Here is a 127,030-nt window from a genome sequence, read left to right on the forward strand (position 1 = left end):
TTTTCTTATTATATATTCTCCTAATACACTGCATATATATATATTATTCTTACTACTACTATAATGTCACTGCTACTACATTGCACATATCTGTACATGTTGTTCATACATTGTTCATATTACATAGCCATATTTATTCTGCTCTCATAACACTGCAATACATTTCTTGTCCTGCCTATGCACCACCTGTCTATACTTGGATATCACATTCCACTTTTCTGCTTTTTTGCACTTCTGGTTGGACGCAAACTGCATTTCGTTGTCTCTGTACTTGTACTCTGCACAATGACAATAAAGTTGAATCTAAATTTAATCTAATCTCTCTGATGTTTGAAACTGCAGCTACAACCTGATACACAGAAAAACTCACTGAGAGAGACTCACTCACCTGGGTCTGGAACCTGCAGCCGAGTTCTGATTGGCTCAGAGTCCAGGAAGGCTCTCTTTGTACGTCTTGAACCAGCTGGTGAAATTTAACATTCCTCGTGTGTTTGTGTGTGTGTGTCTGTGAAGCTGCTGTGGAGTTATTATTGTTTATATATATATACATTAGTGCTGTCAAACGATTAAAATATTTAATCGTCATAGTTAACTCATGATTAATCGCAATTAATCACACATTTTTATCTATTCTAAATGTCCCTTGATTTCTTTTTGTCCCATTATGTTTTTTCGTTTTAATGCTCTTATCAACATGGAAAAGTGGATCGGCTTGCTTTGTGCAAATGTTTTTTTATTGAAAAATAAATTTATTTTTTATTGATATATATATATATCTGTGTTGTTGTCATGCATCTTAATAATGTTAATAATAATGTTTTGCTGTCTCTGTTGTGTTTTCTGCTGCAGAGTGGTTCTGAATGAATGAACTGTTGGTTTGGACACTCTGGTGTGTGAAGTCATGTGTCTGTTGCCATGGTGATGATCTTTATTTTGTAGCCTAAATGTTCCTCTAATACAGTGACGGTTGAATTAAAACTCCAGAAGTTAAAGAGCTGTGAGCTGTTCCCTGCTGAACTGAACATGTGTAAAGAAAGAGAAGGTGCTGTGCTGCCACCTGCTGGCTGTCTGACTCAACTGATATGATGCTCTCATCCAGAGAGAGGTTTATAATCAGCAGCTTATTGAAAAAGATAAGAAGATGGATATAAAGGGTCTGATATGATGTCTATCCAGAGAGCTTTACAATCAGCAGCTTATTGAAAAGATAAGAAGATGGATATAAAGGGTCTGATATGATGCTCTCATCCAGAGAGAGCTTTACAATCAGCAGCTTATTGAAAAAGATAAGAAGATGTATAGAAAGGGTCTGATATGAATGTGTACATTAGAGCAGGAATGTGCAGTTATTGTCCAGGGGTATACAACTATGTAAACAGTTTAAATCCAAACATATGTGTAGTAGTGAAGATAGTAAGGATGGGGGTAGAACTAACAGACTTGTTGCTGCCCTTCAGCTCTCACAGTTGGCTTTGACTTCATGTATTAACTTCTAGCTGTGTTCTCATCAACGTCACCATCTGCTAGAAGAATTGGGATGGATCCATGGAAGTGGGGGGCCGTCCTGATGCCTTGTATGTTATGAAGAGTTCCGTCGAAAGACACATCTAAAGAATGTAAATGTGACCCTCAATGTGAGTAGTTTGTCTCTTTGTAGCTGCATGAGGCTCATTCTGCTTTAACCTCTGTTGCCTGATTTTGGTCTATTTCCCTTCCCTAAAGGGAAAAGCTTCTAACAGAAGAACTGGGAGGCCAGAATGCATGTATGAGACTTCATTAGAAACATAAATTCTTCTAGTTTCTGAAAATGGGCTGGATTAGCATGTGATTAAAACACAACATACACTACAGCAGTTCAAACATGGTTATAATTGTTAACGAAAACGAACGAAATGGGGTGTACTCACTTTTTTGAGATACTGTATTTGTGCTCATCATCATATGTACATTTTATGTACTGGTGTTATTGTTGAATACATTGTGAATACATATTTCTAAAATTATGATGTTTTTGTTGAGTTATTATTACACAATACTTTTTTCTGGCGTTTTTGAATCTTGCCCCCAACAAATAACCCATATTACAAAAAAGACTAAAACTAATAAAAACTAAACTAAAACTAAGCATTTTCAAAAAATCAAAAATAAACTAAACTAGAAAACCCACTTTAAAAACTAATTAAAACTTAACTGAATTTGAAAACAGAAAGTCAAAACGAAATAAAAATAAAAACTAATGAAAAATGCAAAACTATGATAACCTTGGTTCAAACATGGTTCAAAATAGTTATTTTGGTAAAATAACTCAAACATACTTTGTGCCACACTATGCACAACACAACACAACACAACACAACACAACACAACACATACCTTCTAGACCTTGTCAACAAGACCTCTATGAAGTTTCAGATCTCTAGTCCTAACCTAATGGGAGCCATCATCTCCATAATGGGAGCTAGGGAGCTTTCAGTAGTTGGTATTACTGGTGGCACTGGTGGGCCAAAACCTCTCCACAACCTCTCCTAAACCTCTCCTAAACCTCTCCACAACCTCTCCTAAACCTCTCCAAGTGACCACATTTTGCTAAATACTTTTACTCACTTCTATACTATTAGAAAAAAACATACTAAAGACTTAAAATGACTTCCAAAACCTTTTAACATTCATTCAAACACTGTTGATCATATTTGTTCTCATAAATCACATGGATGTGGTTGCTGGCTCTGGGAGGCGGGACTTAGCTCTATTACGCATTCATTAGGACTGGCTCCCATTGGATGTTCCTATCACGCTATGTACCGTTGGAAAAGGAACGTGATTGGCTACAGCTGCCATGATTGACGTGTTGATAGCCAATGAGAGCTGTTTCTAAGATGGCTGCTCAGAGAGATGACGCAGCGTATTGGCGCTCCACAGTGGGAGCGCTTGCTGTACGTCGGGGGCTGTCCCGGGGTGAAAACTAAACAGAAAAAGGCGGGGATAGTTTCTTTGTGTAGGCAGCAACGTGAAGAAAACAAACGTACCCGGGAACACGGTGCAGGGCGAGGAGACGGAACGAGGTCGGCACATGAAGTTAGCAGACAGTTAGCATGGACTCTACAGGACAATATTCCTAACCTGGAGGAATTCTTTCCATCTGTGGACACTTCCGGACTACAGGAATATTAATAAGACAGGAAAGGACGGGGACTGGAGGTTTAGGACAGACTCCAGGTAGGGAAGCGCCATCATCTTCTCCTTTTTATTTTGTTCCTTTGTTGTTGATCCACGCGCCATGTGTTAAAAATACTAATTCTCTGTGTGGTGATCAGCTGATAGTATATGAGTATAGTGATGTTCTAGTGTGGAGTGTCTCCTGTCTCATGGTGTGTCTCTGGTTGTTGTCTTCACAGCTCATCTGTGGGACGAGACCCTTCTGACTTCAGGACGTCCGTCTGAATTAGTTCCCCCTGAAGAACAAGAATGAGTTCTCCACAAAAGGTGAGATCACTTTGACTCCAAGTGTTTGGATTAGTTTAGTCATTGGATGCTCCATGGATCTCCTCTTTACTTTAGATAGAATAGACAAAAAGACATTAAAGAACAGCTGGTTTATTGCTAAGGCCAATGACTGGTAACACTTTATTATAAGGGTCCATTAAAAACATGAATTAATTAATGTAGTACTTGATAAACTATCAGTAATGTACAAGCATTAATAGTATCTCATGCATGAGTTAATGCAGGAACAATACGTTAATTAATGCATCAATTAAGGTATTTGAATCGTCATGATTTCTCATTTATTAATGATGATCATGTCTTCTTCAAAATACTGATCAGTCACAGCAGTGTTCGTATATTGTGATGAATTATAGTTGTGTAATCATGATAACCTAAACATTACTTCTTCATGTTTGTGCCTCTTAAAATAAAGTGCTGACCTGGTCCACCTTTAACATTGATAAATAAGATATGACTACAGGTGGCATTAAATTAAATGTAATCAGAATTAAAGGAGTGAGTTGGCAAAATGATACTAAGGGTCACTGAATTTACACAAAGTTACAGTATACTGCAGATGCATTTTATAGCTTCTATTCACAACAATAAAGCAGTTAAACATTAATACCTGGGGACAAGATCAGTCAATTAGGCTTCTTAATGTTAATCTGTTTTATCATAAAAAATGAGTTACATCGATAGTTGGAGAATAATTTAAGAGTTGATTGTTGTTGAGTTTTGACAGCAGATATATATAGATATATCTATATCTCTATATATATATCTATATATATATATATATATATATATATATATATATATATATCTCTCTATATATATCTATATATACACATCTATCTATCTGTATCAGTTTAGATTCCAATAGGTCCAAAATGATTCCCATTCTGAACTGTAAATAGTCAACATAATCACACCTTTATGTATATTTGCAACAGCCTTTAACAAATGTTGTTAATGAAAGTATCTTGTTTCTATATATAAAAATATATATATCTATATATATATCTATATATATATCTATACTATATATCTATATATCTATATACAGTGCCTTGCAAAGTATTCGCCCCTTGAACTTTTCGACCTTTTGCCACATTTCAGGCCTCAAACATAAAGATATAAAACTGTAATTTTTGTGAAGAATCAACAACAAGTGGGACACAATCATGAAGTGGAACGAAATTTATTGGATATTTCAAACCTTTTAAACAAATAAAAAACTGAAATATTGGGTGCAAAATTATTCAGCCCCCTTAAGTTAATACTTTGTAGCGCACCTTTGCTGCGATTACAGCTGTAAGTGCTTGGGTATGTCTCCATCAGTTTTGCACATCGAGACTGACATTTTTGCCCATTCCTCCTTGCAAAACAGCTCGAGCTCAGTGAGGTTGGATGGAGAGCGTTTATGAACAGCGTTTTCAGTTCTTTCCACAGATTCTCGATTGGATTCAGGTCTGGACTTTGACTTGGCCATTCTAACACCTGGATATGTTTATTTGTGAACCATTCCATTGTAGATTTTGCTTTATGTTTTGGATCATTGTCTTGTTGGAAGACAAATCTCCTCCCAGTCTCAGGTCTTTTGCAGACTCCATCAGGTTTTCTTCCAGAATGGTCCTGTATTTGGCTCCATCCATCTTCCCATCAATTTTAACCATCTTCCCTGTCCCTGCTGAAGAAAAGCAGGCCCAAACCATGATGCTGCCACCACCATGTTTTACAGTGGGGATGGTGTGTTCAGGGTGATGAGCTGTGTTGCTTTTACGCCAAACATAACGCTTTTGCATTGTTGCCAAAAGTTCGATTTTGGTTTCATCTGACCACAGCACCTTCTTCCACATGTTTGGTGCGTCTCCCAGGTGGCTTTTGGCAAACTTTAAACGGACTACTTTTATGGATATCTTTAAGAAATGGCTTTCTTCTTGCCACTCTTCCATAAAGGCCAGATTTGTGCAGTATACGACTGATTGTTGTCCTATGGACAGAGTCTCCCACCTCAGCTGTAGATCTCTGCAGTTCATCCAGAGTGATCATGGGCCTCTTGGCTGCATCTCTGATCAGTCTTCTCATTGTATGAGCTGAAAGTTTAGAGGGACGGCCGGTCTTCGTAGAGATTTGTAGTGGTCTGATACTCCTTCCATTTCAATATTATCGCTTGCACAGTGCTCCTTGGGATGTTTAAAGCTTGGGAAATCTTTTTGTATCCAAATCCGGCTTTAAACTTCTCCACAACAGTATCTCGGACCTGCCTGGTGTGTTCCTTGTTCTTCATGATGCTCTCTGCGCTTTACACGGACCTCTGAGACTATCACAGAGCAGGTGCATTTATACGGAGACTTGATTACACACAGCTGGATTCTATTTATCATCATTAGTCATTTAGGTCAACATTGGATCATTCAGAGATCCTCACTGAACTTCTGAGAGAGTTTGCTGCACTGAAAGTAAAGGGGCTGAATAATTTTGCACGCCCACTTTTCAGTTTTTATATGTTAAAAAGTTTGAAATAGCCAATGAATTTCGTTCCACTTCATAATTGGGACCCACTTGTTGTTGATTCTTCACAAAAAATTACAGTTTTATATCTTTATGTTTGAGGCCTGAAATGTGGCAAAAGGTCGAAACGTTCAAGGGGGCCGAATACTTTCGCAAGGCACTGTATATATATATATATATATATATATATATATATATATATATATATATATATATATATATATATATAATTCTTTTGATGATTGTTTGATTTGTTTGTCCATCAGGGGGTCGTTCCTGACGAAGAAACAAGACCAGGCAGTGAGGAAGATCATGAGGTTCCTGAGATGCTGCAGACACAGGTAACACACACACACACACACACACGCACACACGCAGGTAACACACACATGCAGACACACTTTCCAAAATGATATGCCTAAATAGACAGCATGGCTGACTTTATTTGCGGGGTCCCAAAGATGATTGTTGCCTATGCCGAAGGCTAAAAACACATCTCTTCTGACTACACCTCGGATAAAGAAAAGTTTGACTTATTTAAAGCTAATGTACTTTCACTTACTCCTTGTTGTCTGGAGTTTGCACCTTCAGGGTTGAACACACTTAATTGTAAGTCGGATAAAAGCGTCAGCTAAATTCAATTTCAATTCAATTTTATTTATAGTATCAAATCATAACAAGAGTTATCTCGAGACACTTTACAGATAGAGTAGGTCTAGACCACACTCTATAATTTACAAAGCCCCAACAATTCCAACAATTACAGTAATTCCCTCAAGAGCAAGCAGTGCGACAGTGGCGAGGAAAAACTCACTCTTAGGAAGAATCCTCGGACAGACCCAGGCTCTTGGTAGGCGGTGTCTGACGATGCCGGTTGGGGATGTAATGATCAGTGGTGATAATAGTCACATTAATAATGGAACAGTGACTTCAAATGGTAGTCGTAGTAGTTCATGTCATATCAGGGCGCTGCAGGGCGTTACAGGATGTAGCGTGGCCCAGCAGAGCATGGATGGACGTAGCAGGAAGCAGCAGGGTTCAGCAGGATGCAGCATGACACTGCAGGGTTCAGCAGAGCTTAGCAGGGAGTGCAGCAGGACCACGGCAACAGCTGCAACCAGGATCTTGGTGCCAACGTTCTCCAAGGAAATATGCTGGGTGAGAAACAAATCAAAACACAAGGACTCCGGGGAGAAAACTCCTCAGAGCCCGATTAGTAGCAGGTATCCCGTGGGACAGGATGCACAGAAATGAAAAGTTAGAGGAGAGAGCAGTCAAAGGAAATAGGAGAGGAGAGAGTCCAAGGAAGGAAGGAAGGAAGGAAGTCCCCCAGACAGTCTAAAACTATAACAGCATAATTAAGAGCTTAACTAAGAGAGACAGGCAGTTTAAAGAGAGGTAGCCTGTTCGGGCTTATAACTCTCCCCTGCCGGATCGGGTTGTACTAACCTGCCTCCCTCTACTTTTGTTATATTATTAATCTGACGACTATGAAGAGAAGCAGGTGGGCCGGGTTAGGCGGACGCTGCAACTCCTCCTCCCTAACTCTAAGCTTTATCAAAGAGGATAGTTTTTAGTTTATACTTAAATGCAGTGAAAGTTTCTGCCCCCCGAACCCAGACTGGGAGCTGGTTCCACAGGAGAGGAGCCTGGTAGCTGAAGGCTCTGGCTCCCATTCTACTTTTAGAGACTCTAGGTACCTCAAGTAGCTCTGCATTCTGGGATCGCAGTGCTCTAGTGGGACAGTAAGGTACTAGGAGCTCTTCTAGATATGATGGTGCTTGACCATTTAGAGCTTTGTAGGTCAGGAGTAGGATTTTAAAGTTAATTCTGGATTTTACAGGAAGCCAATGTAGAGCAGCTAATACAGGAGAAATATGATCTCTTTTCTTAGTTCTCAGAACACGCGCTGCAGCATTCTGGATCAGCTGGAAAGTTTTAAGGGACTTATTTGAACAACCTGACAGTAGGGAATTACAATAGTCCAGCCTGGACGTAACAAATGCATGGACTAGTTTTTCAGCGTCGTTTTGAGACCGGATATTCCTAATTTTGGCAATGTTACGAAGATGAAAAAAGGCTGTTCTTGAGGTTTGTTTTAGATTGGCATTAAAGGATTTATCCTGATCAAAAATAACCCCTAGATTTCTGACAGTAGTGCTGGAGGCCAGGACAACACCATCCAGAGTAGCTATATCTTTAGATAATGAAGTTCGGAGGTGTTTAGGTCCCAGTACAATAATTTTTTTTTTTGTTTGGGGTTTAATGGTTCTCAGTTTTTTATATCTTTAATCCAGGTTTAGATGATGACTGGTTTCATCTGGTTTGATTGACAAGTATAATTGGGTGTCATCCGCATAACAGTGAAAGTTAATCGTTAATCGGTAATCGTCTGTGCTACCTAAGGCGCATTGTGAACAGATACCTGTGTTTGCTAGGCCCATTTTGAAAATTTTCCTTTGGGTGATGTGAGTCCTATGAATGACTTTATATTATATAAGCTGCAGGTTGGTGTTAGCAGTCATGGAGAAGGTATTCTTACAGATTTGTTCCCAGTATTCAGGGGTGGGAGAGAAGGCCAGATCAGCTTCCCACTTGGTTGTTGGGAGTGTTATTGTTGTGTTTAGGTTGGAAATCATTGTATATAGCTGGGAGGTTAGTTTTTTGAAGTTATTAATTTTCATAGGTTCTTCTGTGAGCTGAGAGGGTTGTAATGTGTTATTGGTGATTCTGATTTTATCTTTGATTTTAAGTCTAAGTTGTTGATATTGAAGGAACTGTTCTCTCCCAACCCCATATTTCTCTGTGAGTGTGTTAAATGACTAGGGGTGGTACGGTTCACAAAACCCACGGTTCGGTTTGTATCACGGTTTTAGGGTCACGGTTTTCGGTTCTGTACGGTTCTTGTTATTTTTTCTTTTAATCTTTAACACTCCAGAATATACTTCAGCATATGATATATAGCTAAAATAAGCATATTGAATGCATGTTGCACAAAACATGCACACAGTGGCAGTTCTATATATTGTTTTATTTCATCATAGGTACCATGAAATCCAAAATGTTCCCACACACCAGACTATAAACGACGCTGGCGCATCCTCCAGCTCTGGGCAGCCTCTCTCCCACTTGACATTTCTGCACGTGACGTGACGTGCAGCAGCACCCCACTCCACTTGAGGAGCGGTCGGCTCGGTGTCTCTCAAAATCTGACGAAAATCTTTTAAACTGACCTTTGTCGATCTGAAATGAAGACAGATTCAGCAACTGCATGGCCTATTTCTTGCTTAAAATGTTTTCAGAAACACGTTTTGGTGAACTATTTTAGTACAATATGAGATCGTATTCTGAACGAGCCGCCATGACAGTCTATTTTGAAATTAGGGACCAGCCAGACCCATGTGACGCGATCGTCCAATCAGCTGCCATGGGTTGCGTTTGTCACGCCCATCCCGCTCGTCATTTCCAGTTAGTGTTTTAACATAGGTGTATAAAGTGGGCACTACGGCAGTAAGAGGTTAGTGCAGCTTAACAGTGTACTGACGAACCGTGCGGTACACACATGCTCCGAACCGAGACTAGCGAACCGAGCGGTTCGGGTGTTTTTTCATGAACCGTACCACCCCTATAAATGACATGAAATGGTTGTTCTCAAATAGGTGGTGAAGGTGTGTGATTCCTTTTTGTGCCCATGTGGAGAAGTAAAAAGGTTTGTTCTGTAACATGAACACTGGATTGAGTGGGGTGAACTTGTTTGATTCTAGTGATGATTTTGTGATTTGGTTTGTTTTCCACCAGGCTGTCAGAGTTGAATAGATTGTAATGCGTTGGCAGAAGTTGGATTTCTTGATTGATTGTGAGAGGAAGGGGAGATCTGCAATTAGGATGTTTGTACATTGGTTTTGTTCCAGTTCCAGCCACGGGTAATTGTGCTTATGTATATTAATCCATTCAACCATGTACTGTAATTTCTTTGCCAGGAAGTAGTGATAGAAGTTTGGTGCCTCAAGCCCACCATGTGATTTTTTATTTTGTAGTGTTGAGAGTGATATTCTCGTTTTTTTTCCAATAAAATTGTGTTGTGAATGAATTGAGAGTTTTTAACCATTTGTCTGTAGGAGTGATGGGGATCATAGAAACAAAATTGTTAATCTGGGGTAAGGTTTTCATTTGAGTGGGTGTTTAAACCAGCGTTTATATTCGTCTTCAATTTTCCTGAAGGGGAGTATAGTTGAGGGTGAAAAGTTCTAATAGCTTGGGGGAAATCTGATTCCCTAGGTACTTGATGTTGCCTGTGTGAAGGTGGAGGGAAGTGTCCTGAGCTCCAACATCCCATTCGTCATCTGAGAGCTGTAGTAAGATTGATTTGTTCCAGTTGATAGTGTGTAATGTGTGTGTAATGCGAGGGATGGGAGAATCTGTTGGTGATATTGAAAGTTTCTTTAAGTGATACCTTTGGGTTTTGTAAATAAAGTAAAAGATCATCTGCATATAAACTCATTTTGTGTTGTACGTTGGCTACCTGAATTCCTTTGATTATGCTGTTTTGTCGTATTGCTGCTGCGAGAGGTTCAATGAAAATGGCAAAGAGGGAAGGTGAGAGAGGGCATCCTTGTCTGGTGCCCTGATGCAGTGTGAAGCTCTGGGTGATCTGTACAGTGTTTTAATCCAGTGGATGAATGACTCTCCAAACCCAAACCTGTGAAGTGTATTGAATAAAAACGACCAGTTTACTGTGTCGAAAGCTTTTTCTGCATCAAGTGAGATGATAATGTATTTCTTTTGTGTTTCTTGAGATATATTGAATAGGTTGAAAAGTCTGCGTACATTATCTGTGGCGTGTCTATGTTTTATGAAGCCTGTCTGATCTGGATGAATGAGTGTGGAAGTGACTGTTTCTATTCTGGTTGCTAGTGCTTTGGTGATAATTTTCATGTCTGTATTCAATAGCGAGAGAGGTCGGTAGCTAGAGGGGTGAGATGGGTCTTTGTTGGGTTTTAACAGTAATGTCATGGCTGCTGTATTCATGTGTGTGGGTATGATGGAGGAAGTTTTTATTTCAATGATTACTCTGTTGAATAATGGTGATAATATGTCCCAAAAGTGTTTGTAGAATTCGGCTGGCAGTCCATCTGGTCCGGGAGATTTGTTACTAGGAATTTTATTGAGGGCTTTGGTAAGTTCATTAAGGCTAAGAGGTTCGTCTGGAATGTTGGTTTGTTCTGCAGTTAATTTTGGTAATCTCACACTGTTTCAGAAGGTATTGATTTCTGATTGTGTAGGTTGATGAGTAGGGGAATAGAGGTTGCTGTAGAAATTCCGAAATATGTTGTTTATATCCTGTGTGTTTTGATAAATGTTTCCTGTGGAGTCCAAGATGGCTGGGATGATTGATTTCTCTTTCTTGTGCTGGATTACACAGCAAAAAGTCCAGTGTTGAATTAACTCCCACAGAGTTGATTTCAACACTTTTTGAGGGTTTATATAGGTCCACACTCTCCAGAGTTAAATTAACACTTTCAAAATAGTTAAACATTTAACACTCTGCCAGAGGTCCTTTTTTAACTCGCAAAACAGAGTTAAAGTAACACTAAGGGATTAGACAACTAACACTGCTCCGAGTTAATTTTATATAACTATTTGGGTAGTGTTCATTTCACTCCCTAAAGTGTCAATTATCTACACTGAAAAAATGTTAAAATTGTTAATTTATTCAATATTATTTATTAATTTAATATATACTTATATTAATAAAAATTAATCACAATAAACAATCATTTTCAAAAACATTTATTTGTGCCTTTTCTCCCTTGCAGTCAGTTGAATTAAAACATTGTGAATGAAGGTATAATGTACATAATTTCATCTGAAACATTGTATGAGCTTTGAATATCAAACGGTTTATGAAATTTAAGCTCTCTGAATGCATGATGGTGGTCATCAAAATTCTTTGTAAATAGCTTGTTTGTCAAAAAGAAAATTTGATCTTCAACCAAAAGTACATCAATTATTTGACAAAAGACTGGCATGTCTTCTTCCATTGCACTGCAAATAACTAGTCCAGCTTTATACTCTACACCATCAACTTTAACCCAACTAGTTGAGAAAATATCTTTTGACAAGATTGATTCAAGCATTTCATTGTTGACGACATTCTCATCTCTGAAGAGAAAAGATTTAATTGGCCCATACTCATTTTGTTTGAGGGTGAAGGTTTCCCAGTGATAAGCAATGGCCATCTGATGCTTTTTAGCAAGCGATTTGGTTATGTTTTTGAAATTTTTAAAACAATCTTTAAACAGCTTGTGTTTGGCCTCAAACCTCATACACCATGTATATAATAAGGGGCCAATTGTCCTTATAGAAGCTGGGTAATGGATCATAAAATGATGCTTAGGTATCAAGTTTCTATGTGGATACAAGTGCTTAAATAGTTTGTGGTGGTCAACAATCAAATGCTTTAAATATATTGTCATACCTAGAGTGAGAGAAGGTGAAAAAACTATGTTCATTATTTGAAGTAACAACAGTAACAAATTCCAGTTTTTGTTTCCTGCAGGAATAATGTCACCAAACAACAGTGGGATGTTTTTCACAAGACACAATGTCTGAATAGAATTCAAACCAATGCCATTGCCAGCACTCTCCAAAATAATCTTTGTAGGACGATTTTTTCGTTCTAAAAATCCATAATCAAAACCATAAATCCTGGAAAGCAAGTCCTGTTCTGACATAAAGTGTTGTGTGACATATCCAAAAAGCAATTTGATCTCATACTGAACCACACCCTCAAGAAGATCATGTATGATATCAAATGAATAGTTATTACAAACATGGAAATACTTCAATGTATTAAGTGTAGATCTTTTTTTCAAACCATAAAGTGACTTCAATTGTGAGTTTTCTTGGAGAGACTGGCAATGCATTTCAAACACATCTTTTCCACGAAGGATCACCTTAGGATCATCCTCACTGTAAACTGTTTGACAATCATTCTTCTCAATCAAACAAAGGCGACAGAAATGACGGCTACTGAATGACTCATTAAAACCAAGAATTGTGTGCATCCCTAGATTATCTCCAGTGATCTGACAGATTGTACCATATACCTGCTCATCTGAAAATGGAAGACTTAGCCCTTGGCTTTCTAGTTTTTTCAAATCATTTATCAACGGTTCTAGTATAACATCAAAACCATACTTGTGCAGATCTTGTGTGTGAAAAAGTGTTACCAAATGAATGTTCATCAAAACCGAATTAAATTTTGGGGGCAAGTTTCTTACAACAAAATAAAGACAGCCAATTTTGTGAATTCCACGTTTGGAGCCAAGGGGATTGGCGGTTTCAAAATCATCATAGTATAGTTGGATTTGTAATGCATGTCTATTAGCTGTAAACAAAGGGTGGGTTTTAAAATAACTTCCATCAAAAAAGTCAGTATAAGTGTCAGGCTCTGATCTACACTCTTTCTTTAGCAAAACACAAATTTCTGGATTTCTGCACATGAATTTCAATGTTTCTAAAATCGGCACATATATAAAAGTATCCTTCACAGGTACTTGATCATAAGTACCGGATTTCTGATTTCGCCTGTTGTCATATCTCACTCCCAGTGTTATTTCTACTGGCTCGACAACTCCCAATTTTTGGTGGAAGTATTTATTTCGTTTCCATTCTGTATTTAGATTTGTGAACGGGTTTTCATAATCTTCAAAAGATTCATTTATCACAGATATGTTGGGGTCAGTTATAGGTAAAGCAGAAATAGCTGTATGCTTTGCTTGTGAGCGAATCTCACTTGTTAGTTCTTCCAAATCTCCTACAATTGAGGATACCAAACTGTTGGAAATCCCACTCCCCTGTAATTTGGCCACGATGGATGCACACATTTCTTTAGTTGGATCTTTACTAAGTCCTGAATCATTGCTCTCAGAAGAAACACTGGAAGAGCTACATTGATTTTGTGGATTAAATTTGTCCTCCAACGCATGTGCCTGAGATGAAGTTGCAACTGGCTCACTAGATGAACATGCAACAGTTGAAGTTTGAGCAATTTGCTGAACATTACTATGAATACTATTAAGGTGCTTCCGAAAACCTGTATATGTTAGGAACTGATGCCTACAGCCTTGCTGAGAACAAAACAATTTGAACTTGGGTCCAGGATAGTAACCATGTTCAACTCTTAAATGTGAAATCAACTTCTGACTGCTGGGATAATATTTCTGACACATGAAACAGGTCAACATTGTTATAGCTTCTTACTCACAGGATGAGAGTGCTACTGGCTGGTTAAGCAGTCTTGCTCTCAAGTCTTTAACTCTGGGTGACTCACAAGTGCCACATCGCAAGACAAATTAAACACAAAATGTGCTTTGAAAAGTTCGTCACATGCCCCGAGGGAGCGGTTTGCCTTGCATGGGATGAGACGCTTATCCATGGTGATGTAGAAGCTGTCAATCTTGCTCTTCTGACGCCCAACAGCGAGGAGGTACGGCTGCCGACCCTGCTGGTTGCGGAGATGCTCCTCCAAACTGCAGCATGACTAGGGTTGAGATGAGAAAACTGAAAATTAGACACAAGAATAATGTGTAGCCACAGAGAAAACTACATCGTAGAGGTGATTATTCAAACATCTTTTCATTGGCTAGTGCAAGATGGGAATGAAGACTTAATTACAATTACATCAACTTTTTAACAACCCTCATTTACATGTGGCTAAGAAGGTGACGTGAAAAATTATTATAATCACCTTAATAATATAATTACCTTATGAAAGACAACAAGTCTCTCAACTGCATCACATGCACTAATTTTTGGAGACTTCAGTCCCCCTGGAGGTGGTGGAAGGAGATGTAACCGCAACAACAGGGAAGCCATTTCTTGGTCGTAGGCTGAGGACAAAGAGTCACAACAATTAACTGAAAACTCTTCAAATGTAAGTTTGAATGAGAACAGGGGGGCATTATGAGAACGTTTTAAACTGTCATCCATCTATTAGTCACATTTATCCCAAAAATCAGATCAACGTTCATAAATACACAGAATAAACAAATGAAATATTATTGCAGTTATAGTTTAACTGCAATTATAGCAAATTTATTAAAATAAAAAAAATAAAAACAACTCACTTGTTGCCTCATCAAGATCACTTCCTGGGGGACTTTCTGCTGACTCCACCAAGCGACGCAACTCTGGTGCTGGGGTGAGCCGCTTAGCCTCTTTTATGACATTTGTCTTGAAGAACAAATCCCATTTCTGAAGAAGCCTGGAGGATGTGTCGTCATCAAATAGGAGAGTGAAGTCTTGGTCCACCTTTAAGAAAGAAGATATTAAACTACTACTACTACTACTACTACTAGTACTACTTTCTCAGGAAATACTTTCAATTTTCAAGCCATTCTAAACATCTCATCCCAAACTTACCAATCCTTTTGTATCCAGGAATCTTGGGAAGCTGGAGAGGATATCAACACTTCTGCCTGGGTCATTAACAATCTAATCTTCTGGAAAATCAGGGAATTGTCTGTGGTATGGTTGAGCAAAGACATGGCCTCTTGGCAAGCGTCACCATCAAGCTGCCTTTCAACATTAACAGTCCTTTGGAAATTTGGGCCCCCTGGAGAAAAGTCAAGTGGGCTATTTGGTGGCAGTGCAGATCCTCGACGAATCTTCCTCTGGACTGTTTTCAGACGCCAAGAAATGTATCCTGTGCTGCTTGCAGCATCATAGAAGTGTTCCTGAAATGAAAAAAAGAAAAGAAATGCGTTGTCATACCAGGCTCATGAGAAATCTCACAGAATTCAAATATTAACGTCGTCCACACAGTTTTGTGTCACAACATGACATGAAAATGTTAACAATAATAATGCCTATTACATAGCCCTTCTTGGAGTATGGATCCTTGAGGGAAGGGAACAACATCACTATCCCACGTGCATAATCTTCTCTGATTGCTTTAGTGGGGCGGTGCCTGAGAGGAGATATTAAATTAGTACATTTATGCAATGGCCATGCAGTTATTTGGCACAAATAAAAACAATGCGAAACAAACCTACCCATGATTGTCAATCATGTGAGCCACCAGGATGTTAACCATTTTTCTTCTTGCAGCATCTGTTAGGGTTTCTGTTGTTTGGTACTCCTGTAGTACTTCTTCACCCCCAGACTTGCCTCTTAGCACAGCTTCAATCAACTAATAAAAAACAAAAACATTAGAATACAAAACAAGCTTTTCTAGAGACTCAGAGTGAAAAATGTGAAAGTATTAAGAAACCTGTTTAGCAGACACAGCATCACGTGTATCCTCAATTCTTTGTCTCTTGCTAGGGACATCATCTAGGATTATAGTTGATGCACTTGAGCTCAAGCTTGAGTCAGACGTCTCAGAAGCAGAAGACAAGGAGAAATCAGAGAATTCTAAAGGAATAGAAAAAATGCAAATAATTATATTATGTAAGGTGTAGAGTGCTTTATTATACCTGCCTTGATATCTCACCCTGATCTGAGAAAACTGTCAGCACCACATTACCTTGTCCAATGAGGTCGCTGAATATTTCTGCATCAACTTCTGTCCCTGTTGCATCCTTGTATATGACTTTTGCATCAGGTGGCAGGCAAAATCTCTCAATGACTGGAAAAAAAATAGTAAGGTCAAACTGAATGTGCCTTTGAAGTCAGCACCGTTTCTTGCCTCACAGCCAATAACGGTTCATGTTAAATACATACATCCACCACTGTATAATCCTTAAATAGACCTAGAGCGTTTTCCCTCTCAAAATTGATGATTGGCTATTTTTATTGACTGTTTTTGTGTATATAATACTTTACACTATGAAGCACACATTACAGAACTGAAAATGTTTAGCAATTTAACCCCATTTACCGTATAAAAGAGTTTGATAAAGGCATGTAAAGAAATCAGAATCGACAACATTAAGGAGCTTGCACAATGAGCTTTTAAAAGAACATGGGTGTGGTTTAAAACCTATTTCCTAAGCCATGCTAACCTTTTTCATGGAATTGCATAAAGTCAAACCGTCCTTCATCCTCATCCAGCTTCACATATTTCTGCTGTTGGCTGTACTTCACCTGGACCAGCATTTTGACTGAGACATGCAAGGAAGTTTGACAAAGTAAATAAACATTTAAAGGAAAAACTAAGTCGACAGTATTACACCATTTTTGGTGACCCATCAGATTCTGTGACCTGTAGTGTTGGAAAAAGTACTAATTTTCAGAAAATCGGGCTGTGACTGAGATATTAAAATGCTGCGTATGCGTTGACTCATCAGTATTTAATGATGCACTTAAATGTTTAATAAATGTTAAATATATCAGTCACAGCCCGATTTTTTTCTGCTAATTTTGTACTTTAGCTTTAACTTAGTAATTTCAGTACAATTAACTGGTAATACTTATAAACTTTTACTTAAGTAAATGATCGGAGTACTTCTTCCAACAATGCAGGTCATAGAATCTGATGGGTCACCAAATACAGTGGTATGCTGGTCACACAGACACCTAAACACGTGAAACACCGTCTGCATGTTGGGACATGTTTTTTGCGGCCCCTTTGATGTTCAAAGTGAAGGGGAAAAAAAGACGTTAGCTTCAGCCTCAACCAAGATTTAATACAGTAAAAAAACATAACGCTTTGTTTTTCCTTTGTTAAATCATCATTGATAAAGTTGGAGATGGTTTAAGTAACAAACTGTTAGCTAGCTTACCATACACTGCTAGCTAGCTAATCGCCAGGACAAATTTGCTGTTCAGTCCTGGCAACAAACACGGTTTTGTAAGGCATATATTCTCTGTAGATGTTTCATTGTTCATACTGAAATTCTCAGTATCAATTTATAATTGTTTCAGGAAGTTTGAGTTAATTGCACTTACCGTGTAGTACTGCATGGGAGGTAGTACCGCATGGGAGGTTGAAAATGGCGCTGACTTGTCTCCTCTGTCTCCAACCGAAGAAGTGAAATGCATGGGCGGGGCTTATAATTACGTCTCTGCGGAGTTGGGTTAACACTGACCGGATCAACACTGTCAATAACACTGAACACCATTTAAATCAGAATGTGTTAAAATTACACTCTGGGAGTGAAAATCAACTCGGAAATGTTTAACCCTGAAATTTCAACACTCCAATTTTTGCTGTGTAGATTTGCTAAATATTTACTGTTTACTTTCTTACTGTACTGAAAACCATTATATTTCAGTTGCTGGATTTGAAATTGTGTTTTTTTTCTGTTTAATATCATCAAGTTGTATTCTAAGTTCTTTTAATTTCTTTTTTATATATGTATATTCCATGTTATCAAGTTAAGTAGTTGCATGTGTGTATGTCAGGTATATCAGAGGTGTGGGCTAGTACGTGGGTTATGAGACGTGTGAAGTGATAAAGAGAGTGTGAGGAAGGGGAGAGAGGGATAGAGAGGTTCAGTTGAGGGAATATTGCAGGTGTGTTTTTGATCGTCACTTTTGAGTGGATGTTTGTCATATCTCGCATAACATGTTTTCCAGTGTTTTTGCTTGGGGTTGAGCTGAGATATAGTGGTGATGTAGAACATAAATACAAAACTAACTAGGGCTGCAGCTATCTATTATTTTAGTAATCGAATATTCTACCGATTATTCCATCGATTAATCGAGTAATCGGATAAGAAATACTTAGTAAGAAATACTTAGTAAGCAGCAATAGTAAATATTTATTATTGCTGTTTACAAAAAAAAAGGAAACCTGTAGCTTGTATATATATACAAAAGACAAGTTTCCTTTTTTAGAAAAAGCAAAAAAATGTATTGCCAAATTCCAAGACCCTTAAAAAAACAACATTACAATAGTACATTTCTGGTGGCCCAAATGTTAATATTTCTCACCCCATCCCCTTCTTGCCTCTGGCTCTTTGCACTGGATATGAAAAAGAGCTGTTCACTGACCAGAGGGTTTACAGCAGGGCTATTCAACTACACTGTTCTGGGGGACACCTTTTCAGAAGCCTAATACACAGTGAGGAGCATTATAGATATATCTATGGTGAGGAGAAAGAATAAAGAATGCATGATGACGTCATTCACGTGCATATTAAGTAGCCATGCTGGGGGGAGGAGCCGGTTTGTCTCCGGCAGCAGCTACATTTCCAAAGATTAGAAGCAAACTAATAAAAAGTTACACTACAAACCGACAGCTTTCGTTTTAGCTTGTTGGTAAAATATCGCTATTATCAGAGTAGCATGCTGTAGGCTAGTTGTGTAAAACATGTCTATTAGCAGAGTAGCATGCTGTAGGATAGTTGTGTAAAACATGTCTATTAGCAGAGTAGCATGCTGTAGGCTAGTTGTGTAAAACATGTCTATTAGCAGAGTAGCGTGCTGTAGACTAGTTGTGTAAAACATGGCTATTAGCAGAGTAGCATGCTGTAGACTAGTTGTGTAAAACATGTCTATTAGCAGAGTAGCATGCTGTAGACTAGTTGTGTAAAACATGGCTATTAGCAGAGTAGCATGCTGTAGACTAGTTGTGTAAAACATGTCTATTAGCAGAGTAGCATGCTGTAGGCTAGTTGTGTAAAACATCGCAATTAGCAGAGTAGCATGTTGTAGGCTAGTTGTGTAAAACAATGCTATTAGCAGAGTAGCATGTTGTAGGCTAGTTGTGTAAAACAATGCTATTAGCAGAGTAGCATGCTGCAGGCTAGTTGTGTAAACAGCGCGGTGGACGAGAGCAGCAGACGTTAGCTACCTTGTGTCTGGTTGGCTCCGTGGAATGGATGAGTACACTTTTCTACGGAGGTGATGTAGCAGCATGTTTGCAGCTTAAAATGATCCCAAACTTTCTGTCGTTTTCTCTCGCCTGTCTCTTTTTCGCTATTTTCGTCTTCCTTCATTTGTAATCTGGGCCGTCAGTCTTGTGTCCGCAGAAGCGCAAACCTCTTGTGCGCTAGTAATAATCCTCCGTGCGGAAACACAGTGAGCCGTACAACCTTAATAACATTGATTTAACGAAGCTTCGAGGCAAAGAATTTTGCTTCAAGCTTTTTTTGTAATCGTATTATTCGAGGAATCGTTTCAGCCTTAAAACTAACAGACTGACACTAGACAAGGGGACTTTTACACATATAGACAAGCATAGACAAATATATAAGACCTATACAAACAAACGAACAATATGCAAAGAAAGGCACATGCCTTATCAGAGATTGATAGGAGGGAGAGACAGAGGGAGAGAGAGAACAATAAAGTGGAGAGCAAATAAAGAGAGAGAGAGAGTGTGGGCTCAGCAAAATGTAGACGATGGGCTTACAGAGGTGTAAGAAAATATAGCATCGTTGTGCATTTATTCAGAAAAGCCAAGGTGTTATTTCAGAGCTTCGGAATAATTGTCCATTTAAATAGAGTTTATCGACTGCCAATGCTGCACGTGTGTTGTTTCCTCGTTTTTTCTTTAGTATGGGGTAGAGAACTTTTCTTCGTTCGTTTATCTACCGTGGGAATTGATCATTCATTCCAAAATTGGTGTCCTTGAGTAGTTTTCCTTTGCTTTTGACCGGTTCTTTTTGTTGATAATGTTCAAATTTTGCCATGATGGGCCTGGTTTTGTCCTGCTGTTGTTTGCCAAGGCGGTGAACTTGGTGGAAGGTAATTGGTTGTTTCCAATTAAGATCACCTCTGAGGGCGTAACCCCCTTCTCTTTCTCTAAACATGGTTTGAATGTTGGGAGGAAGTAGATTATTTCGGGCTTTATACAGAACTAATGTAGTATTTATGTTCACCAGGTCCATGAATTTCAGTGTGTTTGACTTAAGAAATAAAGAATTAGTATGATCATTGAAGCCAACATTATCCCAAACTTTACATGCTGGATAAGAGTCCAGGGGTCTCATTTATAAATCTGTGTGTAGGATCTTTACTAAAAGTGTACGTACGCCCAGAAGCCAAAAATGGCGTATGCCAAAAAACATTGGCGGTCCCCCATTTGTTACCGCCTGGCTCAAGGCCGGCAACAAAAAGGCCACACAGATATACCAATCAAAAGTTTATTAACACACACAAAGAGCATAAGGGTGGTAATGAACCAGTCAAACTTGAACACAGACACAGACCTGCTCTGAATGTTGTTTCTGGTTTACATAGTTCGCTCCACCATGGCGCCTGACTAACTCACTCTGTGTCTGTTGAGGTCAATGTACAGTGTACCTACGTTATGTATGGAAGTCAAGTTTATTTCATCCATTAAAAATGGAAATTACAGTGCTCATACCTGCCTTAATGCCCATGAAAAGATAGAGCACAAAAAGTGCTTGTTGTGCTGTCTGAGGTATACAAGTATATAGGTATTTTTTGGGGAGGTGTATTAGTCCATCCCTATTTCGACCAATCAGGAGGGCTGAACTGAGACAAAAAAATTGGCCCTGGCATTTTTGGCCCAGGGGCCCACACACCCTTAAGATATGCATGTGTTCTATGATATGAATTGCCTAGTGTTCAGCGTTCATGTGATCGTTTTGGATCCTTCAAGATGGATCTCAAGACTTATCTGTTGATCTTACAGTTATGATTTGTATATTTATGGTATTTGTTTCTTAATTAGGGCCCGAGCTCTGACAGCGGCGAAGGCCCTATTGAAACTGAAGGAATTATTATTACGTCAAATGAATTGCCTTTTTGAGGGGCTTAACATATTCAAAAACTCACCAAATTTGGCGGTCTCATCAAGTCTGGTGAAAATTTACGGATTTTAAGGGTTTCGTGAATAGGTGTGCAAAAATGGCTCGCTAGTGTCCCTAGAAAGTAAAAAAAATTGAGCCACTGCAGTGCGTTTAACGTAGACTCATAGACTAGAACCATACCCTAAACCCAACAGGAAGTCCGCCATTTTGATTTCAAAGTTCGAAATTAGTGCGATTTTGGCCATTTCCACATGTCGTACTTTAACGAACTCCTCCTAGAGATTTCATCCGATCAACTTCAAACTCGGTCTGTACCATCTTAAGATGTTAAAGATGAAAAGTTGTTAAAAGAAAAACTTTTCGTCATAGGCGTGGCGTGGCGGGCGGCCATTTTGTGCGTTTGCCCGCACCGGAAGCAGAGTGGGTGTAACTCGAAAGTATGCGTTGTCCGATTACCTCGAAACCTTTCAGGATTCATAAGAGTCCAACCCTGAGGACAAATAAAGGCCGATATTTACTTAAAGTCATAGCGCCCCCTAGTGGCAACAGGAAGTAGGCCTAAAAGTCAAGGTGCTATACTTTAACGAACTCCTCCTAGAGATTTCATCCGATGGACTTCAAACTTGGTCTGTACCATCCCAACACCTTAACGATGAAAAGTTATTAAAAGAAAAACTTTTCGTCAGACGGTGTGGGCGTGGCGTGGCGGCCATTTTGAGTGTTTAGCGATGAACAAAGAAGTTGTTGTAACTTGAGTGTACGTTGCCGTATCTGCCCAAAATTTGTCACGATTGACAAGGGTCCAGGCCTGAGGACACCTACAGGCCAAAATTGACTTTTGGTCTTAGCGCCCCCCGCTGGCAACAGGAAATGCTCCTTATATGACAAACATCATCAGATTTACATAAAACTTTTGTGTGGTCTACATGTGATACTGAGCCGCCCCCTATACTTTAACCACGGCCACTTACTCAGGCCACGCCCCCTTTCATGACATTTGAACCTTTTAAAGTAGAGTCTTGTGTGAGGTGTAATTGAACTCAGCACAGAGTTCCTTTTTAATTGGTGATGGTTTGACCCACTCCCTAAGCTTTAGCCATGCCCCCTTTTATAACTAATGACCAGTTTGATGCAGACCCTTGTGTGAGGTATCATTGAACTCAGCAGAGATTTCCTTCTTCATTGTTGATAGTTTGGCCCGACCCCATATGTTTAAGCCACGCCCCCTTTCATAAATATTGACCATCTAAGTTATAGTCTTGTGTGATGTATCATTGAACTCAGCAGAGAGTTTCTTTTTAATTGATGGTGGTTTGAACCACCCCCTATGCTTTATCCACGCCCCCTTTCACAGCTAATGAAATGTTTGACGTAGAGTCTTGTGTGAGGTATCGTCTGACTCCCCCACCGCTAGCCTAGCTTAGCACAGATCCTGGAGGTAACCGGCTCCAACTAGCCTACTGCTCACAATTAGTGACAAAATAACTGCAACATTTTCCTATTTACGTGTTGTGATTTGTGTAGTCACGGCGTGTACAAACAACCTTTAACCAAGTCCAGTTGCCCTTGATTTGAACCTTTCTTGGATACTGTATCCTGAATGAGAACCTTTACATACATTAAAGCTATTTTTTTAAGCATCCATGATCATGACATATGCGCCTGTGTTTGTCAGTGGCATCAGTGATCCTCAGCAGTTTTATTTAAACAAGCTCTGCTGTGCTTGAGCTTCAGGAATGCTTGAGGACATGTAGCATGTAGACAATACATCATTACGTGCTCAAATAGGTAAGCTTCTGAAATTTTTTATTGAGAAAACAGTGACGCTACTGAGAAGTAGTTAAACTAGTATTGTTACTGCCCAACACTGCTGGCGATACAAGTTGGATTTAGCAAAAACAACAACCTAAAACAGAAGGTCAATGGTCAACTTGTGCCCCTCATTGCTAATGCCTATCAGGGACAATGGTTCCAAATTACTTTACAGCCCTCAACTCTGACTAGCAGTTCAGGAAATGCACATAAACACTCTTACTGGAGTAGAGCTAGTCCAGCAACATAACTAACAATCCTGGATGAGCCCCCATTTGTTACCACCTGGCTAAAGGCTGGCAACACATATATTAATCAAATGTAGTTTATTTATCACAAACTAACCAACACTGGATCTTATGTTTCCCATAATGCAACTCCATAATGGGGATGTTGGCAGATAATTAAGAAAGGTAATGCATCAGTCAAACTATGTTCCACAGACCTGCTCTAATGTTGTTTCATGTTTAAGATAGATCGCTACAGTATGGCACCTCACTAACTCACTCTCTCTGTTTTTCTGTCTGTTGATAGAAACCGAGAGGAAGAGGAGAAAAACGTCACCGCTGTCAGCACTGTGACAAGTCCTTCACAAATTCAACCTCTTTAAAGATTCATCAGAGACTTCACACTGGAGAGAAACCTTACAGCTGTGATCTTTGTGGGTCAGCTTTCAAACAACAGAGTAACCTAAAAACACATCAACGCATTCACACTGGAGAAAAACCTTACCGCTGTGATCTATGTGGGACAGCTTTCAGACAACAGGGACAGCTAAAAAGCCATCAACGCATTCACACTGGAGAGAAGCCGTACAGCTGTGAACAATGTGGGGAAAAGTTTTCTCGAAGTAGTTACCTTAAATCTCACCAACGCATTCACACTGGAGAGAAGCCGTACAGCTGTGATCACTGTGGGGAAAAGTTTTCTCGAAGTAGTGCCCTTAAATCTCACCAGCGCATTCACACCGGAGAGAAGCCGTACAGCTGTGAACAGTGTGGGGAAACTTTTTCTCAACGAAGTAACCTAAAATATCACCAGCGCATTCACACTGGAGAGAAGCCGTACTGGTGTGAACAATGTGGTGAAACGTTTTCTCAGAGTACTAGACTTAAATCTCACCAGCGCATTCACACTGGAGAGAAGCCGTACATCTGTGATCAATGTGGTGAAACGTTTTCTCAGAGTACTAGACTTAAATCTCACCAGCGCATTCACACTGGAGAGATGCCGTACTGGTGTGATCAATGTGGGGAAATGTTTTCTCAGAGTAGTCACCTTAAAAGACACAAGCTCATTCACACTGGAGAGAGGCCGTACTGGTGTGATCAATGTGGGGAAATGTTTTCTCAGAGTAGGTACCTTAAAAGACACAAGCTCATTCACACTGGAGAGAAGCCGTACTGGTGTGATCAATGTGGGAAAATGTTTTCTCATAGTAGTAACCTTAAATCTCACCAGCGCATTCACACTGGAGAGAAGCCGTACGGCTGTGATCAATGTGGGGAAGTGTTTTCTCAGAGTAGTAACCTTAAATCTCACCAGCGCATTCACACTGGAGAGAAGCCGTACAGCTGTGATCAATGTGGTGAAACTTTTTCTCGTGGTGATACCCTTAAAAAACACCAGCGTGTTCACACTGGAGAGAAGCCGTACTGGTGTGAACAATGTGGGAAAATGTTTTCTCAGAGTGGTAGCCTTAGAACTCACCAGCGCACTCACACTGCCTTGTAGTGAACATGTTTCAGAGCTAGGCCTATAGTCAATAGGCGATAGTCAATAAATCAAATAATCGCACGATAAAAAAATGAACTCGATAATTTTTCTTGCCGCGATAATTTCCATTTGCATACTTGTTTGTTTTCCTCTCTCTCTCTCTCTCTCTCTCTCTACCTCTCTACCAAAGAGACTGGATGACCACTCTCTGTTCCTTAGTGTAACAAGGAGTGAACCCTCTTTGTCAGTCACATGGTCTTTGTGTGGGGAGGCGGGACTACTCCTGACAGAGAGTTGGATCAGGGTTTCCAACAGCACTTTGCAGTTAAGGTGCAATCAAAAACCACATTGAAATAGATGGATATCATTTATTAATTATATATTTTTTACATTTAATATTTAGTGTTTCATAAATAATTGTTAAATGTAGTACAGTCTTTAGTCTATCTCACAAACACTCGAGGAATGCTGCAAACATTTGACAGCCAGTACGAATTGCCTGGAGAACATACTGTATGTCACAAACAGCAATTCCACAACTGTCCAACAGCGTGAAAGTTTAGAAATAAAAGTTTATTGATCTTTGAAAAGGGGTACCTGCATTATTATGCCATTATCATTATCTTAGATGAAAATGGTCTCAGAACAACAATATTATAACAACTCTGAGTTGAAGTTTAAAACTTTCACAGCCATTTTAATAAAATGAAGGATTATATTCGGGCTTGAGTCCATACATGCAGTTAATGGATGCAGGCACGCAGATCTGAAGGCTTGGTTAGCTCCCATATAAAGATATGGAGTGGAGGAGCTGCCACTGAGAGGGGTAACAATCAGACTGATAAATGACGTTCGGGGAGCTTTCACAGCAAGCGACGTTATTAGTACAGTTAATCCCAAATATCGAATAGCAATATTTGGGAAAGAAATCGCAATTAGATTATTTTCAAAAATCGTTCAGCCCTAGTGACAGGCCTATTCCGAGCCAAGCTGTTTCTTCCTGCCTCCTCCTCATGCCCTGATAGCTGTGTTGTTATATTCTCATCTTCTCTCCCCATTGAAGGCTGACCAGCAGTAACTTGATCTTCTGAACACTATGGACCAGTATGTTATCCTGGCTATGACTACATATTACACTCCCTCCCTTTGAAGGGATAGTCCTGTCAGTCATGTAAATAGTTTTAACCCTCTGCTTTGAACCGTATCCCACAGGCTTCTTTAGTGGATCAGATTTCAGTCTGACACTTGAGTCACATTAAAACAGCTGGTTAGATTCAGGGGGAAGTTTAAGAGCTGAAGAAGGCTGTGGAATTTGGTCAAAAGCTCCAAATGAGAGAATGTGAGCCTTGTGTTGAGAATGATCTGTTAAAGATTTGTTCCCATTATTTTTTTCTGCCTTATACATATTCTTTTTTATTATTTGTAGTTTAAAATGATCTTTTCTTACTTTGTGGACCTTTCATTTAATAATAATTTACATTGTATATTAACTCTTTGTATTTTCTGTCTCTCAATGTGGTTTAAGATCTGTTGAGTTTTGTTCACTGTAAAAACGAGAACATTAAATTGTTCATCTTACTTTGATTTTAAATTAAACTGAACAAAAACTACCTAGTGGCGTTGTAAACTTTGTTAAAGTAGTTACTTCAGGGGACTTCCGGTGAGGTGGCGTGGTGAAGCGGCTGCGTTCGCACCTCGCTCCATCCTTTTCATCTCTAACCTTCTTTACAGTCCAGCCATTTATATTCAACTATATTTGGCAGCACCCCGCCACGACAAGACGATGTCCAGCAAGTCGAAAAAAGACGTTCCAAAGAAGGGTGACTCGTCACTGACTGCTGCCATGCTAACGGCTATGCTAGCAGAACACAGGGCTTCACTTTTGACTGAGTTCAAGTCTTTTTTTTCCAAGCCAAATTCAGTGCGCGTTTTTTCCAAACTTGAGGCAAGATTAGATAGTGTCCAGACTACTATATTGGATCACCAACAGCGTCTTTCGTCACTTGCCAACACCACGAGCCAGGACATGGAAAATGTGGAAGCTAAGCTAGCTGTGGTGTCTGAGGTGAATGATAAGCTACATGCTAAACTCTTCCATCTTGAAAACAGACACAGACGATATAAAGTAAGAATAATCGGCCTCCCTGACAACATCTATGGTGCAAAACCAACTTTTTTTCCTCAGCTCCTAACGCATACCGAGATGTTCTGAAACAGCTCTATAACCTGGGCCTCTGACCTACGCTGCGCTTCCCTGCCAAGTTGTTTATTAGGCAAGGCAATTTTATTTATATAGCACATTTCAGCAGCAGTTAGAAGAAGCAGCAAAAGTGCTTTACATAAAACATTCAAACACAGTTAGAAATTAATACAGAATTAAAAACAATGAATACAAAATTAAAACCAATTAATACATAATTAAAAAAAGAATACAGGAATAACATTTACAGTGCAGTACAATGAATACAGAAAAGGCAATGTCAAAAAGCAAGGTCCTCAGCCTTTAATTAAAAGAACTGAGAGTAGGTGCAGACCTACAGTTTTCTGGAAGTTTGTTCCAGATATGTGGAGCATAGAAACTAAACGCTGCTCCCCCCTTTTTGGTTCTGATTCTGGGGATGCCCTGTCCAAGATGATATGAGAGGTCTGGGTGGTTCATAGTTCACAAGCATATCCGAAAGGTATTATGGCCCTATACCATTTAGTGATTTATAAACCAGCAGAAGCATTTTGAAATCTATTCTTTGAGGCACAGGAAGCCAGTGTAAAGACTTCAGAACTGGAGTGATGTGATCCACTTTCTTGGTGTTAGTGAGGACTCGAAGAAGCAGCATTCTGAATCAGCTGCAGCTGTCTGATTTTTTAGGGAGACCTGTAAAGTCACTGTTAGAATAGTCAAGTCTACTTTAGATAAAAGCATGAACAAGTTCATCCAAATCCTGTTGACACATAAGTCCTTTAACCCTTGAGATATTTTTAAGGTGATAAAAAGCAGATTTTGTTATCGTCTTAACATGGCTGTTAAAATTCAGGTCAGGAGCCATAATTACACCAAGATTTCTGGCTTTGCTGTTTTTAACATTATCGTTTGAAGCTGGTTCTTAATCATTCCTCTTTTGCTCCAAAAATAATCACCTCAGTTTTATCTTCATTTAATTTAAGAAAGTTTATTTAATGGACCTAGCCAGTTTTTGTATTGGACTGTAGTCCCCAGGTGACAAGGTTATGTCGATTTGTGTATTGTCCGCATAACTATGATAACTTATGTTATTATTTTTCATAATCTGAGCCAGTGGAAGCATGTAGATATTAAACAGGAGAGGCCCTAGGACAGAGCCTTGGGGAACTCCACAAATATCTGTGTAGTCAGATGCATAATTACCTATGGACACATAGTAGTTCCTACTCTTTAAATAGGATTCAAACCACTTTAGTATTGAGCCTGAAAGGCCAACCCAATTTTCCAATCAGTCCAGTAGTATGTCATGGTCGACCATATCAATTGCAGCACTGAGATCCGGTAATACTAAGACTGAAGTTTTACCATTATCTGTGTTCAAGTGGATGTCATTAAAAACTTAGATGAGAGCCGTCTCAGTGCTGTGGTATGGACGAAATCCTGACTGAAATGCATCAGAAATATTGTTTATGGACAAAATAAATCTTGTTTCGCTTTTGCAAAGATTTTACTTAAAAATGGGAGGTTAGATATTGGTTTATAGTTGTCCATTAGTGACCTATCTAGATTGTTCTTCTTTTAAGAGTGGCTTGATGACTGCAGTTTTAAGGGCCTGTGGGAAGATGGGATCTTCTCTCGGCGTTGACTAAGCTCGGGACCCACGGAGGATTGATTTCGCCTGGCAATATAACAGATGCATCAATACTGCCCGAATAGCTGTTTTTTTGCTAACCTCACAAGGGCCTAATGTAGCTCGATAGCTTTCGGCAATGACCCACTGGTAGCTCCCAATGTGCTAGCGCATGCTAACCCCCTGCTTCGCGATGTACCGTTCCGGTAAGACTGTTTCAAGACTCATAGCTACAAGCTGCTATTGTTGCCTTAAGCCTGACTTTGGTAATGTTACCGTGACTTTTTCTTTTGGCTGTTGGTGTATTTACGTTCTGTACTTTAAAGACTCCACTAGCTTTGGCTTGCGTGACTAGTGTTGCCGCCCCTGGTTGCGCCTTGCCAGGACTGGGATCTAGATTGCATGTCACGGGTCTGTAAAAATTTAAAAAGCAATAAAAAAGTTGATTAAAAACAAGTAGTTACTTCAACTCACTGTATTACATTTCTTTTTGATAAGTTGGTGTCAATGCAAAATGTCTGGTGGCGCAACTTTGAAATTGTAGTTGGACTCAAGTTGAGGCCAGGTCAAGTACTCTGTGCATGCTTCATGCTAAGAACAGGGTTTCCTGAGCAGTTCTGGAGGGGTTTTCATAGAGTACTTCTGGTTCTGCTCGGAACTCTGAACACAAACAAACAATTTCAAACATATTTGACAGATTTATTTAATCAGATCTTCTTGTTCTCTTTAGTGTTTGTGTTCAAACTCGAAATGTTTGACAAGTTGTTCTGCGAGGGCAATACAAGCATCATCAGGTATATATTGGAACAAAAAGACATTGTAGTGAACACATAAGTCACAAAGATTAATCAGAAGAGCAGCTGTACCTCTCGATCTGTTTGGTCCGATCACTATCTTAGTCTTTAGTTCTTCTCACTGCAGCTCCATCACTCTCTGCAAAAGACAATTATGTTACTACGTGATGATAAGTGATGTAGCAGTCCTGTTAGTGTAATGCTACTGCAGTACGTAATACAAAAATAGTATTTAATAACAAAAGATGATTATCAGGATACAGGAAGTCTGATTCAAACGAAAGATTGGAAGATTGGCATGGTGTATTGGTCCCGAAAGTAATTATTTTAACCCAGACCACAAACTAATCCTGGTTAGACGTTTAGTGCCTAAATTTAACCATCACAACAGCCACATAACGGTGACCGGTTGTCATTTAACAGCATTAAAAAGAACGCCATATTTTCTCCGATATCATACAAATGCACGCGCGTTGTGCATCAGTTATGCAATTTCCGTAAGATACATTAATCACATGAAATGTGGCAGGTAGATGATTTATTATTACTTATTGCTTCCTGCAGTAGCAACCTAATATAGCATGTTTTATATTATTATTAGAGATGTCAGTAACAGGTTTTATATTATTATTAGATGTCGGTAACAGGTTTTATATTATTATTAGATGTCAGTAACAGGTTTTATATTATTAGAGATGTCGGTAACAGGTTTTATATTATTATTAGAGATGTCGGTAACAGGTTTTATATTATTATTAGAGATGTCGGTAACAGGTTTTACATTATTATTAGAGATGTCGGTAACAGGTTTTATATTATTATTAGAGATGTCGGTAACAGGTTTTATATTATTATTAGAGATGTCGGTAACAGGTTTTACATTATTATTAGAGATGTCGGTAACAGGTTTTATATTATTATTAGATGTCGGTAACAGGTTTTATATTATTATTAGAGATGTCGGTAACAGGTTTTATATTATTATTAGAGATGTCGGTAACAGGTTTTATATTATTATTAGAGATGTCGGTAACAGGTTTTATATTATTATTAGAGATGTCGGTAACAGGTTTTATATTATTATTAGAGATGTCGGTAACAGGTTTTATATTATTATTAGAGATGTCGGTAACAGGTTTTAGAGATGTCGGTAACAGGTTTTATATTATTATTAGAGATGTCGGTAACAGGTTTTATATTATTAGAGATGTCGGTAACAGGTTTTATATTATTATTAGAGATGTCGGTAACAGGTTTTATATTATTAGAGATGTCGGTAACAGGTTTTATATTATTATTAGAGATGTCGGTAACAGGTTTTACATTATTATTAGAGATGTCGGTAACAGGTTTTATATTATTAGAGATGTCGGTAACAGGTTTTATATTATTATTAGAGATGTCGGTAACAGGTTTTACATTATTATTAGAGATGTCGGTAACAGGTTTTATATTATTATTAGATGTCGGTAACAGGTTCTACAGTGCCTTCCACAATTACTGGACTTCTAAAAATTCTCCTTTTTTTTAAACAACATAGAACTCAAATGCAAAAAAAGAGAAAAATCCAACCTTTTATTTAAGTACATTACTTTGGTGGTAAAAAAAAAAATCACACATTTAGAAAAAAAAAACTTGAAATCATGTGTCCCACAATTATTGGAACACCTAACAATTCCGCTGAAAAATTTAATTGAGTTTTTTTTTTAATATATTTTTCTGTAGTTGCTAAAGTTGGTCAGGGTATCTAGGAACTTTTAAATAGTAATTCATGACTTCCTGTTTCCCTGGGGTATAAATATGACGTGACACAGAGTCCTAATTCTCTTACCCATTTGTCAACATGGCAAAGACAAGAGAACACACAATTCAAGTAAGGCAGATGTGTGTCGACCTTCATAAGTCAGGCAATGGCTACAAGAAAATAGCCACTGGCCTTAACTTGCCCGTATCTCCAGTCAGAGGAATCATTAAGAAGTTTAAAACAACTGGAACAGTGACAAACTAGGCTGGAAGAGGTCCCAAGTTTATCTTGCCACAACGCACAGTGAGGAGGATGGTAAGAGAAGTAAAAAAAAGTCCTAAGCTCACTGTCACAGAATTGCATCAAAGAGTGGCATCTTGGGGTCACGAAGTCTAAAAAAAAAACATCAGACGCTCTCTACATGCCAACAAGCTGTTTGGGAGGCATGCAAGGAAAAAGCCTTTTCTCACTAACACTCACAAACGTAAACGTCTGGAGGTTGCTAAGCGGCACTGAACTTCAACTGGGATTGTGTGCTTTGGTCAGATGAGACTAAGATTGAGCTTTTTGGCAACAAACACTCTAAGTGGGTCTGGCGTAAAACAAAAGATGAGTATGCCGAAAAGCACCTTCACCACCGTGAAGTATGGTGGAGGATCTGTGATGCTTTGGGGCTGTTTCTCTTCCAAAGGCCCTGGAAACCTTTTTAGGGTGCATGGCATCATGAATGCTTTGAACTACCAGGACATTTTAAATAAAAACCTGATGGCCTCTGCCAGAAAGCTGAAGATGGGTCGTCACTGGGTCTTTCAGCAGGATAATGATCCTAAACATGTGGCAAAATCTACACAAAAATGGTTCAGCAGTCACAAACTCAAGGTCCTCCCATGGCCATCTCAGTCCCCAGACCTCAACCCAATCGAAAACCTGTGGGGTGAGCTAAAGAGGAGAGTGCATGAGAGAGGACCCAGGACTCTGGATGATCTAGAAAGATTGTGCAAAGAAGAATGGTCAAAGATCCCTCTCTCTGTGTGCTCCAATCTTGTGAAATGTTATAGAAGGAGATTAAGTGCTGTCTTGTTGGCAAAAGGGGGTTGTACAAAGTATTAACATCAGGAGTGCCAATAATTGTGGGACACATGATTTCAAGTTTTCTTTTTCTAAATGCGATTTTTTTATTTTTTTTTACCACCAAAGTAATGTACTTAAATAAAAGGTTGGATTTTTCTCTTTCTTTGCATTTGAGTTCTATGTTGTTTAAAAAAAAGGAGAATTTTTAGAAGTCCATGACCCCATCTTAAACAGGGGTGCCAGTAATTGTGGAGGGCACTGTATATTATTAGAGATGTCGGTAACAGGTTTTATATTATTATTAGATTTCGGTAACAGGTTTTATATTATTAGAGATGTCGGTAACAGGTTTTATATTATTATTAGAGGTGTCTAACAGGTTTTATATTATTATTAGAGATGTCTTTTTTATTTTTCCTTATAAGGATCCCCATTAGCTGATGCCTAGACAACCAGCTAGTCTTCCTGGGGTCCAAGACTACATTTAATCAGACAATATTAAAACATTTCATACCATATACTGAAAAGAAAAGAAATTAAACAAAGAAAATATATGTAACAATATCTGCTTACAAAACTAAATAACAAGAAGAAAAATTACAGTTAAAATGAAATGAAAACAAAAATAAACAAAATAGAGAAATATCTTGAAAACAAAATTATATATTACAATATATTACATGGTTAACATTAAGATAGATCACATTAAAATAGATGAAAATCAGATATTTTTTCACCACCCAATCAGAAACGTCATGATAAATAATTTAGATTTGACTTTCTTTTTAAAATATGCCTTTCCTATAAATACATAAACGAATGTTACTTGGAATTGTTTTCCACATAGAACTTGCTCTATAAATGAAAGTTTTTTTCAAGTTATTATATTTTGGAAAAGGTAAAGTCATCTGCCCCCTACTAGCTCCTCTTGTTCATTATTAAATAGGTATGAATATCTGAACTGTAAATTATGCTATGAAAAAATAAATTACGGTGTCTGAGTTTGAATAACTGAGTGCAACAAAGTAAGCGCATTGGCCAATAGTCTTTTTTCATCACTCAACCATTTAAGACGTTCATGCATTTTAACTACACTGGACCTAGAATTGCACGTCAGAACAAGTCTGACTGCTTTGTTTTGTGCTACTTGAAGTTTTCTAAGTAGGGTTTTTGAAGCAGATGACCAGATTACTGACCAATTATCCAAGTGGCAGAGAACTAAAGAGCAAATAAGAGGGTAGAAATGGTGAACATTTCCTTGTGGTGGGAACTGCTCTGCCCTTTATAGTAACTATATAGTCAATGTGATCTGGCCATGGCAATGCACTATCAAGCCGTAGTCCTAAAAGCTTAACTTGATTTACTTGTTTTATAGATTGGCCTGCAACTACATGATTCAATTCAGGCCCATGTGCTAATTTATGTTTAGAGCCAAATATCATACAGACTGTTTTTAATGCATTAAGCACAAGTTTGTTTGATCCAATTAAGTACAATGTTGATCTCACTAGATAGAACCGGATTAAGCTCATAGCATGTGGATGCGGCATAATATAGGGTAGAATCATCTGCATACATTGTTACACTTGCTTTCCCAATAGCAAGTGGCAGGTCATTGGTGAAAACTGCAAAAACAAGAGGCCCAAGGCAACTCCCCTGTGGAACACCACAGTCTAATGCATTGCTATTTGAAAAAGTGCCATTGTAATATACTCTCTGTGATCTACTGGACAGGTAACTTTTAAACCACAAAATAGTGGAGTGTTTAAAACCATAACAAATAAGTTTACCGATTAAGAGATCATGATCAATCACATCAAAAGCAGCACTTAAGTCTAACATAACTGTGTCAGTAACAGGTTTTATATTATTATTAGAGATGTCAGTAGTAGGTTTTATATTATTATTAGTGATTTCAGTAACAGGTTTTATATTATTATTAGATATGTCAGTAATAGCTTTTATTTTATCAGGTTGTAACTCTCTATACATTCAACAAATAGACATGTAGTAGTAACCATTCAGTAGACAAATAGTAAAATAGACACATACTGTACAATAGACACTGTCCAATAGATACAATATACAAATATCGACATAATATACAAAAATACAAATAAGACATAATATCAAGACAAGTACACATGGAGTGGGATGTAAAGTGCAAAAGGTAATAGTGCAAAGTAGTGTGCAAGATGCATATTGGAATGATACGTATGTATTGTGTAGAGAAGTGGGTGAATGACCAAAGTGGGGATGACCCCACTTATCCTCAGTTCAGTAGAGTAATGGCAGTGGGAAAGAAGCTGTTGTTATGTCTGATTGTTTTTGTGAGCAGGGATCTTTAGTGCCTGCTAGAGGGGAGGAGGTTATAGCGAATGTGTGCAGGGTGTGTGGGGTCTTTGGTGATGATCTCTGCCCCCTTCCTGCTCCTACCAGTGTACAAGTCCTGGAGGGAGGGCAGGAGGGCACCATTGATTTTTTTCAGCAGTCCGAATTATGTGTTGTAATCTGCGTTCGTCCTGTTTTGTGGCTGCCCCAAACCAAACGATGAAGGATGTGCAGAGGATGGATTCAATGTCAGCAGTGTAGAAGACCAGCACCTCTTGTGTAGGGCTGTAACGATGTGAGAAGGCAGAATCGCGACATAGCCCTTCCAACTCCCAGAGTTATCCTCCCTGTCCAGATCACAAGATCAAATCGCAAGTTGCGTTTTAAGCTCCTCTTTTTTCTGCTTGTGGAGAGCTATGATACACATGCAACTAAATTATAATGATGAGGACCGGTGAATTGAATCGGCTGTCCGAGAGTATACCAGGCAGACAAACAACTGACAGCCTGCAGGTGGAGGCGATGGAGACAGGCTCGGACATACACGCCGTGGACCGCTGTGTCGGTCCCGCAAGTGGTTTCAGGAAAGTGACTGCATGTGTCCAACAATGCACAGAACATTAACACCAGTACACGCCTACAGCCGTCCACGGAAAGTTTGTCAGAGCCTTACGGACAGGTGAAAGTATACTTTGTTTCCTGTGCTTTCTTTTGGAAGGCTAGCTGCCAAAAGTCACACCTTACTAGCTAATTAATTAGCCTGAGTTATACACTAGCTATCAGTAAACATAAGGTAGACTGGTGGTTGGTGTGTGCGCCACGGTTTATGTGTTTGTGTGTCGGCCCGCCCCCACATTTGGTGACTGGACAGTGTTAATTTTGGACCCTCCAAAGTACTGTGAAAGATTAGCCATTTAATTTACTTTGTAAATGTAAGAGAACTTGATTGAAGAAGAATTTTCAACATGCTCGAATCAACTCCACAATGGAGTTTAGTTCTGTTTGTTTGTTTGTTGTTGTATCGTTGTTCATTGCATCATCCACTGACCTGTTTGCCCTGTAGGCAAACTGCAGGGGGTCCACTGGTGACCTGTGATGTTTTTGAGGTGGGTCAGCACCAGGCGTTCAAAGGACTTCATGGCGACTGAAGTCAAGGCCACAGGTCTATAGTCATTCAGTCCAGTGATGGAGCTTTTTTTTGGGACTGGGATGATGGTGGAGCTTTTGAAGCATGAGGGGACTTCACACAGCTCCAGTGATCTGTTGAAAAGTTGTGTGAAGATTGGTGCTAACTGGACAGCACAGGCCCTGAGACAAGAGGTTGTTAACACCATCAGGGCCTGGTGCTTTATTGACATTTTGCAGACATTCATCAACATTTTTGGTAATATCCTTAAGCACTGTGCAGAACAGGTAGCCCCTGTGTTCACTGACATTTTAACTCCTCTCTTAAAATCTGTAAAGTCCCTAACTTGTGGAAATCATCTACAATTGTACCTGTGCCAAAACTGCCAAGACCCACAGAGTCCAATGACTTCTGACCAATAGTGCTGACATCTCTGGTCATGAAGTGCCTGGAGCGTCTGGTAAAGAGGTACATTGTATCCCAAACCCACCATCTTATGGACCCCCTGCCATCCGCTTATCAAGCCTCCAGGGGGGTGGATGATGCAATTCTGACATTAATGCACCTTTTGCACACTCATCTTGAGAAACCAAAGACTAATGCCAAGATTTTATTTCTGGACTTTTCATCTGCTTTTAACACCATGCAACCTAAGATTCTTGCAGACATTTTAGCCAGTGAATTCTCTATTGATACAGGTATTATTAATTGGATCATGGACTTTCTTACCAGTAGAGTCCAGCGGGTCAGAGTGGGCTCATCTCTGTCTGATTCGATGACAACATCCACAGGCTCCCCACAAGGATGTGTTCTATGTCCTTTAACTATTTATTCTTTACACAAATTCCTGCACTAGCACTTTACAAAACAGGCACTTTATTAAATATGCTGATGAGTCTGCTACAGGATGGGCAGGTAGATCATGGGCCAGTTTTAGACTCCTTTTTAGAATGGTGCAATAAGTCACACTTACTTGGGATAACACTACCGATCACTGAACACATTTACAAAGACAGACTGGTGAGAAAGGCCAATACCATTGTATGTGACTACACACACACACACACACACACACCCCGGCATCACATTTTAAACTACAGCCATCTAGGCGTCGTTTCTGCCCCCCAACCCCTTCTGACCAAGAACAGATCCAAATTCTCTTTCGTACCACGAGCCATAACAGCCTTAAATCATTCAGAATGAGCTAGTGGTCCAGCTGGCCTGGTCATACCCAACGGTGTGCAGTGTATTGTAGTTTGTGATGTATATTATTCATGTTATGCCTGTCTGTGTGTGATGTAAAGACTATTTGTTTGTGTCATATGTTTGATGTCTTGTCATAAAGGGCCTTGCGATTGTGCCGCAAACCCAACTGCCCCACGGGGACAATAAAGTGATCTACTACTACTACTACTACTACTACTACTACTACTACTACTACTAGAGTGAACTGTGAGCTGAAGTGAACATGTGTGAAGAAAGAGAATCTTATCTTCGTGTTTTTAAGTTGATTTGATGTTATGTTGATTTTACACTGTTTTTTTCTAATAATAAATAGAATTTATATAGCTCTTTTCACAAACTCAAAGTCGCTGTGACATGTTTGTGTTGTGGAGCAACAGATTGTAGCTCTGTGCCCAAGACAAATTCCCCCTCTGGGACAATAAAGTGTATTCTACTATCTTCTACTCTGCTGGCTGTCTGACTGCATTACATCATACTTTTTTCTTCTCAACGCTTCAGCACATGATCGGCATCTTCATTTATTAACACTGGACACTTTATTATATATATGTGTGTGTGTGTGTGTGTGTGTGTGTGTGTGTGTGTGTGTATGCATGCTGGTTGTGGCTAACATGCTAAATGGTAACCCTAACATGCTGATGGATGACCCTCCACTTCACCTTCAGACAGGTGAGTTCAACAACACGCTCTCTGGGATGGATGGTACTGTTCAGAGGAAGGTTGCTAGGAAACATAGCGTTGTGTGTGTGTGCCCGTGTGCAATACAAAACTGCAGTGTTTCTTGTGCTGTCTGTCTGTCTGTCTGAAGCTGCTGTGGGGTTAATAATGTTTAAATTATCATGCGTATTAATAATGTTAATGTTTGTTGTACGCGTGTCGTTGGTGAACTGTGTGAGTTTGGTCTCTGTTGTGTTTTCTGCTGCAGAGTGGTTCTGAAATGAATGAACTGTTGGTTTGGACACTCTGGTGTGTGATGTCATGTGTCTGTTGCCATGGTGATGATCTTTATTTTGTAGCCTAAATGTTCCTCTGATACAGTGACGGTTGAATTCAAACTCCAGAAGTTAAAGAGCTGTGAGCTGTTCCCTGCTGAACTGAACATGTGTAAAGAAAGAGAAGGTGCTGTGCTGCCACCTGCTGGCTGTCTGACTCAACTGATATGATGCTCTCATCCAGAGAGAGGTTTATAATCAGCAGCTTATTGAAAAGTAAGAGGTAGAAATTATGATGCTCTCATCCCAGAGAGGTTTATAATCAGCAGCTTATTGAAAAAGATAAGAAGATGGATAGAAAGGGTCTGATATGAATGTGTACATTAGAGCAGGAATGTGCAGTTATTGTCCTTAGGGTATAAAAACTATGTAAACAGTTTAAATCCAAACATATGTGTAGTAGTGAAGATAGTAAGGATGGGGGGGGGGGGCTTCAGATGGAGGTAGAACTAACAGACTTGTTTGTCTCTTTGTAGCTGCATGAGGCTCATTCTGCTTTAACCTCTGTTGCCTGATTTTGGTCTATTCCCCCAAAGGGAAAAGCTTCTAACAGAAGAACTGGGAGGCCAGAATGCATGTATGAGACTTCATTAGAAACCTACATTCTTCTAGTTTCTGAAAGTGGGCTGGATTAGCATGATATAACCTCCCCAAAACCTCTCCTAAACCTCTCCAAGTGACCACATTTTGCTAAATACTTTTACTCACTTCTAAACTATTATAAAAAAACATACTAAAGACTTAAAATGACTTCCAAAACCTTTTAACATTCATTCAAACACTGTTGATCATATTTGTTCTCATAAATCACATGGATGTGGCTGCTGGCTCTGGGAGGCGGGACTTAGCTCTGTTGTCCATTCATTAGGACTGGCTCCCATTGGATGTTCCTATCACGCTATGGTCCATTGGAGAGGGAACGTGATTGGCTACAGCTGCCATGATTGACGTGTTGATAGCCAATGAGAGCTGTTTCTAAGATGGCTGCTCAGAGAGATGACGCAGCGTATTGGCGCTCCACAGTGGGAGCGCTTGCTGTATGTCGGTGGCTGTGCCGTGGTGAAAACTAAACAGAAAAAGGCGGGGATAGTTTCTTTGTTTGGCAGCAACGTGAAGAAAACAAACGTACCCGGGAACACGGTGCAGGGCGAGGAGACGGAACGAGGTCGGCACATGAAGTTAGCAGACAGTTAGCATGGACTCTACAGGACAATATTCCTAACCTGGAGGAATTCTTTCCATCTGTGGACACTTCCGGACTACAGGAATATTAATAAGACAGGAAAGGACGGGGACTGGAGGTTTAGGACAGACTCCAGGTAGGGAAGCGCCATCATCTTCTCCTTTTTATTTTGTTCCTTTGTTGTTGATCCACGCGCCATGTGTTAAAAATACTAATTCTCTGTGTGGTGATCAGCTGATAGTATATGAGTATAGTGATGTTCTAGTGTAGAGTGTCTCCTGTCTCATGGTGTGTCTCTGTGTGTTGATCAGCTGATAGTATATGAGTATAGTGATGTTCTAGTGTTTGTTCTGGTGTGTCTCTGTGTGGTGATCAGCTGATAGTATATGAGTATAGTGATGTTCTAGTGTGGAGTGTCTCCTGTCTCATGGTGTGTCTCTGGTTGTTGTCTTCACAGCTCATCTGTGGGACGAGACCCTTCTGACTTCAGGACGTCCGTCTGAATTAGTTCCCCCTGAAGAACAAGAATGAGTTCTCCACAAAAGGTGAGATCACTTTGACTCAAAGTGTTTGGATTAGTTTAGTCATTGGATGCTCCATGGATCTCCTCTTTACTTTAGATAGAATAGACAAAAAGACATTAAAGAACAGCTGGTTTATTGCTAAGGCCAATGACTGGTAACACTTTACATTAAAAACATGAATTAATTAATGTAGTACTTGATAAACTATCAGTAATGTACAAGGATTAATAGTATCTCATGCATGACTTAATGCAGGAACAATTAGTTAATTAATGCATCAATTAAAGAGGTGATATTATGCTTTTTGGCTTTTTCCCTTTCCTTAACTGTGTTGTATATGTTTTTTGGGCATGTAATAGGTTTAAAAAGTGAAAAAGCCCAAAGTCCACCCCAAAGGTAGTTTCCATTTCCAGCAGAAAACACTGTTCACAAACTGCTCCCAACAGCTCTATTGTAGTGAAGCCTTTTCTTCCGTGACGAGCTGACGTCAGCTCGTAACAGAAGTTATAAAGCTCGCCTAGCTGCTAAGCTTCCCCACCACCACCACTAATTCAAGTTTGTTAGACCCAGAGCGGCTGGAGAGTTGAGAGTCTCAGTCATGTCCAGGAGACGCTGTATTCGTCAGTGCACGGGGAAATTTCCTCTTTTTCGTCTTCCAAAAGACGATGAATTTAAGAGTCAGTGGTTAAAATTAGTTTTTGGCACTATTCCCCAGGACTACAACCCCAACCTTATGTTGTGTTCTGCTCATTTTACGGAGGACTGCTTCCTGAACCTGCAACAGTTCAATTCAGGATTTTCAAACCGTTTAATTCTGAAAGACAGTGCAGTTCCGACTCTGTCTGGTCATCATGGAGATTCAGAACCACAACCTGTAAGTACGCTTAGCTATAATTTATAAACCTTTACCACAAGTGTTCAAGTGGGCAGTTGAAGTGGGCAGGTTGTAGCTAAACTACAGCTAAAGCTGTAGCTAATGTTATATCCGGTTGTGAAATTGTTTAGCTCATTTTTAACAGATTATTTTTTTAAATATGGTGATGGGTTGTGTATTTAAAGATGTGAAATATTGCTGTGTGTGTGGATGTGCATTTATTAGTAACTTATACCAGCTGCTGTTACGGTGGCAGTTAAATGTAGCCTCGTTACAAAGTTAGCAGAAGCTAACTTTCTAGCTAGCGTAACGCGCGTTTGTGTTCAAACCGTTTTGTTCAAAGCTTTTGAACACAATTACGTAACACTGCATTAAAATCGGCTATCGCTTTTCAGTCAAAATATGTAGAACAGTGTACAAGTGTGCATGTGAAGGTATGTTTAGAACGTTAATGCTACTTTACAGGTTGATTGGTAAGGGCGCCGAAACCACTGTATGCCTCAGCTAATTTGGTAGTGTTGGCTAACGTTCTGTAAAGTGGTAAACGACACGTGCTTTTAAGTTGCTTTTGTTACGTGGAGACCGTTGTCCATAACCAACAGTATATTTGCTCCCTACTTACACAACCGGGGCTTTGACTAGCAAAAGGATGTCATGTGGTGTGTGAATTTGTTTATATACTTGTGCTGTCTCCTGATTTCACAAGGGATAAGAACGTTAGCGTTGTAGATACTGACTCTTTTCATCTGATTACTGTCTTATTACAGAGTACATCACAGCAGCCCCTCGAAACCCCACACCTTTCCACTACATTCCATGACATAGGATGCCAGACCGAACCACCACAAAATATGTCAGTGGGCATACAGTCCAGTGCTCCAAAAATGAGAACAGTCGGCACACAGCTATCCATGGGTACGCTGAGGGCTTCCATGAGAAGCAAAGGTAAATAACAAAAGCATCACATGTTTTAGCATTTTTAGTTTAGTTCACATGCAGTACCTGTAAATGCCTTACTCTGCTGAAAACCCAATATATAATAAACATGAGAATTTAATTTCGTTATTGAAGTTTTTTCCTTTTTTTTTTTTTCTTAGGCACCCAGGCAATAGTGCCCTGTGTTAGTGTTTACACTGAGACCACTTCAAGCTCCCCAGAATTCACCCCGATGTCTTCAACACCAATAAGACCCCAAGATTTCAGACCTCGCAAGAGACCTCGTCCTGAGTTGGAGGAGGAGGAGGAGGAGGAGGAAGAGGGAGACACCTCAACAGAGTTGCAAGCTGAGCCACAAGACTCAACATATATCCCTGGTGACTCTGTTCTAACGGACGAATCTGCCATGTCATAAGTTCGATATTTGTATTACATTTCAATATGACTTATTAGCAGAAATGTTAAACTTGGTAGGAAAGCTAAAGCAAGAATGTATTCTTTCTGTTTTTTTTTAAGGTCTGAGCCAGTGTCTACTTATAAGGATGATAAGTACATTGTTTTTGAAAGTTGCCTAAGGGAGCTTTTTCAAAGCTGTCCTGTATGCAAGAGGCAGTGTGACGTTCAGCGCCGAAAAATGGGAACATATGTGTCATTCACACAGCTCTGCCCGCACTGCAACTATTCAAGACAGTGGCAGAGTCAGCCTGTTGTAGGAAGTACCCCCGTCGGCAACCTACACCTGTCAGCGGCAACATATTTCACCGGTTCATCCTTCATCCAACTGGAAAAGGTATTGCTATAACTATTTAATATGAAATGGCAATCACTGTACTGTTTTCACAAACGTACCAATTTTACATGTTTTCACAGCGATACGCCAGGCCTATGAATCTTCAGATTTTCCAGTATGACACCTTCAGGAGGCATGCTAGGAGTTTTCTGGAGCCAGCCATAATACACAAATGGAAGACGGATCAGCAACATCTTTTTCAAAAGTTACAGCATGGAGGAAAGATTGGAGTCAGTGGAGATATGCGAGCTGACTCCCCAGGTAAGACAAAAGTCCCAACAGTCTGTTCTTAAAAGCATGGTACTTAAACATTCAATTTGAGTTGCAAAGCATTGACATGGTCTTTGTTATATAATCTTCAGGGCACTCAGCAAAGTATGGGAGCTACACACTGATGCACCTAGACAGTAACCGCATCATTAACCTTTATCTTGTTCAGGTGGGTCCCATATTTATTTATTTTTTTTTTGCCTTGCGACATGATGAAAGATGATTCTGTATAGCTTTCAATGTCTCACATTTATATCTATGCATTTTTGTCCCACCACCAGAGCAATGAAGTAGGTGGTAGTTACCACATGGAGAAGGAGGGCCTTAAACGCTGCCTGGATCTACTGGATTCAAACGGTTTGGTGGTGGACTACATTGTCACCGACCGTCATCCACAGATCCAGAAGTATCTGAGGGAGCGCAGCATCACCCACTTCTATGATGTGTGGCACTTTGAGAAAGGTACGTCTTCATCCTTGTTTATGTCAGTGTGGCTCATTGACATACTTTGTGTTTAGTTATTCGTCAAAGAATGTCCTGAATATAAATTTATTGCATATGTACTTTCTGCAAGGTTTGTCAAAGAAACTTGAAAAAGTTGCGCAAAACACGGACTGCGGGGTGTTGAAGAAGTGGCTGCGTAGCATCAAAAGCCATGTCTACTGGAGTGCAACATCGTCAACATCAGGGCCAGAGAAGGTAGCCAAGTGGATGTCGATGGTCAACCACATCCAGAACGTGCACTTGCATGAAAACCCTCTTTTCCCTAAGTGCCAACATCCTGATCGAGTGTCAAGGGATCCAAGTAAATGGTTTCAACCAGGTATGTAAACAAAATGTGACTAAAAGAATTTTAAAATGCAAAACCTTTTTTGCTTATAATATTAATAAAACAAAAAAAATTCACCTCAAATGCCCTTTATAATGAAATATTATTGCTGTATTTACTGTGTTAATGGGCTGCAATTTTAATAAAATGTTTTTTAATTTTATTTAAGGGTCAATGGCGCTCTACAAAGTGGAAAAAATCCTGGTCAATAAGAGGGTTGTCAAAGATGTGGAGAAGCTGAGCCACCACTACCAAACATCATCCCTGGAGGCTTTCCACAGTTTGATCCTTCGCTTCACACCCAAGAATGTGGTTTTCCCTTTCATGGGCATGCTTTGCAGGTGATACAACGAATACATTCAGTAACATTATACACCACAGCTACTGCCTAATGGCTTATATATATAAAATATCAAAATTGTTGTGTCACTTCAGTATTGTATTTTTGTAGGTTGTACCTTGCAGCCATGCACTACAATGAAAATGCAGACTGCGAGCAAGCCACAACATCTGCAGGACAACCAGTATTCAAGGTTGTGTTTCCCAAGTCCAGGAAGGGGGAGGTGACTGCGAGGCCAGTAAAAACAGACCCTACATACAGTAAGTTTTAAACTACTTTTATCTATATAACAAATAACGTAACATCAATAGTGACACATTGAATATTTACAAGTAGTGTTAACTTTAGAAAAACATCTCTTGTAATTACAAATAGTGACACATAGATGTGTGATTATTTATATGCATTAATTCACAGAATATGTGGAAGAACTTATGAGGCTGGTTTTCGAGGAGGTGTTTGAGGACCCAACTCCATTTGTTGAGGTGCTGAAACTGATCCCCATCCCCAAGGACCTGGCATCGGAACATGAGAGACCCTCAAAGGAGGAAGTGGTTGCACGCCATCTGTCCCGCTTTGCTCAAGGGACAGTCGGAACCGTACATACTAGGCACCCGGATCAAGAAACTGCCGGCGTATCCGGCGTACAACGCACGACGGGATTACCACCCTAACAGTCCTTCCCAAGTAGCCCCAGCACCAGTTCACAAAGCCAAGATAGGCAAGGTGCCTGTATGGACAGGATTGGACAATAGTGAACATCACTCTTATTTATAGTGTATATCTGTATTTTTTTCATATTATGTATATTACAGTTTTTTTCGATTGCTAAACGACAGTGGGCACAACTGGAGTCACATGTGCAAAACTCAAACTACAGTCTACACAGCAGCAGTTCATGTGGACCAAACTCTGGTTCATTTTTCATTGCTTGAACACAGTTTTCAAAACTCTACACACTTATCCCATGACTTTAACCACAACGTGCACAACACTGTAGATTTACAGCACTTTGTTCAAATGCTAACACACTGCTGTCACAACTGTTAACCACACATTCAAAACAGAACAGATTTCAGTCTGGTGCCTATCAAACACTGCTGATTGGAGTTTAGCTGAAAACCTAAGCAGGTGTCTTATTTTAGACTAGTTAGTGAACATATATGGTATTTATACAGAGAAAGATCAGAAAGCCTTTTTTTGTATACAAACACCAAATAAGAATGAAACAGTTATACACTGTACCGTTTGAGAGAAACGGGTAAAAGAGCAAAGATACCAACATGTCCAGGTAAGATGTCTGATTTTATGTACACAGCTATAAAAAAAAGTGAAAAACACAATATCTTTACAATAGTAAAACTGAGTTCTTACTGTTTTTCAGAAAGTAATGGAGGTGAAAGCAATAGAAACACCACATTCATTAGTATTTAGAGATGATGAAGACATCCAATGTGATGAAGAGAACTTGCCACATGATGCTGGAGAGAGGCAGGATTAGTCACACTATTCTCTGGTACTGTTATGTACCTTTAGTTTTTTTTCCCCAGTAATTCCATAAATTACTAGAGACAAAATACTTTATTGAAGAAAACTGCTGATTTTCATTCCTTCTTGTTTACCTTATGTAAAAACTGGTATATTATACAATCTATATTTTTTCCTTAAATAAACTGTTGAGTAGTGTCAAGTCACTCAAATTGTTCAAACTGTAAAGATGAGAAAGTTTGTAATTTCTGTATTGGTGTTTGATGCTAGTGTTTTTACCGTTGTGTGTGTGTGTGTGTGTGTGTGTGTGTGTGTGTGTGTGTGTGTGTGTGTGTGTGTGTGTGTGTGTGTGTGTGTGTGTGTGTGTGTGTGTGTGTGTGTGTGTGTTGTATGTGTGTGTTTTTTTTTTTTTTTGTTATGTCGTGTTGGAGGCCTGTGCATAGTGTTTGAGACGTGTGTTAAGAGTTGTGTTGCTGTGAATGAGTTTTGCAGCTGATATGAACTGTTTAGCTCAGGTGACTGTTGGTAGTGCAGACTGGAGTTTGAGTTTTGCACATGTGACTCCAGTTGTGCCCACTGTCGTTTAGCAATCAGAAAAAAACTGTGAGATTGTTCTATTTATATAAGCGTTTCAACATTTGATAAAAATAAAGACATTGTAATTGTGATTTCTTCATTAGGTCTTTGGTTTATTGGTAAAATAATTTTATGGGACAGTTAATTACATGTTTTAAAAACATACTCTTTTTCTGTTTGACACCTCAAAGGTCCATAGTCTGCTCTGTATATAGTGTAGAAGTTCCGCAGGGTGTAGTGGTTCAAACAGGTTGGCTCCAAGTCTGGATGATAAACCATGCAGGTAGGTGGGACAGGAACCTGTTGCATTCTAACAACCTAATAATAAAAATAAGTAACTCATTTAGAATAAATATTACCTGAGGAGGCAACATTACCGCAAAATGCAGATACTGATTGATGAAGCTACATTTATTTGTTAACCTTGTATGTATAAAACAAATGGTGTTGTCAAAGATCGTAGAAATGATTGGCCCCTATAATATAATTGATTACAAATAATTACATCCAGGAGGTGATGTGAAATGATACATTTTTACACAACGGTAAAAGTAAACATGACAACACATTTTGTAGTATTTCGCAACAGAGGAAGGTTAGTCAACATCATATCCACTTTGCATGACTGTTGTATACGTTCTAATATATTATAATTACCATTTGTATTTCTTGGCAACAGATGTTTTCAACTTCAGTGGACATTGTCGAGCAATTTCCACAAGTACACCTAAATATAAAAAAAAACGTTAGATACCCTCCAGACAGTCAATGGACATAAAGTTGTTACTGTGATAGAAACGGTGCAGAATTCAAACTGAAATACTTAATTAACTTACCACTCTGAAACATCTTGCTCCAGTCTAGGTTGTGAAGCTGGTTCGGGTTCTGTTTCGGGATCAGACTCTGGTTGGAACATGTACGGCTGAGCTGAAGCCATGGTTACCGGTAGATAGATGCTAGATCGGATCCGTTTGTTTTGGATCACACTACCATGCTATCAGGGCCCGCCCTACTCTGCATCTAAGTGGCTAGTTGTCCTTACCTAGGTACTGCGCATGTGTGACTCCAAACAAAGATGGGATAGCGGTAAGATGCTTCACTCTGTAGCTAAAACAGAGAGCTCAACAGTCTCTGCTGAAATAGAGTAAAACAGGAGCTGCAGCAATGTGCAGTACAACAAAAATATGATGTTTTTTGAAAATGAAACCATGTAAACCTATTCTGGTACAACCTCTAAATACAATTATGAACCTGAAAATGAGCATAATATCACCTCTTTAAGGTATTTGAATCCTCATGATTTCTCATTTATTAATGATGATCATGTCTTCTTCATAATACTGATCAGTCACAGCAGTGTTGGTATATTGTGATGAATTATAGTTGTGTAATCATGATAACCTAAACATTACTTCTTCATGTTTGTGCCTCTTAAAATAAAGTGGTCCATATTTAACATTGATAAATAAGATATGACTAATGGTGGCATTAAATTAAATGTATTCAGAATTAAAGGAGTGAGTTGGCAAAATGATACTAAGGGTCACTGAATTTACACAAAGTTACAGTATACTGCAGATGCATTTTATAGCTTCTATTCACAACAATAAAGCAATTAAACATGAATACCTGGGGACAAGATCAGTCATGAAGTCCCTCCAGAAAAACGTGATTATGTGATCGCATAATTCAATGCATAATCAGCCAACGTCCGCAGATTTATGCAGGGGCCGCATTTTTTTCAGATACGCTGCACTTTCGCCACATAAATTGCTGATTTCCGCGCAAAATATGCAGGGCTTGCATGATTTCATTATCCCCGAATTTCGTTGCAAAAAATTCACATATATTTTAGCAGATAGATGAAAAATGTTGCGTTTACTTCACACGAGCAGCCATTTTCCCCTGTTGCCATGGGAACGTTATGAAGTGACGTAAGAAGAGGGTGTGGGGGGGGGGAGAGAATCACATTTTTTTTCTCTTTTTCATCAAATAGCAGTTTTTGCAAGTTCCCGCAATTTCAGCGCATAAAATTGCATAAATATCCCGAATATTTCATCGCACTTTTTAAGAAAACGTGCCGCATAATCAAAAAGGATTTTTTGCCCCCAACAATCACAAAAAAACTCTGCATTTTTCTGGAAGGACTGTCAAGTAGGCTTCTTAATGTTTACCCGTTTTATGATAAAAAATGACTCACACCGATAGTTGGAGATTAATTTAAGAGTTGATTGTTGTTGAGTTTTGACAGCAGGTATTTTTTATATATATATATTTTGATGATTGTTTGTCCATCAGGGGGTCGTTCCTGATGAGGAAACAAGGCCAGGCAGCGCGGAAGATCATGAGGTTCCTGAGACGCTGCAGACACAGGTAACACACACACACACACACACACACACACACACACACACACACACACACACACACACACACACAGGTAACACCCACCCACACACACACACACACAGGTAACACCCACACATACAGAGACAACTTCTTAATGTCTGCGCACACTTTCCAAAATGATATGCCTAAATAGACAGCATGGCTGACTTTATTTGCGGGGTCCCAAAGATGATTGTTGCCTATGCCGAAGGCTAAAAACACATCTCTTCTGACTACACCTCAGATAAAGGAAAGTTTGACTTATTAAAGCTAATGTACTTTCACTTACTCCTTGTTGTCTGGAGTTTGCACCTTCAGGGTTGAACACACTTAATTGTAAGTCGGATAAAAGCGTCAGCTGAATGACGTGTAATGCCACCATTAATCATATCCTATGTATTAATTATTCCAGATGGAGCAGGTTAGTACTTTATTTGAAGTGGCACAAACATGATGAAGTAATGAAGAAATAATGTTTGTTTATCATTATTACAACACGGAAGGCTTTAATTTGGACATTTTTTCGCAGATATTTATGAATTGTGGTAAACGCATTGCTCACATCCTTTCTGACATATTTTCAATTTACTTAAATTAGCTCTGCCCAACCGAAAGTCATCCACTATGAATTTTTCATGTATTTTATGCAAACAGTTTCAAACTGCTCCTAGGGGGTATATCGAATTTGTCTCATTTTTGGTTGTTATAATCCTCCGACTAATGTGACTTAATTTGCAAAGAAGTTTTTGATAGCTCTGACGATGTCATAAGGCATGTGACAACACACTATTTTAGGCCCTTTACAGGTATGGAACTTCTTAAAACTCAAGACTTACATGATGCCAAATAGCAAAGGTTTTGTCTTTTTGTGGGACGGGGTTTGGTTGGCGGCCATTTTGTGCAATCGCCATTACACAAGAAACTGTTGTAACTTCACTTAACATAATCTACCTACAATTTTACATGCTGGATAAGAGTAATATAAACGGAAATAAGCATGGTCTATATCAGGTATTTCAGCTTGATTCAAGGAACACATGGATGTAAGAATTTCAAATGTGCGATGTGTAATGTGGGAGTTAAAGACAAAAAAACATTATAGCGCCACCTAGTGGTCCACATGTGTAATTTTTGGTAGGTGTGGTCCATGGCCCATTGTCCATCTACCCTGTAAATTGAGAGTTGTTCACATTAGTGTAAATGGTAAATTTAGACTTGGGTCCCATAGGCCACACCCACTTTGACCCCTTAGTAACCACCTCCAGGGTTGGCCTCAGGATTGGCCCTAGATGGTACCCATCAAATTTTGTATAAATCGGATGAGCCACTCATGAGATATAAACTTTTTGTACTTGTAGCGCCCCCTAGTGACCAATTTTCGTAAAACGCATGGGGGACCTCCAGAGGGTCATGGCAAAGAAGAATCTAAAGTTTGGCATTGATGGCATTTATTTTGGCCGAGATATGGCAAAGTTGGTGTTTTCATAGTTATTTTACACAAATTAGTTTGTGTGTTATTTGCGCAATTTTTATCGTATCCACACGGTCTGCGGTACTCTGCCGCTGCAAATGTAGTGGTTAACAGTTCATCTCCATGCATATACAGACTACCTTTAACAATTCTCTACTATAAACAAACTTCCTAACCCCCCTGACCACAGGGGACAGCAGAGAGAAATGAGAGAGTGACTGAGAGGGTGGAGGGGGGGAGGCAGGTGTGGTGATTGAAGGAGCAGGGGAGGTGGTCAGGTTTTTGTAAATGGTGTCATAGGCGCCGATTGATGTTTATCTCTGTGGGTGGTCACAGGCGCACGTCATTAAAAAAAAAAGAGTAGTCAAAAGTTGTTTGCATTTCAGAACCTTAGGAAATGGACAGCGGCCGCCACGAACACACGCGCCTATTAACTCGATGATAAAGCCGTAAAGTAGGCTTTCAACTCAGGACAGAGCCACTTCTCACAAATACAGATAGGATTGGAGATGAGAAGTTTAACTGACACGTGACCGCGATCAGCTTCGTGGGAAATTAAGAATCAATGCCACCGACATAACCAATCACACTATGATGGACTCTCCACTTAGCACCAACTGCAATGTTTAATTACACGGTATCAGCATCATGAATGGTGTTGATTTTGGATTGAAAAAGTAGGACAAAAGAGTTAACATTTGTCCACTGTGAAGGTTGTAGAAACTTTGTCAGGTGGGTTAAGAAGTTTCTTCATTGTAGAACACCAGGGGAGCACGTGAAAGTGAAAACCAAAAGGTAACACTAGGAGATAAACATCAGTAAATATTGAGAAGTGGGAGCTGCAAGGTCTGTGATACATTCCCATTGCAAATATGCCATTAACATTGATTAACAGGGCAAAACTCTTATACGTTGATTATAGCGCCCACTAATGGCCGATCTTTGCCAAATTTGGTACAAATCCTCAGAGCGGCATGCCGAACGAGCAACACATCTACAGTTCTATGTATTTGGAGTCATCCAGTGCAAAAATAAACATATTGAACATTATAACTCATAAAGGAGAAACTATTAACATTTCTTACATACAGTGTATTCACAAAGACCCAAAAAACTCACATCTAGGCTGGATGCAAAACCTTCTGTAAGGGCTAAGAAGACACAAAAATCAGCAGAAAGGGGCAACTGTTAGCTTTTAGCTCCAAAAGTTTTTACTATTTATAATTATTAAGTTATAAAGTTATGAATCAGAAGTGCCGTTTGGCATTGTATTCAACATGCTCGACCTCAGAAGTGGTTAAAAGGACCAAACTGGTATATGTTGACTATAACGCCCCCTAATGGCCAATCTTTGCCAAATTTGGTGCAGAGCCTCAGAGCGGCATGCCGAACGAGCATCACAAGTTTCGTGTTGATTGCTCTTACTGTGGCAGAGATATTGCAATTGCAAATTTCCCATTTAAATGCATTGAGTTATTGGCATCATAGTGGGATGTTGAACAAGGATCTAAAGTTATTTGCTGATAACATTTAATTTGGCCGAGATATGATATGATATATGTGTGGTAGCTAGCTAGGAAAAGTTGTTTGGTCGTCAAATGCGCATACTTTAGCATAGCAAAATTCTTTGCATAACTTTTGGTCAGGTCTATCTGGAGATACTATGTTGCTCTCTCTGATCATTCCTGTGTTTTCTTTAAAGGCTCTATCTCTGTACACTAAAGTGTCCAAACAAAGTTAATCAAATAACGGTAAATCACTGAAAACACCTGTGAAACATTCATTCAGCTTTTCTTCTCTACACCCACCCTCTCTGGGGTCTCAGTCACTGAGCTTGTAGATACTTTCAACTGTAAAATTACAAATGTTATTGATGCCATTGCTCCCACTAAGGTCAAAGCTGTCTGTGGTAAGAAAAATCTCCATGGAGAAATTGTATAGTGGTGAGAACAGAAAAAAAAAAGTGTTGAAAAGCTGAACGCATATGACAAAAAACGAATCTCCAGGTCCATTATAACAGCTATAGAGAGAGACTTCACATTTATAATTTGGAACTAAGGAATGCAAGGTGATCCTTCTTTTCTGACATTATCGCCAGAAACCATAATAATTCACATACTTTGTTTGCTACTGTTGATAGATTAACTAACCCTCCAGTACCGGTAGCATCTGAACTTTTGTCTACCAAGGCCTGTAAGGAATTTGCCTCCTTCTTCAAAGACAAAATTCAGAAAATTAGGCAAACAGTCAGTGCCTCCATATCAATTAGTAACCTGACACTGTTGTCACAGTGTCAGGTTACTAATTCCAAAAAAATATATTTAAAACTAATTCCAATATGACACAATTTCATATGATCAACCATAAAAACCTGGAGGACATTATACAACATCTGAAAACCTCCTCCTGTTGCCTTGATATTCTACCAACGGGCCTTTTCAAAAATATTTCGAATTGTTTGGCTTCAGATCTTCTACAGATTGTAAACACATCTCTTCTCTCAGGTATCTTCCCACAGGCCCTGAAAACTGCAGTCATCAAGCCAATCTTAAAAAAGAACAATCTAGACACGTCACTAATGAGCAACTATAGGCCGATATCAAACCTTCCATTTTTAAGTAAAATCATTAAAAAAACGGTTTCTCAACAACTCAACCTTTTCTTGTCAGTTTTGATATCTTCCAGTCAGGTTTCCGACCACATCACAGCACTGAGACGGCTCTTGTTAAAGTCTTTAATGACATCCACTTAAACACAAATAGTGGCAAAACTTCAGTCTTAGTATTACTTGATCTCAGTGCTGCATTTGACACAGTCGACCAAGACATATTACTAGACTGACTGGAAAACTGGGTTGGCCTTTCTGGCTGTACTAAAGTGGTTTGAATCCTATTTAAAGAATATGGACTAGTTTTGTGTCTATAGGTAATTATGTATCTGAGCATACAAATATGATGTGCGGAGTTCCCCAAGGCTCAGTTCTGGGGCCTCTTCTGTTTAACATCTACATGCTTGGACTGGCTCAGATTATGGAAAACAAAAAAAATCGGTTACCATAGTTATGCTTATGATGCACAAATTTACATAACCTTATCGCCAGGGGACTATAGTCCAATACAACAACTAAGTGCATTGAACAAATTAACGACTGGATGTGCCAGAACTTTCTTATATTAAATGAAGAAAAAACTGAGTTGGTTGTTTTTGGAGCAAAAGAGGAACGATTAAAAGTCAGCACTCAGCTTCAAACGACAATGTTAAAAACAACAGACAAAGCCAGAAATCTTGGTGTAGTCATGGATGCAGAACTGAATTTTAACAGCCACATTAAAACAACTACAAAGTCAGCCTATTACCACCTTAAGAATATATCAAGGGTTAAAGGACTTATGTCTCAGCAGGATTTGGAAAAACTTGCTTTTATCTTCAGTAGACTTGACTACTGTAACGGTGTCTTTTACAAGTCTCCCTAAAAAATCAGACAGCTGCAGCTGATTCAGAACGCTGCTGCTCGAGTCCTCACTAAAACCAAGAAAGTGGATCACATCACTCCAGTACTGAAGTCTCTACACTGGCTTCCTGTGCCTCAAAGAATTGATTTCAAAATACTTTTACTGGTTTATAAATCACTAAACGGTTTAGGTCCAAAATACATTTCTGATCTGCTAGTAAACTATGACCCACCCAGACCTCTCAGGTCGTCTGGGACAGGGCTGCTAACTGTCCCCAGAGTCGGAACTAAACAGGGGGAAGCAGCTTTCAGTTTTTATGCTCCACATATCTGGAACAAACTTCCAGATAACTGCAGATCCGCTGCATCTCTGTTTATTTAAATCAAGGCTGAAGACTTTTCTTTTTGATGTTGCCTTTCTTTAAATAATTATTCATTTCTATTGAGTTGCATTGTTGAAACTGTATGAAAATCGATATAAGCATATAAAGAGAAATTAAGTTAGACCGGTGGAACCGGCCCGTTCTGGGAAGGGCAAGGATTGCGGGTAAATTACATGTATATAGCAACGGCTTATACATTGTCCCATACTAGCACCATAACATCTTGTATTTTATCTGCTTTCATATTTTTTTATGTTTTTAACTGCTTAATGTTTCGTTTCTTGTTCTGCACTGTAACTTTTATTCTTGTATTTTAATCATTTTTATGTGAAGCACTTTGAATTGCCCTGTTGCTGAAATGTGCTATACAAATAAAGCTACCTTGCCTTGCTTCGCCTTGCCTTGCCAACCAACCACCCTATGGCCTTTCATAGTACCTGCTACCGTAGTCGTGCTATGATCACGAAAGATGCTTCCCATTAATCTTTTTCTCCCGTAATTTCTGTGCACTTCCCTTGCGCTTTTGGTGGTCGTAGGTCCATTTTAACATGGATGCTAAACTTCCAGCATAAGCAAAACTATTACAGCTCGTGTCTCAGGGCCGGGATGGGGGATTTCTGGATTTGATTGGGTCAGGCCAGTCCCAATAAAGAAAATTAACCAATGGGCCGCTGTCAGTTCTTTATGGGCCAAAAAAAAAGGCCTATAAATGATATCGGTGATTTGGCCCAAAAGTGAGTTGGCCGACCGGGAAAATGCCCGGTATGCAGCCCTGCCAATCAGTACACAATTGTATGCGTGGCCTCATGAGTGGCGCTACATTGAGCACTCAAATCGCATGAGCCGTTCATGAGATATACTTTTTGTATCTGTGGCGCCACCTAATGGCCAATAGTCAACAGAATTGTTCAAGAGACTCAGAGTGGGATTGACACAGCACATGTATCTGACTGGGAAAGATACGCTTGTTACTGTAAGTAGGGTACAATAAAACCTAAAAGTAAATATGTATCAATACCCACTCACCTGTCTAGAGGCATACACATGTAGGAAGCCATATATTTCAATCTCTGTCTGGGCGCAGTCCACTCTTGTCCACTGCGCTGTTTACACAGACACAACTCTACTCGAAATGGCAAATTTTGACAAACAACCTAAAACAAAAGCTGTCTGTTTGTAGTCTAACTGTTTATCTTAGTTTGCCACAAATCTTGAAATTTTGACAAATTCTTGTAAACTTAACTGCTGGCTAAACTAACCATCCCCTCTGCTGGAGCATTTATGGATGTATTATAAGATCAAAACAAACCAACGTGGCTACTTAATATACACGTGAATGATGGCATCTTTATGTTCACTTCTTCATTCCTGCAATGAGTCTAAATGAGTGCCTCATATCCAAACAGAAGAACATGCTTTATATGCATTAAAACATCAAAACACTCATGCTTAATTCTGACATCTGTCAGAGAGTGTGTGTGAATCAATCATGCGTCTGCCTGTGTGGTAAACATTTTTTTGTAGATTGATTAATACAGGTATACACTACAAAATGTGAAAATTACAATATTATACCTAATAATAACTCAATTGTCAGTACATTAAGATAATTTTAAAGTCATTTTTCTCAGTTTCACACTCTGGTGAGTTAAGGTCTTTTGCCTTAGTAGGGCAGTACTGCTCCCAGTAAGTGACAAAATAACGCCAACATTTTCCTATTTATATGTTGTGATTTATATAGACACAGAGTGTACAAATAACAAGGTCACATGAGACACAGCCATCTTCTAACCGTATACATACTGGGAACTATATTCTCAGAAGAAGGAGTGGGCGGAGTGATTTGCACGCAGCAACTGACAAGCGCCATGGTGAGGAGCAGAGAGTAACAACGGTTCTTTTCAGGTGTTGTCCTAATATCTACAAAAATAATTGTAGATAGACAACCAAAACAAACCTTTGCATATCTCATCCAAATTAAATACTGTCAATGAGAATCCTGAGATTTGTTTTCATCCCACATACAAAAAGTATATATCTCTATATGAACTGCCCATGCAGTCTGTACCAAATTTGAAGTGTTTGATCTAGGGCCACTCCTGAGGCCACACATACAATGGTGTACTGATTGGTTAAAATGGGTGTGGCCTAATGCACTCCCCAAAAAAAGTTTTGATCTTTTTAGGAACAAAAAACCCCACTGTCTGTCTGTACTAGACGAAATGTCTTAAACAACCTTTAACCAAGTCCAGTTGCTCTTGATTTGAACCTTTCTTGGATACTATATCCTGGATGACTGAGAACCTGTTACATACATCAAAGCTATCTTTTTAAACACCCATGATCATGACATATGCGCCTGTGTTTGTCAGTGGCATCAGTGATCCTCAGCAGTTTTATTTCAACAAGCTCTGCTGTGCTTGAGATTCAGAAATGCTTGAGGAAATGTAGCATGTGTGGAGAATACAACTTTACTTTCTCAATAAAAGAGGTAAGCTTCTGAAAAGATTTGATTCAGAAAACAGTGACGCTACTGAGAAGTAGTTAAACTATTATCGTTACTGCCCAACACTGCTGGTGATACAAGTTGGATTTAGCAAAAACAACAACCTAAAACAGAAGGTCAATGGTCAACTGGTGGCCATCATTGCTAATGCCTATCAGGGACAATGGTTCCAAATTACTTTACAGCCCTCAAAGACACATAAACACTCTTACTGGAGTAGAGCTAGTCCAGCAACATAAAGACCATCTGATAACCCTTAAAGCGCTGACACACTAACCCGATAATCGGCCGTGGGACAGTCTGGCGAGGTCAGTGACTTGAGTGTGTTCCGTGTGTTCCGTGCCATCGTCCGTCTGAAGGAGCTGTCGGCCTTCATTTTGGTCGACCTGACGTGTTCAGTCAGAGATGGCAACTGCACAGCCTATTTCTCTCTTCAAATGTTTTCAGAAACACGTTTCAGTGAACTATTTTAGGCCAATATGAGATCGTATTCTGAACTGCCGCCACGACAGTCTGGCTTTGAATTTCCGGAGAAAACAAACCCATGTGACACGTTCGTCCAATCAGCTGCCGGTTTTCATTTTTTGTGCAACAATACAGATACATTAGTGCAGCCTGCTGTTATGGAGACGTATTGCATCTCGTCTCTTCGGTGTGTTCTGAGGAACTTTTTGGACCAACTGATCAGTCCGACTGGCTTTACTGCCGACGGTTGGCCGTCTGGTCGGTGTGTAACCGCCTTAACAGATACCGGTGCAAGTTTCCCAGCACTAATAATTCTGGATGATCACCCATTTGTTACCACCTGGCTAAAGGCTGGCAACACAAAGGGAGGCCACACATATGTTAATCAAAGTAGTTTATTTATCACAAACTAACCAACACTGGATCCTACATTTCCCATAATGCAACTCTGCAATGAGAATGTCGGCAGATGATTAAGAAAGGTAATGCATCAGTCAAACTATGTTCAACAGACATGCTCTAAATGTTGTTTCTAGTGTAAGATAGATCGCTACAGCATGGCACCTCACTAACTCACTCTCTCTGTTTTTCTGTCTGTTGATAGAAACCGAGAGGAAGAGGAGTCAAACGTCACCACTGTCAGAACTGTGACAAATCCTTCACAACATCAGGATATTTAAAGAGTCATCAGAGAGTTCACACTGGAGAGAAACCTTACCGCTGTGATCTATGTGGGACAGCTTTCAGACAACAGGGACAACTAAAAATACATCAACGCATTCACACTGGAGAGAAGCCGTACCGCTGTGAACAATGTGGGAAAACCTTTCTTAAAAGTGGTGACCTTAGAAAACACCAGCGCATTCACACTGGAGAGAAGCCGTACTGGTGTGAACAATGTGGTAAAAAATTTTCTCGTGGTGATACCTTTAAATCTCACCAGCGCATTCACACTGGAGAGAAGCCGCACTGGTGTGAACAATGTGGGAAAATGTTTTCTGATGGTAGTAACCTTAAAAAACACCAGCGCATTCACATGCAATAATTTGCATGTTCATGCTTGTTTGTTTTCATTCTCTCTCTCTCTCTCTACCAAAGAGACTGGATGACCACTCTCGGTTCCTTAGTGTAACGAGGAGTGAACCCTTTTTGTCAGTCGCATGGTCTTTGTGTCCTGTTTTCTCCCTTTCATTCCAAACCACACAGCTGACAACCTGCAGGGGGAGGAGGAGGAGAGAGGCTCGGACATAAACGCCACGGGCTGCTGTGGACTTGTCGGTCTCGCAGCGCTTTCAGGAAAGTGGCTGCATGCGTCTGACAATGCACAGAACATTAACCGGTACAAGCCTACAGCTGTCAGCTGTCAGTGTGTCAGAGGCTCCCAGACGGTGAACTGAGAGTCTGTTACTTGCTTGTCGGTCAACGGTTAATGATCAGTTAACATTTAATTTCATTGTTCTATCTTTTGGCAAGCTGGCTGCCAAAAATCGCCACTTAGTAGCTAATGAATTAGCCTGAGGTAAACGATATCCATCCATCAGTAAACAGAAGTGATGTGATGGCTGGTGTGTGTGTGTATGTGTGTATGTGTATGTGTGTGTGTGTGTGTGTGTGTGTGTGTAACAGAAGAAAATAGCTGCACCTTCGCCAAAATGAAGACTGAAAAAAAGAACTATTTTGGTACAAACATTTACTCGCCATGTGGCAGATAGATATATTATTATTTAAATATAATATTTGGCGTTTAATGAATAGTTGTTGAATATAGTACAGAGTCTGTAGTCTACCGCACAAACAGTCAACAAATGCTGCCAACATTTGACCGCTAGTACGAATTACCTGGAGAACATGCGTGTCACCAACGTCAATTCCACAACTGTCCAACAGCGTGAAAGACGACATACTAAAGAGATCAAAGACATATTGTGGATATTTAAAATGTCTTCCAGTTCCAGTGTTAAATGTTCTTTAGAAATAGAAGTTTATTGATCTTTGAAAAGGTGTACCTACATTATTATGCCATTATTATATTAGATGAAAGTGGTCTCAGAACGACAATATTATCGTTTATCGCAATCATTTTTGGGACAATTTATCGTTCCAGCAAAATTTGTTCTCGTGACAGATCTATTCCGAGCCAAGCTGTTTCCTCCTGCCTCCTCCTCATGCCCTGATAGCTGTGTTCTTATATTCTGATCTTCTCTCCACATTGAAGGTTGACCAGCAGTAACTTTATCTTCTGAACAGCATGGATGTTATCCTGGCTACGACTACATATTACACTCTCCCCCTTTGAATGTGGTAGTTCTGTCATTCATGTAAATAGTTTTAACCCTCTGCTTTGAACCGTATCCCACAGACTTCTTCAGTGGATCAGATTTCAGTCTGACACTTGAGTCACATTAAAACAGCTTGTTAGATTCAGGGGGAAGTTTAAGAGCTGAAGAAGGCTGTGGAATTTGGTCAAAAGCTCCAAACGAGAGAATGTGAGCCTTGTGTTGAGAATGATCTGTTAAATATGTGTTCCCATTATTTTTTTCTGTCTGCCTTCTTTTTTTTATTATTTGTAGTTTAATATTATCTTTTCTTACTTTGTGGACGTTTCATTTAATAATCTATATTTTACATTTTATATTTTTATATTACACTTTGTATTTTCTTTCTCTCAATGTGGTTTAAGATCTGTTGAGTTTTGTTCACTGTAAAAACGAGAACACTAAATTGCTCATCTTACTTTGATTTTCAATTAAACTGAACAAAAACTACCTAGTGGCGTTGTAAACTTTGTTAAAGTAGTTACTTCAGGGGACTTCCGGTGAGGTGGCATGGTGCACCTCACTCCCATCCTTTTCATCTCTAACTTTCTTTACAGTCCAGCCAAAGCGCTACAACCAACCATTTACTGTATATTCAACTATATTTGGCAGCACCCCGCCAAGACGAGAGGATGTTCAGCAAGTTGAAAAAAGACGTTCCAAAGAAGGGTGATTCGTCACTGACGGCCGCCATGCTAACGACTATGCTAGCAGAACACAGGGCTTCACTTTTTGACTGAGTTCAAGGGCGTTTCTCAATCTGTGTTCTTCTATTGCCTTGTGTTCTTGTGAAACGTCATGTTCTGTGGCCATAGTACTGTCCCAATACACAAGTTTGCATTTCGCCAAGAACAGTTAAAATTCACGGATGTGATCTTGACACGCCCATTTTAGGATACATCGGTTGGTAACTTGTAACCGGTACAGAGATACAACGGTAAGTTGAGAAGCGGAAAGTTTTTCACAAGTTTCGTCTATTATTTAATCATTAATACTTTTGAGACGTTTTAAGGCGAGAAATCAACTGTGTAGATTTCGAATATAGGCAGTTTAACGAAACTTGATGGTGAATTAAAAATGTGCTCCTACGCTTTCGGAGTTGGGAAGCTCCACAATCCCCGGCGGCCGTAGCAAGCTTGCCAGCCGCGCAATGACTCTCGCGAGCCGGTCAGTCTGTCAGCTCACAGACCCCTATTGCTCCACAGACATACCAGCATCAACAACAACAACGGCAGAGGAAAGCCAGGTCCACAACTGTAAGATATTTAAAAAAAATGTTACCGCTGTTATTCTGTCATTACATTCAGAGTTTTGTTCGGTGTATTGTTGTTTTTTTATTATCAAGGGACATCTGAGGAAACCAGGGCGTTAATTCAATGGCGCAGCGCCAATGACCGTCTTTTTACTGGTAGGAGGAATTCTTCGAAAAGTGGATGGTAGTGAGTCTGCTTTTTAATAATAATAATTATATCATTTATTGATGCCGTTTATGGCACTCAAAATCACCTCCCTTACAAAAAATAATGCAAGAATTTAAGATTGTCTGTCTGTAAAAATCCGTCACATCCTGCATAATTAAGAATATTCCTGCAGGAATTCTGCAGGACTTTTTTGTAAGGGCTTACATCAGATAAGGTCAGTACTAAAGCATACAATAACCACGAAAGCACCAGGAAGTTGTGATGTAGCTGTGGTATGACAATGCATGTCAGTCCTGCAGGTATTTGTTAAGTGATTTGTATCAATGTAAGTTATTATTTTTAGGTACTCAGTAAATTCTACCACGCTCAAATGTTATTATAATTACTAATGTCATTGAAGTTGTCCTGTTTTTTTGTTTTTGCTTTGTTGAGTGTCTTCATAAACCAGTCTGGCATGGCTAGCACAGTCAAACAGGCCATAAAGAAATGGAATCATTTAAAAGCTAAATATAAGGTAACCTAACATTGTTGTCTTTCTCTTTCAGTGGTGAAGTTGTAGGACATGCTTGTAATTTAGGATAGCAAATTAATGTGCTAACTATTTTGACTAGCGCAGAAAACTTGTAATGCAAATTCAATAATGTTAATTCATTAATATGTTAATTTTAAGGAACTTAGGGATCCTCCTACAGGAAAAGGGGTGGAGGCGGGTGGGGTGACTGCTGCCACCTGGCAGTGGTAAATTCAGATGGATGCTGCACTCCAGGGGCAGCACTCAATAAGTCTGCCTCTGGTAGTTGCTGCAAATCTGACAGCCACTACAGGTGGGCTTGTCACCTTTCCGTCCTCCTCATCTCCCAATGAACGGGCCAACCCGCCACCAAAGAAGAGGGCCAGGGTCTTTGAGGCGCTCCTGGACTTTATGAAGGAGCAGGCAGAGAAGGAAGAGGAGAGAGAGCATTTCCTTTAGTTACATTAATTAAAAGGTTCCTGATCACCTTGATCAGGAATGTTCCTCTGATGTTCTTCCTCCTCCTCCTCCTCCAGAATATCGCCTGTCGACAGACAAAGTCTGTGGAGGATGCAGCATGCCGAGATGACTTTGGGGGCAAATAGCGGCCGGATCTCCAAAGCCTTCAGGAAAATTTCTTGCCAGCGGGTTTTAAGCATGGCAAAGCAACGCTCAATTATGCTCCTGGCCTTGGCATGGTGCTTGTTATAGCGTGCTTGAACTTGGCCTGATGAATAAAAAAGAGGTTACATTTAATTTATGTACTGTTTCTATTGCAAGTGAACAAATGTAATACTTTGTGTATTCTCACCCACTAGAGGCTGGCGGTATGGCATCATGACGGTGACCGGATGCTGCAAGCATGGGTATCCCCCCCCATCTCCAAGGAGAAAGAAGCCAGCTGGTGGATACAGACACTCCTTGTGCATCGGTGACCTCCGAAGGACAAGGGCGTCATGGACTGACCCTGTGTTGCCAAAGTACGTATCCAGGAATTTCCCTGTGCTGTCACACACGAAGGATAATTGAAGGGTAGCACCTCTTTTGTGGTTCAGCAGGTGGGAGAATTCAGATGTGGCATCCATCTATTGCACCAGCCACAAAGCGGAAGGCCTCATGACCAGCCATACGAGCAAAGACAGCCCCCACTTCCCCCATCTCATCTGGCTTGGGGAAATGAATTATATTGTGCAGGATGGCCATCATCTCTTCCACTACACTGTGAACTAGTCGTCCAACAGTGGCTCTCAGAATGCCAAATATGTCTGCTGTGACTCTGTACGAGGTGCCACATGCGAGCCAGTACAGACAAACCGCTATGTCGATCTCATGGCTCCATCCGTGTGGCTTTTGCCGTGGCAACATCTGGACCAGCACATTGATGGTGTCCCAGGAGAGCCTAAAGGCTGGCTTTAGGTCAGCCTCTGAGAAAAATGTAACCAGGATAGGCACGCAGTCATTCACTTGTGCATATCTCTGAGAAGGAGTTTGATCCTGTTTAAAAAAGAAAAATACATATTTAATATCAACTGTTGTCATTCTAATTGATTATTAATCTTGCAATGTCTTTTTTTGCTTATTCATGAATTAACGTAGATTTCATGTATTTAATAGTGCTGTCAAACGATTAAAATATTTAATCACGATTAATCGCATTAATGTCATAGTTAACTCACGATTAATCGCAATTAATCACACATTTTTATCTATTTCAAAAGTCCCTTGACTTCTATTTGTCCCATTATATTTTCTCATTTTAATGATCTTATCAACATGGAAAAGTGAATTGGCTTGCTTTGTGCAAATTATTTTTTTATGGGAATGGAAATTGATTTATTTGAAACAGGGACAATGCACAAATAAACATTAAACTTGTTAAACAAGAGAATATGTCTTGGGCCAGGTTATAGCAACAATTGCTAATTTCCACCTGTAGTCCCTGGGCAGGTAAACAACAAGGTAAAACAACATTGGCATATATATATATATATATATATATATATATATTTATACGTAGTGTTCAATTTCACACTAACATTCACACTTGGAGCTAATAATCTGTCACACAATGTAACACTGTTACCACCATTTTCCATTGCAGATAGTACTGCCTCATGCCTGAGGCGAGCGTGGCTGGTCGTCATAGAGACTGCCGTGGGCGTAGTTTGCTAGCGTTGCATTTCCCCATAGACTCATTTCCTGGTTGTCCTTCTCCATAAACTCAAGGAGAGGGGTAACTTCTCCTGCTCCAGGTTTGCCACCGTGGTCAGAAAGAACAGGGGAGACTCCTTGGTTCTCTCACTATGACTCTAGAGTCACTACTCGCTCTGAAGCTAATCGCCATGACGAGCCTACTAGCTACGCGGCTCGCAAGCCCAAACAAGTGTGTGCGGCCGCGGCGTGTGTCGGTTTTTGTTTCCGGTCTGTGAAATACCCGCCCTTCAATCACTACTATTGGCCAGGCGTCCAAGGTAACGTAACCCCATTTGTTCAGGTCCTATCCCCCTGACCAATTAGCTATCCTAACCTTAACCACTCAAGGTGAAACGGCTAACTGCAACCAATCAAGCTGCTTCGTAGGGCGGGTCTTAGCGTGGCCATAGTGGGATTCGTAATTTTGCTTCCGGTCTAGCTAGATCCGAAAGAACGTTAATCTCGCGATAAAAAAATTGACGGCGTTAAAATTAGTTTGCGTTAACGCCGTTAATAACGCGTTAAACTGACAGCCCTAGTATTTAATATTATGTAATTAAATATATAATAGGACTTATTGCCATCCTTTTGAATTTGAGATTTTTAACATTCTTTTCTTATGTTTTCCTATAGTCCATTTTAGAATATAGGCTATAAGAAACATTAACGTTACTTTATTTATGGTACGAAGATTATCAAACTTGTTTTAGCTGCAAATGAAACCTGAACCTCTTGGTATAGGTAAATGTGTTAGTCAAATAAATAATCAAACTACCCATGTTATTATGGTCATGCCTATTATATGGTTTTTACCTTAACATTTTGTATCTACTGTATCCTATTTTGTCCATTTTGTCCATTATTGTAAAGATAAACGATGCTTTAAGTAGGCTAAATTTATGTGTATATCATATATATAAAAATGTATATGATACTTACATTGCCAGAGACAAAATCTGAAATAGCCAAATGCAGTTGCAGCCTCCTCCTCAGCTCAGAAGCCTCCTCTTCTGCTTCTTGGTAAAGTATGCCAACGGTAGTGGCTAAATTTACCCGGTCCATTTATGATCTTAATAATTATTTCACCGTTCTTTTATGGTTTCAATTAAAAGTGAATCACAAACAATGAGGTTTTTTTTCCCGCCGTTGTCTCGTTATTTATACAGTTATTGGCCCGTGAAATTTAAAATCACTTTAAATCAAACCAAATCAAAATAACAAAGGCTGTATGAAAGAGGACCGTCAGCTTTATTATAAATACACACATTTGCAACATCAAAGCAAACAAGTGCCCTATGTGCTAGAGGTGTTGCGCAATAACAGAAAGAACGTATCGTCTCAAAACTGTCAACAGTGTGCTTGTGAACTTGCGAGTTCATTCTTCCAGGTACAACCAGCAAGAACATTCTCCCCAAGAACACAAGTCCGTTCTTTGCATTCTTGGTATTGAGAAACGCATCAAGTCTTTCTTCCAAGTTTTTACGACCCCTCCCTTTTCTGCCTGCTGTTGGCTTCTCTGGCTTTCCTGGCAGTATGGGAGGGGTCGTCAGTTAATTGGTGGACACCTGGGAAGGCCTCAACCAAGACTATTTGTGCAAGTCATGTCTCATTGTTCTCTCTCTTCCTTCTCCCTCTCTTAGGCTCCACATCTTTTGGTTTGGGTTTATTTGATCTCTTTTGTTACAAATGTCATTTATCCACACATCTTTCACTCACACACACACACACACACACTACTGATAACATTGATTCCACACCTGTTTTGATTCTTTTGTTAATACTTTACAATAAACACTTTATTGGCATTTTCACCTGTTGGTCTCCCCTCTTTGTCACATGCATTGAGTCGGTTTGTGACATTTACCAACAAAACGTCCAGCGAAAGACCGTCAAAACACTTCAGACCGTCCTGCCAACATGTACACATTGTAACATCAATGTACGCTGGAACCATTTTTCTCTAAAGTTGCTGCTGTTTCATCTTGTCAGCTGTCTGCAGCGGGCGGGGCTGTTGCTCCGTTTCCCCCGCGACTGACGCGCGCACACACACACACACACACACACACACATACACACACACACACACACACACACACACACACACACACTCACACACACACACACACATACACACACACACACACACACACACACACATACACACACACACACACACACATACACACACACACACACACACACACACACAATCACACACACACACACACACACACACACACACACACACACACACACACACACACACACACACACGCAATCACACACAGTGGATGCAGGAAATAACGCAGATGACACCTACAGGATGACTACAGGATGACCTAAATTGAGGACAGCTACTTTATTGTAAGTTCAATGATAAGTTAAAGTCCAATATGAAACCGTATGAATGTGAGTCCCAGCCCAGGAGATGGAATTAACTAACAATGTAAAGATCAACAAGCCACTTACCAGCCGTTTTCATATTATACCAACATCATCATCCTGAGCCTTTTTGGTAAGGTTCCTAGAAAATCTCAGCCCAGAGTAATTCATTAATAGTACTAATTATTATTCTCCCCAAAACAAGTTTCCTTTTTATTTATAAGAACTATACAAAAAAAGTTGCAACTTTTTTGCAACAACTCATGTGTTATGATCCACTTCCACCAGTGTTTTGATGTTGTGGTGCGTGTAGGCTACCCCTGATTTTGCCAATCCTATCATCTCTTATATGCAGTGGTGTAACGAGCCAACACCAGACCCCTATGCAGGCTGGCCCCCCTACTACAGCACGTGATGACGGCACAATGTCCACGAGTAGGCTACCATGAATAAGACAGGACAGGATCATAGAGACACAGCAAGTCCTGTTTTTCACCTTTATGAGGCAACAAAAAAAACTGGCTGGTAAAAAGTCACTGTGGCCAAAGTGGCTGGTCAAAAAAGTTAACTTCATGCCCTGGTGACGGTTGAATTAAAACTCCAGAAGTTAAAGAGCTGTGAGCTGTTCCCTGCTGAACTGAACATGTGTAAAGAAAGAGAAGGTGCTGTGCTGCCACCTGCTGGCTGTCTGACTCAACTGATATGATGCTCTCATCCAGAGAGAGGTTTATAATCAGCAGCTTATTGAAAAAGATAAGAAGATGGATAGAAAGGGTCTGATATGAATGTGTACATTAGAGCAGGAATGTGCAGTTATTGTCCAGGGGTATAAAACTATGTAAACAGTTTAAATCCAAACATATGTGTAGTAGTGAAGATAGTAAGGATGGGGGGGGGGGGCTTCAGATGGAGGTAGAACTAACAGACTTGTTTGTCTCTTTGTAGCTGCATGAGGCTCATTCTGCTTTAACCTCTGTTGCCTGATTTTGGTCTATTCCCCCCCCCCCCAAAGGGAAAAGCTTCTAACAGAAGAACTGGGAGGCCAGAATGCATGTATGAGACTTCATTAGAAACCTACATTCTTCTAGTTTCTGAAAATGGGCTGGATTAGCATGATATAACCTCCCCACAACCTCTCCTAAACCTCTCCACAACCTCTCCTAAACCTCTCCAAGTGACCACATTTTGCTAAATACTTTTACTCCCTTCTAAACTATTATAAAAAAACATACTAAAGACTTAAAATGACTTCCAAAACCTTTTAACATTCATTCAAACACTGTTGATCATATTTGTTCTCATAAATCACATGGATGTGGCTGCTGGCTCTGGGAGGCGGGACTTAGCTCTGTTGACCATTCATTAGGACTGGCTCCCATTGGATGTTCCTATCACGCTATGGTCCATTGGAGAGGGAACGTGATTGGCTACAGCTGCCATGATTGACGTGTTGATAGCCAATGAGAGCTGTTTCTAAGATGGCTGCTCAGAGAGATGACGCAGCGTATTGGCGCTCCACAGTGGGAGCGCTTGCTGTACCTCGGGGGCTGTCCCGGGGTGAAAACTAAACAGAAAAAGGCGGGGATAGTTTCTTTGTGTTGGCAGCAACGTGAAGAAAACAAACGTACCCGGGAACACGGTGCAGCGCGAGGAGACGGAACGAGGTCGGCACATGAAGTTAGCAGACAGTTAGCATGGACTCTACAGGACAATATTCCTAACCTGGAGGAATTCTTTCCATCTGTGGACACTTCCGGACTACAGGAATATTAATAAGACAGGAAAGGACGGGGACTGGAGGTTTAGGACAGACTCCAGGTAGGGAAGCGCCATCATCTTCTCCTTTTTATTTTGTTCCTTTGTTGTTGATCCACGCGCCATGTGTTAAAAATAATAATTCTCTGTGTGTTGATCAGCAGATAGTATATGAGTATAGTGATGTTCTAGTGTAGAGTGTCTCCTGTCTCATGGTGTGTCTCTGTGTGTTGATCAGCTGATAGTATATGAGTATAGTGATGTTCTAGTGTAGAGTGTCTCCTGTCTCATGGTGTGTCTCTGTGTGTAGATCAGCAGATAGTATATGAGTATAGTGATGTTCTAGTGTCTCCTGTCTCATGGTGTGTCTCTGGTTGTTGTCTTCACAGCTCATCTGTGGGACGAGACCCTTCTGACTTCAGGACGTCCGTCTGAATTAGTTCCCCCTGAAGAACAAGAATGAGTTCTCCACAAAAGGTGAGATCACTTTGACTCCAAGTGTTTGGATTAGTTTAGTCATTGGATGCTCCATGGATCTCCTCTTTACTTTAGATAGAATAGACAAAAATACATTAAAGAACAGCTGGTTTATTGCTAAGGCCAATGACTGGTAACACTTTACATTAAAACATGAATTAATTAATGTAGTACTTGATAAACTATCAGTAATGTACAAGGATTAATAGTATCTCATGCATGAGTTAATGCAGGAACAATCGTTAATTAATGCATCAATTAAGGTATTTGAATCGTCATGATTTCTCATTTATTAATGATGATCATGTCTTCTTCAAAATACTGATCAGTCACAGCAGTGTTCGTATATTGTGATGAATTATAGTTGTGTAATCATGATAACCTAAACATTACTTCTTCATGTTTGTGCCTCTTAAAATAAAGTGGTCCACCTTTAACATTGATAAATAAGATATGACTACAGGTGGCATTAAATTAAATGTAATCAGAATTAAAGGAGTGGGTTGGCAAAATGATACTAAGGGTCACTGAATTTACACAAAGTTACAGTATACTGCAGATGCATTTTATAGCTTCTATTCACAACAATAAAGCAGTTAAACATTAATACCTGGGGACAAGATCAGTCAATTAGGCTTCTTAATGTTAATCTGTTTTATCATAAAAAATGAGTTACATCGATAGTTGGAGATTAATTTAAGAGTTGATTGTTGTTGAGATTTGACAGCAGGTATTTTTTATACATATTTTGATGATTGTTTGTTTGATTTGTTTGTCCATCAGGGGGTCGTTCCTGACGAAGAAACAAGACCAGGCAGTGAGGAAGATCATGAGGTTCCTGAGATGCTGCAGACACAGGTAACACACACACACACACACACACACACACACACACACACACACACACACACACACACACACACACACACACACACACACACACAGGTAACACACACACACAGGTAACACACACACACACACAACACAGTAACACCCACAAACACACACACACACACACACACACACACACAGGTACACAACATACACACACACAGGTAACACACACACATACATACATACATACATACACGCAGACACACTTTCCAAAATGATATGCCTAAATAGACAGCATGGCTGACTTTATTTGCGGGGTCCCAAAGATGATTGTTGCCTATGCCGAAGGCTAAAAACACATCTCTTCTGACTACACCTCAGATAAAGAAAAGTTTGACTTATTTAAAGAATAAAAAAAATGTACTTTCACTTACTCCTTGTTGTCTGGAGTTTGCACCTTCAGGGTTGAACACACTTAATTGTAAGTCGGATAAAAGCGTCAGCTGAATGACGTGTAATGCCACCATTAATCATATCCTATGTATTAATGTTCCAGATGGAGCAGGTTAGCAATTTATTTGGAGGGCCACAAACATGATTAAGTAATGAAGAAATAATGTTAGTTCTTTTTTTGGTACGCATGCAAATGTCTTTATTCATGTTAATATTATTAGTATTTTTTTTTTTTTATTATATACACAGTATGTTACATTCAGATTTAGAATTCCATTCAGTGCATTAACGCAGTGATTTTCAACCACTGTGCCGCGGCACACTAGTGTGCCGTGAGAGATCGTCCAGTGTGCCGTGGGAAATTGTCTGATTTTACTTAATTGGTCCATAAATGTTTTTATTGAGTTACGCTTCTGATTATTGCACATCTGTGCCTGCAATGTGATGACTGGCAGAGCAATTAAATACTATTCCGTGTCATTAGGTGGCAGTATAGCGCTATATTGACCTTGTTACGCGCGAAAGGTGGCAGCGACAGCAGTAGGGTCGAGATCATTAATGTAAGCCTGCAACAGCGATGGATACATTTTTAAAAAGGAAAAATGCTGATTCTGATCTGGGCACTGGACAAAATTCTAACCCAGATGAAGTACGAGTGGTGGTCAAAAGAAAGCAAAAACAGTGAGCTCGAGGCAATACAAAGAAAGTTATCTTTCGTTAGGATTTACTTTCACCGGGGATCCAACTGCACCGACTCCGTTATGCTTGGTGTGTGAGGAAAAGCTATCCAACAGTGCCATGGTCCCAAGCAAGCTTAAACGCCATCTCCAAACCAAACACCCGTCACTTCAAAACAAGAACATGGACTATTTTGTCCGTCTGCGTGAACACACTGAGAAACAGGTAACGTTAATGAGAAAAACCACAAATGTGTCTCAGAGAGCTCTCAAAGCTAGCTACTTAGTAGATGAACTAGTAGCCAAATCAAAAAAGAGACATTAATATGACCTGCCTGCAAAGCCATTGTGAAAGAGCTGCTCGGCCCTGACGCGGTTAAAGAAGTAGCCAGAGTCCCTCTCTCAGATAACACAATTGCCAGACGTATTTCTGACATGTCTGCAGACATAGACTGTGCTGTTTTGGAAAAGATCCGCATCAGTGGGAAATTTGCACTGCAACTTGATGAGTCTACGGACATTAGTGGACATGCTCAACTCTTGGCCAATGGCGCATTTTGTGGATGGAGACTCCATCAGAGAAAACTTCCTATTTTGCAAATCATTGCCAGAAAAAACAACAGGAGAGGAAATATTTCGGGTCACAACTGAATATCTTGAACAAGGAGGACTTAATTGGGAAAACTGCACGAGTGTCTGCACTGATGGAGCAGCAGCCATGGTCGGGCGCTGCAAAGGCTTCGTTAGCAGAGTGAAAGAGAGACACCCAGATGTTATTGTTACACACAGTTTTTTGCAATGCAAGGCACTTGTCGCCAAAACTTTACCAGCAGACCTAGCTCCTGTGTTGGATGATGTTGTGCGCATGGTAAACTTCGTCAAGACCAGACCTCTGAAAAGCCGCATATTTGCATCTTTATGTGAAGAAATGGGAGCGGAGCATAAAGCCTTATTGCTCCACACGGAGGTCCGATGGTTGTCGCGCGGCCCGTGTGTATGAGCTGCGGGAGGAACTTAAAGTGTTTCTGACTGATGAGAGGTGCGATGACGTAAAGCTGCTTGCATCTGATGAGTGGTGTGCAAGGCTGGCATACATGGCAGACATATTTCAGCATCTGAATGAACTGAACACACGAATGCAAGGCAGAAATGAAAACCTACTCACAAGCACAGACAAAATAAATGGATTCCTTTCAAAGGTGCACCTCTGGCAACAACATCTGGAAAATGCCAAGCTTGACATGTTCCCACTCACCCAGAAATGGAAAGGAGATGCCAACACTGCTGCACTGTGTGAGATAATAGGTAAACATTTGAAAAGTCTTGAGGATAAGTTGTCATTTTATTTCCCCTCAACCTCCACTGAATGCCTTGACTGGGTTAGGGACCCATATAGCTCAGCAGCAGTTTTTGGAAAGGACATGACTTTACAGGAGCAGGAGGGGCTAACTGAACTGAGACAAGACCGTGGGTTAAAGCTAAGCTTTGCTGATCTACCTTTGGACAGTTTTTGGTTGACTGCTGCCAAGGAGTTCCCCATTCTGGCAAACAGAGCTATTTCAGCATTGCTCCCATTTTCCACAACATATCTTTGTGAGCTGAGCTTCTCAAGCATGACTGCTATAAAAACAAAAAAAAGAGAGCGACTGAGAGCGGTCGAGGAAGAGCTTCGTGTGTGCCTTTCTTCAATTCCTGCCAGGATATCAGCTTTGTGTTCATCTAAACAGGCCCAGGTTTCACACTAAGTGAGTATAAACACATTGAGAGACTAAGTCTTCATTATATACTGTAATAGGCTACAATGTGTGATTTTGTAACATTTTTGGTTGGTGGTGTGCCGCAGGACTTTTTCAATGTAAAAAATGTGCCGTGGCTCAAAAAAGGTTGAAAAACATTGCATTAACGGTTGCCCCATCGTGACCATTCACCCTGTTTTAGTGAGACCCTGGATCCATATAAGGGCAGGGGGGGGGATTTAAAGTGCCACATACGAAGTGTAACACATAACACATAAAACGCGACAAGGTGACGAACAGAACAATAGAAGGAAGTGAGACGGGACAATAACAGAACTGACAAGACGGGACTGGACAGAACAGTTGACAAACACAAGGACGTATTATTAATAATTGGGTAGAATGATTTACGATTCATATTTGGGTGATCATGGTTTTCGTGTTTGAAGGGAGTTGGAAAAACGTGCATAAGTGTGGATGGTGTTGCTAGTGTGTGTATGTGTGTATGAGTACAGTGATAACTGTAGGGGAAATTAGAATAATTAAATGATATAAATAATGTAAAAGTACTAGGGAGGGCGGGGTATTACGTAATGGAGGAGGGAGGAATATGTCTGGTAATGTACACGGCTTGTAGTTATATTTTTGTTGGATTTAGAAACGTTAGAAATGGGGACCAGGTATCTTCAAAGGCTGACATTTGCTTCTCTCTGTGTGCATTGTGTTTTTCCGTTGAGATGTATTCTGAGATTAAATTTGTCCAGTGATTGATGTGGCAAGAATTCTTTGATTTCCAGTTTTGGAGTACTACTTTTTTAGCGATCGCTAGAGAAATGAACAACGGATTCCTGAATTTTTGCGGGATGTGGATTTCGGAGATATCACAAAGGAGACAGAGTGTTGGAGAAGATGGGATTCTGTAGCTCAGGGTGGTGGACAGTGTCTCGGTGACCGTGATCCAGAATGAATGAACCGGTTGACAGAGCCACATGGCGTGTAGATATTCGTCTGTGCTACCTAAGGTGCATTGTGAACAAATACCTGTGTTTGCTAGGCCCATTTTGAACATTTTACTTTGGGTGATGTGAGTCCTATGAATGACTTTATATTGTATAAGCTGCAGGTTTGTGTTAGCAATCATGGAGAAGGTATTCTTACAGATTTGTTCCCATTATTCAGGGGTGGGAGAGAAGGCCAGATCAGCTTCCCACTTGGTTGTTGGGAGTGTTATTGTTGTGTTTAGGTTGGAAATCATTGTATATAGCCGGGAGGTTAGTTTTTTGAAGTTATTAATTTTCATAAGTTCTTCTGTGAGCTGAGAGGGTTGTAATGTGTTATTGGTGATTCTGATTTTATCTTTGATTTTAAGTCTAAGTTGTTGATATTGAAGGAACTGTTCTCTCCCAACCCCATATCTCTCTGTGTGTGTTAAATGACATGAAATGGTTGTTCTCAAATAGGTGGTGGAGATAGTAATGGGTTGGCCGAAGTTGGATTTGATTGATTGTGAGAGGAAGGAGAGATCTGCAATTGGGATGTTTGTGCATTGGTTTTGTTCCAGTTCCAGCCACGGGTAATTGTGCTTATGTATATTGATCAATTTAACCATGTACTGTAATTGATTTGCCAGGAAGTAGTGATAGATGTTTGGTGCCTCAAGCCCACCATGTGATTTTTTATTTTTTATTTTGTGGTGTTGAGAGTGATATTCTGTTTTTTTTGTTTTTCCAATAAAATTGTGTTGTTAATGTATTGAGAGTTTTGAACCATTTGTCTGTAGGAGTGATGGGGATCATATAAAAAAGGTAATTAATCTGGGGTAAGGTTTTCATTTTGACTGCAGCTATTCTTCCAATGAGTGTAAGTGGGTGTTTAGACCAGCGTTTATATTCGTCTTTGATTTTCCTGAGGAGGGGAGTATAGTTGACGGTGAAGAGCTCTGACAGCTTGGGGGAAATCTGATTCCCTAGGTACTTGATGTTGCCTGTGTGAAGGTGGAGGGAAGTGTCCTGAGCTCCAAAATCCCATGCGTCATCTGAGAGGGGTAGTAAGATTGATTTGTTCCAGTTGATAGTGTCATGCGAGATGGGAGAATCTGTTGATGATATTGAAAGTTTCTTTAAGTGATACCTTTTGGGTTCTGTAAATAAAATAAAACATCATCTGCATATAAACTTATTTTGTGTTGTACGTTGGCTACCTGAATTCCTTTTGATTATGCTGTTTTGTCGTATTGCTGCTGCGAGAGGTTCAATGAAAATGGCAGAGGGAAGGTGAGAGAGGGCATCCCTGTCTGGTGCCCTGATGAAGTGTCTGTGACGTGATTCCGTTAGTGGTAATGGTGGCCCTGGGTGATCTGTACAGTGTTTTAATCCAGTGGATGAATGATTCTCCAAACCCAAACCTGTGAAGTGTACTGAATAAAAATGACCAATTTACACTATCGAAAGCTTTTTCTGCATCAAGCTTGACGATAATGTTTTTCTGTTGTGTTTCTTGAGATATATTGAATAGGTTGAAAAGTCTGCGTACATTATCTGTAGCGTGTCTATCTTTTATGAAGCCTGTCTGATCTGGATGAATGAGTGTGGAAGTGACTGTTTCTATTCTGGGTGCTTTGGTGATAATTTTCAAGTCAGTATTCAATAGCGAGAGAGGTCGGTAGCTAGAGGGGTGAGATGGGTCTTTGTTGGGTTTTAACAGTAATGTCATGTCTGCTGTATTCATGTGTGTGGGAATGGTGGAGGAAGTTTTTATTTCAATGATTACTCTGTTGAATAATGGTGATAATATGTCCCAAAAGTGTTTGTAGAATTCGGCTGGCAGTCCATCTGGTCCGGGATATTTGTTACTAGGAATTTTATTGAGGGCTTTGGTAAGTTCATTGAAGCTAAGAGATTCGTCTAGAATGTTGGGTTGTTCTGCAGTTAATTTTGGTAATGTCACACTGTTTCAGAAGGTATCAATTTCTGATTGTGTAGGTTGATGAGTAGGGGAATAGAGGTTGCTGTAGAAATTCCGAAATATGTTGTTTGTATCCTGTGGGTTTTGATTGTTTGCTGTGGCGTCCAAGATGGCTGGGATGATTGATTTCTTTTTCTTGTGCTGGAGTAGATTTGCTAAATATTTACTGTTTACTTTATTACTGTACTGAAAACCATTATATTTCAGTTGCTGGATTTTAAATTGTTTTTTTCTGTATAATATCATCAAGTTGTATTCTAAGTTCTTTTAATTCCTTTTTTATATATGTATATTCCATGTTATCAAGTTAAATGGTTGCATGTGTGTATGTCAGGTATATCAGAGGTGTGGGCTAGTATGTGGGTTATGAGACGTGTGAAGTGATAAAGAGCGAGATAGTGTGAGGAAGGGGAGAGAGGGATAGAGAGGTTCGGTTGAGGGAATATTGCGTGTGTGCGTTTTTGATCGTCACTTTTGAGTGGATGCTTGTCATATCTCGCATAATTTTTTTGTTTTGTTTGGGGGGGGGGGGGGGAGGAGGGAGTGGTGAGGAAAAAAAAAAAAAAAAAAAAAAAAAAAAAAAAGGGAAAAGGGGTTTTTTTACATTTTTTTTATATATATACACAAGGATAGACAAAAATATGACATACACAAACAAACAATATGCAAAGAAAGGCACATGCCTTATCAGAGAATGATAGGAGGGAGAGACAGAGGGAGAGAGAAAAAGATCAAGAGAGAACAAAGTGGAGAGCAAATAAAAAGAGTGTGGGCTCAGCAAGATGTAGGGCAAGGCAATTTTATTTGTATAGCACAATTCAGCAGCAATGCGATTCAAAGTGCTTTACACAAGACAAAGACAGTTAAAAATTTCATACAAATTGGTAACAGATAAAAAACAGTTAATACGTGGAAAAAAATGAATACAAAAATAAAATTCAAATACAAAAATGAATTAAGAAAAGGCAGTGTTAAAAAGAAAGGTCTTCAGCCTTGATTTAAAAGAGCTGAGATTAGGTGCCGACCTACAGTTTAGCTGTAGTTTGTTCCAGATGTAGGGACCATAGAAGCTGAACACAGCTTCCCCCTTTTTGTTCAGACTCTGGGGATGGCAAGCAGACCTGTCCCTGATGATCTCAAAGATCTCTGTGGCTCATAGTGTAGTAGCAGATTCGAAAGGTAAATTGGTCCTAAACTGTCTAGTGAATTATAAACTAACATGAGTATTTTGAAATCTATTCTTTGGTGCACAGGAAGACAGTGTAAGGACTTCAGAACTGGAGTGATGTGTTCTATTTTTTTGGTGTTGGTAAGAATTCTTGCAGCAGCGTTCTGAATCAGCTGAAGCTGTTTAATAGACTTTTTAGGAATACCTGTAAAACCAACGTTGCAGTAGTTCAGTCTACTGAAGATAAAAGCATGGATAAGTTTTTCCAAATCCTGTTGGCACATAAGTCCTTTTACCCTTGCTATATTTTTAAGATGATAATAGGCAGAATTAGTTACTGACCTAATGTGGCTGTTAAAATTGAGGTCAGAGTCCATAATTATGCCAAGATTTCTTGTTTTGTCTGTTTTTAACATTGTTGATTGAAGTTGAGCGTTGACTTTTAATCGTTCATTTTTTGGTCCAAAAATGATCACCTCCATTTTATCTTTTTATCTTTATTAATTTCAGGAAATTCTGGCACATCCATTCGTTGATTTGTTCAATGCACCTGGCCAGGTGTTGTATTGGACTGTAGTCTCCGGGTGACAAGGTTATATAAATCTGTGTCGTCCGCATAGCTGTGATAGTTTATGTTGTTGTTTTCCATGATTTTAGCTAGGGGCAGCATGTATATATTAAACAGTAGAGGCCCCAGGATGGAGCCTCGGGGAACTCCACATGTCAAACTTGTACGCTCAGATGCATAGTTACCTATTGACACATGGTCATTTCTATTCTTTAAATAGAATTTAATCTAGTAAAACTAAGACTGTAGTTCTGCCACTATCTGTGCTTAAGTGGATATCATTAAAGATTTTCAGAAGAGCTGTCTCATGGCTGTGATGTGGCCGAAAACCCGACTGTAAGGGATCCAAAATATTCTTTTGGGACAATAAAAGGTTTATTTGTTGAAAAAACGCTTTTCAGAATCAGAAAGGGTTTTTATTACCAAGTACGTTTTTATATAATACAAGGAATTTGTTTTGGTGTTGTTGGTGCACATCACACATTCTCTAAATGTAATATTAAACAATATAAGTATAGGTATAAACAGTATAAGTATATGTACACAGTATGTATTATATTAAAAATAAAGATAGAAATAAAATAAATAAATAAAGAGCAAAGAGCATTACAGCAGAGAGAGAACAGTGGCATGAAGAGCCAGGTGGAGAGTCAGGGTGGTTTCCGGGCCTTGTTAATAAGGCTAGTGGCGGAGGGGAAAAAGCTGTTCATGTGACGTGAGGTTTTGGTCCTGATGGACCTCAGCCTCCTGCCGAAGGGGAGTGGCTCAAAGAGTTTGTGTCCGGGGTGGGAGGGGTCAGCCACAATCTTTCCAGCACGCCTTGGAGTCCTGGTGGCGTAAAGGTCCTGGAGCGGTGGCAGATTGCAGCCAATCACCTTCTCTGCAGACCGAATGACACGCCCTTGTCCTTGGCACTGGCAGCAGCGTACCAGATGGTGATGGAGGATGTGAGGATGGACTCAATGATGGCTGTGTAGAAGTGCACCATCATTGTCTTCGGCAGGTTGAATTTCTTCAGCTGCCGCAAGAAGTACATCCTCTGTTGTGCTTTCTTGATGAAGGAGCTGATGTTCAGCTCCCACTTGAGGTCCTGGGAGATGGTAGTTCCCAGGAAGCGGAAAGACTCCACAGTGTCAATTGTGGAGCCACAGAGGGTGATGGGGGCAGGTGGGGCTGGGTTCTTCCTGAAGTCCACAACCATCTCCACTGTCTTTAGAGCGTTGAGATCTAGATTGTTTTGGTTGCACCACTTCACCAGGTGGTCAGCCTCCGACCTGTAGGACTCATCTCTGATGGAGATGAGTCCGATGAGGGAGGTGTTGTTCGCAAACTTCAGAAGCTTGACGGACTTGTGACTGGAGGTGCAGTTGTTGGTGTACAGGGAGAAGAGCAGAGGCGAAAGAACACAGCCCTGAGGGGATCCGGTGCTGATGGTCTGTGAGTTGGAGACGTGTTTCCCCAGCTTGACATGCTGCTTCCTGTCAGACAGGAAGTCAGTGATCCACCTGCAGGTGGAGTCAGACACACCAAGCTGGGAGAGCTTCTCCTGGAGCAGAGCCGGGATGATGGTGTTGAAGGCAGAGCTGAAGTCCAAAAACAGGATCCTGGCGTAGGTTCCTGCAGAGTCCAGGTGCCGGAGGATGTAGTGTAGGGCCAGGTTTACTGCATCGTCTACAGACCTGTTGGCTCTGTACGCAAACTCCAGGAGGGGGTCGGTGATGGCTTTGAGGTGTGAAAGCACAAGGCGCTCAAAGGACTTCATAACCACAGAGGTCAGGGCGACGGGTCTGAAGTCATTAAGTCCTGTGGTTCTTGGCTTCTTGGGGACAGGGATAATGGTTGAGGACTTGAAACAGGCTGGGGGAAAAACAGCCTGAAACATTTAGTAGGTTGTTGAAGCTTGATGGGGAGACAGCATCCGGTCCAGCAGCTTTCCTGGGATTCTGTCTCCTAAAGAGTCTTTTGACATCCCTCTCGTGGATGGAGAGAGTCGTCACTGAGGTGGGTAGGCGGGTGGAAGTGGAGACTTTTTAAGGAGGGCATTGGTGGGGGGGCCCAGGACCCTGCTGAGGTGAGGGAGGTGGAGGTGATGCACAGTGGCTGTAGCTGTAGGGAGGTGTCGTGGGGGATGGTGTAGGGCTGGGCGATATGGACCAAAAGTCATATCCCGATATATTTTGGCTGAATATCGATATACGATATATATCCCGATATTTTTTTCCGCGAATTGAGAGCAAATGTTCAGTCAAAGCCCAAATAAAATATGACATGTCACAAGTAGTTTCATAGAAACAGTTGCAAAATCAAATAAATAATAAACCGGTTTCTTCACCTGGTTCATGATTAAATGCTCAGCTGTTCAAATAACAATAAAATGTAAACCTAAATACTGTATAACAGGAGTAACTTTTTTGAAATCAAAGCTCCATAGGCTATTTGTGATTCGTTCCAAAGGTCAATTAAGCTTTTGATATTAATATAATCTACTTTGTTAAAAATGTAATGCTTCATGCCTGTAAGCCTAGGTTATAGTCCCATTCTTCCACTTGATACTGCTTCCACTTAAGTAAACTAAAAGATGAACTATCGACTACAAAACAAAGAAACTAATTAATGTGTTAATACAAAGAATATTTATTATGATCGGTTCACAGATCTGAGTCCAAACGGAAACTTCACCCTTCTGAACTAAGAGTTTCTGCTTCAAGGTGAAGTTTAAACAGACTGAAATGTCCAGGCTCATTCCTCCACTATTTATTTCTGTATGTATTTAAGCGTTACATGTAATTTTAACGGGCACTGAGACTCCAGATCCGGCAGCCGGAGACGGTCGCGGCTCCCGGCTGTAGCTTCTTTCCGTCCGCCTCGCCGCCGGCAAACTTAGTGGAACTTCGCCCCGATATCGACATACAGTTCGTTGCGTGGACTACGTGTAAGATCCTACCGATCACCACCTCTGTCTTTGGCTGGTCCGATCTGGATCAGCAGGGACCGCCCGCAGCCGCGGTGAAGCGGTGTTTTTGCCGGGGAAGAGACGGCTGCCGCACGCCGCGGCGCTCTCCGCGCCTCCCCCCGGAGACTGCAGATTGCTGCGCGGGTGAAGGCATATATATCACAAAACACATTGTCACCTGTTAAATGTTATCCATGCTGTTTGTTCTTTTCATTTCCTCTATCGAACATAATTAAGCAGTACAAAAGTCCGGCATCTTTAGCGTTGATCTGAATGCTTCGGACCCTGTTCCAAGATGGCGGCGGGTTTTGACGTATGTTTAGAACCTCACGGCGACATATCTATGGGAGCAAGGATCACATTTGAACTATATCGATATATGCGATATGGTCTAATTCCATATCTCATTTAAAAATATATCGATATATTTGTTTATATCGATATATCGCCCAGCCCTAGGATGCTGTCAGGACTGACCTTTTGTCTTTCAAATCGACAGTAGAACTCGTTCAGGTCGTTGGCTAGGTGTCTGTCATTGAAGGAGTGGGGGTTTTAAAAAAACCAACAAAATGAAAAAAAAAAGAAAAAAAAAACAAAAACCCAGAAAAAAAAAAAAAAAAAAAAAAAAAAAAAAACCAACTTATAGCTCCTGCTCCTCTCCCTACCTCCTCCCCGTGGTGTCGCTGAAGGGGATTTGTGTTTTTGGTTTCCCGGCGTCCCCCCTTCCCCCCCCTCCCCCCGTGCTACCTTGCCCCTTACCCTTAATTTTTCCTTTTTTCCCAACCCCTCCACCTCCTTCCTTCCCCTTCCTTTCCTTCTGTGTTTTGTGGGTTTGTTATTTTTGTTCTCACCTTTGTCTTTTCCCCGTGGGGGCATTCCCTCCCACACCCGGCCTTATCTAAGCAGCCTCAGCCTCCTTTTCCCTCTGTTGATTTTTTCTCACGTCCTAAACACACCCCATTGGGTTCGCCCAACCCGGACTCCCCAACCACCACACCCTCCCCTCCCTTCCTCCTTTCCTTTTCGTTTGGGTGTTTTGTTTTTGTTTTTTCGTGCTTTAGGTGGTGTTTTTATGTGGGGCTCAGCGTAACCCAGATCACCCCAGGGGGCCGCGGTGCCGCGTGCTATGGGTCCGCACTGTTGTCCCCATTGTTCTCTAATGGTCCCCTCTATGGTGTCTCTTTTTGTGTGTTGTTTTTATTTGGTGGGTTTTTTAGTGGAGTTGGGCGGGGGTGGGCTTGGACGTTACCAACACCACAAACAGGTTACCCGCGCTGCCCGGGGGCGTGACCAAAATTCGCCTGCGTTCCCCCGGCGGGTGTCTCTTGGGTGGCCGGTCGGCGGGGTTATGGGAAACCCCGAAGATGAAAGGGGATAAGTGTTAAAATTTTTACAGGTTAATAAAAGAAAGATGCAGGGTCAGGCTAACAACGTTGCAGCCGTAGTGCCACCCTCTATTACTCTTAATAAACCTTTACTCCTCCCTTCGGTTTTTAGTTTTTGCTGCACTGTAATGGTGCTCTGCCTGGTTGCTGAAGAGCAGACGCCCGCGCGCTGCAGGAAATACATCACAAATAAACAAAAAAGTGAGAAAATAAAGAAGTCACAGTTCTAAAAAACTACCCTGCTACTACTTAAAGTTTCTTGTGTTTTTTTGGGTTGGGGGGGCGTTGGGCGGTGGTTTTCGCGATAAAAATGTGGGAAAGGAGGAGGAAGCACCGCAACAACACACCACCCACCCCCCCCCCCCTTCCCCCTTTAAAAAGAAAAGGGGAGCGCACCTTCCCCCGAAGAATGTCAAAAAGTTAAGGGAGGGGGAAGAAAAGTGGGGAAATAAGTCCGCCGCCCCCTGGATTTCCAAACCCTTCCCCTGGGGAAGGAGAACAGTCCCCCCACCGCAACGAAAAAAGAGAAACAAAAACAAAACCCAAACCCACACACCCCCCCTCCCTTCTCTCTCGCCCTCCTTTTTAATTTATATATATTTTTAATAATATTTAATTGGAGGTTGGTTGTGGTTAGGTTTCCTTGTTTTTTGGTTTTCCTTTTTTTTTAGTTGGTTTGCTGTTTTTTAACCCCTTAAGGAGATTCTGTTTTTAGTGTTTTCAAATTTTTTAAAGTTTAAAGGTTAGTCCAAAACTTTAAAAACCAATTTGGTAGTTTGTAAAAAACAAAGGAAGTGGTTAATTTTTTTTAATCTCTGTTATAACCTTTGTGGTGTTTGTTTGTGTGTTTGAAAGGGGGCTTACGTGCCTTAACAGGGGTATTTTACCCCTTTCCCCTTTTCCATTACTTCATTTTCAGCCCTCACATGGTATAATGTATTAATTTTTATTTTATCAACAAAAGGAACAAGCGCGATAAAAGAATGAAGGTAATTTATTTTTTTTTTACTCACCAAAAAAAAAAAAAAATTTTATTTTTTTGCCTAATTTTTCTCTTTTTTCCTCCCCTTCCTTTCTCCCTTTTCCTGTTTTGTTTAAGTTGCCGTTTTCTCTATTTTTTTGTTTTCCATGGGCGCTTTTGCCCCTTCCTCCCTTCCAAAACAGCTCAAGTGAGGTTGGATGGAGAGCGTTTGTGAACAGCAGTTTTCAGTTCTTTCCACAGATTCTCGATTGGATTCATGTCTGGACTTTGACTTGGCCATTCTAACACCTGGATATGTTTATTTGTGAACCATTCCATTGTAGATTTTGCTTTATGTTTTGGATCATTGTCTTGTTGGAAGACAAATCTCCGGTCCCAGTCTCAGGTCTTTTGCAGACTCCATCAGGTTTTCTTCCAGAATTGTCCTGTATTTGGCTCCATCCATCTTCCCATCAATTTTAACCATCTTCCCTGTCCCTGCTGAAGAAAAGCAGGCCCAAACCATGATGCTGCCACCACCATGTTTGACAGTGGGGATGGTGTGTTCAGGGTGATGAGCTGTGTTGCTTTCGCCAAACAGTAACGTTTTGCATTGTTGCCAAAAAGTTCGATTTTGGTTTCATCTGACCACAGCACCTTCTTCCACATGTTTGGTGTGTCTCCCAGGTGGCTTTTGGCAAACTTTAAACGACACTTTTATGGATATCTTTAAGAAATGGCTTTCTTCTTGCCACTCTTCCATAAAGGCCAGATTTGTGCAGTATACGACTGATTGTTGTCCTATGGACAGAGTCTCCCACCTCAGCTGTAGATCTCTGCACTTCATCCAGAGTGATCATGGGCCTCTTGGCTGCATCTCTGATCAGTCTTCTCATTGTATGAGCTGAAAGTTTAGAGGGACGGCCGGTCTTCGTAGATTTGTAGTGGTCTGATACTCCTTCCATTTCAATATTATCGTTGCACAGTGCTCCTTGGGATGTTTAAAGCTTGGGAAATCTTTTTGTATCCAAATCCGGCTTTAAACTTCTCCACAACAGTATCTCGGACCTGCCTGGTGTGTTCCTTGTTCTTCATGATGCTCTCTGCGCTTTACAGGACCTCTGAGACTATCACAGAGCAGGTGCATTTATACGGAGACTTGATTACACACAGCTGGATTCTATTTTATCATCATTAGTCATTTAGGTCAACATTGGATCATTCAGAGATCCTCACTGAACTTCTGGAGAGAGTTTGCTGCACTGAAAGTAAAGGGGCTGAATAATTTTGCACGCCCACTTTTTCAGTTTTTATTTGTTAAAAAAGTTTGAAATAGCCAATGAATTTCGTTCCACTTCATAATTGGGACCCACTTGTTGATTCTTCACAAACAATTACAGTTTTACAGTGCCTTGCGAAAGTATTCGGCCCCCTTGAACTTTTCGACCTTTTGCCACATTTCAGGCCTCAAACATAAAGATATAAAACTGTAATTTTTTGTGAAGAATCAACAACAAGTGGGACACAATCATGAAGTGGAACGAAATTTATTGGATATTTCAAACCTTTTTTAAAACAAATAAAAAACTGAAATATTGGGCGTCAAAATTATTCAGCCCCTTTAGTTAATACTTTGTAGCGCCACCTTTTGCTGCGATTACAGCTATAAGTCGCTTGGGTTATGTCTCTATCAGTTTTGCACATCGAGAGACTGACATTTTTGCCCATTCCTCTTTGCAAAACAGCTCGAGCTCAGTGAGGTTGGATGGAGAGCGTTTGTGAACAGCAGTTTTCAGTTCTTTCCACAGATTCTAGATTGGATTCAGGTCAGTTTTATATCTTTATGTTTGAGGCCTGAAATGTGGCAAAAGGTCGAAACGTTCAAGGGGGCCGAATACTTTCGCAAGGCACTGTATATCTTTATGTTTGAGGCCTGAAATGTGGCAAAAGGTTGAAACGTTCAAGGGGGCCGAATACTTTCGCAAGGCACTGTATTTTGCTTAAACACTGCATGTACCCTGTACCTGATATGGATGCACTGACTAAGTCTAATTTTCTGACTTTTTTCACTAAAGAAGATGGCAAAGTTATTGCAAGCACAAAACTGGACAAAAGGTCAGATGCTACTGGTACTGGTGGTTTTGATAACCTATCGACGGTAGCAAATAGAGCATGTGAATTATTAGTTTTTTTGCAATAATTTCAGAGAAGAACGACCGCCTTGCATTTCTCAGTACCACATTAAAAATACAAAGTCTGTCTTTATAGATTTCCTAATGGACCTGTAGGTTTGTTTTTCGCTACCTGGCTCTTTTTTTCAAATCTTACAGGTGCGACATTTCTCCATGGAGATTTTTTCTTGCTAGAGATGGTTTTGACCTTAACGGGATTAATGGTGTCAATAATAGTTCTACTACTAATTCTACAGTTGAAATTATCTACAAGTTCGGTTACTGAGGCTCCAGAGGCGGGCGGTTGTGGACGAGAAAAGGGAAAAGAATTTTTCACTGCTTTCAGTGATGTATTGTTTTCTGATTACCTCTGTTTGAACAATTCTTTTCACAGTTATAGAGCTATTAAAAAACACACAGGAATGATCAGAGAGAGCAATATCATTCACCACAACTTTGGAAATGTTGAAGCCTTTAGAAATAATTAAGTCCAAGATGTGACCTTTTGTTGTGTGTGGCTGAAGTCACATGTTGAGTGAGTCCATAATTATCAAAGATACAATACAGTTCCTTTGTACCTTTATCCTCAGGGTTGTCGACATGAATGTTGAAATCGGCCGTAACAATTATACAGTCAAAGTCAACACAGATCATAGACAGTAGTTCAGCAAAATCATCAAAAAAGGCTGCACAGTACTTAGGTGGTCTGTAGATATTTATAAATATAGCTCTATTACTGGACCTTAGCTGAAGAGCCACATACTCAAAGGAAGCGAGATTTCCAACGGATAATTGCGTACATAGGAATGAGTTTTTAAACAAAATATCGACCCCGCCTCGTCTCTTATGAACTCTACTCATTCATAAAACTCGATAAGGACAGCAGCGCTGTTATTCTGATCCAACCAGGTTTCAGTTAAAAATATAAAATCAAGATTATGTTGAATAATAAAATCCTTGATAAAAAATAATTTAGTGTGTTGAGACAAACATCTGCCTCATTTCTTGTGGCAGGCTGTAGATGACAGTGAATGACCGCTAAATTGACTATTTTAGCAGTTTAATGTGTTTTATTGTATTGCTGCTTCACCACTTTGTGCGGTCTGTTTCTAATAGTAACTGGAATGATATAGTTGTTTTGTGGACTAGGAGACGTTGTTATAGAGGAGGAGGAGGTTATGGAAGAGTGCATCTGGGAATTGTGTTTGAGCGTGTTTTTTCGGGAGGTAAACCGTCAGTCATTGAACTGCGTCTGCAGGACATGCTGCATATTTCTACATAGCATCTGGTTGCCCCATGCTTTCGGATGAATTCCATCCCTGCTGAACAGAGAGCCACGTTCCCAAAACGGATTAAAATTGTCAATGAACCCTATGTTGTGAAGATTGCAGGCAGTCTGAAGCCAGGCGTTGAGTCCAAGAAGTCTGCTAAAAAGGTCTTTTCCACGACCTAGAGAGGGAAGTGGGCCCGAAATAAAAACTGATTCTCTCTTTAAAACGTCAATAAGAGTGTTAAAATCTTTCTTTGTGCGTTCATTTTCATGGTAGGACATGTCATTATGTCCACAGTGGACCATGATGCGCTTGATTGATGTTGGAAATGAGGGTATCAGGTCCACAGTTTTAACATGGATGTCTGCAACCTTAGCTCCTGGAAGGCAGTGTGTGATCGCATTAAAGAATCGCATGCGTCGGGAGAATGAATCACCGGTAATTATTGTGTTTGGGGGGAAAAGTGGACCGGGAGCGGAGGATTGTGAATGGCCAGTGACAGGAAGAGAGCAGTCAGTAACAATTTTAGTTTCTGATGTACAAGGAAAGGAAGAATGCTTACTCTGTTGGAGTACGTTGGTGTTTGAGCGGTCCAGGCAGCGGCGGCCACCAGATCGTCTGAACACCGCATCTCTTGGTAGCTTCCGACGAGAGACAGCAGTCTTCTCCCTTGACGACAGCTGACCAGCTGGCTCTGGAGACGTTGAATCGCTGGGAACCGCAGAAGCCACCGGGAGGGCCGATCCGCGACCACGGGGAACCGCAGCATCCGGGAGGCTTGTACAGACCACGACAGCCACTCCACCAGCTGCCGACCACGCTGAGGCTCCAGCAGCCCCAGTCCTCGGGCATGATCCCGGACCACCAGCCGCCAGCTCTGACAAAACGCTGAAGCGATTCAAAAGGCTGAGGGCGGGAGGCGATGCAGATGGCGATGGAGCCCTAGGCCTATTTGAGGCCCTCTTACGGCCGCAAACCACCTCAGTCCAAGATGCCTTGATGTTCGGCGTAGAACAGGATGATGGGCGCTGGTGGTAGGCAGATGGATCCCAGTGTTCCGTGTCCTGGAGGGCCGCCATGAGAGACGAAATCCGGAGCAACTGGTCGTGAGCCATGTTCAGGCAGGTTGTTGGTAAAGCATCCTTGTTCTTTTGGTCCTCTGAAAGCCTACGAAGCTCTTCCTTGAGATCTGCAATTTCTTTCTGAGTGTCTCTGAATAAAGATGAAATCCTGCGAGGGAGTGGAGACTCCCTTAGTGTGGTAGTAGCCATGGAGCTATCGAGTTAGCGCTAGCACAACATTCCCTCCCTGTGAAGTGTAGGTAAAAAAAATGTAGACGATGGGCTTACAGAGGTGTAAGAAAATATTGCATCGTTGTGCATTTATTCAGAAAAGCCAAGGTGTTATTTCAGGGCTTCGTTTCCTTGGTTTTTCTTTAGTATGGGGTAGAGAACTTTTCTTTGTTCGTTTATCTCCTGTGGGAATTGATCATTCATTCCAAAATTGGTGTCCTTGAATAGTTTTCCTTTTGCTTTTGACCAGTTCTTTTTGTTGCTGGTTTTGTCCTGCTGTTTGCCGAGGCAGTGAACTCGGTGGAAAGTAATGTTTTGTACAACGTCAGCGGGTAGTTTGAGTTGAGATGTCATGAAGTTTTGAATCCGTAACTCTGGATTATCGGGTGAGGTTTCTGGAAGGCCTGAGAAGATGAGGTTATCGCACATCAAGCGTGTTTGAATGTCTAGAATTGTTTCTTGCATCTGTTTTTTCGACGGTGAAGTTTTTCATTTGCTGGGTGAGTGTTGCTACCGAATGAATGAATGAATTTATTGGTCATAATTGGTTATAACCAAAGGGTAGGGTCACATTTTTAAAAACATACATACATAGATACATACATACATGCATATACCCATTAAGGGTCAGTGCTTTTATATATATATATATATATATATATTACAATTTCCACCTTAAGGTAAATATCATAATTAATGATGACAACCATAATGGTAATGATGTTTATCATCAACATGATTATCCACCTTCGCACACAATAATACTCAATTTCTATACTAATCTAGTATCATGTCTTTGAACCCTTTTTTTAATTTAAAAACATTCCCAATATGTTTTAATTCCTCTGGTAATGCGTTCCATAACTTCACGCCACAGACAGAAATGCACCTGCTTTTCATTACTGTGTTACAAGTAGGTTATTTCCAATTAAGATCACCTCTGAAGGCGTAACCCCCTTCTCTTTCTCTAAACATGGTTTGAATTAGGGATGCACCGAATATTCGGCCACCGAAAATGGCCCAAAAAGGCATTTTCGGTTTTCGGCCAAAATACTTTTATCACCGAAACAATACGGCCGAAAATGTTGTGATGACGCAAACAGAAACCGCGACCTGCACGTGTGTCAGTACCCGATCCGTTCCACCTGCAAAGCGTCTCCTAAGCAACGAGGTTGAGATGGACCACGCAGTGAAAACAATGAAAAGTACGCTGAAGTGCTTGTTGTGCTGTCTGAGGTATAAAAGTACATAGGTATTTTTTTGGGGGGTGTATTAAGCCATCCCCATTTCGACCAATCAGCAGGGCTGGACTGGGACAAAAAAAATCGTCCCTGGCACTTTTGGCCCAGGCGGCCCACACACTCACCGTGATTGGTCAGACCCATTCCCTGCAGACAGTCCTCTTAAAATATGCATGTGTTCTATGATATGAGTTGCCTAGTGTTCAGCGTTCATGTGATCGTTTTGCATCCTTCAAGATGAAACAGGAAGTGGGTGTAATTCGAGTGTATGTTGTCCAACTGGCTCGAAACATTTCAGGATTCATAACAGTCCAACCCTGAGGACAAATAAAGGCCGATATTTACTTAAAGTCATAGCGCCCCCTTGTGGCAACAGGAAGTAGGCCCAAAAGTCAAGGTGCTATACTTTAACGAACTCCTCCTACAGATTTCATCCGATGGACTTCAAACTTGGACTGTACCATCTCAACACCTTAACGATGAAAAGTTATTAAAAGAAAAACTTTTCGTCAGACGGTGTGGGCGTGGCAGCCATTTTGAGTGTTTAGAAATGAAAAAAGAAATGCTCCTTATATGACAAAAATCTTCCGATTTACATGAAACTTTTGTGTGGTCTACATGTGATACTGAGCCGCCACCTATTCTTTAACCACGGCCACTTACTCAGGCCACCCCCCCTTTCATAACATTTGAACCGTTTAAGGTAGAGTCTTATGTGAGGTGTCATTGAACTCAGCACAGAGTTCCTTTTTAATTGGTGGGGGTTTGACCCGCTCCCTAAGCTTTAGCCACGCCCCTTTTATTAGTGATGTTACCCGTGAACCTCCTGCTTCGAGGCATGCATCGAAGAAATGAACCAATTTGGAATGAAGCTTTGTATCAGAGCTTTATTTGTTTTGAGATAATCACATGACCAGTAAAGTCCAAAGCTTTGTTTCACACACACCCACGTGACTGCTTTGAAGTTGAATTCAAAGCTTTAAAAGTAGTGTGACTCAGGGCGCGTATTTGTGGGTTGTTGCAGTAGGAGAGTCAGTAGAGTTAGTGAATATAGAGAGATTATTATAGCGAGTATTATAGCGATTATTATAGCGAGTAAAGGGTTCATAGAAAGTTTATAGTGAGTAGAGAGTTTATTGCAGGTAAGAAAAGAAATAGGCTCAGCCCTGGAACAGTGGAAAAATTATGTTTCTGAATAAAAATGACATTTGATGTCTATTCCCACAAACATTTGTCACCAAGCACAATAATATCCCCCTGACCTGTCCACGAGCACTGTTATTGTCCATAAGCACCATCACTGTCCCAAATAGGGTGACCAGACGTCCGGAAATCCAAGCAGGTGTCCCGAATCCCGAATCCTGCCCTCATTGTCACGAAAATTAGAGCAAAGTCTCAAGAGCAGACTCTGGAGTAGTTATAGTCTGATTGAACATTAGAAACTGTTCATGGTGGTTTTTAAATTGAGTCGTCCTGCAGCCAGCTCCCGTCATCACCCGAGTTCGTGATTTTAATGATTTTTATATTTGTATTTTCGGGTTGACAAGACAATTGAGTTTCTGAATAAAAATAATAAATAAACTTGGTGCGGAGTTTTGAAATTCATGTTAAAATAATCACAGAAACGTGTGTACAATGTGTGTTCTACCCCTAGATGTCCTCATAGAGTCCTGAAGCTTCGAGTATTGAACCTTTTTTCGATACTATTGGATTTGAAAGCTTCACTGGTTCAGAAAGCTTCAGTTCGCCATCACTACCTTTTATAACTAATGGCCAGTTTGATGTAGACCCTTGTGTGAGGTATCATTGAACTCAGCAGAGATTTCCTTCTTCATTGGTGATGGTTTGGCCCGATCCCATATGTTTAAGCCACGCCCCCTTTCATAAATGCTGACCCATCTAAGGTAGAGTCTTGTGTGAGGTATCAATGAACTCAGCAGAGAGTTCCTTTTTAATTGATGGTGGTTTGAACCACCCCCTATGCTTTATCCACGCCCCCTTTCACAGCTAATGAAATATATTACGTATAGTCTTGTGTGAGGTATCGTCTGACTCCCCCACCGCTAGCCTAGCTTAGCACAGATCCTGGAGGTAACCAGCTCCATCTAGCCTACTGCTCCCAATAAGTGACAAAATAACGGCAACATTTTCCTATTTACGTGTTGTGATTTGTGTAGTCCCAGCGTGTACAAATAACAAGATCACATGAGACATAGCCATCTTCTAACCGTATATAAACTGGGAACTATATTCTCAGAAAGGCGAAGCACTGCTACTTGGGCGTAGTGATTTGCACGCAGCAACTGAGAAGGCCCGTGGTGAATTTGAGGTGTTTGGTATAGGGCCACTCCTGAGGCCACGCAAACAATGGTCTACTGATTGGTTAAAATGGGCGTGGCCTAATACACCCCCAAAAATGAATTGATCCTTTTAGGAACAAAAAACAACTGTCTTTTGAGTTTGTCTTTCTGTGCTAGACGAAATGTCTTAAACAACCTTAAACCAAGTCCAGTTGCCCTTGATTTGAACCTTTTTTTGGATACTATATCCTGGATGACTGAGAACCTTTACATACATCGAAGCTATTTTTTTAAACATCCATGATCACAACATATGCGCCTGTGTTTGTCAGTGGCATCAGTGATCCTCAGCAGTTTTATTTCAACAAGCTCTGCTGTGCTTGAGCTTCAGGAATGCTTGAGGAAATGTAGCATGTAGACAATACATCATTACGTGCTCAAATAGGTAAGCTTCTGAAAAGATTTGATTGAGAAAACAGTGACGCTACTGAGAAGTAGTTAAACTAGTATCGTTACTGCCCAACACTGCTGGCGATACAAGTTGGATTTAGCAAAAACAACAACCTAAAACAGAAGGTCAATGGTCAACTGGTGGCCATCATTGCTAATGCCTATCAGGGACAATGGTTCCAAATTACTTTACAGCCCTCAACTCTGACTAGCAGTTCAGGAAATGCACATAAACACTCTTACTGGAGTAGAGCTAGTCCAGCAACATAACTAACAATCCTGGATGAGCCCCCATTTTTACCACTTGGCTAAAGGTTGGCAACACATATATTAATCAAAAGTAGTTTATTTATCACAAACTAACCAACACTGGATCTTACGTTTCCCATGATGCAACTCCATAATGGGGATGTCGGCAGATACTTAAGAAAGGTAATGCATCAGTCAAACTATGTTCCACAGACCTGCTGTAAATGTTGTTTCTTGTTTAAGATAGATCGCTACAGCATGGCACCTCACTAACTCACTCTCTCTGTTTTTCTGTCTGTTGATAGAAACCGAGAGGAAGAGGAGAAAAACGTCACCACTGTCAGAACTGTGACAAATCCTTCACAACATCAGGATATTTAAAGAGTCATCAGAGAGTTCACACTGGAGAGAAACCTTACTGCTGTGATCTTTGTGGGTCAGCTTTCAAACAACAGAGTAACCTAAAAACACATCAACGCATTCACACTGGGGAAAAACCTTACCGCTGTGATCTATGTGGGACAGCTTTCAGACAACAGGGACAGCTAAAAAGCCATCAACGCATTCACACTGGAGAGAAGCCGTACAGCTGTGAACAATGTGGGAAAACCTTTTCTGATAGTGGTGACCTTAAAAAACACCAGCGCATTCACACTGGAGAAAAGCCATACAGCTGTGAACAATGTGGGGAAACGTTTTCTCGAAGTAGTTACCTTAAATCTCACCAGCGCATTCACACCGGAGAGAAGCCGTACAGCTGTGAGCAATGTGGGGAAACGTTTTCTCAACGAAGTAACCTTAAATGTCACCAGCGCATTCACACTGGAGAGAAGCCGTACTGGTGTGAACAATGTGGGAAAACCTTTTCTGAAAGTGGTGTCCTTAAAAAACACCAACTCATTCACACTGGAGAGAAGCCGTACAGCTGTGAACAATGTGGAAAAACGTTTTCTCAGAGTAGTAGCCTTAAATGTCACCAGCGCCTTCACACTGGAGAGAAGCCGTACAGCTGTGATCAGTGTGGTGAAACTTTTTCTCGTGGTGATACCCTTAAATCTCACCAGCGCAATCACACTGGAGAGATGCCGTACTGGTGTGATCAATGTGGGGAAATGTTTTCTCAGAGAAGGTACCTTAAAAAACACCAGCGCATTCACACTGGAGAGAGGCCGTACTGGTGTGATCAATGTGGGGAAGTGTTTTCTCAGAGTAGTAACCTTAAATCTCACCAGCGCATTCACACTGGAGAGAAGCCGTACAGCTGTGATCAATGTGGTGAAACTTTTTCTCGTGGTGATACCCTTAAAAAACACCAGCGTGTTCACACTGGAGAGAAGCCGTACGGGTGTGATCAATGTGGGAAAATGTTTTCTCAGAGTGGTAGCCTTAAAAAACACCAGCGTATTCACACTGCATCGTTGTGAACATGTTTCAGAGCTAGGCCTGTCGCGATAGTCAATAAATCAATTAATCGCGCGATAAAAAAAATTAGCTTGATAATTTTTCTGACCGCGATAATTTCCATTTGCATGCTTGTTTGTTTTCCTTTCTCTCTCTACCTCTCTACCTCTCTACCTCTCTACCAAAGAGACTGGATGACCACTCTCTGTTCCTTACTGTAACAAGGAGTGAACCCTCTTTGTCAGTCACATGGTCTTTGTGTGGGGAGGCGGGACTACTCCTGACTGAGAGAGTTGGACCAGGGTTTCCAACAGCACTTTGCAGTTAAGGTGCAATCAAAAGCCACATAGAAATAGATAGATATAATTTATTAATTATACATTATTTACATTTTAGTGTTTCATAAATAATTGTTAAATGTAGTAAAGTCTTTAGTCCATTGCACAAACACTCGAGGAATGCTGCAAACATTTGACAGCCAGTACGAATTGCCTGGGAGAACATACTGTATGTGTCACAAACAACAGAGACGAAATACTAAAGGAGATCAAAGACATATTGTGGATATTTAAAATGTCTTCCGGTTCCAGTGTTAAATATTCTTTAGAAATAAAAGTTTATTGATCTTTGAAAAGGTGTACCTGCATTATTATGCCATTATCATTATATAAGATGAAAATGGTCTCAGAACAACAATATTATAACAACTCTGAGTTGAAGTTAAAAACCTTTACAGCCATTTTAATAAATTGAAGGATTTTATTCGGGCTCGAGTCCATACATGCAGTTAATGGATGCAGGCACGCAGATCTGAAGGCTCGGTTAGCTCTGGTTAGCGGTTAGCGGTTAGCTCCGGTTAGCTCTGTTATAAAGATATGGAGTGGAGGAGCTGCCACTGAGAGGGGTAACAACCAGACTCTGATGAATGACGTTCGGGGAGCTTTCACAGCAGCCTGGCCGCGGTGTTATTAGTACAGTTAATCCCAATATATCAAATCGCAATATTTGGGAAAGAAATCGCAATTAGATTATTTTCAAAAATCGTTCAGCCCTAGTGACAGGCCTATTCCGAGCCAAGCTGTTTCCTCCTGCCTCCTCCTCCTCATGCCCTGATAGCTGTGTTGTTATATTCTGATCTTCTCTCTACATTGAAGGCTGACCAGCAGTAACTTGATCTTCTGAACACTATGGATGTTATCCTGGCTATGACTACATATTACGCTCCCTCCCTTTGAAGGGGTAGTCTTGTCATTCATGTAAATAGTTTTAACCCTCTGCTTTGAACCGTATCCCACAGACTTCTTCAGTGGACCAGATTTCAGTCTGACACTTGAGTCACATTAAAACAGCTGGTTAGGATTCAGGGGGAAGTTTAAGAGCTGAAGAAGGCTGTGGAATTTGGTCAAAAGCTCCAAATGAGAGAATGTGAGCCTTGTGTTGAGAATGATCTGTTAAAGTTATGTTAATGTTTTCCCATTATTTGTTTTTGTCTGCCTTTATACATATTCTTTTTTATTATTTGTAGTTTAACATTATCTTTTCTTACTTTGTGGACCTTTCATTTAATAATCTATATTTTACATTTTACAATACAGGCCAAAAGTTTGGACACACCTTCTCATTCAATGCGTTTTCTTTATTTTCATGACTATTTACATTGTAGATTCTCACTGAAGGCATCAAAACTATGAATGAACACATATGGAATTATGTACTTAACAAAAAAGTGTGAAATAACTGAAAACATGTCTTATATTTTAGATTCTTCAAAGTAGCCACCCTTTGCTTTTTTTGATAACTCTGCAAACCCTTGGTGTTCTCTCAATGAGCTTCATGAGGTAGTCACCTGAAATGGTTTTACCTTCACAGGTGTGCTTTGTCAGGGTTAATTAGTGGAATTTTTTCCCTTATTAAAAAAGCAAAGGGTGGCTACTTTAAAGAATCTAAAATATAAGACATGTTTTCAGTTATTTCACACTTTTTTGTTAAGTACATAATTCCATATGTGTTCATTCATAGTTTTGATGCCTTCAGTGAGAATCTACAATTTAAATAGTCATGAAAATAAAAGGAAACGCATTGAATGAGAAGGTGTGTCCAAACTTTTGGCCTGTACTGTATATTAACTCTTTGTATTTTCTGTCTCTGAATGTGTTAAGATCTGTTGAGTTTTGTTCACTGTACAACCGAGAACTTGAAATTGTTCATCTTACTTTGATTTTCAATTAAACTGAACAAAAACTACCTAGTGGCGTTGTAAACTTTGTTAAAGTATTTACTTCAGGGGACTTCCGGTGAGGTGGCGTGGTGAAGCGGCTGCGTTCGCACCTCGCTCCATCCTTTTCATCTCTAACCTTCTTTACAGTCCAGCCAAAGCGCTACAACCAACCATTTATATTCAACTATATTTGGGAGCACCCCCCCACGACAAGAGGATGTTCAGCAAGTCGAAAAAAGACGTTCCAAAGAAGGGTGATTCGTCACTGACTGCTGCCATGCTAACGGCTATGCTTCCCTGCCAAGTTGTTTATTAGGCAAGGCACATTATTTTATTTATATAGCACATTTCAGCAGCAGTTAAAAGTGCTTTACATAAAACATTAAAACACAGAAATTAATACAGAATTAAAAACAATGAATATAAACTTAAAAACAATGAACACACAATTAAAAACAGAATACAGGAATAACCTTCACAGTGCAGTACAATGAATAGAAAAAAGGCAAGGTCTTCAGCCTTGAATTAAAAGAACTGAGAGTAGGTGCAGACCTACAGTTTTCCGGAAGTTTGTTCCAGATATGTGGAGCATAGAAACTAAACGCTGCTCCCCCCTTTTTGGTTCTGATTCTGGGGATTCCCTGTCCAAGATGATCTGAGAGGTCTGGTTGGTTCATAGTTCACAAGCATATCCGAAAGGTATTATGGCCCTATACCATTTAGAGATTTATAAACCAGCAGAAGCATTTTGAAATCTATTCTTTGGGGCACAGGAAGCCAGTGTAGAGACTTCAGAACTGGAGTGATGTGATCCACTTTCTTGGTGTTAGTGAGGACTCAAAGAAGCAGCATTCTGAATCAGCTGCAGCTGTCTGATTGATTTTTAGGGAGACCTGTAAAGTCACCGTTACAATAGTCAAGTCTACTTTTGCTCCACAAATAATCACCTCAGTTTTATCTTCATTTAATTTAAGAAATTTCTGGCACATCCAGTTGTTAGTTTGTTTAATGGACCTAGCCAGTTTTTGTATTGGACTGTAGTCCCCTGGTGACAAGGTTATGTCAATTTGTGTATTGTCCGCATAAATATAACTTATGTTATTATTTTTCATAATCTGAGCCAGTGGAAGCATGTAGATATTAAACAGGCGAGGCCCTAGGACAGAGCCTTGGAGAACTCCACACATCATATCTGTGTACTCAGATGCATAATTACCTATGGACACATAGTAGTTCCTACTATTTAAATAGGATTCAAACCACTTTAGTACTGAGCCAGAAAGGCCAACCCAATTTTCCAATTGGACCAGTAGTATGTCATGGTCGACCGTATCAATTGCAGCACTGAGATCCAGTAATACTAAGACTGTAGTTTTACCATTATCTGTGTTCAAGTGGATGTCATTAAAATCTTAGACAAGAGCCGTCTCAGTGCTGTGGTATGGACGAAATCCCGACTGGAAGGCATCAAAAATATTGTTTAGGGACAAAAAAAAGCTTGTTGAAAAAACACTTTTTCAAAGATTTTACTTAAAAATGGGAGGTTAGATATTGGTTAATAGTTGTCCATTAGTGACATATCTAGATTGTTCTTTTTTAAGAGTGGCTTGATGACTGCAGTTTTAAGGGCCTGTGGGAAGATGGGAAGATGCCTATTAGAACCGAAGATGAGCTGAAATGGCTCATTCCCCCTGAGGCTGCCCAGGACCTCATCTTCTCTCTGCGCTGACTAAGCTCGGGACCCTCGGAGGATTGATTTCGCCTGGCAATATAACAGATGCGTCAATACTGCCCAAATAGCGGTTTTTTTGCTAGCCTCTCGCCCTCACAAGGGCCTAATGTAGCTCGATAGCTTTCGGCAATGACCCACTGGTAGCTCCCAATGTGCTAGCGCATGCTAACCCCCTGCTTTGCGATGTACCGTTCCGGTAAGACTGTTTCAAGACTCATAGCTACAAGCTGCTATTGTTGCCTTAAGCCTGACTTTGGTAATGTTACCGTGACTTTTTCTTTTGGCTGTTGGTGTATTTACGTTCTGTACTTTAAAGACTCCACTAGCTTTGGCTTGCGTGACTAGTGTTGCCGCCCCTGGTTGCACCTTGCCAGGACTGGGATCTAGATTGCATGTCACGGGTCTGTAAAAATTTAAAAAGCAATAAAAAAAGTTGAAAAAAACAAGTAGTTACTTCAACTCACTGTATTACATTTCTTTTTGATAAGTTGGTGTCAATGCAAAATGTATGGTGGCGCAACTTTGAAATTGTAGTTGGACTCAAGTTGAGGCCAGTACTCTATGCATGCTTCACACTAACAGGGTTTCCTGAGCAGTTCTGCAGTTTTCATAGACGACTTCTGGTTCTGCTGGAAACTCTGAAAACAATTTCAAACATATTTGACAGATTTCTTTAATGAGATCTTCTTGTTCTCTTTAGTATTTGTGTTCGAACTCGAAAGTTTTTCTGTGGTTGGAATACAATCATCATCATGTATATATTGGAAGAAAAAGACATTGTAGTGAACACATAAGTCACAAAGATTAATCAGAAGAGCAGCTGTACCTCTTGCCCTGTTTGGTCCGATCACTATTGTCCGCAGTCCTGTTAGTGTAATGCTACTGCAGTACGTAATACAAAAATAGTATTTCATAAAAAAGATTATCAGGATACAGGAAGTCTGATTCAAACAAAAGTTTAAATTGACATTTTGGCGGGAGATTGGCATGGTGTATTGGTCCCAAAACAGGACTTTCCTGTCCCAGAAGTACTTATTTTGACCCAAACCACAAACTAATCCTGGTTACACTTTTGGTGCCTAAACTTAACCGTCACAACAGCTACATAACGGTGTCTGGTCGTCGTTTCACAGCATCTAAAAGAACGCATTTTTCCTCCGATATCATACGAATGCACACGCGTTGTGCATCAGTTACGCAATTTCCGTAAGATACATTAATCACATGAAATGTGGCAGGTAGATGATTTATTATTACGTATTGCTTCCTGCAGTAGCAACCTAATGCTAACACTTCCAAGCCTATCATTAATATTCACTGTCTTTTAGCTCTGTTCTTTTGAGGTAAATAGTAAAACATAGTGATAAACAAAAATGTATATTTATGCAGATGATGCTGTTTTATATATCGTTGCTGATTCGGTTTTAACATTTTTATTAATTTTGTTATATTTTTGTTTGTTACCCTCCGCTCTCCCGATCACTGTAACCCCATTAACTCTCATTAAGTCTCATTACTACCCTTGTGAGGATCGTTACCGCTGGCTTTATCTAATTTCCTAAACACCAAAGTATGCAGGAGGTCTGCTTGGTGCAACACAAGTTTTGTCAGTAATTGTGAGTCGTTATGCGTTTCATTGGAGGTGGGACCAGGTGTGAATGGTGTTGGTGCCAGTCAACGATTGACAGTAATTGAGCAATCCACTGCCTCCGAAAGACGAAAAGGCAGCCCACACTGCCAAGGAAACAGTTTTTAAGGCCTGAAGGGCTGTGTGGAAAATCTACCAGAGAAGGGGGCACTGGACTGACACCCTGACAGAGTCAACTATAATTATACATGACTGTCAAAGTGAAACATTGTTATTACAATGTGTGGTCATGGGGGATGAATTATATATTCACTACCGTCAGGACTTCTGTTCCAGAGTGAGACTTGATGTTGTAAGGGCCAAGAGGGAGTGGGATCTGGAGTAAAATGGAGAGAAAAAAACAGAAAAAAGAGTGAATGGAGTGATTAAAGACGAGAAGGGAGGGCAGATTAGGTTAGACATGGATGAAGTGAAGTTTTACTTCTATAGCTCGCTGACGTCTGTGATATCCCCGGGTGCATGGAAGATTATGCCAGGCACTGCTGACTTTTTTTCCTGTATGCATTCAATAGTTTTAGTTAATATTTTCTTTCTGGTCATTTCTGGTCACATACAGATGACACACTAAAATGTGATGATTCGTGCACATCCTCCGTGCAAATATGCTGATCTAAACATGCTGCTTCCAGTTAATTTAGTTCTCGTTTTAGTGTGTTTGGCAAGAGATGTTTTTTATGAAATATAAAAATAACGCTTGATTAACAAAGAAAAATCATTATATAGAAAGTAATCTGAAAGTGTTGCAGATTAATGTAAATCTGGCAGGTCAGTGTTGTTTATGCGTTGTGATGTGGGGTTTTAGTTATAATAACAGACCCAGAGTTCCTTGCCCTCTGAAGCCAAGTTCAAAGATCAATCCGTAACAGCCCAAGAACAGAGCTCGACCTCAGAGAGCACAAGAGCTGCATTCAAGTACTTGTGAGCAACACTATTTTTCAAATCACATTATTTTGTATTTCAAGTTATTGTTTAAAGGTCTTTTACACCGACACAGGTGTTTTCAATTACTTGTTTGCTGGTTGGGCCTCTAGCTGAGGTTGAGTGATGCAATAGAGTTGAAAAGTTGAAGGTATCACTTCGCAAGTGTTTTCCTGTTTCAAAATGTTCTTTAAATTATGTCTTCAGTGTTAATTAAAAACCATGGGACTTTTTTGAACAATGTAACAATCAAATAGGTTTACGTTATGACCACCAGTTGGAATTATTTCAGTTCCAGTTTTTGAAAAATGATGTTTTGTTCATCATTTTGGCTTGGAGGACAGGTCGAGATACTACAATACCTGGAGAGATTTTGGCTGATCCAAGCTGTACAAATTATCCAACTGCCAGTCACTTAATGTATATAGGGAAAATGAATGGGAATTTTGCTTTTAGGTTGCCCAAAATAGCTACTTCCATTTCTTTGCAACTTTTTTAGAATTACATGATGTCAAACGATGTGTATATAATAATATGACAATGGGGTAAATTGTCCTGCATCAACAGTTGACAATACCTGTGTGTGTGTGTGTGTGTGTGTGTGTGTGTGTGTGTGTGTGTGTGTGTGTGTGTGTGTGTGTGTGTGTGTGTGTGTGTGTGTGTATATGTGTGTATATGTGTGGAAAGTGTGTTACAAGGAAAGATTGGATGTGACCCGTTAACTTTACAGGCCACTTATTGAGCACCAGTGCAGCACGGGTCAGTAGAGAGAGAGAGCGAGAGAGGAGGAGGAAGAAGAAAAGTACAGCTTGACCCTGACTGTCCAAAGCCAAGATAAGTTGTACTAAGGATATCATCTACTGCCAACCAGCCAGCTGGACTTTGTTTTCTTCTGTTACTCCTTTAAACGCTCTACAAAACAAAAAAAGGGCTTTGACAGCTTGGCCATTTTCTGAGCAAACGATGAGTGTATGTGGGTTGTTTTTCAGCCGGGCCCACTCAGGTTTCTGCCTTAAGAAGAGCTGTTTTTAGCTGTGGCCTTTTCAGGCTGTGTCAGGTCACGGCCCGCAAACCCAAAACATAACCTCAAAAGAATGACTCCTACGAGGACCCTTTGTGCCTCAAGGAAACGATAACAGCAGATGTGTGGTGTGGAGGAGGTGAAGTGAGAAGACGGAAAAGTCAATGTGCCAAACATCCTGCCTCACCAGGACGTTTCTCTGTTCCTTTTCTGCCCTTCGGCACAGTAGATCCTTGGCTTGGTCACACCTCAGATCCAGCTCCCTCTACCCCCCCAAAATCCCTGCTGTACGGTGCATCCATTCTCTAGCAGGACTTCTAACACACATCCCCCATCTCCATGCCATCCCCCTCTGTCTTTTTGACATCAAATCACACTCTGTAACAAATCTTTCCACTGTAGGTAGTTAATAATTCATCCCCCCCTGACCATGCTATTCACTGAATAATCGCTTCAGTTATTCATGTATATGATAATCCATTACCTGGGGAGCATCTGCTCTGATAACCCCACCATTTTAGAAAACCTACATCACTTCTTCCATCTCTTCAGCTCTCTAGGGTCTAAATTCCACCATAGCCAAATAGCACATAACCCTACACTTTAGCAAACGGAATACTGCATTCAAAAAATCAATAATTTTGATTATAGTACGATGATCTAGAAAGGAGGATGTTACTGTATCAGTGAGCCTCATTTCATGCATCAGAATTCCTTAGCATAGACTTGTGACTCTAATGCACACTGCATTCTGCTTAGACAATCAGATATTGCGCAGTGTGAAGCCAATCATGGTAATGGCTCTGGCTCTGGCCTGGGAATACTAGACGGTCCAACCCTTGCCTGGGAGTGCCTTTATTCAGACTTGACATTTGATATGCGATTGCTGCTTCCATTCAGTTTTGTTTAGATCATCAGAAAACCACCCACACTGTTCGAGGCTGTGGTTGTTTGCCGTGTTGCTCACAAGTACTTGAATGCAGCTCTTGTGCTCTCTGAGGTCGAGCTCTGTTCTTGGGCTGTTACTGACTGATCTTTGAACTTGGCTTCAGAGGGCAAGGAACTCTGGGTCTGTTATTATAACTAAAACCCCACATCACAACGCATAAACAACACTGACCTGCCAGATTTACATTAACACTTTCAGATGACTTTCTATCAGACATTTTTTTTGTTCTAATTTAAGGATGCAAAAACAAATTATTTTTCTTTGTTAATCAAGCAGGAACAATATGGTCATATAATGACATCATGCAGGGGAAGAGAGGAGGGGCTTAGGAGCATTCCAGCACATTGTCTTTGCAGACCGTGACCTAGACTCGGCCCAGATAGTGTGTTTGTGGAAAGCCCAGTGTTAATGCTTCCCTGTTGTAATAGTTAGATAATCATATTCTTGTCTGAACTGCAATTTTTTTTTAATTATGTTTTAAACATGTTATAATCGTCTTGGAGCAGCTGAGATTAGAATCTGTCTCACACCGTGACAACTGAATTTGGACATTCACTTACTAACTTTCTCTGTTTGTGTTTCATAATGTTTGTAGTCAACACAGTGATTTAGTAAAACTAAAATCACTAAAACAATATTTGTGGCACACTATAATGAATGATGAGAATGATGTCTATTTCCCAGAAGAAGGCCAGGCTTGAAACTTTCCACAAAACTTCCTGGCAAGAACACACAGAGACATAGACTGACACCCGTGCCAGCAGACACACATACCTCCCACCTTTTTGCCATGGAGTTTCCCAGTTTGGACTACTTCACCCTGAGCCATGGGAGGGGGATGGGCCAATACAAAAACTGACTCAAGCCAGAAAATCTGTCAGTGTAAAGAGTAAGGAGTTAGAAGAGCAGACACATGGACTTGAGGGGCAGACTTACTTACTTTGAAGACTACTATTTTGTTATATTTGCCTTGAATCTGGACACATTACACGTTTTGACAGAAAAGACGGTGCAGTGTTTCGTTCTGTCACATCCACAGGAGATATCACTGCTGTTGGTGTCGGGCTGCGGCCATGTCGGCTGACAGACTGAGCAGCGTGTCAAAGGAGGCGAAGCCAGAGAGCGTGTCGCTGTGTCCTCTGGACCCAGCAGCTGCCCCTGAGCAGGAGCTGCTGTGTATCTTTGGGACGGGAGACTTAGGGCGGTCTCTGGGTCAGCGTCTGCTCCATTCCGGCTACAGGGTGGTGTACGGCAGCCGCAGACCTCAGAGCTGTGGCCCCTTGCCTCAGGGAGCTCAGGTACAACACACTGCATGACACCATCTTCTCAAACTCTGGAATATTGCTTGGTGATTGTTGCTGATTTCAGAATGTGTGTTGCACGATGGTCCTGAACCAAAACAAATAACTTTTTAGATAGAAGTGCATAGATAGTGCTGGGGGGGGGAACAGTTGTTATCAGGCTTGGAAAGTTGACTGAGCTAAACAAGGTCACTGATAATGTGTGTGTTCATGTGTGTCTGCACATGTTGCTGGGCTTTGTTTTCATCTGTCATGCAATATGTACTTGATTAGTGAACTACCACTGAACACGCCAAGCCTGTTATAAGTGAACGCGTTGCTACATGTAATGGCCACGCATAATAGTGTTTGTGTGTTTTGCAGGCAATGAGCCACGAGGCAGCAGCCCAGTCAGCCAGTCTGGTCTTTCTTTGTATTCACAGAGAACACTATGACTTCCTGGAAAATCTTGCACCTCGACTCCAGGGAAAGGTACATTGTCAGAATCCGTTGTGTAACATAGCCGTTGGTTAATTTCTAACTTTTCATCCGCTCCGCTGATTTTCATTGATCGGAAGGTGCTGGTGGACGTCAGCAACAACCTCAAGAAGAATCTGTACCCAGAGGCCAATGCTGAGTGCCTGCAGAGGTAAGAGCAAATCAGGCAATAATGTAACTACCTGAAATATTTGGAGATTTCATGGATCATGTGGTTCGAATCACCAGCAACTGGTGGAACATGAAGCGAAACAGTTTGTTGTCTGTCGTCCAGGATGATCCCTGGAGCTCATGTGGTGAAGGCTTTCAACACCTTGTCTGCATGGGCCCTGCAGAATGGACCCTCGGACGCCAATAGACAGGTAATACATGTATTAGTGATGTTCTGTTTTCAATCAGATGTTAGTATTTTTAAGTGTATTTGACACTTGCTAAAATTTAAAAAGTACCAAATTTCCAGGCATCTCCAGGTACTTTTATGTTCAATCCCCCTGGAGTCAACCATCCTTTTATCATTGTGTGTACAAATGCATGAACATAAATGCATAAATATGAAATAATGTAGACATATACTCCTCACATGGGGCATTTCGATTGCTTTAAAAGCTATTGGTGTTGTTGTGTTTCCATGCTCCAGGTGTACCTGTGTGGAAACGGTGCTGAGGCAAAGCAGGCGGTAGCAGAGGTGGCCACCAAACTTGGCTTTGCTGCCTTGGATAAAGGTTCTCTGTCAGCAGCCAGAGAGCTGGAGGAATTCCCACTGCAGCTGTTCCCAGAATGGAGGATGCCGCTGTACGTGGCCCTCGGCCTCACCGCCTTCATCTTTGTCTATGTGGTCATTAGAGAAGTCGTCTATGCGTATGTTGAACAGGGGGAAGACGACTCCTTTAGAATCATGGTGTCCCTGGCCAACAAGGTGAGGACTGTTTAGTGTTTCTAAAAATGTAGCGTTTATTTTCTCTTTTAAAAGAACTAACTTGGATCAGGGGGGTGTTCTCCTCACAGTAACCACTCCTGTGTTCACTGCCGACCTTCTTGCAGGTGTTTCCCATTGTGTCTCTCATCATGTTGTCTCTGTGTTACCTGCCTGGTGTCATAGCTGGCTTCATTCAGCTCTACATAGGCACCAAGTACAGGTCAGACATTAAAACAGGACAGATTGATATTTAGTGTCTGCAGAGACAATTTCCAATACATTTCAAATATTGTATACTGCAAGTCAAGGTATGTTTGTTTCAGGCGTTTTCCTGACTGGTTGGATCGCTGGATGCTGTGCAGGAAACAGCTGGGGCTGGTAGCACTTGGCTTTGCTTTTCTACATATGGTCTACACTCTCATCATCCCCATAAGGTATGGAACAGGTGCCCCATACTCCTTCAAAAATATATTTTAGTAACTTTAACTACAGTCCACAGATGCCAACCTCCTTTCCCCTCTCACTCGCCCCAAGCACCAAACCTGGGGGGGGACAGGGCTTTTTCTGTTGCTGTCCCCTCCCTCTGGAACCCCTCAGACTTTCCACATCACTTGCTTCTAACTTCAAAACCACGCTCAAAACCCATCTGTATAAAGCTGCTTTTAACCTGTAACCAACTTAGCTTTTTCTATTAGTTTGCATCCTGTTTTTTTTTCTCTAAACAGTTTTATTATTTTCTTCCCCAGATATTATGTGATATTCTGGAGTTCTGCTAATACCGTCTCAAAGGTAAGACAAACATGCAGCTAAAAAATAAACATTACAAGTACTGCCTTCATATACAAATTGAGATGTCTTTGCCTAATGCTGTACTGTTTCAGTACAGATAGTCTTCATACACAGCTCTCTGTCTTGTGTACTGTCACTTTAAGATCAGGGAGAACCGAACGTCAGTGTTTGACACCACCACGGCCTGGCGTTCAGACTCCTACTACTCCATGGGGATTCTGGGATTTGGCCTGTTTCTCCTGTTGGGAATAACCTCTCTCCCCTCCGTCAGCAACGCTCTCAGCTGGAGGGAGTTCAGCTTCATACAGGTCCACATGTTCCCTGCATCCTGTTTACATAGTGAAACGCTGGCAGTCACAACTAGAGGAATGTGGAGTTTCCAGTGGCTTCTGAGGTTCAGTTAGTGTGGACATTTACAGAGAACCTACTGGACCTTTTAAAGTGTTTGGATACTGGCAGAAAAACTGTTTCCGACGATATTCACATCATACCCATTAGCCAAGCTTTAAGCTATGACTCATAAGAACAATTCTCTGCTTTATCCCAGATGGAAAACAGTTACGGGGGCCAGACAGATGTTTACAACTTTACGTTGGAAGTAATCTATTGAAAGTGTGTTGATGGTATTTCCATCCTTCCCTCGATAAATCTTTCGCTGTGATTGTTTCTACTCGGCAGCCACAAGTATTTACCTTTTTCACCCACTTTGACCAATTGAAAATGAAATCGGTCTCACTACAGGGAACAAACTCATTCATAAATGTAACTGGGTCATGTTGAGCTCATTTTGTCATTCCACACCCTCCTCCCTTTTACTCCAGCCCAAATTAGAGCAAGTTAAGTTATTCATCACATGTAATTTGGGGGGCATACATTATCCTTGGCCACAATCTTTAGGTTCAGTTCATGTCTGCGGAATGGATCATGCCTGTAAATTTGCAAGTGTGTATGGTGTACGCACGTTCCCTATCTACAGTAGTTGAATTATCACTATGTGCACATGTATAGGTTAAAGCTTGTCTCTGTAAAGGTCAGTCTATCACTTACTGAGCCTATTACACAGTAATTAGTTCTGTGTTTATTAGTGCAGGTTTAACTATGTGAATCAGCGAATGTCTTATTGCTTTTTTCTCTCTTCCAGTCTAAGCTGGGATACCTGACAGTCTTCTTCTGTACCCTCCACACCTACCTGTACGGCTGGGACAAGTTCCTTCGTTCCTACAAGTGGCACATGCCTCCGGCCTACATGCTCTCTCTGTTGTTGCCTTCTGTGTTGCTAGTGCTCAAGCTGCTGCTCCTCCTGCCCTGCGTGGACCGCAGCCTCACCCGCATTCGACAGGGCTGGGAGAGGACTGGGACGCAGGACGGCACTGGGAAACCACTGCTAACATAGAGACCATTACAGACGCAAAAACAATGGTGTACACTGAAAAAGGCCAACACAAAGACACCACAGTGGCTTGTCTTCTAAGAGCTCTATTATCAGATAACCCCAGCTCATTGGTTTGGATGTCATAGATCCGAGCTATGCAGTTTACACTTATGGTTCTGCTCTCTGTTGTCAGCAAAGTCAACAAAGGCAATCGATTGAAACTACTTTCAGTCTCTCTTTGTGTGATCATCTTTGAATTGTTCCATTTTTTAAACATAGTCATACAATTGCACTGTGTATGCTTTTATCAGTTATACAAATACCTTAGAGCAGTGATCTCAAAGTAGGGTCCGGGGACCCCTAGGGCTCTGTGGCACTCTGCCAGGGGGTCCGTGAAAGGTTTCCAGATGAATCCATTTAAATCACCATGACGTTTTCTTTCTCTTCACAAAAGGCTTCATAACTCAACGAATACAATTATAAAAATAAAGATTTATAATAGTTAATAGATTATGCAGCAAACTAACAAATCCTATAATCTGCAAATATGTTTAATACATGTCTAATACATATCTATTAAATTTTTTCTGTGTTGTTTTTTTATACATAACTAAGACTGTAGAAGTGTAAAAAATAGGCTTTGTCAAATTATTCCAAGGGATAGACAGAGACAGAATATTTTCTATTTTGTAAGGGGTCCTTGGTTCTAAAAAAGATAGAGAACCTCTGCCTTAGAGAATCTTAGACACACGCATTAAAGCAGCCTTATAGGATTTTAACACTATAGTTGAATCATTTCACAATAACCATGTACATCCAGTATTGTTAGAGAGTCTAACACTGAGGCAGGCAACTCTGTTGTAATTCCCTTAACATCAACAGCAAGAGTTTGACTTTCATTTCTCATCAACCTGCATCTACATGGTGGCTTTTGTTTAATCAATTCACTTTGTATACTTTTCTGTAAATTCAGATTTTTGGATCTTTTGTTCTTCCTTATTAATGTTGCTAAATGTCAAATGTAACCACTGTTCAATAAATTTCATTGTGACTGAACAGTGTTGCCTTTTCTCTCTTTCTCCTTTCCAGTTCTTTCATCTTGTCTGAAAGCTCAGTCAAACTGAGAGAGGTTTTCCCTGCTGAGTTGAGTGTGCTCTGTCTAGTCGTCCCGGTCTGACCCCTCTCCAGGGTTCATCCCTCCGGCTGATCTGATGCCGTTTTCCAGGAAACATTCGCTCTGAGCTGCAGGCTTCGACCCAGCCACTGCTGGACCTCATCACATCAGTGGAGAGAGGAGCGTGCAGACTCCTCCATCACTGAAGTCCTCTACAGGGAGGATATAATATTTGGATGTGACAGTACAGATAGGCCCTTGATGTTGTGCTGCAGCGAGTCACTTAAGTTGATCATTAAGGGAGCGAAGAAAGCATAGAAGTGGTAGTTGTTAGTGACACGTGATTAAGCATTAAACTTGGATAAGTGGGCATGCACACTTGCAGTATGTTGTCACTGTACATGAATGCATTCAGAACACAGAGCACAAACGCACACCTGTAGCATAGGAAGACGAAGGAGGGAAAGAAAGGGAAACATGAGCCAAACAAAATTATTCGTCACATGGTTTTAATTACCTTAAAACAAACAATCCAAATTGGGGAGGCTGGATTTTTTCTAGTACAACAAAATGGTCTGGGATTGCCTCCATGTGGCTCTTAAAGACCGTTTCCCAACTCATCAAGTACCAAAACTTTGTCACGGCCCTCGGCGTCTGATACCGATGCATAAACAAACAAACAAAGAACAAAGAAGCTTGGATTACAGCACATACATAGGGAGTGTGACTTATTTCTATGCTCAGGATGCCATTACTCCACTAAGCTATAGTGGCACATAGCAAATAAATTTAGCACAAAAAGTAAGGAAATTTGTGTTTGGTAGATTATTTCTCTGTGGTAACAATGCTTTTTGGCAATTGTAGTATCTGGACTTCTAACGGACTTTTTACAAACTTTGTCTTAAGTTTTTGGTAACAAAGAAACTCATATGAACCTTACCCTACTTTCAGAGGACACCTCTCTGGAAACATCTGGAAAGTTTTATCAGTGGGGCCCTAGAATTAGGGATGCCCTTGTTGGCTTGGTTCCAAAGGATGATAGCCATTGGTCAAAGTATTATTTCCTCCCCCATCTATGTTACACACATTATAGAATATATACCATGTTCAAACAAAGAGAGCCAGAGTGACTATTGGAGAATTGGAAAACTGTTGCTCTCCGGGCTCTTCAGAGCTTGTAACTCGATGCTGAATTCTGTGACGTGAATAAACCTTTATAATCAAGAAACAGCGTCAGCTAGCAAATGCACTACACAATAAATGTTATATCGTTGGAAAGCCTGTTTTGTTCCCTTTCAAATGGTGCCCGATTTGTAAGGAACATGCAATTGTGGGAGGAGCAGCAGCGCTGAGTATGTGGGTTGCGCCCATGAAAAATTTGCCAAACGGCTTATTCTGCCATTGACTCGTTTGGTGGATTGCATGATTGAAGTTTAAAGAAACAAGACATATTGGCAATTGAAAAATGTATTAATTTCACAAAGAGGAGCCTCAGTAGCGTAAGAACCATACACAGCCACTACAGCCTGACACCTCCTCCTCATGCTGGTCACACACTGCTGTGAGATGGCATCCCATTCTTCAACCAGCAGTCCTGACCTCAACCACATTGAACACTTGTGGGATCAGCTTGGGCGTGCTGTTCGCGCCAGAGTGACCAACACAACCACGTTGGCTGACTTGCGACAGATGCTGGTTGAAGAATGGGATGCCATCCCACAGCAGTGTGTGACCAGGCTTACCAGGTTACCACAGAGAAATAATCTACCAAACACAAATTTCCTTACTTTTGTCCTAAGTTTAGTTGTTTTCTGCTATATTATGTATATATATATTATATATATTTGAATGTACAGCCCCTTTAAGTAAATGTTTTAACAAATAACCGTTGCAATAAACACTATATGCAACATATTGTACAGTGTTAAGTCAATGATTTTAGTTTGAGGTGACAATTTCACTATTTGTGAACTTTGCCTCACACCCTGTTACCAATAAATTACAGTTTTTCACAATCGCTATGACGCTTTTTTCAATAATTTTAACAACTTTCCTAAACTCTTAACACAGTTAGCACAACATCCGTCTGTGTAGGCTATACAATGAACACATTTCTTGTTGCTTTGACACAAAATGCATACAGTTAACACACATTTAAAATTTTACACACAAGCTCCACCAAAACCAAAACAATGGATCTTTACTGCCAAATTTACAAATGCTTTCACACTGTATGTCAGAACAGATAACATCATGTTCTAAACCTAACTTATAGGCTAAAGTCAAAGTGAACAGCTGATCATATTGTAAATTAAAACACAAATATATCCCCTGCATTTTATACATGCATTTATTGAGAAACAGCTGATTGAAGTTATGCAAATAGATCAATCACAGCTGATTCCCTTCTAGGAAACACACTCAGCTGTTGAGGTTCTTTCAATCACATGATCATATGGTAGTCCAGTAAAAGATGACCTATTTGAACAATATACTGTAGATGAACACAGAAAATAAGAAAAATGCCTTCACGAGGGAGAGGAAGAGGAGTACCAGGACAATTCTGTCTCTGTCTCCTTATTTCATAAACCGTACATTCTATAAAGCTACTCTGAGATGGGTCAATCATTTTTTGTATTGAATCTCTGCAGCAAAAGAAACTAAATGGTGGCCGGGTTGGTTCAGTGGGTAGAGCAGGCGCACATATACTTGGAGGTTTATGCCTCGACGCAGAGATCCAGGGTTCAAATCTGATTTGTGACGATTTCCTGCATGTCTTCCCCTCTCTCTCTCTCTCTTTCTCTCTCTCTCTTTCTCTCTCCCCTTTCTCAACTAGCAGTCCTGTCAAATAAATGTGGAAAAGCCCAAAAAATTATCTTTAAAAAGAAATGTACTAAATCCAACAAAACAAAAATGTAGAGAGGCTTCAACAGAAACTGAAGTGCAAAACACAATCTATGATCTATACAATCACTATTGTCTGTTGTATAAGGGCAGACCTGACTGACACAAGAAATAATGCAGTTTCTGTAATTCCATAGGATGTTAGTGTTTTGGAAGAATTATTTGATTTTGAGACATGATTGCATTATTTTGGTAAACACAGTGTATTGTGTTAGTGAATTATTGTATTTTGAAAATCAGTGTTGGAGTTTAGTTTTCAATGTGTGATTTTGAGCATGAAATTAACTGTTTTGCCAATCATGTGTTGTAGGTGTGTTGGTGCGTTAAGAGTTTAGGAAAGTTGTTAAAAGTATTGAAAAAAATTGTCATATCAAAGTAAAAAACTGTAAAACCTGAACTGCCTCTACAGAAGAGTGGGCTGGACTGGCTTTAGCCAGAAGAGGCCCACCAGCCAGGCTGCCACTTTCGCCAGCAGCCTCACAAGAGGATGTAGTGTTTTTTTGTGATACAAAAATCTACTGTAGTCAGCTATGTGAGTCAAAGCTGTTCCTCTCAGAGAACACATCCAGAGGGACAAACAGGAAACAGCCTCACACACAATCAGCCTCACAGCTGGTCTCCCATCTTTGGAATCATTTAAGATCTATATTTTACAAATGGGATTTGTTGGATTTTTCACTTTGAGTAGCAGGACAACATTTAGTGCAACTCCTCCTTTTTTATCATTTCTCAATACATTGTAGCCCAAATTTTATATATATTCTAAAAATGCAATTGTAAGTTCATTTATCTATATAATATACTGTAAGTAGTTGTCTGTAGCTCTTATTTTGAGCTTTTTACTAGTAACCACACAGCACTCAAGAAAAAAAACAACACAAGTTGATATTTCAACATGAGTGTGAATTCTGTTGAATCCACAGAAATGATGGGATATGTTACATTTGAATGAAGAGCAGAACCCAAATGCAGACATAACGCAGAGTGTGAATCAACAGGTTTATTCAAAGTACTCAAGTACAAGTCCAGGTTTCCGGAAAGGGGAAAAGCAGGTTGAGGTCTCCAGGGAGGCAAACAGGTCCAGTGGGTTCTGGGCAGGATTGGTTCCATCAGACTAATACAGTTGGTCGGCTAGTGGTGAGGTCCAGTGGTGGTTGTCTGGTCCGGAGGATGGCAGGAGCAAAACTGTAGCAGGAGTCATGTTCCAATAGTAGCTGAGGCACAAGAGAAAGGATCAAATATAAAAATAACAAAACAGATAGCCAGGTTTGCCAGGAGCGGGACTAACTGTGGTCGTCTTGACTATCTGACGCAGATTGGATGAATGACCGGCTATATGAAACACAGGTTGATTGTGGTAGATGAGATGCATTCATTTTTAGTCTATTACAAAGCCATCCATCAGCATTTCTATGTTTGCATAGAAACACAAAGTTTTGCAATGTATTAATAGCTTGCTTAACTTATAAACAGGGAAATTATGTAAAATATCTTTACCTAAATTACCAATGTCTCTATAGTTTTACTGCTAAGTACTATTTAATCTACGAAATCTCTAGATTTAAAACATACATTCTACAATATTAATGCTATTCATCTGTAATCTCTACAGGAGCAGGATTCCCATGGTGGAGGATTAATCAGTCTTTGGTTGACATGATGTGGGACTCCACCTTCTCCCACTGTGAGAACCAGAGCTACCTGGATGATCTATTGGCTTCACTCCAGGGAATGTGCTCAACTGGAGGGCGCTGGAGTTCCAGATTACAGACAGAGTGTTGATAGAAGATAAATAAATGACCTGATATTAAACTTTTAAAACAAAGCCATCACTGTCTGCAAAATCATAATCTGTTTTACTGTAATGTAAAAGATTTTTGAGCTTGGCAACATTTTGTCTTTATTATAAGGTATTTTATCTCCTTCTTTTCTCTTTTTCACCTATGAGTGTCTTTCCAGCTCTGTTCTAATAATAATGTTTTGTAACACTAAAGGGCTGAAAATCCATCCACTGGTTCTGCATTGCCACTGCATACTGCACAAAAAAAGACCCAAAATATGTTAAAGGGATAGAACAGGTAGGTCATTGATGATGTTGTAGTGCAAGTTAATTAATATGAAGTGAACACAAAAAGATTTTATGGTATGTGTTATGTGTGAGAGAGTGTTCAACCTTTAATCTCTGCATTGCAGATTAACTGTTCTGTACAGATTAATAGTTTCTGAACAAAAGTGCAAAATTGTCACATTTAGGCTTCAATTGGGCTTCATAAAGCACTTCATAATAATGTGCATTTGCTATAAAGAAAAATGGTGATCCAAAACAAAGATCTTATCCCAAAGAATGTTTTTCATGGTGTCTTTTTGTCTTTGTATTAAATGGCATTTTTGCTGCTGTTGGTTACACTGACAGCATGTGCTGCAAGTCCTCAAGGTAAACAACATTTTCATTTTACAAAGGGAATACCAAATGGAAATGTAGGACTTTGTCAGAGTCTGTTGCCATTTACCTTTAAATTTACTTTTCCTAAAAACATGTCATGTAATACTCCTATAGGCACAAGACTCTTCACAAGGCACAAGGAAGATATAACATTTTGCAATATATCAATATAGCAAACTTATAAATAGGGAAATTATGTAAATATCTTTACCTACTGTAAATTAACAATGTTGTCTATAGGCATATCTATTGTGTCTGTCAAAATAATTGTATTCTTTTCCATTTTCACACTCTTGTATAATTTTCAGCTAACATATTTCTACACAAATACAAGGATAACTTATAACAAATCTAACATATCAACAGAAAAGTAAACTACAGAGTATTTTGTTTTAATATCAAATGTGGATGTTTGTGAGATTTCATAACTGAATGTGAATTTGTTTAACTTGGGATATTTTCTTGACTTGACAGCCCCAAAACTAGTGCAATCAGGAACTAATAATTTTTTTCGACATGAAATTTTTTCGACACGCCATTCTTGACTTTTATTCAACATTTTCGACTTACTAAACTATGACTTTTCGACATACTATACTATGACTTTTTTCGACATACTATACTATGACTTTTATTTTTAATTTCGACTTACTGTACTATGAGTTTTTTCGACATACTATACTATGACTTTTATTTTTAATTTCGACATACTGTGCTATGAGTTTTTTCTACATACTATACTATGACTTTTTTTTCAAAAATATCGACATAGTATACTATGACTCTTTTTTTAAATTTTCGACATACAATACTATGACTTTTTTTTGCCATGCTATCCTATGACTTTTTTCTACATACTATACTATGACTTTTTTTAATTTTGACATACTACACTATTACTTTTTTACTTACTATACGATGACATTATTTCTCTGACTTTTATTTTTAATTTCGACATACTCTACTATGACTTTTTTCGACATACTATACTATGACTTTTTTCAAAGATTTCGACATAGTATATTATGACTTTTTTACTTACTATACGATGACATTTTTTTGGACATTCTATACTGTGACATTTTTTTCAAACATTTCCACATACTATACTATGACTTTTCTACATACTAAACTATGATTTTTTCCACACAATATACTAGGAAATCTTTTCAAAAATTTTGATGACTTTTAGTTCAAAATTTTCAACATACTATACTATGACTTGTTTTCAACATGCTATACTATGACTTTTTCTACATACTATACTATGACTTTTTTTTTTAATGTTGACATACTGTACTATGACTTTTTTCTACCTACTATACTATGACTATTTAAAAACTTTTAGACATACTCTACTGACTTTTTTCTACATACCATACTATGACTTTTTCATAAATTTCAACATAGTATACTATGACTCTTTTTTTAAAATTTTGACTTACTATATTATTACTTTTTTTTTTACTTATTATATGATGACATTTTTTTGGACATTCTATACTATGACTTTTTTCACATAACGATGAGACAGCCTACAGGGGGGAGGTCCAGGACCTATCATCGTGGTGCACTGACTGGACTTCAGGAAGTCTAAAGCTAGCACACACCGGGTTGTCACACCAGGTGTCATCAACGGGACTGAGGTGGAGCGTGTCACCAGCTCAAAGTTTCTGGGTGTTCACATCTCTGAGGACCTCTCTTGGACCCTCAACACCTCTACCCTGATCAACAAGGCTCACCAACATCTCTTCTTTCTGAGGAGACTCAAGAAGGTCCACTTGTCTGCTCAGATCCTGGTGAACTTCTACCGCTGCACCATTGAGAGCATCCTCACCAACTGTGTCACAGTCTGGTATGGCAACTACTCTGCCCACGACTGGAAAGCACTGCAGAGGGTGGTGAAAACTGTCCGATGCATCACCGGTTCCTCACTCCCCTCCATCGAGGCCATCAAGAGCAAGCGATGATTGCGTAAGGTGCGCAGCATCATCAAAGACTGTTCTCATTCCACCCCCCCCCCAACCACAGCCTGTTCACCCCCCTCCCCTCTGGGAGACGTTTCAGGTCTCTCTGCACCCATACCAGCAGTCTCAGAGGAAGCTTCTTTCCTGCAGCGGTCACCCTACTGAACTCTAGCTCTGTATCCCGGTGATGGTTATGTATTTTGCACATGTTAAAAACAACAATGTTTCATATATGAAACATTAAGTAAAAAAGGAATACTAAGGAAACCCTCAGAGGACATGCTGGGTAAATTTATTCAGCATTAAGTGAAGAAAGATATACATGAAATAGAGTAAAAAAACCATAAAAAAACAAAAGATATAACAAAATTAAACATTTTCTAAAAACAAAAAAGTTAAACAACTTATAAAATAGAATTGAAGTAATTACTTTAAAAAAGTGCACAATGCCATTACATATTTTTGTTCAGTTTAATTGAAAATCAAAATAAGATGAGCAATTTCAAGTTCTCGTTTTTACAGTAAACAAAACTCAACAGATCTTAAACTACATTCAGAGACAGAAAATACAAGTTCATAAAAAATTTAAAATAGAGATTATTAAATTAAAGGTCACAAAGTAAGAAAAGATCATGTTAAACTACAAATAATAAAAAAATGAATATATATAAGGCAGACAAAAACAAATAATGGGAACACATTTTTAAAAGATCATTCTCAACACAAGGCTCACATTCTTTCATTTGGAGCTTTTGACCAAATTCCACAGCCTTCTTCAGCTCTTAAACTTCCCCCTGAATCCAACAAGCTGTTTTAATGTGACTGAAGTGTCAGACTGAAATCTGGTCCACCGAAGAAGTCTGTGGGATACGGTTCAAAGCAGAGGGTTAAAACTATTTACATGAATGACAGAACTACTCCTTTAAAAGGAGGGAGCGTAATATGTAGTTGTAGCCAGGATAACATCCATGCTGTTAAGAAGATAACGTTACTGCTGGTCAGCCTTCAATGTGGAGAGAAGATCAGAATATTCCGTGTTTTATGCTTTGTCTTGCTGGCTTTATGTTTTTATATGCTTGCTCTGTAAAGCACTTTGGTCTGTCTAGCGGCTGTTTAAATGTGCTATATAAATAAATGAACTTGAACTTGAATATAACAACACAGCTATAAGGGCATGAGGAGGAGGCAGGAGGAAACAGCTTGGCTCTGAAACATGTTCACTACGAGGCAGTGTGAATGAGCTGGTGAGATTTAAGGGTACTATGGTGAGAAAACATTTTCCCACATTGTTCACACCAGTACGGCTTCTCTCCAGTGTGAATGCGCTGATGAGATTTAAGGGTACTATGGTGAGAAAACATTTTCCCACATTCTTCACACCAGTATGGCTTCTCTCCAGTGTGAACACGTCGGTGGGTTTCTAGGTTACCACTATGAAAAAAGGTTTTACCACATAAATCGCAGCTGTAAGGTTTATCTCCAGTGTGGATATGTTGATGTTTTTTTAGGTTACCCTGTTGTGTGAAAGCTGCCCCACATTGATCACAGCTGTAAGGTTTGTCTCCAGTGTGAACGAGCTGGTGAGATTTAAGGCTAGCATTTTGAGAAAACGTTTTCCCACATTCTCCACACCAGTACGGGTTTTCTCCAGTGTGAATGCGCTGGTGAGATTTTAGGGTACCACTTTCAGAAAAACTTTTCCCACATTGTTCACAGCTGTGAGGTTTGTCACCAGTGTGAACGCGTTGATGTCTTTTTAGGTTACTCTGTTGTGTGAAAGCTGCCCCACATTGATCACAGCTGTAAGGTTTGTCTCCAGTGTGAACTCTCTGATGAATCTTTAAAGAGGTTGACGTTGTGAAGGATTTGTCACAGTGTTGACAGTGGTGACGTTTTTCTCCTCTTCCTCTCCATTTCTATCAACAGACAGAAAAACAGAGAAAGTGAGTTAGTGAGGTGCCATGCTGTAGCGATCTATCTTACGCTAGAAACAACATTTAGAGCATCTCTGTGGAACCTAGTTTGACCAGTGCATTACCTTTCTTAATTGTAATTGTAATTTATTTATTTGAACAGGGACAGTGCACAAAAAACATTAATAGATGTCTTTTGCCAGGTTGTAGCAAATTGCTAATTTCCACCCGTAGTCCCTGGGCAAGTAGATGGCACATTAATATACAAAGTATTTACAGTACAACATATAATACAAATACATAAAGTCATAAAAATCTAAAATCATATTGTCCCCCTATACCACCCCAAACACACACAGTAATGTTACACGTCAATTTACTGGTGGGAGCAAGTCTGATTAGTTAACTATGCTTTGCTAAGCGTGAGAATGAGTGGAAGTTAGTGAATGAAATTAGCTCTGTAGGAATAGTATTCCACTGATTTATAGCCACAAAGGATAATGATGTCCTCCCAAATCCAGATTTGCATTATGGAAGACTACATTCACCCCTTGTGGCTGATCTAGTTACCCGCGTTGTTTTTCCAGAGCAGAGAGGAGGAGCAGAAGCATTATGAATTATTTTACAAATAAAGCAAACATTTGAGTGAAATATAACATTTTCAAGATTTAGCATGCCACATTTAGGAGAATATGACAATCATGGTAGTGACGTGGCTTTTTGTCAGACCAACTTGAAATACAATATAAAAAAATGTGGTATATAATAGATGCCTCAAAAGTAAGCAAATTTCTTAAGTTTCTGTAGTTAGATTAAATTTCAGTGTGTTGCCCAGCTTTTTGAGATGTTTTTTTAAAGCTGAGCGTTGGATCAAGGTTGACACCCAGATATTTGAATTGGTCCACATTTTTTTATATTTGCCCATGTACAAGTTTGCGCCTGTTTGTGAAAAACATTGTAGCAGACTAATCAACATTCAATGTTAGACAGGAATTGTGCATGGGGATATCTGCCGACATCCCCATTATGGAGTTGCATTATGGGAAATGTAAGATCCAGTGTTGGTTAGTTTGTGATAAAGAAACTACTTTTGATTAATATATGTTTAAGCCTTGAGCCAGGCTGTAACAAATGGGGGATCATCCGGGATTGTTAGTGCTGGGAAATAAAATTTTCTTTGTGGGAGTGTTTCCCACTGATTTTTAATGTGCACTGGTATCTGTAAGGGTTTTCAGGTTGTCTTTATGTTGCTGGACTAGCTCTACTCCAGTAAGAGTGTTTTTGTGTATTTCCTGACCTGCTTGTCAGAGTTGAGGGCTGTAAAGTCAGTTGGAACCATTGTCCCTGATATGCATTAGCATTGATGGCCAACAGTTGACCATTGACCTTCTGTTTTAGGTTGTTGTTTTTGCTAAATCCAACTTGTATCGCCAGCAGTGTTGGGCAGTAACGATACTATTTTAACTACTTCTCAATAGCGTCACTGTTTTTCTGAATCAAACAGCTTTCAGAAGCTTACCTCTTTTATTGAGCAAGTAACGTGGTATTGTCCACTAGGGCTGAACAATTTTTTGAAAATAATCTAATTGCGATTTTTTTCACAGATATTGCAATTTGATTATTTTTTAAACTCTTTGTCTTCTGTATTATTCAACAAAGACAAACAATAAATCACTGTATAGTATGAACAACACATGATTAGATAGATTAAACAAACTGTTCTTTCCTGGAGGCCAGGTCTGGATGTGATGATGAAATTAGGTGATGCATGAATTTATATGAATGACATCTTTTATTTAACTACTTCAATCACAGTAGTACGGTATATTAAGCACTGACCAAGCCTGGTGTAAACATTCATATGAAAGTCAGAAACTAATCACACAAACTAAAGTGCAGATTGCAGAAATATAAAAACAAATATCTGGCTTTACCACACTTGGTAGTGTTTAGATTATTTAATTATTTACTGTAATAAACATATGTAAACATGTGGATTGCACCTTTTAAACACTGTCTTTGAACTTTACTAGACAGTTAAATAAGTAAAAAAAATAGTGTGTGTATATATATATATATATATATATACACAAAACGGTGTACTTTTTTTATAGCGCACAGAGAGGAGCTGCCTCCAGCCCCTCCTCCTCGTGAAGTTGCGTGCCGTGTGCACTTGCTCAGAGAGGCTATCGTTACGTTAGCAGTAACATGCTGCTGCTGGTCTTGTCGTGGCATTAACTGTACTAATAAAACCGTTGAAACACCGCGGCCAGGCTGCTGTGAAAGCTCCCCGAAAGTCATTTATCAGAGTCTGGTTGTTACCCCTCTCCGCGGCTGCTCCTCCACTCCATATCTTTATAACAGAGCTAACCGGAGCTAACCTCTAACCGGAGCTAACCGCTAATCAGAGCTAATGGTTGCTAACCAAGCCTTCAGTTCTGTGTGCTTGTATGCATTAACTGCATGTATGGACTTGAGCCCGAATAAAACCCTTCATTTTATTAAAATGGCTGTAAAAGTTGTAAACTACAATTCAAAGTTATTTGAATGACAGAAATCAGCTCAAGGTATGGCGTAGCGTTAGCGTCATGGCTGTATTAAGAGAATGGGTTAAGCATGCCAAGATGATGCTTTCTCTGCGGAGTGCTGGCTCTAATGTTAGAGGTCTGACCCACTGCTGCTGGCTCTAGTGTTAGAGGTCTGACCCACTACTGCTGGGTCTAATGTTAGAGGTCTGACCCACTGCTGCTGGCTCTAGTGTTAGAGGTCTGACCCACTGCTGCTGGGTCTAATGTTAGAGGTCTGACCCACTGCTGCTGGGTCTAATGTTAGAGGTCTGACCCACTGCTGCTGGGTCTAATGTTAGAGGTCTGACCCACTGCTGCTGGGTCTAATGTTAGAGGTCTGACCCACTGCTGCTGGGTCTAATGTTAGAGGTCTGACCCACTGCTGCTGGGTCTAATGTTAGAGGTCTGACCCACTGCTGCTGGGTCTAATGTTAGAGGTCTGACCCACTGCTGCTGGCTCTAGTGTTAAGAGGTCTGACCCACTGCTACTGGGTCTAATGTTAGAGGTCTGACCCACTGCTGCTGGGTCTAATGTTAGAGGTCTGACCCACTACTGCTGGGTCTAATGTTAGAGGTCTGACCTACTGCTGCTGGGTCTAACGTTAGAGGTCTGACCTACTGCTGCTGGGTCTAATGTTAGAGGTCTGACCCACTGCTGCTGGCTCTAGTGTTAGAGGTCTGACCCACTGCTGCTGGCTCTAGTGTTAGAGGTCTGACCCACTGCTGCTGGGTCTAATGTTAGAGGTCTGACCCACTGCTGCTGGGTCTAATGTTAGAGGTCTGCTGACCCACTACTGCTGGGTCTAATGTTAGAGGTCTGACCCACTGCTGCTGGGTCTAATGTTAGAGGTCTGACCCACTGCTGCTGGGTCTAATGTTAGAGGTCTGACCCACTGCTGCTGGGTCTAATGTTAGAGGTCTGCTGACCCACTGCTGCTGGGTCTAATGTTAGAGGTCTGCTGACCCACTACTGCTGGGTCTAATGTTAGAGGTCTGCTGACCCACTGCTGCTGGGTCTAATGTTAGAGGTCTGCTGACCCACTGCTGCTGGGTCTAATGTTAGCGGTCTGACCCACTGCTGCTGGGTCTAATGTTAGAGGTCTGACCCACTACTGCTGGGTCTAATTTAGAGGTCTGCTGACCCACTGCTGCTGGGTCTAACGTTAGAGGTCTGACCCACTGCTGCTGGGTCTAATGTTAACATCCATCGACTTACTTACACCTGCACTTGTAATTGCCCATTTACTCTGCACTTTATGGAGCATATTGTATTCTGTGTTCCTGTATTGTATTGAATGTGAAACTATTTGTTGTCTTGCACGCCTACGCTTTTCTTCCGTTGCAAATGAGAACCTGTTCTCAACGGCCTACCTGGTTAAATAAAGGTTAAATAAAAAATGATTGAACTGTTGAAATATTAAGATTGATATGTAAAAGGAAAGAGTAGCTACATGTAGCATACAATGACAAAAGAAATACACACACTAAACACTTTCAAACACTTTGAGTCAAAGTGATCTCACCTTTTGTGGAGAACTCATTCTTGTTCTTCAGGGGGAACTAATTCCAGACGGACGTCCTGAAGTCAGAAGGGTCTCGTCCCACAGATGAGCTGTGAAGACAACAACCAGAGACACACCATGAGACAGGAGACACTCCACACTAGAACATCACTATACTCATATACTATCAGCTGAACAAGTGGCTCTTTTCCAGGTTTTTCTTCACATTGGGAACCATGTTTTTGTTTTAATAATCTGAAAAGTTACAAAGTAGTAAGTATAAAGTAGAATAACATGGAAAAACTTAAGTAATAGTACATCTGAATTGTCCTAAAGCAGAGAGCAGTTGAGTAAAATACTTTCCACCCCTACTGTTGTGAAGCAGCTGCTCTAAACAAACAGTTAAACTCTCAGTTTCTCACCGATTCTTCCAACGTGTTGACTCCACAAGATTTCCACGCTTTACTTCTCAGAAACAACCAACAAGAGGAGAGGAAACAGCCAACAAGAGAGGAGAGGAAACAGCCAACAATAGGAGAGGAAACAGCCAACAAGAGAGGAGGAAACAGCCAACAAGAGAGGAGGAAACAGCCAACAAGAGAGGAGAGGAAACAGCCAACAAGAGGAGAAGTAGGTCCTGGTGTTCAGACCCAGAGAACTAAGTTGAACTCATGGGGGGGTTCAGACTCTCTTACCCAGGGAAAAACATGAGACACATGTGTTACTCCCCCCTCCATAAGCCTCACAGTGGTCTGGTCTGCTGCCTACCATCCCCCAACACACTTACACTCACACACACACTGCAGCCTAGTGGTTATTCAAAAGGGATACTTCACCGATTAGCATTAAGCTTTGTATCAGTAGAAGCCCAGTAGTGTTTTTGAATGGCCGGCCGTGCATCCCCCAATGAGACTAGATTTCTCTGTATCGTGTGTCTGGAAAAAAAAACTCTGATGATGCAAAAATTGTCATTTTGCGTCATCCAAGGCTTTTCTGGCCAGAGGCTAGAGAGTACAGCCAAAAAAACAAAACATAAAACAAAAAAATGAATAAAAAAGCCTCCGATGATGCAAAATGATGATTTTTGCACTGGTGTCCTGGCTCTGACTCAGTGGCTCTTCTGTCATCAACCTGGAGGAGACATTAGTACTGGGCTGGAAATGTCTGGAAATAAGAGTTTTATTTACTTAATCATTTAACAGACAGTTGTCCTTCTGGGTCAACATTTTAAATGTTTTCAGAGCTTTTTTCTATGCTTTAGGTGCTTTTTTTTATATGTTTTTGTCTCTTTTTTCAAAGCTTTTTATACATAGTTAATACACCTAAATTATCTGACATTATACCTAATTTCTGAGCTTAACAAAATGCAGTAATTATGAATTATTTTGACTGATAGTTCAGAGGATGTTGAGTGCATCACAGACTGGTATCGGTCAGTAAGTTCTAAGTTTAGTCAGAATATTATTATAACAATGCTGATCTTTGATATCAATGTACTTTTATGTTTTTATGTATTCACAATATACACTGCAGCTGGTTTAGACAGGAAAAATGCAACCCAATCAATATCCTTCTCTTTCATACTGATTCCACTTGAGCAGTAAAAATGAGCTTCTTCATGTGAATTAAACCATGTCTGTCTGCTCTCCTAAGTTTAGGAGCCGTCTTGGAGCCGACCCCTGCTGGCGACCAGACTAGATTAGAACAAAAGGATGTTTATTCCTGTAGCTTGTGAAGAATTGACCCCCACATGGTAGGATCTTGTTTGTGACTGGAAGTAGAAGAAGTGAAGGAGGAGCTGCAGGACTGTTTAGACTGTACAGACTGGAGTGTTTTTGAAGAAGCCACAGGTGACCTGGACGAACTTACTGACTCTGTGACACCCTACATTAGTTTTTGTGAAGGAGTGTGTGTGTGCCAGCAAAGACTTTCCACATCTTCAACAACAATAAACCATGGTTCACTGCAAGACTGAGCCAACCCAGCCAGGCAAAGGAGGAGGTCTACAGCAACGGAGACAGGACTCTGTACAAAACACTGACCAAGGAGATCAGAGCAGCTAGAAGGAAGAAAAGTTGAAAATCCGGTTTTCAGCCAACGACTCTGCAGGACTGTGGCTTCAAGACATCACCAGCAATAAGAGACCATCCCCCACTGCTGAGGCTATCAATGGCCTTGGTGATGACCTGAATGCCTTCTACTGCAGGTGTGAGAGGGAAACACTCACACCCCTCCCCCACTCCAGACCAACTGCAGCCCCCACCACTCACCTGGCTACCTCCCCCCCAGATACTCAATCCACACTCATCATATGTGAACAGGATGTCTGCCGCCTCTTTCAAAGGCAAAATGTCAATAAAGCACCAGGCCCTGATGGTGTTAACAACCTCTTGTCTCAAGGCCTGTGCTGTCCAGTTAGCACCAATTTCACACAACTATTCAACAGATCACTGGAGCTGTGTGAAGTCCCCTCATGCTTCAAAAGCTCCACCATCACCCCAGTCCCCAAGAAACCCTCCATCCCTGTGGCTTTGACTTCAGTCGCTATGAAGTCCTTTGAACGCCTGGTGCTGACCCACCTCAAAATCATCACAGGTCACCAGCTGGACCCCCTGCAGTTTGCCTACAGGGCAAAAAGGTCAGTGGATGATGCAATGAACGATACACCAAACCTGCATATATCTGCTTACCAAAGAACAATATTGACTATGCAAATTATTAAAAGTATACCTAATTAAAATAAATGAATTGCCAAAGCTATAAGACTTCTGTTTTCCTTGTAACAAAATACTGCTGAAAAACAAACAGAACTAAACTCCATTCTGGAGTTGATTCGAGCATGTTGAAAATTCTTCTTCAATCAAGTTAGTAAATTAACTGGCTACTCTTTCACTGTACTGTTCAGGGTCCAAAATTAACACTCGCCAGTTGACAAATGTGGCGGCCAGCTGTAGGTTTCGTACACGTTTTCCAAGGTCAAATTCAAGCACTTTCAAGCACTTTCAAGGTCCATTTTAAAGCTTTTTCCAGCACCTTACACCACTGTAAAATATATACCAATACATAGTAAAAATTATTATTTAGTGTTTTTGTCACATTAAAAGACATAATACTATAAACAGCCAAAATGGTGTTTCGTAATAGCAGAAGGATCAGATATTTAAGCAAAACACAAGTTTTATTTTTCAAAATGTATCACTGTCTAAGTAGACTTTGCTATCTAACCTGCCTGAGTCAATGTAAAAACAATTACCACAAACAAAATCACTCGACAGGTTCACTTCACTAACCCTGAATTATTACCTTCTCTTCGTGGTTCCTAACATACCATACAGTAAGACAGCTACGGAGAGGAGCACTGAGTGGGAGGATCTGAGCCAGATGCAGCTGGGTCATTCTGGGTCACAATCCAGGAACAGTTGGTGCACCCCCTTAGATTTTGCTCAAAGTTTATGCTACCCTTAATGTCCTTTTACACTTTTTTTCCAAATCTAGGGCATGCCGTACAAACTTTTAATGGTTCAGTCATATTGACATGTTTGTCTTCCACCCTACAAAGTTTGGCTGCCTATGACTTAGAGGTGCTCTGAGTGATGTGACGCTTTTTTTAGGCTACAACATTTTTTTTCACATACAGCAAGCATCTCCTCACTATCTTCTAGCTGCCTGTCCCCTGAACACACTGTAAAAAACATCTCCTCACTATCTGCTAGCTGCCTGTCCCCTGAACACACTGTAAAAAAATGCGCTCTCTGTTGACAGCCCAGGCTCCACAAACGGTAACAAAAACAAACTGTGCCAACTTGCACAACAAACCATAACAAACAGTGTTCCAGCCAATAACCGACAAGAAGGAGCTGGTTGAGTCATGAATACGCATTGTGGAAGTAGCCTACTGTACATGCTAACGCTGCTGCAGTGATGGCTCAACCAGCGGATAGTGAGGAGATGTTTGCTGTATGTGACGAAAAATGTAGCCTAAAAAACGCGGCACATCACTTAGAGCACTTTTAATGTCCAAATATTGCTTCCCAGATAATGTGATTTTCAGGCTGTAAAACTGAAGTAATTTCAAGGGCTGAAAATATGAAGACATAGGATTTGAACAGAAATATTTTACAGGCCTTGGTTTAGGGACATATTCTTGATATAGACAAGGTTTGAACAAAATCTGAGACAGTGAAACAACAACAACCTGTAATTCCATTATTACCCAGAAGACTCTGATAGTGCACCTGCCTGGTAAATAGCCTGTATTAATTGAAATTGTTTTTTACTTCATTGCCAAGACATATACATTTATCTACTGGAATAGAGCAGTGTAAATATTGCATATGGCCATCCTCAACCTTACAGTAGGCTACTTGTATGACACTCCATCTGACACGATTTCTGTTCAGCAATCAATGATTGTTATGCACCGGGATAACGTTTGTAGGTTTTAATTTGCGGGTAGTAACGTTACAGTTACTGTGATGTAACTTTGGCTATGTTCACTGCATATTCCACAAATGAACGTGCCATAACGGACATGCAATACTAACATCACATTATCACACCAAGTACTCTCAGTCACTTAGCCTGTGAATTCCTAGCTAGAAGTTACTAGCGTCAACAAATCGGCGCTAACTGGCACTAACATGTACAGTAGGCTACAGTTTGCCTACTTGAAACTTACTTCAGGTGACTCGAGAGCACAGACTCGCCCATTGTGAAAAGCTGCACGTCTTTTTTGCAGACTTTACAAGAGGAAACTCGTAGGGTTTGTCCTCGTTTAATCCATAATTTGTATTTTTCATCTTCCAGGAAACGTTCATTGAAACGACAACCTGCCGGCAGCAACATTACGAATCCCACTATGGCCACGCCAAGACCTGCCCTTTAATGGCCAGGTGTCCATGATGCTTACGCAAGGTAGCGTAACCGTGACCAATCGGCTATCCTAACCTTAACTACTCAGGTGAAAATGCCTTACCCCAACCAATCGAGCTGCTTCCTAGGGCGGGTCTTGGCGTGGTGGCAGATAGTAGTCACACATGCACAAGCGAGCAGTTTTAATTTTCTCCAACATTTTATTTCTCCATCTAATAAACAAACTATTCAGTAAGTTAGGTATTTGTTGTGAAAGAAATACAGTTACAATTTCAAGCATTTTCAAGCATTTTATTCAAAATTCAAGCACTTTTGAAACCTTGAAAACACAACATCAAAATTCAAGCATTTTCAAGGATTTCAAGCACCTGTACGAACCCTGGGGCTGACACACAAACGCATAAATAGTGGCGCACACACCAACCACCAGCCTACCTTATGTTTACTGCTAACGCATGCTAATTAATTGGCTAGTCAGAGAGAAAAGAAAGCACAGGAAACAAAGTATAATTTCACCTGTCCATAAAGCTCTGACAAACTTTCCACAGACAGCTGCCCAGCTAACAATTTTTGGTTCCCAGAAAGTTCTGGGAACGTTAGTTTTTGGTTGTGCGAACGTTCCCTGAAGGTTAGGTTTGGTTAGGTTTTGGTTGTGTTTTGGTTATTATGGAAAGTTGGTTGAACGTTCTGGGAACGTTGTTTTTGGTTACATCGAACGTTCTCTGAACCTTTAGAGAACCTTTAGAGAACGTTCCCCTAATGTTGCAACCTTTAGAGAACGTTCCCCTAACGTTCCCCTAACGTTGCAACCTTTAGAGAACGTTCCCCTAACGTTGCAACCTTTAGAGAACGTTCCCCTAACGTTGCAACCTTTAGAGAACGTTCCCCTAACGTTCCCCTAACGTTGCAACCTTTAGAGAACGTTCCCCTACCGTTGCAACCTTTATGGAACATTCCTCTAACGTTATTTTTTACAATCCCATAACCTTTAAAAAACTAACAACCATGGTACCAAAAAAAAAACAAAAAAAACTTTTATATAAGAATCCGTTTTATTTGCCATATAGACACATACTGCACAAGAGAGACAACATACATATAGGCACATTAACACAATATATTGTATAAATGCAGAATGCAAATCTGCCCTACAAAAGAAAAACATGTTTGGGCAAAAATGAGTTAATGTCACTTTTGGGGTATTTGAGACCTCCTTTATCATGTGAATAAATATCGTGAGTCAATTTCATTGTTTTAACAAGAAAATAAAGACAACCGTAACATCCAAAACCATACGAGAAACCACAGCACAACGCCGTAACAGCTGTTACGGATCTCTGCACGCTGAAGTTGAGTGTTCGGACTTTGTTTAGCCAGGCATCAAGAGAGAGGTTACTGTACCGCCGTGACCTTACTGTACTCTAGGTTCGTCATAGCCTACTTTCCGATATAATCCATGGAAGATATAATCCATAGCAATGCACGTCATCTGCTGTATCCACAACAATCCATACGTGTTTGAGCCATATTTCCTTCTTGCAGGTGTCAAATCTCACACATCCATAAATCCATAAAAGCACTAAGCTAGTTATTGCTAACGCCTGTACAAAGTATGCTAACCTAAATGTTATCTCAGAATTAAAAAGTAGTAATCCAAGTCGAGCTTGTTGACTGTGCATCTTAAGCAGTTTGGTGGCCCTTAGTGTTAGACATTATGTATTTATTGTTAAACAATAAATATACCTTTGTATTCAATTATAATTAAATTATCTTTATTGAGAAAATACTTCTTGCATTTTTTCTTACTGTACTGCAAAGTTACTTATCTGTCATACTGTTAAACTGTGTTAGTGTTGCCACACTATCCAGATCATTATAGCAGTAAATAGGAACAAGCAAAGGTTTTCTATATAATTTAAAACAAATACCATGATGACTAGACCTTGGTTAGGTGTTCTTATAATGGATGGAAGTATGGTGAACAGCAAGCAAATATTGATTATATGTCAGTTACTGCCTTTTGCCTTTGCATGACTCCTTGTTTTTGACACATGATACAAAGGAAGAGTACAGGAACTGCCAAACAAGGATCAAAGGTCAATTTTGAGCTCAAGATTTTTTGCATACAAACATTTCTTAATTATAGCAACTAGTTGTCAAATTTTGGGAATTTTACCTATACTACTTTTGTCTGGACAAACAGAAACTTTAAAGTCATTTTTCTCAGTTCCACAATAGCAAGTTAAGGTCTTTTGCCTTTGCAGGGCAGAAATGTAGTGTGCAAGATGCTTATTGGAATGATAAAGTATGTAATGTGTAGGTGAATGGCCAAAGTGGGGATGAGCCCACTTATCAGCAGTTCAGGAGAGTGATGGCAGAGGGAAAGAAGCTGTTCTTGTGTCTGGTTGTTTGTGTGCACGGATCTGTAGCGCCTGCCAGAGGGGAGGAGGCAGGAGGATGGCAGCAGTGTAGAAGATGAGCAATAGCTCTT

At 40.3% G+C, this 127,030-nt stretch overlaps 5 protein-coding genes and 1 long non-coding RNA gene across 16 annotated transcripts; 4 read left to right on the top strand and 2 right to left on the bottom strand.

Annotated features, from left to right (window-relative positions):
* Positions 1–2,838: 2,838 nt before the first annotated feature.
* On the top strand, positions 2,839–26,783 carry LOC120572786 (zinc finger protein 239-like). Of its 2 annotated transcripts, XM_039822225.1 has the most exons (5): positions 2,844–3,216; positions 3,396–3,483; positions 6,270–6,344; positions 24,021–24,638; positions 25,059–26,783. In XM_039822225.1, the coding sequence occupies exons 2-5, from the start codon at positions 3,466–3,468 to the stop codon at positions 25,218–25,220; spliced, it is 873 nt and encodes a 290-aa protein (XP_039678159.1). In that variant the 5' UTR covers positions 2,844–3,216; positions 3,396–3,465; the 3' UTR covers positions 25,221–26,783. The 2 variants fall into 2 exon arrangements, with proteins under 2 accessions (XP_039678158.1, XP_039678159.1); XM_039822224.1 differs by having other exon boundaries at positions 2,839–3,216; positions 24,021–26,783.
* On the bottom strand, positions 15,892–16,391 carry LOC120573001. Its single transcript, XR_005641576.1, has 3 exons — positions 16,280–16,391; positions 16,062–16,198; positions 15,892–15,976 (listed from the first exon to the last, which is right to left on the bottom strand). It is a non-coding gene; the product is annotated as an uncharacterized LOC120573001 (long non-coding RNA).
* Positions 26,784–39,244: 12,461 nt separating the features above from the next.
* LOC120572790 (zinc finger protein 271-like) lies at positions 39,245–92,512 on the top strand. 4 transcript variants are annotated; one of them, XM_039822230.1, is made up of 5 exons: positions 39,246–39,633; positions 39,955–40,042; positions 67,755–67,842; positions 68,626–68,700; positions 90,821–92,512. In XM_039822230.1, exons 3-5 carry the CDS (start codon positions 67,825–67,827, stop codon positions 91,937–91,939), a joined length of 1,212 nt encoding a protein of 403 aa, XP_039678164.1. In that variant the 5' UTR covers positions 39,246–39,633; positions 39,955–40,042; positions 67,755–67,824; the 3' UTR covers positions 91,940–92,512. The 4 variants fall into 4 exon arrangements, 3 of the variants coding, with proteins under 3 accessions (XP_039678165.1, XP_039678164.1, XP_039678163.1); XM_039822231.1 differs by lacking the exon at positions 68,626–68,700 and having other exon boundaries at positions 39,245–39,633; XR_005641493.1 differs by lacking the exons at positions 67,755–67,842; positions 68,626–68,700; positions 90,821–92,512 and adding exons at positions 48,423–48,497; positions 61,854–62,648 and having other exon boundaries at positions 39,391–39,633.
* LOC120572797 lies at positions 40,561–44,913 on the top strand. Of its 7 annotated transcripts, XM_039822241.1 has the most exons (8): positions 42,354–42,621; positions 42,752–42,882; positions 42,984–43,060; positions 43,173–43,353; positions 43,466–43,714; positions 43,890–44,061; positions 44,172–44,320; positions 44,478–44,830. In XM_039822241.1, the coding sequence occupies exons 2-8, from the start codon at positions 42,864–42,866 to the stop codon at positions 44,732–44,734; spliced, it is 1,104 nt and encodes a 367-aa protein (XP_039678175.1). In that variant the 5' UTR covers positions 42,354–42,621; positions 42,752–42,863; the 3' UTR covers positions 44,735–44,830. The 7 variants fall into 7 exon arrangements, with proteins under 7 accessions (XP_039678177.1, XP_039678175.1, XP_039678174.1 ...); XM_039822240.1 differs by lacking the exon at positions 42,354–42,621 and having other exon boundaries at positions 42,726–42,882; XM_039822244.1 differs by lacking the exon at positions 42,354–42,621 and having other exon boundaries at positions 42,726–42,882; positions 44,546–44,699.
* Positions 92,513–101,475: 8,963 nt separating the features above from the next.
* LOC120572777 (metalloreductase STEAP4-like) lies at positions 101,476–106,313 on the top strand. Its single transcript, XM_039822210.1, has 10 exons — positions 101,476–101,700; positions 102,067–102,174; positions 102,261–102,331; positions 102,455–102,542; positions 102,818–103,096; positions 103,222–103,316; positions 103,420–103,530; positions 103,843–103,885; positions 104,029–104,193; positions 105,027–106,313. The coding sequence occupies exons 1-10, from the start codon at positions 101,476–101,478 to the stop codon at positions 105,276–105,278; spliced, it is 1,437 nt and encodes a 478-aa protein (XP_039678144.1). The 3' UTR covers positions 105,279–106,313.
* An 8,526-nt stretch (positions 106,314–114,839) lies between these two features.
* Positions 114,840–120,245, bottom strand: LOC120572870 (zinc finger protein 239-like). The gene is made up of 3 exons (XM_039822377.1): positions 120,090–120,245; positions 119,689–119,777; positions 114,840–115,601 (listed from the first exon to the last, which is right to left on the bottom strand). Exons 2-3 carry the CDS (start codon positions 119,704–119,706, stop codon positions 114,906–114,908), a joined length of 714 nt encoding a protein of 237 aa, XP_039678311.1. The 5' UTR covers positions 119,707–119,777; positions 120,090–120,245; the 3' UTR covers positions 114,840–114,905.
* Between the last annotated feature and the right edge of the window lie 6,785 nt (positions 120,246–127,030).

The sequence above is a fragment of the Perca fluviatilis genome, chromosome 14 (genome assembly GCF_010015445.1).
Source record: "Perca fluviatilis chromosome 14, GENO_Pfluv_1.0, whole genome shotgun sequence".
NCBI classification, from domain to species: Eukaryota; Metazoa; Chordata; class Actinopteri; order Perciformes; family Percidae; genus Perca; species Perca fluviatilis.

Excerpts from the sequence above, each read along its gene's own strand:
- LOC120572797 (XM_039822241.1), top strand. Across the intron at positions 43,715-43,889 it reads AAGTAAATGGTTTCAACCAG|GGTCAATGGCGCTCTACAAA; the intron begins GTATGTAAACAA and ends ATTTTATTTAAG. Across the intron at positions 44,062-44,171 it reads TTCATGGGCATGCTTTGCAG|GTTGTACCTTGCAGCCATGC; the intron begins GTGATACAACGA and ends GTATTTTTGTAG.
- LOC120572790 (XM_039822230.1), top strand. Across the intron at positions 68,701-90,820 it reads CTGAGATGCTGCAGACACAG|AAACCGAGAGGAAGAGGAGA; the intron begins GTAACACACACA and ends GTCTGTTGATAG.
- LOC120572777 (XM_039822210.1), top strand. The coding sequence starts at position 101,476 with ATGTCGGCTGACAGACTGAGCAGCGTGTCAAAGGAGGCGAAGCCAGAG. Across the intron at positions 101,701-102,066 it reads CCTTGCCTCAGGGAGCTCAG|GCAATGAGCCACGAGGCAGC; the intron begins GTACAACACACT and ends TGTGTTTTGCAG. Across the intron at positions 103,317-103,419 it reads TACATAGGCACCAAGTACAG|GCGTTTTCCTGACTGGTTGG; the intron begins GTCAGACATTAA and ends TGTTTGTTTCAG.
- LOC120572786 (XM_039822224.1), top strand. Across the intron at positions 6,345-24,020 it reads CTGAGATGCTGCAGACACAG|AAACCGAGAGGAAGAGGAGA; the intron begins GTAACACACACA and ends GTCTGTTGATAG.